The following is a 144179-nucleotide window of genomic DNA, read 5'->3' as shown; positions in this document are numbered from 1 at the left end:
ACAATGAGAGAGGGGTTTGCAAATCCGTCCTTAATCACAAGCCCAATTTGCACAAGGACATTTTGCAAAAACAGGCCTCTGTTGCATGAAACCATCCCTGCTACAATGACCAATGTGGTGCGAGGTTGTCCTGCATCCAATGGTCCCTATCACATGGAGTGATCCCAGGACAGAAAGGCCTCTGGTTCATGAGGCCACCATGCAACCACAGGCCTACGACTCACGGGGTAGTACTTTTTCCACAAATCCTGGTAGCATAAGGCCATTTCTATACGCAAAGTCAAATGTCACATGAAGCTCTCCTATGCCTACAGTTCTGCTACATGATGCCAGTGCTGTACCCAAAGGCCCCTGTCACTCATGGAAATTCTGCACCCATGGATTCTTCATGTATGAGGCAATCTCTGCAACATATACAGGCCCTCCCACACAAGGTCACCCTGAACCCAAAGCCCAATGTCACACAAGGCCGTCCATCCACACAAGCCTTTGCTGAATGAAGTCTTCCCAATGCTAATGGCCAAAGTAACACAAGGTCGTCTGGAACACACATGTCCTGTTGCACAAGTACATCCCTGCACTTAAAGAATCCCACCCATGAGGTCATGTCTGCACTCAAGGGTCCTGTCATGAGACTGTCCATAAACCCACAGACTCTTTTCTTCTAAACAGTTCAGCAAACAGCCCTGTAAGACCAACCACTCTCACAGGTCAGTGCTGCATGAAGCCATCCCTGTAGCAACAACCAATGTGACACAAGGCTGTCCTACATGCAAACATCCTTGACACATTAAGCCCATCCTGCACACATAGGCCTCTGTCATATGAGGTATCCCCGCACATAAGGAGCCCTTTTTGGTTGAGGTCATTCCTGCAAACAAAAATCAATGTCACATGAAGTCATTCTGCACTACAGGCCACTATCACCAGGGGCCTTCCCTGTATCTAAATCTCAGGGGTTTCTGACTAGCAGCCCCCCATGACCACCAAGGAGATGAGGTGACAGTGTTTCTCAGCAAGAATCACCAGATACAGTCTGGTTGAGCATGTCTATTTATCATAAAGCAAGTACAACTTACATAGAAAAAGAAAAAGGGAAGGCAGAAGGGCATCCCCCGACAATCCTTTCACCCACCATGGCATGTAATTGGTGAGAAGGCAGCTCTACCTCTCTAGATCCTCCAATCCTGATGCAGGTCACATAAACCACATGTGCCTGGCAGGTAACGTGGGACCACACCAACTTGTCAGTTGCTTATCAAGGAAGACCCAGCACAGCTCATCCAAGGACAGAGAAGAAAGGCTGGGGTGCAGCCCACTGTTCTCGCCAGTGATCAGGTCAAGCTGAAGTCTCAGGCTGCCAATATCATTGACAGGGGCTCCCCTGGGGACTCAGTATGCCATGTCCGTAAGAACTCCCATATAGGTCAAACAGGAAGAGATCCAGGGGCAATCTCCCATACTCAAAGACCACTGGTGCTGGAGGCCATGCCGTACCCATAGATACCTGCCAGATGAGGGCATCCTGCACACAGGTCTCTCTCACATGAGGCTATCCCTGCACCCAAAGTCCCCTGTCAGGAGAGACTTCTCCTGCACACAAAGACAAATGTCACATGAGGCCATTCTGCAGCACACACATGCTTCTGTCTCACAAGGCCATCCCTGCAAGAAGAGCCTATGTCACAGGAGTCTGTCCTGCACCAATAAGTCTCTGTCACACAAAGCCATCCTAGCACCTACAGGCTCTTATCTCATGAGCCTATCCTGCAGCCACAGATATGTCTCACATGACGCCATCCCAGAGCAGAAAGGCTACTATCTTGTGAGCCATTCGTGCATCCAGAGGACTTGGACACATGAGGTCATCCTGTACCAACAGATCCCTGTAACATGAGGCAATCCCTGTGCCCACAAGCTCCGGTTACACAAGGTCATCTCTGGAACCAAAGGCCAGTGTTACGTGAAGTCATCTTAGACCCACAGTTCTGTCACACAAGCTCATCATTGCACTCACAGACCTCACCTGCATCTACAGATCCAACACTCATGAGGTCATCTCTGCATGCAAAGGACCTGTCACATAAGGCAATCACTGTATCCAATGGCCACTCTCATTGTGTGGCCATCCCTGCACACAAAGACCACCATCACGTGAGGCCACATCTGCACATGAGGCAAATGTTACATGAGACCCTCCCTGCACACACAGGCACTGTCACATAAGGTTGTCCTAATCCAACGACCTCTGTCAACTGAGATCATACCTGCACACAAAGGCCCCTGTCACATAAACCCATCCCTGCATTTCATGTAGGTCCAAGCCTATACCCAAGGCAACTGTCACTCCAAACTGTACCTGAATGCACATACACTGATAAAACACAAGGGTCAGTTCTTGATGTCATGCTGGACCACAGGACCAAGTCACAGGAGCCCACCAGGCACACATGCACAGGCTCTATCAAAGAAGGCCATTACTACAACCAATGGCCAACGTAGTAAAAGGCCATGCTGCACCTACAGGTCTCTGTCACATGACACCATCATGGCATACAAAAGCAACTGTCACAAGAGGCCATCACTACCTCAAGCCCCTGTCCATACAAGGCCATCCATCCATCTATAGACCATGGATGTACAAGGCCATTCCAGCATGAACAGGCCCCAGACATGTGAGGCACCCACAGGCAGATTATGCCAGGGTATCCCTAAGCCAACAGGACCCTTTGGAGAGAGACCAGCCCTATATCTCCTATAATCCCTGTTATATAAGCCCATCCATGACCTCAGGGACCCTGGGCCTACGAGGCCATCCTTTCACCCACAGGACCTCTCATGCCTTAACATTCCTGCAACCACAGGCCACAGATGTGCAAAAATATCATTACATCCACAACCCCTTGATGTGTAAGGCCAACCCCACAACAGAGGTCCCAGACATGTATCATAACTTCTATACCCAAAGGCCACTGTTACACGAGGCATTCTGGCCACCCAGACACCTTGGATACACATGGTCATCCCTCCCCCATACAAACAGGCACCATTTGCTTGAGACCATCCCTGATCATAAAAATGATAGGTGAGGCCATCCCTTCTCCTATTTGTCCTGGAGCCATGAGGCCATTCCCATACACAGACCCTGTTCATGTGAGTCCATCCCTGCACCCACAGGCCCCTGTCATGCTTTGCCATCGCTGCAGCCAGTCACAGATGTGCGTGAGGTCTTTGTTGCACCCAGAGGCTCTGGACATGAAAGACCATCCCAGAGCCAAAGGCCCCAGTCACCTGAGGCCTTCCCTGTCCCCACAGGGCCCAGATGCAGGAGGCCATCTATGCACCCACAGGCCTTTGTCATTGAGGCAGACCCTGCACCTACACACCCTTGTCATTGAGGCAGACCCTGCATCCACTGACCTTTGTCATTGAGGCAGATCCTGCACCCACAGATCCATATTGTGAGAGGCTCTCCTGCACCTAAAGGACCAAAATAGCTTAGGCTGTCATGAACACAGTGGTCCTGGGCATGTACGCTGTGAACACATGCACAAGCCAAGGTCTTCCCAGACCCACAAGCCTTTGGAAGGCAAGGCTGTCCCTACACCCAAAAGCCCTTTACCCTGTAGTCCACAGGCCTCCATCACGCAAGAGTGGCCTGCACAAACAGGTCACAGACACTGAGGCTGTACTCGCACCTAAGAGCCCAACACATGAGGCCTTCCTTGTAGCTACAAGCCTCTGTGGCATGAGATGTCATCCTGCACCCATTGATGCCTTTGTACAATGCTGCTCCTCCCAGGCCCTTAACACATCAGGCCTGCCTGAACCCAAAGATCCCTGTTGTGTAAGGCCATCTCTACACCCACAGGCCTCTGTCATCCAAGGCCATCTCTGAACCCACAGGAATCAGATGGTGGGGCAGTCCACAACGCAGGCCACAATCACACCTGCCCTGCCCCTCATCCATGGGCCCTGGCTTGCAAGACCAAACCACATCCAAAGAAAATTGACAACAAACTACACAACATGCCACATGGTGGGATGTCATCCTACAGCCATAGTCCCCTGTCACACAAAACCACCCCTGCATGCATTGATCCCTGTTCTGCAATAGCTTATCTATACCTACAGGCCCCAGATGGGTGAGGTCATGACTTTACCCATGGAATCCTGTCGCATGAGGCCATCTCTGCCCCCACTGACCCTTGTCCAGCAAAGCTATCCTTGAGGTTGTCCCTAAACCCACAGGCCCGTGAGGAGCCAAGGTCGTCACTGCAGAAATCGGCCCCTGTAGCACAAGGCTGTCCTCGCACAGCAACCACCAGCATTCGGCCTCTGGCTTTGTGCTGATGGGGTCATTCATCTGCTCAGTCCACAAAATCACACCCTTGACCTCTGACATCTCCTTGCCCATGTAGTTGTCATGCCATGATGGCAACCTGTCCAACAGGGCTGGTAAATCAGTCTCAACCACAAAAGAACACCTTCATCCTACTTTGCTGTCAGAGACGCCAGAGCCAAGTCTTCATCAGGGTAATCTCCAATGTCACCAGGATGCTGGATGGCTATTTCTCACAGCAACTCCACTGTGACTTAAAGTCTGCACTGGACATGGCTCAACCAGTAACTCCATGCCAGACGAGAACACGGCAAAGTCCTTCATTTACACAAGTAAAACACCTAATTCGTTTCCAGTTTTCAGATGTCTAAGCATCATCTGCTCGGCAGCAGAGCCAGCACAAAGGAGAAAGGGAGAGGTCATGTCAGGTGCTTCAGAAAGTAGCCCACTTCTTCCTGGCACCCATCCTCACAAGCATAACTCTGGTCACTCACAGTCTCTCTGGTCACTCAGTTACTTTGCTGCTGTTCATCTAGGGTGAACCTGTGCAGAACGAACTATACACCTCCCAACTCCAATGCCTGCTGAGAACGCAGGGAGACTCACTTCTGTTGACAATCCTCAACTTCTGGGAGCTCTCTACCTGATTGAGGATCCTAGGCAGAAAGTTCCAGATTCGCATCACCTCCACCATCAAGTGCTTGAAGTTCTTCTTTCTGACTGCGAAAACTCTTCCTTCATACTCACGGGCTACAAGGAAAAGCACATCTTCTGATCACTGCCATTGCTCCCACAGGAGGGTGATCCCTTCACTGCCCACCCAAACCCCTGACTCACCATCCAACAAGGATAATTCAGCAGGTGGAAGGAGGCGCAGCCGGCCTGCTTGAGACAGAAGCCCAGGAATCTCAGCATCCTGAAGAGCAGCCTCACGAGATGAGGTAACTCAACTTGTGCACAGCTCTGGGCCCAGGACCAGGTGCATGGCCCCCAGACAGATGCGTAGACTCTCACAGCTGAGCCCTCACCATGGACCCGAGTTCTGCTCCTGTGCCCATTTCATCGCGGCTTCCTACTGCAGGTCTCCCAGATGCACACAGCACAACTGCCTGTCTCCATTGTCCCAACCACAAGGGCCATGGATATCACTGATCCTGGAGATCCACACTGGTGCCTCTCAGAACAGGAGCTTGTCCACCCCACCAACACCTCAGCTCTGGGCTTCATCCCTGCATTAGAGACCTGTGCTTTGCCTTGCTGCTAACCCGCACATCTCTGCCAACAATGACCCACGCGTTTCTCCTGCTGATGGAGGCACTCACACTTCATGCTGCCTCCCTGCCCAGCTCTACAAGCACCCAGACAAACCCTGCCTCTGCCCTGCTGAGCTAGAATACACCCGCACTTCTCCCCAAACTTTGCCTCTATCTCAGAAGCTTCACTGCTGCCTCGTAGGAACCCTCCACCTAAGGAGCAGATCTGGGCTTCCTGCAGCAGCCTCCTGGGTGACCCGAGTTCACCACCTTGGACACAGGACCAGCCACCACCACCACCCCTGCTCAGGGGTCTCCACCAACCCCAACAGTCCCGCTTCACCTCAGCCTTGCGGGCTCTACTGTGGGCAGACCTCACCTCACACCCCAGCTTCCCACCTGGCTCCATGCAGAACCTCCCCCACACCCCAGATTCCTGCCTGGCTCCATGCAGAACCTCCCCCACACCCTAAATTCCCGCCTGGCTCCATGCAGCCCACCCCTCACACCCCAAATTCCCGCCTGGCTCCATGCAGACCACCCCTCACACCCCAGCTTCCCGCCTGGCTCCATGCAAACCACCCCTCACACCCCAGCTTCCTGCCTGCCTCCATGCAGACCACCCCTCACACCCCAGCTTCCTGCCTGGCTCCATGCAGACCACCCCTCACACCCCAGCTTCCCGCCCCGCTCCAGACTCCCCTTAGACCCCAGCTTCCTTCCCCCTGCTCCACGCAGACCCCTCTTAGATCCCAGCTTCCCCCGCTGCACACAGACCCCCCCTCTCACCCCAGCTTCCTGTACTGCCCTGCTGACCCGATACAGACCGTGCTTCGTTCACAGCCCCCAGCAAGGCCTGGACGTCCGTGCCCACAGTGCCCATTGACCCGCTGCTGTCTCCCACGCAGACCCGCGATTCCTCACCGCCCTCCAGCTGACCTGTGCTTCACCAGCACCAAGCACCAAACCCGAGCTCCACCACCAGGCCGCCCTGTCCCTGTCAGACTCCACTTCCCGCCAACCACACACCCACATGCCCCGGCCAGTATTCAAGGCCCACACACCCTCCTCCACTTCCCGCTTCCCCTTGGCGGCCCTCAAAGAGCTCAGCGCCTCAGCTCGGCTTCCTGGGGAGTCTCCGCAGGCTGCCTGCACGCGGGGGCTCAGCACCAACCCCATCACCCCGGCTCCTGCACGGACCTCGCTGCTCCGTCCCAGCACCGCCTGAGGAAGTTTCCTCCTGGTGAAGAACATTTCTTCAGGCCTCAACCTGGGTCTCTCTCCGTGGCTGCAGAAAACTGCTTTCCAGCACATCACGCGTCCCAGTGCTACAGGCACCCACCGCCACGCGCCCCACGCTGACCCCACGCAGACACACGCACCCTGCACTGACCCCACGCAGACGCACGCAGTCCCGCCCTCACGCAGACACAAGCAGCCCCGCTCTCACGCAGACGCACGCAGTCCCGCCCTGCACTGACCCCACGCAGCCCCGCCCTCACGCAGACACACGCGGCCCCGCCCTCACGCAGACACAAGCGTCATGCCCCGCCCTCACGCAGACACACGCGGTCCCGCCCTCCTTCACACGGCCCCGCCCTCACGCAGACACACGCGGTCCCACCCTCACGCAGACACACGCACCATGCCCCACCCTCACGCAAACCCAAGCGCCATGCCCCGCCCTCACGCAAGCCCACGCGGCCCCGCCCTCACGCAGACGCACGCGGCCCCGCCCTCCTTCACGAGGCCCTGCCCACACGCAGACACACGAGGCCCCACTTTCACGCAGACCCATGCAGTCCCGTCCCACCCTCACGCACACACGAGGCCCCGCCCACTCACACCTGCACCACCCAGCCAACTTCACCTCTGTGGCCTGCACACTGGCCTCCAGTGCAGCTGCGGGCGGTGTGGCAGTTGGCAGTCCGTGCAGTGGTGACTACCCTCATCTGCAAAGTCCCCAGCAAAACCCGGGAGATGCCTTTGGCCCCTGCAGCTGTAGTGGGTGTGGAAAGTTCAACCTGACTCCCCGCTCATGCTCTCCCTAGACCTGCTGCCCTTTTGGGGTCTCTTGCAGGCAGAGCCCTGGGAGTGGGTCTCCCAGGAAGAGGTGCTTTCGCCCTAGTCCTAGAGGCAGTCATGTAGATCAGCGTCCTCCAGTCTCCCCAGCCGCTGGTCAGGGACGCTGGGGGTGCTGGGCCTGTGGTCACGGCTTGGCGGCCTCCTCCACTGAGGCTGTTGATGGGCACATGGGGGTGCTGGGCCTGGGCGGCAGCCTCCAGAGAAACTGCGGGGACAGGCACACTGGGGTGCTGGACCTGTGGTCACTGGTGGGCGGTCGCCTCTTACCAAGACTGCGTGGACATGCATGAGGTGGGTGTTGGGTTTGGGCAGCCTCTTTCAGTGAGGTTGTGGGGACCGGCATGAGGAGGGTGCTGGGCCTGTGGCCATGGCTGGGCACTTGCCTCCAGTGAGACTGCAGGGGCAGGGGCATGGGTTGCAGTTCCCACTAGGAACTATCTTCCTTGCACCCAACTCCCTCCCTTCCATGCCTGCATTTTCGTTGGACAACCCAGGAGCTCTGTGCCACAGCATGCAGCTGTGGAGTCCCTCATGGGGTCATGGTGGGCTTCCCTGGAACAGAGGGACCTGCAGGCCACCCCTACCCAGGGAAGAGGGACGCAGATCCTCAGGGGAGCTCTGTTCTGCACACAGGGGGCATAGCCTTCACCTTTCCTAGGTGTGGATCGGAGCCCAGTGGGATGGGAAGGGCGGCAAACAGCCAGGTACCCATGTGGGAGACCCGGAAGTGCTTGGCTCTGGATCAGCTGGCTCTGACCTTTGCAGCCACTTGGGGAATGAACCCGCTGACAGAAGATCTTTCTCTCCGTGTCTCCTTCTTCCTGTAAATCTACCTATGCAATAAAGAATAAATATCTTTTAAGATGTCCTGAGAATGTATCTAGTCTCATTTATATTAAAAGAGAAACTGAAAGAAATACACTTAGAATGAATACTATCATCCATTGTTTCTTAAATCATAGAAATCTCATTAACATTTTAAGACAGATCTTTCCTTTTCCATCTTCTCACCCTGATAGTTTACCAAATCATTTTCAGAAAACCAAGATTTTGCTACTTTATTACAGATCTATTTTATTTTAAACTGAAAACTAATAGCTGCATATGGTCCCTGGTCCTACAGGGAGCACAGCCCCCAGTGACTACTGTGTGCCTGTCCCCAGCCCTGAAGTGAACACGATCTCCAGAAATTCCTCTTTGCCCCTGTCTGCGGCCCTGCAGGGAGCATGGTCCCCAGTCCTATAGGGAGCACATCCCCCAGTAATTACTGCGTACCCCTGCAGGGAGCATGGTCCCCAGTCCTACAAGGAGCATATCCCCGAGTAATTACTGCGTGGCCCTGTCCCTGGCCCTGCAGGGAGCATGGTCCCCAGTCCTACAGGGAGCATAGCCCCCAGTGACTACTTCTTGTCCCGGTCTCAGGCCCTGCAAGAAGGGTGAATGCATCAGGCCACTGACTTTGCAGAGCTCCCATAGCCCTCCTCCTTCCACCTCATGCCTGTGCCCACCCATAGTCCTGAGGGCTCTAGGGCAGGGATGTTTTCACACCCCTGGGGGATCCAGCTCCCCTTATCTGTTACTCCCCCAGATTCAAGGCCCTCCATTGATCTTCCCAGGCAGCAGCAAGCTGATCTCAGGCTGGGATTCTGCTGGGTTTTCATTGGCATCCAACACATCAGGCTCCAAAGCTGGGCTGATCTTTTCCTGTGTTCTCCTTTGTTACTGGAGAATAATACCAGAAGCTGTGGCTGTGGTGTGGGAGAATTGGGGAGGGGTGCTGGCATGTGCATAAGGCTGTGTGTGCACCAAGCGGTGTGTGTTTCTTTAGACATTCCAACAACTATGCATCCAGCTGCCTCTGAAAACCCCATCTCTCTCAGAGGGTACCTAGGCAGCACAGAGGTACCTTCAGGGTCTCTGAAACTCCTAGGCAACAAAACTGAGAGGAGCTCAGACTCACCCAGTGCTCCCACGTGACCCCCTGCCCTCTCTGGAGTACTGGTACTCCTGTAATAACCTCAACATGGGTGAGGTTGCACCGTTACCCTGACTGCATCCCACTCACAGTCCCAGGCCCACCCTATCAGGGTCCACCCTGGGTTCTGGCGCATTGAAGGCTCAGGCTGGTTTCAAGGGCTTTCAAGGGCTGGGAGGCCCCTGCCTCTCTGGCTTACCCCTCATTCCCAACACACAAAGAGCTACAGGTCCTCCCTAACCCTGCCTGAGTCCTGTTTACAAGCTCTACAGCTGCCCCAGGGCTTGGCACTTCTCTTTCCTGGGAGCATGGGGCCCTCCACATGCTAGGTAAGCAGAAAACCCCTTTTCCTGCCAAGGACCATGTCTCAAAGGAGGCCCCTTCTCATTACAGCTGAAGCCTCTCCCAACTGTGACTTCTCCCTTTGCCTTAGGCCTCTCTATATCCTGGTATTTCCTGTAATAACAAGGAAGTGTGATTCCAACAGTCCATATGTAGCAGCGCCCACCCTCCCCCCCCCACACACCTGGTTAAGATCCTGTTCTGGAGTTGGTTCCTTGGTGGTGGTGTCCAGGATGTTAGTGTCAGGAAGGAACCACAGTTTTGTACTCCAGCCCCCTGGGTTCAGATCCCCCAGACTGACCGCTAAGCAGGACTAGAACCAGATCAGGGCTCTGCTACAACCACTGCCGCTGTTGGCTGCGTTGGGATCCTCTGCCCGCTCTAGGAAGTGGGCTGTTCACAGATGTTTATCTCCTTCAATGTCACTGTTGACGAAACAAAAAATAATAGCAAACATGAATAATACCATAAGCATGGAGATGTAGAAAACTACAAGCAAAAGAGCAGAGTAAGAAAGAAAAAAAGCATTTTTTCCATGCAGTTCTGTGAAGGGACTGTGTGTGTGTGTCTCACTTTGGGCCGGCTGGGTCATCACTGACCACCCCACACCATCAGTGCTTCCCAGCAACTCCTCTGAGTCGGCCTGGGGGGCCCGGGAAGTCCCCTGGGCAGGAGGTGGGACAAGAAAGCTACAGGATTTCCGACCAGGCCTGTGGAGCAGATTCCCCCAAAGCAGCCAGATACAACCTGAGTCCACGCTGTGGTCACAGACAGTCCTGGCTGCTGGCTTCAGCATGCCAGTCTGACTGTGTGCCGGGGCAGGGTCCGGGTGTTAGCCCAGATCCACAGCCCCAGGTTCTCACATAGCCTCCCTCACCCTCGGTGTTTGTAAATATTCTGACATCCTTTGTCATCCTTTGTCTTTAAAATGACTTATTTACCGTTATATGGCTGTGTGTGAACCTAGGAAACTGCAAGCTTGGCCTTAACAGTCTTCACTTATACTGCTTTTGCTGTTGTGATTTAATCCTTTCCTTTTTGTGAAAGGCATATTTAGGTATCTGTTTCAGAAAGTATTAAAACAATGGCAATCAATTTGTATTGTTTTGTTTTTAATATAAAATATAAATGTATATGCCATGGGTACATCCAAACACATGTAAGATTATCCACACATATAGTTTTATATTCCATATTTTATTGTGACCCAGAGATGTGAAACAATTCAAGGACCTACTGACAGATGATTAGGTAACTAAACAAGTATGTATCGTCACAGTGGAATATTCTCCAGCAGTAAACAGAGGAGCATGAGGAGAAAAGGAGAAAGGGAAGAGGAGGAAGGAAAGAGAAAGAAGAAAATGAGGAAGAAAATGCAATGAGAACAATTTCTGCATACTTCTTTGGAGATATTACCTGTGTGTGTGTGTGTGTGTGTGTGTGTGTGTGTGTGTGTGTGTGTGTGTGATTGCGGTGCCAGGCTGTGGGGCGGGATGGGCAGTCATTGTGTGTGTTCGAGGCATTGTGGTGCCACAGTATGTGTGTGTGTGAGGTTTTGTGGTGCCAGTGTGTGGGGGGACATCACTGTGGTGTTGGGGTGTGTGTGCTTGGGAAGAGGCAGGCAGAGTGATGCCAATGTGTGTGTGGAGGTGCAGTCATTGTGTGTGTGTGTGTGTGTGTGTGTGTGTGTGTGTCGCATTGTGGCACCAGGATGCGTTGGGGGGGCAGACATTGTGGTGCCTTGGTGTGTGAGTCTGTAGCAGGAATTTTGGTGTCACGGTGTGTATGTTTGTGGCATTGTGGTGCCTGGATGTAAAGGGAGAGGCATTGCATAGCCAGGGTGTGTGTCGGGGGCAATCATTGTGGTGCAAGGATGTGTGTTTTTAAGTGTTTATGTGGTACTGTGCTGCCTGGGTGTGTGTGTGTGAAGCACTGTGGTGCCAGGGTGTGTGTATGTGTCTGTGTGTGTATGTGCAACTGGCATTGTTATGCCAGTGTGTGTTTGTGTGTCTATGTTTGCGTGCATGTGTATGTGTGTAGAACACATTGCGGTGCCAGTGTGTGTTTCAGGCATTGTGGTGCCAGGGTGTGAGTGAGTCAGGCTTTGTGGTACACATGGTGTGAGTGTGTGTGTGCTTGTATGTAACAGGCATTATGGTACCAGGGTGTGTGTGTGCGTCTGTGTATGTGTGTGCAAGTGTGTGGCATTGTGGTGCCAGGGTGTGTGTGGGGAGGGCCGGCACTGCGATGCCAGGGTGCTGTGTGTGTCTTTGTGTAGCAGGCATTTTTGAACCAGGGTGTGTGTGTTTAAGGCACTGTGGTGCCATTTGTGTGTGTGTGTTCAAGGCATTGTGGTGCCAGGATGTGTGTATCTATGTTTGAGTGTGCATGTGTGTATAGAACTCATTGTGGTGCCAGGTTGTGTGTGTGTGTGTGTGTGTAGCAGGCATTGTGATGCCAGGGTGAATGTGTGTGTGTGTGTGTGTGCATGTGTGCAACATGCATTGTGGTACCAGAGTGTGTGTGTGGTCTGCATTGTGGTGCCACTGTGTGTATGTGTGTGTGTGCTATTGTGTTGCCAGGGTGTGTGCGGGGAGGACCAGCATTATAATGCCAGGGTGTTTGTGTCTTTGCGTAGCAGGCATTGTCAAACCAGGGTACGTGTGTTCAAGGCATTGTGGCACCACTGTGTATGTGGGTATGTGTGTTCGAGGCATTGTGGTGCCAAAATGAGTGTGTGTGTGTGTGTCTGTGTGCAGCAGCCATTGTCAAACCAGGGTGTGTATGCATGTGTGTGTGGCACTGTGGTTCCAGGTTGTGTGTGTGAATGTTCAAGGCATTGTGGTGCCAGTGTGTGTTGAGAGGCAGGCATTGTGGTCCTAGGATGTTTGTTGTGAGGAGCAAGCATTTTTGTGCCAGGGTGTGTATGTGTGTCTGTGTGTAGCAGGCAGGTCAAACCAGGGTGTGTATGTGAGTATCCATCTGGGGGGAGCATTGTGGCACCAGGGTGTGTGTGTGAGAGAGAGAGAGAGAGAGGGAGAGGTAGAGGGAGGTAGAGTGAGGGAGTTTGGGGCATTGTTGTGCCAGGGTTTGTGTGTGTGCGTGTGTTCAAGGCATTGTGATGCCAGGGAGTGTGTTCGCGTGTGTCTTACTCTGTGTGTGTGTGTGTGTGTGGCATTGTGTTGCCATTGTGTGTGTGGGGAACAGGTATCTTAGTGCCAGGGTGTGTGGATGGCAGGCATTATGTTGCCATGGTGTGTGTGTGTTTGCAGCAGCCTTGTGGTGCCAAGGTTTGTTTATGGCATTGTGTTGTCAGTGTGTGTGTGGCACTGTGGTGCCAGGTTTTTCTTGTGTGTGTATCTGTATATGAATGTGACAGACATTCTGGTGCCTGTGAGTGTGTGTGTGTGTGAGTGGGAGTTTGCCAGGAATTGTGGTGCCAGGACTAAGCCACTGACTGTGATCCCCATATCCCACGCTGGCATGCCTGGGATGCAGTCCAGCTCTGCCTCTGAACCTGCCTTTTACTATTGCACACAGTGGGAGGTAGCAGGTGATGGCTAGGTACTGTGATCCCTGCCACCCACATGGGGCACCAGAATGCAGTTCCAGGCTCCTGGCTCTGCCTGGTCCAGACCTGGCTTTTCATTTGAGGAATGAAAAGGCTATATATGCTTCTCTTGCTGTCTTTCAAATAAATAAACAAAAACAAATTTTAAAATGGCAAGTTTCCAAAGAAAAACATATAGTACATCTTAGACTTTTAATGTTTGTGTACCTTCTGAAATTGATGCTGAAACTTAATAGTTAATGTGACAGAGCATGAGGATTTTTACCCACCTGGTGAGAGTAATACTCTGTCTAATAAAAGAGGGTTCATGTGGTTGGCATCATGGCTTAACCAGCTAATCTTCCACCTTCAATTGCTTACACCCCACTTGGGCATTGATTGGTGTTCTGGCTGTTCACTTCTTATACATCTCCTTGTTCAAGGCATGACAAAGCAATAGAGGAATGCCTCAGTCCTTGGGACCCTGAGCCCATGTGCGAAACCTGGAAGAAACTCCTAGCTCCTAGCTTCAGATCAGCCTATCTCCAGTTTTGAGCCATTTGGGGAGTGAACCAGAGGTTTAAACATCTGTCCTTCTATATCTCTGAAAATCTAGCTTTCTAATAAAAACAAGTAAATTTTGACCAAAAGAGGGTACATTTATCAAACATTTGCACCTTTTGCCCTTACCCCTCTCCATCATCATGGGCTGGCACAGTAGCCTAGTGGATAAAGCCTTTGCTTTGCACACGTCAGGATCCCATATGGGCACCGGTTCTAATCCTGGCAGCCCCGCTTCCCATCCAGCTCCCTGCTTGTGACCTGGGAAAACAGTGGAGAATGGTCCAAAGGCTTGAGACTCTGCACTCCCGTGAGGGACTAGGAAGAAGCTCCAGGCTCCTGGCTTCAGATTGGCTCTGCTTCAGGCGTTGGGGCTGCATGGGAGATGAATCAATGGATGGAAGATCTTTCTTTCTGTTTCTCGTCCTCTTTGAATATCTTTCTAATAAAATGAAATGAACCTTTAAAACTATCCCTTCTTTAATGATATCCCTTGACCTTCATCTCTATAAACACCTAACGTTATCTTTTAACTCCTACATATTTTCGTCATTAACTTAACTTTATTTTCTTGTTTTCCACAGCCTCACAAATCAGCAGATAGATCTTTCTGTCTCTCCTCTCTGCAAATCTGCTTTCCCAACAAAAGCAAACAAATCTTTTTAAAAATGGAGAAGTGAGATGGACATTGAAAATTCAGCCTTTATCTACACTCCTAAAGAACATTAGGTTCTTACCTTGGTTTTGTTTTCTATTTTCTAGCTGTTGAGAGTAGTATACCTGACTGAGAAGTGAACTCAAAGTATGCCATTCTAAAAACCTGTGAAAGAAAAGAGTTGGAGGGAGGAAGGAGAACACAGCAGGAGGGTCATGGGGAAAGTATCATGACGCTTCTGAAACTGTGCTGTGACATCTGCAGCATTTGTTCTGTTGATATGAATGAAATCATTTTTTAAAACCAGAAATGGAGAAAAACAACTCTTTCCACAAATGCCTACAAATGTAGAAAGACAAAAAAGAAAGAGACGACATAACTCCTCTAAAGGAACATGTCAATAATAGAATGTGAAAATTTAGAGACTGATGAAATACCTCAAAAGAACTTTGAAAAAAAAAACTGAAACAATCCAGGGAAAAAGCCAGGTCCATTCAGCAAATGCTGTTGGTACAACTGGATAGCAGCTCACAGAATTAAGAAGCAAGACCCGCACTGTCACACTGTGCAAAAATCAGCTCTAAATGGATCAAAGACTGAGATCTGCACTCAGAAACCAGCACACGGTTAAAGGAAAATATAGGAAGCACTCTCCAAGAAACAGGAATGGGGAAAGATTTCTTAGAAAAGACACCAAGGGCCTGGCATGATAGCTTAGTGGCTAAAATCCTCGCCTTGCACATATCTGAATTCCATATGGGCACTGGATCCAATCTGACAGCTCTGCTTCCCATCCAGCTCCCTGCTTGTGGCTTGGGAAAACAGTGGAGGACAGACCAAGGTCTTAGGACCCTGTACCCACGTGAATGTTCCAGAAGAGTTTTCTGACTCCTGGGCCTTTGATTGGCTTAGCTCCAGTCTTTGGTCACTTGGGAAGTGAATCGATGCATGGAAGATCTTCTTCTCTATCTCTTCTCTGTAGATCTGACTTTCAAATAAAATAAAATAAACCTTAAAAAATAGAATAGATGACAAAAGTACAGGCAGTCAAGGCCAAAATGAAAACATCGGACTACATCAAACTAAAAAGCTTCTGTAAAGAAAATGAAACAATTTAAAAAGTGAAGAAGCAACCAACAGAATGGGAGAAATTTTTTGCACACTTCACAAGTGATAGGGGACTAATACCCAGAATTTATAAAGAGCTTCAGAAATCCAGGGAAGGAAAAAAAAAAACCTGTTAAAAATGGGCAAAGGAAATGAACAGACATTTTTCAAAAGAATATATTCAAATGACTCACAGACATGTGAAAGGTCAGTTGTTGACCTTATTTCGTGGCTTCTCATTTAAGGGGATGTATAGTGATGGAGTAATACAGGCTATCATACCCAGATGTGGGGATACGATGGAACATGCATCCTTGCTTCCCAATCAAACATGGACTCCCAATGAAATTGCTGGAAATGTGTAAACAATGGGATGTTGGACTGTCTGGCATTGTCTGTACCAGCAACGTCAGGGAACACTTCAATAACAGACTGATGGAATGATGATTCCTTATGAAGGACTATACTATTGAGGCAACATGAGGAAAATCAGTCGGGGAGTGGGATTTGGGGGAAAGGGAACTCCCAGTCTCCATGAAATTGTACCATCAAATTCAAATGCTTAAAATAAAAATTCAGCAAAAAAAATCTGTAAAAATGTATGTTGACAATAGGATGCTGGACTATCTGACATTATTACTATACTGTCAGGATAAATTAAATAGCAGAATGTTGAACTTATGACTTTTTGAACAACTACACTAAAACAATATAGGAAAATTCAATCAGGGCAGGGAATTTGAGGAGAGGAAACTAAAGGCCACAGCTTATGGAACTGTATTATTACATAGATTTTTAAAAGTTCTAATAAAAAGAAGTTAAATGGAGGCTATCCTCCTAGATCAGCATTCAAAACCAAACCAAAAAAGAGATAGAGAAAAAAGAAAGGGAAATACACAACAATATGTCTTTTGAACACAGATGCAAAGTACAAAGATCCTCAACAATATACTAGCTAATAAAATCCACCAACATGGGCTGGCACAGTAGCCTAGCACATAAAGTCTTTGCCTTGCACACATCAGGATCCCATTTGGGCCCCGGTTCTAATCCTGGCAGCCCCGCTGCTTCCCATCCAGCTCCCTGCTTTTGGCCTGGAAAAGCAATGGAGCATGGTCCAAGGACTTGGGACCCTGCGCGTATGTGGAAGATTCAGAAGAGGCTCCTAGCTCCTGCTTCAGCTCAGCTCAGCTCAGCTCAGCTCTGGCAACTGCAGCCATATGATGAATGAATCAGCAGTTTGGAAGATCTTTCTGTATCTCCTTCACTGTGTAAACCCAATCTGCCTAACAAAAATAAATAAATCTTAAAGAAAATCAAGACAGAGCCTTTAGACTTCCCAAATTTGGTTTAAGACTTCTAACAAAAAGATCTGAGGAACCTGCCCACTGCTGAGGACTTCCTAAAAAAAAAATAATAAAATAACACAGACCATCAAAGAAGGGATTATAAATGTCACAAAAAATTTCTGTGAATGACACTGTCAGGAGTGTGGGAAGTCAAGTCACTGACTGTGAAAACCTGTTGGGGAAATTACCAATCTGACAAAGCCCTGCTAAGCCACTTGCACTAAGCTCTAGTCAAGAGCAATGCATCCACTCTGGTTCATCCACCATGATGCAAAGACAACATTGAGGCAAGGGTGGGATATGCCAGAATTCTCTGCACTATCTGCTCACATAAACCCAGAACTCTTCTAAAAGAAAAAACTTGTCATTTTCCTTCAAGTCAGAATGGAACTGAACCAAACCAAGCTTTTGCTGGCTTTTTTAAAAAAAATATTTATTTATTTTTATTAGAAAGTCAGATATACAGAGATGAGGAGAGACAGACAGGAAGATCTTCTGACTGATGATTCACTCCCCAAGTGACTGCAATGGCTGGCGCTGTGCCAATCTGAAGCCAGGAGCCAGGAACTTCCTCCAGGTTTCCTATGTGGGTGCAGGGTGCCAAGGCTTTGGGCCGTCCTCGACTACCTTCCCAGGCCACAAGCAGGGAGCTGGATGGGAAGTGGGGCTGCTGGGATTAGAACCAGTGCCCATATGGGACCCCGGCACGTTAAAGGTGAGGACTTTAGCTGCTAGGCCACAGCGCCGGGCCCTTGCTGCCTTCTTATGAGATATTCATTAGTGCTACATACTGCTGTGCACCAACCAGGAATCGAGGCAGGTGAAGACTTCTGTGCACATGCTTCTACCTGTGAATATCACTGGAACCCAGGTGGTGCACCACTGCAATCAAACCAGTCTCCACCTCAGAAAGTGCAGGGAGACCAGTGGGTATCTGTAAGCAAAAGGAGACATCACTAACCATATCAGGACACTGAAGGCATTTCAAGTCATGGAAATTTTAGTTAGCCCAGCAGCACCTGCACATCAAAGCAGCAGACCAGGAAATAGGAGCACTACAGGGTGAGCTTCCTACCTGTAAAATTAAAGCAGCTCCAAATACAGAAAAATTTTAAGAACCAGGAGTCAGAACAAGCAATTAGATGATAGTTAGAACATCTGAGGACTAGAACATACTGTGGTCTGTGCCACCAATCTTTCCCAATAGGCACATGATAACCAGAAATAGCAGGAAAGCAAAGGCTTGTAAACCAAAGATTCTTGCCATGGGGTGCCAACCCGATCACAGCCCCTATATTCTCTCCCCAAAACACATTCACATGCCTCTGAAAGTGAACAGCTTGATCCGTGGCTTTGGACAAGCTTTACTGAGCTCAGGCACTGCACACCCAAACAGCACTTCATACAAGGATCCACCTGATCATTACCCTGCAGGAGCCATCCTACTCCAAGGGACGGCTGTGGAGACTTGATCCAGAGTTTTCACCTGCCAGTGTTCACTGTGCTTCATCCTCATGTGCCCTGCAACTGACCTAGGGCACAGAGGCTCCAGTCCAGCATGCCACTGAAACACTGCTCTCGCACAGCACCTTGGAAGGTGGGATCCAGGAATCTGGCACTTGGGATCTTCTCCCCAGGCTGCCTCGTTTGCCCTGCAGAAACCAAACTCAGACGCATTCAGTCTACTTCCCATGTTCTGGGTTTTCAAATGTAGGCTGAGTCCAATCGTCTCCTTCTGTAGGACATGGACACCACAGAAACCAAGGTCTGGACTCAGTTTCAGACCTCAGGGCACACTGGACACACATCTCATTCCCCCAGGGACTAATAGAAAACTGGACAGGAGGGGCCCTCAAGGAGACACAATAAAAACTTCATTTGTGAGAATCAAGATAGCGGAATAGGGTAAGGACACATTTAAACAGACAGAGAAATACTGTCCAGTGTGAACCAGACAGGGCACATTAGAGGAAACAGGAGAGAACAGAACAATAGTAGAGGGGTACCTGGAGACTGACAGACACAGGAAAGCAGCGGAGACAACACTGTGTAGTTGTGGTGACTGAACGCCACTGGCAGCCGAAACCCAGCAGCAACCATGTGGGAAGGGACTGTCACCAGGAACTCAGGAGGTGAACCCAGACAAAGAACTGCCTCTCCTGCTGGTCCATTTAATTGGACCAGAAGCAGAGACAGAGCTGCAGAACACAGACCGGCATTGTGGGAACAGGGTGGATTTCACAACCCCATCTGCCCCCTAGAGCCATATCAGGTGCCATTTTGTTTAAGCAAACAAGGGCTATGGACAGTACTGTGCATGCACTGAGCTGAGAGTGAATTCATTTCTGACTCAGTGTACTGCAATAACGTGGCATCCTACAGGTCTGGGTAGCTCTCAGACCTGATGGCCATCAGATCAAGAAGTCAGTAGTGGCACATCAGATGTCATTTCTTACAGTGTGGCAAAGAATTTAAGACTGCAGGGGACAACAGTGAACTGCTCATGCACTGAGCTCAGCAAGAACTCGCGGAGCTCAGTGCATTGCACTGGTCCCACAGGAAAATAATACTAACTGTGGCATTGTATGGGTCAAAATAGGTCCATGTGGCACCCAGACCTAATGGCCAACAGGTTCTGGAAAGATCAGCGCCACCAACAACCTAGCTGTTTGGGGGTATCTCCCCTAATCCTGGGACCTGCTCCAAATGGAACTGGAAGAAAGGTTGTACAGACAATGATGAAGCCTCTGCATGGTATCACAGGGGGTGGAGACTGGTGAGCCAAGAGTTGAGGCTATGGAGACCATAGTGGAAATCTAACATAAGAACCTAGACCTGGAACTCGCGGGAGGGATCAACACTAATGACTGCCAACAAAAAGCCATGTACCAACTGCAATAAGTAAAATCTTATCATGTAGAGCTGTGGGTGACAGAGCTTAGAAACCTGCCCCAAGGAGAAGAATCTGCTAACCAGAAGGAGAAGAATCTGATAACAATGACCAAGAGCAAAAGAAGAGACACCGGCGCAGTGAATATTACTGAAGACTCCCCTGCAAAAGAGCAAAACTCTCTGCTGACCTCAGAGTTAACTCAGGAAGACAGTGAGAAAATTGGGGACACAGAATTCAAAACTCTTTGTCATACAGCTTCTTATCAACAAGAAGCACATAAAGTAGGCATTCAAGGAATTCAAGGAATATGTCACAGGAAATGAATCAAATGAATGCTGATATATTAGAAATGAAGAACATAGTGGAGCAAATTAAAAGTACATGTTATGTATGTTATATGTTGTGTATAAACTAAAATTGAAATGTCAATGAGGTGGTCACAGAAGGTGGTTAAGAACTCGCATTTACTTTTAACATACTGGTTACTCATTACTATGTTAATTAATTCCATAATGATGTAAATTTTTGCTGGTGGCATGTTGGAGCTTTTAATTGACTGGGATGATACTCTGCTGGCTCTGTCTTCAGACCAGAGAGGGTATACCTAAGAAGCCATTGAACTTGACTGGACAATAAGATGCTGGACTCTATGTTTGGTATATGCTTGCAATGGGGGAATCTCAACTGAACTTGAGCTGTGGTTATGCAACAAGGTGGAGGAATCCACCATGGTGGGAGGGTTTGGGGAGGGGTGGGGAGAACCCAAGTATCTATGTAACTGTGTCACATAATACAATGTAATTAATGAATTAAAAATAATAATTAAAAAAAGTACAATGGAGAGTCTCCAAAATACAATGAAGCAAGCAGAAGAAAGAATCTCAAAATTAGAAGATGTTTCCTGTCACCAGGGCGAAACAAACAAAAGCTGAGAGCAGAGCTAGATCAGGCAAAAAAAAGTATTCAAGAATTGAAAGACACTATTAAAAGGCCAAATAATAAGAGTTATGGGACTCCCAGAAGGTGCAGAAAAAGAAACTGGGTTTACAATTATATTTAATGAAATAATATGGGAAAATTTCCCTAATCTAGAGAAAGAATTGGGAAACAACATCCAGGAGGGGCACAGAACTCCCAACAGGCTTGCCTAAAAGCAATCTTCACCAAGACACATGATAATCAAGCTCTCTTCAATTGAACATAAGATTCTTAAATATGCACGTGAAAAAAATCAACTGAAATATAAAGGACTGTAAATTAAACTAACAGAAGACCTCTCACAGGAAACTCTACAAGCCAGAAGAGAATGGAGTGGCATATACACATTCTGCTCACCAGCACACAGAACCTTTTCTATGACAGATCAGGTAACAGGGCACAAATCAAGTCTCAGCAAATAAAAGATAGAAGAAACACTATGTACCTACTTAGACCAGTAAGAAATAAAGCTTGACATCAACAAGAACTGGACACTCACAAATACCTGAGAGTTAAACGATACGCTACTAAATGAGCAACTGGTCATTGAACAAATTGAAAGGACATAAAAAACTTTCTTGAAATAAATGAAAATGAAAACACAACATAGCAAAAAACCAGCAGGATACAGCTAAATCAGAATTAAGAGGGAGATTGGCGGTATTAAATGGGCACACAAAAAGAGTGATATCTCAAATTCGAAGTTACAACTATGCACCTCCAAGATGTAGACACGGAACAAACCAAAGCCCAAATCAAGAGGAAGAAAAATAAGAGACATTACCTGTCTTGTGTTAGGTGTGCAGTAAGTTAAGCCATGCCAGCATCCCATCTGGACAAGAGTTAAACACTCAGCTGCCCGACCTCTGATCCAGCTCCCTGCTTAAGACACCAAGGAAATCAGCGGGCGATGGCTCAGCGAGGGCCAGGGACTTACCTCTGTCTCCCTCCCTCCGCAACTCTTCCTTTCAAACACATAAATAATCACTAAATAAAATATAAAAGGGTAGATTAAGACATCATTGAAATACAAAGGGTCATAGGAAAATAGAATGAAGAAAATGGAAAATCCGAGAGAAATGGATACATTCCTAAATATATATACATAGATATGTATACATACACACATATGTATAGATACACACTCACACATATATGTACATACATATACACATGTATAAAGCCTACCAAGATTAAATCAAGAAGACCCAGAAAATAAACAGGTCCTTCAAATGCTCTGTCCCCACAAAATTCTCCTTTCCTGCCACTTTGAGTATGGTTTTTTCCCCCTGATCCCATGGCAAGGCTAACAATCCTGGGCCTTCACTGCTCTAACAACCATACCCGTTCACCTGTTATAACCTTTTCTCTCTCCCCTCAGGAGACACACACATTACCTGCTCTCAGCTTCCAGTACCCAAGCATTAGGTGTCCCTGGCTCCTCCATGGCACCTAATTCCCCAAGGGTTCCCTCCAAACCCTTCACACTGAACACTGCACGCCAAACCTGCTCTTTCTTCCCCAAACTCTAAATCCAGACCTCCTGTTTTTCCCTCAGCCAACAACATGTTTTTCCTCCCAGGTCTACCCACCAGGTTTTGACACACAATCCACTCCCTGGCTCCTAACTCTAGCTGCAGCCAGCTCTAGGTACCAGCCCCAGGCCTGGAGGGCTGCACTGTTTGCCCCATAACTCACAGGAGGGCAAATCTTTTCACTGCCTTCCCAATCCCCTGACTTCCCCTCCAAGGAGGTTAACTCAGCAGGAGGAAGGAGGCACAGCTACTGGAGTTGAGACAGAAACCATCAATGCTCTGCACTGGATGCTGCTTCATCTCTGCTGCCAATGCACACCCACACACAGCGGAGATCCAGGATTGCTGCTCCTGGACAGCCGTGCTGTAGCCTCTCAGAACAGGAGCTTGTCCATTGTCCCACCTGGGTCTGGACTTCACCTCTGTGTGTGCTCTCCACACAACCCACACCTCGGATCTGGGCTCCATCCCCACGTGTGCTATCCACACACCCACACCTCGGATCATGGCACCATCCCCACGTGTGCTATCCACACACCCGCACCTCGGATCTGGGCTCCATCCCCACGTGTGCTATCTACACACCCACACCTCGGATCTGGGCTCCATCCCCACGTGTGCTATCTACACACCCACACCTCAGATCTGGGCTCCATCTCCACATGTGCCATCCACACACCCACACCTCAGATTTGGGCTTCATCCTGTGCTTAACTTTGCTGCCAACACTGACCTGCACTTCTCTCCTGCTGATGGAGGCCCTCACCTCACACTGCTGCCGCCTCCCTGCACGTCTCCACAAGCACCCACGGGGCTGTTCTTCTGTCCCACTGAGCTAGAACAGACCTGCACAGCACTGCCACCTGCTCTCTGCACTTTGTCTTCACTGCTGCCTCCTCAGGAACCGCTACCCAAGGAACATATTTGTGCTTCCTGCAGCCACCTCCTGTATGACTGAGTTCATTCACCACCTGGGACACAGAACCGACCACCTGCACCACCCCTGCTGGCGCGTCTAAGCCAATCCAAAAGCAGTCTCACTTCACCTCAGCCCTCCCTACCTGGCATCCCAGGCGATGCTGCCTCAGACCCCAGCTTCCCTCCCTGCTCTAGGCAGACCCCACACTTCCCTGCTGACTGGATGAAGACCACGCTTTCGTCAGGCCCTGAGGAAGTCCTGGCCATCCTTCCAGTGCCCACCAAGTGCTTGTCAATATTAGCAGATCTACTAATATATTAGATCTATTAGTTCTACTAATGTATATTTGTATATTATATTATATCATATCATATCATTATATATATTACTAATACTAGTATATAGATTACTAATACCTAATAATAGATATTGACCAAAAGAAGTCAATATTAGTAGATATACTTGGAATGAATAGTATCATCTATTATTTCTTCATTGACAGCGCATTATCATTTTCAGACTGATCTTTTCTTCTCCATCTTCTCACCCTGATAATTCATCCTCAACAGACTGCTCCCCAGTGGGCTCTGTAGGGCTGGGTCTGTTCTGATGGCCACCTGCAGCACCAGCCCACACAAACTGAATCCCCTGCCCCAGAGCATGCACACACATTGCCATGCCTGCAGTTCCAGGGCCAAAAGAGTTCTTGTGGGGCCTCCTGCACTCTCAACCCTGCTTCCTCAGCAAGCTGCTGGCCCACTAGGCACTGTAGTGTGGTGCTTTCTTATGGCAACTCTGAGCACCAGCCCACAGGACCTGAATCCCCTGCCCCACAACACACACATGCTGCCACTCTGCCTGGCAATAAAGGGCCAAAGTGGTTTTGGCAGGGCCTCCCACACTCCAGGTTGTCTACCAGCCTCTCCAAAGCCACTAGAGCTCAGCTGGCATTCCACTAGCCTCAGGCCACAGCCTCCCATATTCACTGCAGTAGGGCAAGGTGGGCTTCTCAAGCAACCCACACCTACCCAGCTCCCACAGAAACCTGCTGCCTGCTCCAGGGCTAGTCTGGCTTGCCAGTGCCCCTGCACATTGTGTAAGCCCACTGCATGCCCCATTTGCTGCCACAGGGCTATACCTTCTTTGGCGGCAGCCACCACATCCCCAGCCTTCCAGTCCTACAGTGCCAGGCCAGCTTGGCCAACAGGCCCCAGACATGAAGCACACCTGCCTGCCATCTGGCTTGGTGCTCTAGGTTCAGGCTTGGTGAGCTGTTGGCAGGAACACCTTTAGCTTGGCAGGGATGCCACTCTGCTGCTGCCCCAGGGCAGTTGGTGTTGGCCAGCCACCCCACCCCCTCAGCTGACTGCTCAGCTGCATGCCTCTCTACGGCCAGGCCACTTCTCCTGATGTCCCTACAGTTCCAGCTGGCACACCTGACCACTCTGCATGGCACTCCAGAGCCAGGTTCACTTGCCGTGAGCCAACCACATCTCCAGCACTCCCACTGTGGCCACCTCAAGAGGCACAGGCTGGCTTGGCCAATGAGCCCTGACTCTCAAGTCCATCTACCTGGATGCTTGCAGGCTGCTCCATGGCCAGGTATGCTCAGCCAGACACTCCACACCACAGCATGGCACCCTGCTGCCTGACTGTCCCTTCAGAGCCACACAGGCTCCAGTGGCACCTCCTACACACAAGGCCACATGCCAGTTGATCCAGGGCCAGTAAAGATCAGCTGCCTGGCACCAGGAATCTCAGATGCGCACATTCCATTGGCCTTTACACTGCTCCAGGGCCAGGTGGCTCAGCAAGTGACCTCTCCCTCACATGACCGATTGCAAACCAGCCTCTCTGGGGCCAGTCCCATTCTCCTGGGTCTCTGGGGTCCCAGAAAGCACATGCTGATGCCCTGCTTGCCATTTACTCCAGGGTCAACCTTGACTGGCAAGCATCAGACATGCCTCTAGCCTGCCAGCTCCACCACCCTGCTGCTGCTCAAGGGATAGCTGACTTTGGCAATCAACCCAGTTTCCTCAGCAAACCACTTGCTGTGTGTGCCACTCTAGGGCTGGGCCCACTCTACTGCCAACCCTGAGGCCCCAGCCAGCATGAACCTCCAATCCCCCAGCATCTCAGGGCCAGGCTAATGGGGTCCTGGATCCTCAGTGTCTCTAGCACTCCTGGCGTGGCCACTGCAACAGGCACAGCTCCCTCAGCAGGTGACCCTTATGCCTCTAGCTCACCCACCCAGCTGCCTCACCAGCAGCTCAAAGCCTACGTGGCCTCAGCCAGTGCCTCCCATGCTCCTTGGCCTCACAACACCCCCATTCTGCCATCCATCCTGCTTCTGTGGGGCCATTCAGGTTCAGCCCGCACCCCTACCTCCCGCAGTCCACTCCAGGGTCAGGTCAAGTCACTGATATCCCTTGCTTTCCCAGCCTGACTGCAAGCCACTCCAGGACCAGAAGGGTTTAACTGGCCCCACACACTTGTAGTCAGTACACAACACTCTGACAGCTGTTCCTGGACCAGGTAGGCTCAGCTCATGCCCCACGATGCTGCCATATCAGCTACTCCAAGAACAGGTAGACTCAGCCTGTGCCCCACTCCCTTAGTAGGTTGCACAGCAGCCAGCTGCTATAAGGCAAGGCATGCTGTTACGGCAACCCTGAGGTACCAGCCTAGAGGACCTGAATCCCCTGCTCCACAGCATTCCTGACCATTCCCCTCACTCCCCCACTTGATGTTAAAGTGCCAAAACAGTTCTGGAAGGGCCTCTCATTATCTCAGCTAGCCTACCCCTCTCTCTCCAGTGCCCTAGGGTTGGGCTTGGTGTCACATGTGCCTCAGGACACCTGACCCATCCCTGCTGCTTCAGGAAAGGTGCGCTCCTCCGGGGCCCACAGCCACCTGTGACTCTACCTACTCCAGGACCATGCCAGCTCAGCCAGCATCCATCAGATCCAGCACACACTTCCTGTTGACGAGCCAGGTCCATTTGAATGCAACCTGTGACACCAGCCCACATGAACTGAATTCCCTGGCCCACAGCATGCCCACCCAGATGCCCTGCCTGCTGTCCCAGTGCCAGAATGACTCAGGTGTGGTCTTCACACCCTCAGCCCATCTACCAGCCACTCCATGCCCAGCCAGGCTCCAACAGTGTCCATGCCAATAGTTGCCCACCATCCACGACATGATCCAAGGCCATGCCTGCTCAGCAAGTGTGCCTGCAGATCCAACATGCCCACCCCATCAGCCCACTCGCTGCTGCAGGGCCACAGCAGCTTGGGTGCTGTCTACCACAACATGGCCAGTTGGGCTCAGCCAGCACCCTGTGCGTCATTAAAACAGACACCCCAGTCCCACACACGCTGCTCCAGGGCCAGGCTCTGACAACAACTTCCACACACAAAGCAGGCCCGCTAGCCATTGCACTGGTCACTCCAGTGACAGGTTCTATTTGCCATCACCAGGCCCACCCCTGACCTGGAAGCCTTGCCATCCCATGCAGTGCTCCAGAGCCAGTGGGGCTCAGCCACCAATCCTACTCCCTCAGCAGACCACTCAGCTGCCTGCCATTCAGAGCCAGCCCATTCTGCCAGAGACCCTGTGGCCCCAGCTGGCACATCCTGTCACTCAGCTTGGTACTCCAGGGCCAGGCTTACTGACACTGGGCCCTCTGCGCTGTAACACTCTTGCACAGACTGGTGGCCAGTGACCACTGCGCCTCTAGGACACCGCACTGCTCCACATCAACTACTTGAGGACCAGATCCCTGCACTTCTAACCCACAGGCTGCTCCAAGGCCAGGCAGGCACAGCTGGCGTGTCTAATATTCCTAGATCCTGCCTGACTGTGCTGCAGGGTGCTCCAGGACAAAGCAGGCTCAGAAGGTTCTACCTACCCTCCGGTACCCCAAGCCTGCCCACTGTCCACTCTGGAGCCAGGCCAGCTGGCTGACACCCCTCCAGGTCCCAGCCTGCCACCTGGATTCTAGCCCACCCGCACCACTTCCCCACCAACCGTTCCATGTACACATAGACTCAGCCACCCACCTGCTCCCTTAGCAGGCTGCTTGGCTGCCCACTGATCTAGGACTGGGCCCATATGACAGCAATCTGTAGCACCAGTCCCTAGGATCTGAATCCCCCGGCCCAGAGCATGTCCACCTCACTGCCATGCTTACCTGCTTCAGCAATAAAAAATGGCTCATATGTGACCTCCCATGTTCCCAGCCTGCCTACCAGCCCCTCTATGGTCAGCCGAACTTGGCCAACACCTCATGCACCTCAAGCTGCTGACCCCTGCTGCTCTTGGGTAAGGCATGCTTTTCCATCAGCAACCCTCCCCAAGCCACCCCTTGCCTACAGATACCTGCCATCCACTCCAGGGCCACACCAGCTGGCTAGCACACAGCCACATCCAGCATGCCCACCCTGCCATGATGTCCACCCTGCCACCCTACTTGTTGCTGCAGAGCCACACCGGCTAGGGCAGCATCCATCACATCCCCAGCCCACCTGTTCATTGCAACACCTCAAGGCCAGCTCCACTGAAGCCTGCCCACACAAAGCAGGTTTGCATACTGTCCCATTTGCTGTTTCAGGGTAGGTCCTGCTGCCTTTCACTAGGCGTGAACCCTAGCCCGCCAGCCCCACCGCCCATCCACTGCCTCAGAGCAGGATGGGATCACCCAGTGACCATGCTCCCTCAGCAGGCAGCACTGCCACCTGCTGCTCTAGCATCTGGCCCATTTTGTCAGAGACTCTGGGCCCAAGGCTGGCATGCTCTGTCATTCCTCCTGGTACTTCGGGACCAGGCTCACTCCCCCAGGGACTACCAAGCTTCTAATATTCTAGGCAGCCAGGTACAGGACAACTGGACTGGAAACCTCTATGCCTTTAGCTTACCCACCCAGTTGTGCCATGAGCTGCTCCAAGAACAGGTGGGCTCTGCCGATGCTTGCCAAGCTCCTAATGTCCACCTGTCCCACTACCACCCCCAGCTGCTTGAGAGCCATTCCACATTGGCCGGTGCACCTGCCTCCCTCTATCCACCCCACAGAACACCCCTCTCTTTCCCAGCTTGCCTATAAGTTGCTACAGGGCCAGGCAGGCTCAGCTGTTTCCGACCATTACTCTAGCTCACCCATGCCACTCTCCCATCCACTGCTCCAGTGACTGGCAGGAAGTTCACCTAGTGCCATAAGCATGTTTAGTATGCATGCAGTACACTCCAGGGCCAGGGGGTGCTCGACAAGAGAGCCCAGCCCCCAAGCCATCTGCTGACTGCTCCAAGGTCAAGCCTAACAGGTCAGATCACCCTGTGTCCCAAGCCCACCCACTACCTGCTTCATTGCCAAGCTGGCTCCACTGATATCCCTGCACCCACAGTACTATAATTGTCCATTTAGTGGCCAGCCCAACTCTCCCGGGCCCCCTCCCCACTACACTCCTTATCCTGCCCACCCTGTCATCCTCCCAGCTGCTCCAGGATCAGGCAGGCTAGCCCAGTGACCCAGCATCCCCAGCAGGCTACTCACCGGCCTGCTCCTCCAGCACCAGGACCACTTGTCCTGTGTCCACTGCACACCTTGCACTCCATTCCACAGCACCTTTCCCACAACGGGGACAGGCCAGTTCAATCAGTGACCCCCTTGCCCACAGCGCAATAACCCTTGTCCATAGGACCAAGCTCCATAGCCCAGGCTCCCCAGCTCATTTAGCCAGCTTGCCCTGCCACCACACCCACTATTCCAGGGCTAGTCTGGCTGGCTCTGGTAGTACCTCCTGAGTCCCCAGCTGGCCTACCAATCATTAGTGCCAGGCAGGCTCAGTCAGTGCCCACAGCCATCCTCTGGCAGCTGGCGGCTCCAGGACCACGTTGATTGGGCTGGTGCCTCCAGCTCGTAGGCCTTCCATAGCCAGGCTGGCTCTGCCTATACCTACTGTGCCCACAGCCTTATCACCATCCTCTCCAGAGCCAGCTTGCCAGCCTCCCCATACCCAGTCTTGCCTGCCACTCCAGGGCCAGGAGGGCTCGGCCAGTTCCCCAGTACCCACAGATGCTGGCTACCCATGGCTCCATCTTCCAAGGGTTGGTCTTGCTCCCCTCCCAGCAGTGCAGCACTTAAGTGTTCCAGAGTTGGTTCCTGGTTCTTCTGGTTCGGGCTGCAGTCTTCATACAGCAAAACTAGGACTTGAGATAATATGATTGTTCTTCATAGAGGCATCCAAAGATGCTGTTACTTGGAAGCGTAACTGTGTCAGAGCTTCGTCAATTCACATTCCATCCTTCCGGCTCTGGCAACTCTGACTTGACAATCCTACGTTTTTCTACATGTCTGTGCTGCAACTTTTGCAAGACTGTGCGTTTCTCTTCAGCCTGGGCTCTAAGGGGGCATGAAGGAGAGTGGTACGTGACATAGTGCCACTTCAGGCTCCACGTGTAGAGAGGCATCCCTGGAAAGGAGTTATCAGACAAGTGAGCAGATAACATTACATAGGGGGGCAGAGTGTGGCATCTCTACATCCAAATCAAAGATGGACTCTCAATCAAACTGTTGGACATATCTAGACAATGGGATGCTGAATTGTCTGACATTGTATGTACTGGCAATGTGGGCTTAACTAATAGACTGATAGACTTATGACTGCTAATGAAGGACTATACTATTACAATAATATGAGGAAAATCAGTCAGCGGGTAGGAATTTCAGGAGGCGGAATTAAAATAGGAATCTCCTTGACCAACCTGAAAGTTCTTAGGATGAACACAATTCTTCACTGTAGGGACTGTCCTGAGTACTAACTATCTAGCATGCAGGCCATCGCGCAATGAATGGCAACACCTTTCAATCTCTGAACAAAAATGCCGTCACCAAATCCCAAAGACAATGGCACTGACCTGTGAATGATACCACTGCATTAAACCACCGACTCTCACAAGCCACTGTCACATATATCCAGTAAACTGTCCCCTAGATCCATACCCAGGCTCTCATTTGATCTCATACACTTTCTGTACTTCATGGTTTTTTTCGCCAAGATTTATTTATTTTTATTTTGAACCCAGATTTACAGAAAGGAGAGACAGAGAGAAAAATCTTCCATCCAATGGTTCACTCCCAGAATGACCTCAATGGCGGGAGCTGAGCTGATCTAAATCCAGCAGCCAAGAGCCTCTTCTGGGTCTCCTGTTCAGGTGCAGAATCTCAAGGCCTTGAGCCATCCTGGTCTGTTTTCCCAGGCCACAAGCAGGGAGCTGCATGGGAAGTGGAACAGCCAGGATGCGAATTGGTGCACCCATATGGGATCCAGATGTGTGCAAAGCAAGGACATGAGCCACTAGGCTACCGTGGCCAGTCCAATGTTCTTTATGTCTTGTTATCTCTTACCTGGTCTTACATTTCTGTCTTTGTGATTCCTATCTGCTCATTCTACACCAAAAGCAAAATGAACTTTCTATTCTGCAGAGATTATTTTTCTGTTCAATCAATAATTATTGCATATAGATAGTACACCCGGCCTGCTCTAAAACTAGATCACAGCCTTCCCCCTCAATTAAGCATGAACAGTTTAATCACCCACAGCAATTTTGAGTGCTTCATTTTCCATTTTATATACTAAGTTTCTGCACAAGATACTCTTTTTTAATGTTTATTTATTTCCATTGGAAAGTCAGATATACAGAGAGGAGGAGAGGCAGCAAGGAAGATCTTCTTTCTGTTAATTAACCCTCCAGTGCCCACAATGGCCAGAGATGCGCCAATCCGAAGCCAGGAGCCAGGAGCTTCTTCTGGGTCTCCCACGTGGGTGCAGGCTCCCAAGGCTTTGGGCTGCCCTTGACTGCTTTCTCAGACCAAAAGCAGCTAGATTAGAAACAGGTCTGCCTGGATTAGAATCGGTGCTCATGAGGGATCCTGGTGTGCAAGGTGAGGATTTTAGTCACTAGGTTACCATGCAGGGCCCAAGATATTCTTTTAATAAAATGATACACAGCATTTTTAAAAGTTTGCAAATACATTTACACGACTAAATCTAAATTAATAAAATAATTTTTATATCTACATTTAACCATTACCATGCCAATAACAGCCTAATGTTGGGCTGGAATCATAGCCTTGCAGCTATAGTCCCCATCCTGTACACGCTGGGATCCCATACAGACGCCGGTTCTAATCCCAGCAGCCCTGCTTCCCACCCAGCTCCCTGCTTGTGAACTGGGAAAGCAGTTGAGGCTGGCCTAAGCCTTGGACTACTGTACCCACGTGGGACACCCAGAAGAAGCTCCTGTACCTCTTGCCTTCGGATCAGTGCAGCTCCAGTTGTTGAAGCTGCTTGGGGAGTGAATCAGTGGATGGAAGAGATTCCTGTGTCTCCTCCTCTATATATATATCTGAATTTACAATAAAAATAAAATAAATCTTACAAAATAAAAACAGACTAACGTATTTATCCATCTTCCATCCATCTTCCAAATAAACTCCAGAATTAGCTGACATTCCCTCTTACCTCTGGCAAGTTGCCACTCAAGCTGCTAGCTCCTCCTGATAAACCCCCTTAGCAACAACTCCCCTTCCCAAGTCTATCCACCTGTCAGTTGGCACCCAGCACTCTTAGCTCTGCTGAACCCAGAGACCTTCTCAGAATCCAACCCCTCTGATAGGATTAACTGTTTCTGTCACCGTAGACATTAACGGGAGATGTGCTTATTTCAAAGAGTTATAGAGAGGGAGAAGCAGAGTTGGCTCACTCCCCATTATTTCATCTAGGTCTCCCACAGCGTAGAAGGGACCCAAGTCCTCAGGCTATCTCAGCCAGTAGCAAGGAGCTGGATCAGAAGTAGCCTTATGTGAGTTGAATGGGCAACCATGTGGACTGCCAGCATCACGGCCACATCTGTACCTGCTGGGTCACAATGCCAGGCCCTTCCCCCCAATTGTAGTTCCATAAAACAAAACACTCACAATAACAAGGATACTTGGAGTGCAAATTTTCACAAAGCAGAATAGTTATACTTGGAAAAATACAAACAGTATTCATAGAAATGTTTTAGAGACTGCTTTTGTGATGTAGCACATAAAACTGCAGCCCATAGATACTAATTTGAATTCAAGCTTTTTGATTCAGCTCACTGTCAATGCACCTGGAAAAAAACAGAAAGATGTGCCCAAGTCCTTGGGTCCTAGCATCCAAGTGGAAGACTGGAAGTTCCTGGCTCCTGGCTTCAGCCTTGTCACTGCAGCCACTTGGAGCATGAACCAGCAGATGGAAGACCTCTCTAGCTCTGCATTTCAAATAAATAAAGTAAATATTAGGGGAAAAAGAAATTTAAAAGTTCTAAATAAATAAAAAAAAACTCACAGATAGGCAGACTTAAGATGGCACTATGCCCTAAACTAATGTGCAAATTCAAAAAACAATTTCTATAAAAGTCCCCAGTTTGTAGAGATTAACAGTCTAATCTTTTTTTTTTTAAGACTTATTTTATTTTCATTACAAAGTCAGATATACTGAGAGGAGGAGAGATAGAGAGGAAGTGGAGCTGCCGGGATTAGAACCAGCGGCCATATGGGATCAAGGCGAGGACCTTAGCCACTAGGCCACGCCGAAAGGTACCCATGATATGGTCTAGGCAGACAGCCAGTTTAGGGTCAGCTGAAGCCACACACTCCCCACCTGTATAATACCATTTGCCTCCTTGAGCATCAAACAATCTGTACCATCGTTAAGTAGAAACTGGAGGGCGGTTTGTGTTGTCACCACTCCCCTCTCAAACCCCATCCAAGCCACACTGGGAAGGGGTCACTCTCCTGGTGGTGTGCTTCTTGACTGACACTTTGGCTCTCTTCACCTCTAACACTCTCAGCCTCTCACATACCCACTGCTCTCTCACTTCACATTGACGAACCCCGAGAAGCAATCTCTCCCTGACCCTTTCACGTTCTGGTCACTCACCCTGAACATGACACTCGTTTGTCTGTGTTCCTCTCCATCTGAATAAACGTTACCACTTGTCCAAGCCATGTTGGTACTTGTGATTAAAATGCTTTTAAAGTACGGGGCAAGAACTTAGAAAACAAATATTTGGCAAAAACCTAGACCACAACATCCAGGACAGCATTCCCATATAGTGCCAGTTCGAGTTTGAGTCTCCACTGCTCAACTTCCCATCCAACTCCCAGCTAACGTGAATGGGAAAACAACAGAAGATGGCCCATGTTCTTAGAGCACTGCACCCACGTGGCAAACCTGGCTCCTGGCTTCAGCCAGGCCCAGAACTGACCACTGTGGCCATTTGAGGAGTGAATCAGAGAATGGAAGACCTCTCTCAGTCTCTCCTCATCTTTCTTGAAATTCTTTAAAATAAATCCTTTTAAAAAAATGATTTCTGACAAGATGTTACTAGATTGTTCTTGGGAAAAAAATTCTCCAACACTGTTTCTGCGACAATTATATGACCATCTGTGGTAAAAATAATGTTGGCTCTTTATGTCAAACTAAAAGTAAAAACTAATGCAAAATAAACAAAATTAGGTATTATAAAACTGTTAGAAGCAAGCACAGCAGCACACCTTCATAACCCTAGAATAGTAAAGTACTCTTTTTTTTAAGATTTACTTATTTTTATAAGTAAATCAGATTTACAGAGGGAAGAGACAGAAAGAACTTCCACCTGTTGGTTCACTCCCCAAAGAGCTGCAATAGCCAGAACCTAGCCAAGCCAGGGGCTTCTTCCCGGTCTCCACGAAGGTGCAGGTTCCAAAGGCTTTAGACAGTCCTCTACTGCTAGAGCTAGACAGGAAGTGGATCAGCCAGGATAAGAACCAATGACCACACGGGATCCTGCCGCATGCAAGATGAGCACTTCAGCCACTAGGCTACCGCACCAGGCCCTAGTGAAGTAGTCTTATAAGAGGTCTGAATTAAAAACTGGTATACGACCTGAACAGTTTTTTAGGAAAAATATACAAATGGTCAATAAGCACAAGAAAAGATGCTCAGTATTAATAGTCATCAGGGAAGTGTAAACCAAGATCATATTCAGATACCACTAACTCCTTAGGACAGCTGCAATCAGAAAGACAGCAAGTGTCCGTAGGGAAGGAGACAAACTGGAACCCTCATTTACTGCTGGAAGGAACGAATGTAAAAATGCTGTGGTCACTTTTAGAAATGAGCGTTTCCTTAAATAATCAGATACATTGACTATATGCTCCAGTAATTCCACGTCTGATAACAGGTTCACAAAAACACAGGGCTGGGGCCACAGCATGTTAGGCTAAGCTTCCACCTGCAGTGCCGGCATCTCGTTGGGTTGCCAGTTCCAGTCTTGGCTGTTCCACATTTACTAAGCCAGCTCCCTGCTGTGGCCTGGGAAAGCAGAAGATGGTCCAAAGCCTGGGCCCTTGCACCCACATGTGAGACCTGGAAGAAGCTTCTAGCAACTAGCTTCAGATCAGTCAGCTCCAGCCATTACACCATCTTGTGAACAGCAGATAGAAAATTCTCGCTTTTTCTCTCTCTGCTTTTCAAACCAAAACATTTTTAAAAACTATACAAAGGGAAGCAGTATTCATAACAGTCAAACTGTGAAAACATCTAATGATTTTATCAATTATAAAATATAATCTTCAACAATATTATTTGCTATAAAAAGGAATAACTTCCCATATTTATACAACATAGATGAACTTTATAATATGCTGCTGAGTATGAAAAAAATCCAGCCACAAGACTCCATTCTTGAGAAAGTCCAGGTAGGGAAATTTCTTAAAAAAGAAAAAGAAAAAAAAAAAAAAAAAGAAGGGCGTGGGTTGTAAAAGAACAACTGGTCCTGACACAGTGGATCAATTGGTTAATCTTTTCCTGACAAGCACAACTGCTTCATTTCCCATCCAGCTCCCTGCTTGCAACCTGGGAAAGCAGCAGAAGGTGGTCCAAAGGCTTGGGACCCTGCACCCACTTGGGAGACGGGGCTCCTTATAGGCTCTGCTCTGGCAGTTGTGGCCATTTGGGAAATGAATCAGTGGATGGAAGATCTGATTTTGTCTCTCTTCTCTGTAAATCTCATCTGCCATTTTAAAAAAGGAGAAGTGGTTTAAATGTGTTAACTTTGCTAAATGTGAGCATACGACTATGGTCATACTGCAGTGGTCATTTATTTTTGGTGCATGTCAAAGCACTAAGGGATAAAGTATTATATCACCAACTTACTTTCAAATGTTTCAGCAAACAAGAAAACTAAGCTAATGTGACAAACACTAATTAACAATTAGTGAATTAAAAAGATACTAGGTCAGCTTTGTGTCTTAGCAGGTGAAGCCTGCCTATTAGGCCTGTATCCCATGTGGGTGCCAGCTCATGTCCCAAATGCTCTACTTCCCATCCAATTCCCATAAGTGGCTTGAGAAAAACAGCAGAGGATGCCTCGGGTGTTTCAGTTCCCCACCCATGTGGGAAACCTGGAAGAGGCTCCTGACCTGAGACCAGCCCACCTCTGGATGCTGTGGCCACATGGGGAGCAAACCAGGAGATGGAAGATTTCTCTCCCTACCCACCTCATTTTCAAATAAACAAGTAAATAAATAATTAAACCTTAAAAATAGACTTTCTGAATATAGTTACACCAGATTCATATGTTTCAAATGAGTTTTCAAAAAATCATTTATAAATTAATACACTTCTGGGGTGGCTAGACAGAGAGGCGCTCAACAACATCCGTGAGGGCTGCATATTTGAGCTGGTTAGATGGAACTAAGCTTTAATACCCACTGACAAGTACAAGAGCCAAACTGGATGTGGGACAGACTGGACTAGTCTGCTATACATACTGGCAAATCAGGGTAGGGGGCAGGCCTGGTGGGGGTTATTGTGGGTCGCTCCAACTAGGCTGCAGCTCCCACTGATTGATGTGAGGGCCAAGTATGTGCTGGGCAGAACCAGGCTGGACTGCAACACACATTGGTTCCAGTGGAAGTCGGAACTGAAAACAGAACCAACCCAGCAATTGCAACCACCAGCTGATTGTGGTGATGGACTGTACCGGGCCCTGTGCTTGCTAGAACATGCAAGAATCTGGTCTGGGAATACCTCAAAGTTTCTTTGGGGATCTCCCCAATCTAACTGTTCGACTCAGAACCCTAGCCAAGAAAAGACAAAGGAAAGAACAAGTCAATCCACCACCTCAGCTATATGTTGGCAGCGAAATACTGGGCAAATGAATACTCTATGATGGACTGTGTCGATCAGTGGATTCTTCAACGACCTCAGCAAGCTGGGAGTGGCAAAACTGGCAGCGATTCATAACTGGAGAACTATTAACACCACTTGAGCAAGTATCTCAGAGCATGTCCCACATCCTGGATTTGGGGTGGGTAGGAAACTGAGTGGGGCTTCTCTCCCTCAATATCCACCTTTACCTCAGATACAAGAAGGAAACAATATGGACATAATAGTCTTACACATTTCCCTATAGCCCCTGAACCTTTTTACCATAATTAACTATGTAAAGATTGTCAACAATATGATTATATATATATATATATATGAAAAAAATAAATCAATACACTTAGGGATTAGAAAAACAGCTTTTAATCAAGCACTAAAAATCTCTGAATGAAAAATGAATGCAAACTAATAAAAGGAATTATAGGATTTGAAAACAACTACCTAGGGGCCAGCGTTGTGGTGCATTGGGTTAAGCTGTCATCTGCAGGGCTGGCATCTTACAGGCTCCAGTTCAAATCCTACTTGCCTCACTTGTAATCTAGCTCCCTTGGCAGCTCACTGGCAAGGAAAGCACCCATGGGGAGCACCCAGCTAGAGGTCCTGGCCTGGGATCCAACTGCCAAGGCCATTTCTCTTTCTTTCTCTCTCTTCATTCTCTCTCTGTAACTCTTAGAAAATGAAACATCACTTGTCATTTCCTATGTACTGAGGCAAAGTATATACTTACAAATACGTGAATTCAAATGAAAAATAGAATTTTTACACAATAACTCTTAGAATAATGTATTAGAAGTGAAAAAACAGTAAACTTACAATGGACGGGCTGTGGTAGATAGCACCTTAACCAAGAAATCAAAGTTACTAACAACCAGCAATAAGCGGCCCAATCAGTACCAGATAATTTCTGACGTGATGCATCAAAATGTTTTGGTAGAACCAATGAGACAAACAAACGAGGTGGTGATGACTCAAATGACTAATCCTCCCCTTGCAAGTGCTAGGGTCCCCATATTGCACTGGTTTGTGTCCCAGCTGCTTCACTTCCCATCCAGCTCCCTGCTTGTGGCCTGGGAAAGCAGTAGGATGGCCCAAAGCCTTAGAAGCCTGCTCCCATGTGCGGGAGACATGGAAGAAGCTCAGCTCTGGCCATTGTAGCCATTTCTGGAGTGACCCAGTGGATGGAAGATCTTTCTCTCTGTCTATCCTCTCTGTAAATCTGCCTTTCCAAAACAAATGAATCTTAACAACAACAACAACAAAACGGTGGAAGAGGCAGTGAAGGACAACAGGGAGGAGGAAGAAGCTGGAGGCACGAGAGCTAGATAGTAAATTTAAATAGCCTCATCTGTGGCATGACACCTAAATTAGCATTTCAAACACTACATCAGACACATTATCATGGACTGATTTCACCTTTCTAAAGCTGCTCTACGACAGGGGGGCAGGGCTGTGGTGTTGCAGGCTGGACCTCTGCCTCTGCTGCTGTCATCCTCTGTCTCTGGTGCTGCTCCAAGTCCTGACTGCTGCACTCTGCATCCAGCTCACACTTCCCATCCAGCTCCCTGCTTATGGCCTGGGAAAGCAGTAGAGGATGACCCAAAGCCTTGGGCCCCCACATCGAAAATGCTCCTGGCTCCTGGTTTCAGATAGGATCAGCCCTGGCCATTGTAGAGCGAATTCTACAATGTAGAGTCGAAACACTCTGTCTCTCTGTATATCTGCATTTCCAAAAAAAAGCAAATAAATAAATCTTAAAAAAAATCAACAGTGGGCCCGGCGGCGTGGCCTAGTGGCTAAAGTCCTCGCCTTGAAAGCCCCGGGATCCCATATGGGTGCCGGTTCTAATCCTGGCAGCTCCACTTCCCATCCAGCTCCCTGCTTGTGGCCTGGGAAAGCAGTCGAGACAGCCCAAACCTTTGGACCCTGCACCCGCGTGGGAGACCCAGAAGAGGTTCCTGGTTCCCAGCATCGGATCAGCGCACACTGGCCGTTGCGGCTCACATGGGGAGTGAAACATTGGATGGAAGATCTTCCTCTCTGTATCTCCTCCTCTCTGTATATCCGGCTTTCCAATAACAACAATAATAAAAATCTTTAAAAACAAAAAGCAGCAATATTCCAAATGCCTTAACTATAGGAAGGGTAAATCCAAAATTGCAATGATGGAAACATACATTTCTGGGTCTAGATTTTCACTTCCACTTTACTCAATAGGAAGCTAAAATGTTGAGCAACCAAAAATTTAAGGATAAGCACTAACCACTCCCTAGCAAGCAGCATAGAAAGAGGATTTAAGGTACAAAACATGGAAAACCTGAAAATCAGGTGGTGTTTCTTAAACAGGGGGGCTGCGATCACTGATCATTTCAATACAATACCAAAATGCTCTGTGTGTAGGTTTGGGGCTAACTTGAATTTGTTGTAACTATGTCTAAAATCAAAAGTTGCTTTTTCACCATGCTCATTTCCTCAGACTTCTTTTTCTCTCCTTTCAGGAAAACACACTTGCTTGTAGTATTGGCCTTTCCCTTTCCTTTTTAAAATGTTTTTAACAAGTAGCTTTTTTTTCCCATTAAGATTTATTTATTTTATTGGAAAGACAGACCAGATCTACAGAAAGAAGGAGAGACAGAAAGATCTTCCATCCACTGGTCCAATCCAAAGCCTGGAGCTTCTTCTGGGACTCCCAAGCAGGTGCAGAGTCCCAAGCACCTGGCCCACATCTACTGCTTTCTCAGTCAAGTAGTCGGGACAGGAACCAGCATCTAAATAGGATCCTGACATCCACAAGGGGAGGATTTAGCCAGTGAGATTGCACCAAGCCCAAAACAAATAAATCTTTTAAATGGTTTATTTATTTATTTGAAAAACAAAGTTACAGAGACACACAGAGAGAGAGGGAGATCTTCCATCTGTTGTGGCATTCCCCAAATGGCCATGGTTGGATCAGGCTCGAGTTGGGAGCCCCAGGCTTTCCCTGGGTTTCCCGTGTGCATCCAGCCCCTTTGCTGTCTTCCCTGGCACATTACCAGGGAGCTCAGCTGGACTGGAAGTGGGGCAGCCCAGACACAAACCACTGCGCAGATCTGGATGCTGTACTGCAGGTGGCAGCATCACTAACCCGCAATGCTGGCCCTCCAGCGTGCTTTCCGATTGTGATTCTCCTACTAATCTTTCTCTTACTTAACACGCAGACCTTGGCACTGCAAGACCTACTCTGTGCTCAGAGTAGTTAACAGCGTCCATCGCTCAACTGAAAACTTGCCAGAAGCCACCTTCCACCAGCTTCCCACTTCAGAAATCAGTTGCAGTTTCAGCCACAGTTACTCTATTTGCAAACACAAATACACTGGCAGATGCAAGCTTCTTCATGTATTCTTACACTGTTCATCACTCAGTCCTTTCCTCAATCATGCTGACAAACTTTCTTCCCTATTACCACTAGGCTAGGAATTTTATATCCATTCCACTTAGTAAATGAGTCTTCTTCCTTCACTCAATTCTAGCCTAGCCACCAATACAAGACTTAAATCTTTTTAATGTTATTTTTATTGGAAAGTCAGATATAGAGAGGAGGAGATTCAGAGAGAAAGATCTTTCATCTGTTGATTCACTCTCCCAAGTGGCCACAAGGACTGGAGTTGTGCAAATACAAAAGCTAGGAGCAGGAACTTCTTCTGAGTCTCCGAAGTGGGTGCAGAGTTCCACAGCTTTGGGCCATCCTTCACCACTTTCCCAGGCCACAAGCAGGGAGCTGGTTGGGAAGCAGGGCTGTCAGGATTAGAAATGGTGTCCATATAGGATCCCAGCATGTGCAAGGCGAAGACTTCAGCCACTAGGCTACCATGCCAGTCTCCAGACTTAAATCTTCATTCAGTCCTAGCAATTCCAGGCCCAGCACCATCGTGGACAGGCTAAGCCTCCACCTGTGGCATCACCTGGAGTCCTGGATGCTCCAGTGTAGCTAGGAAAAAGCAGCAGTAGGTGGCCCAAGACCTAGAAGAAGCTCCTGGTCCCACTTTCAGACCAGTCCAAATCTGGATGTTGACATCTAGAGAGTGAACTACTGGATGGAAGATCTTTGTCTCTCTCTGTCTCTCCTCCTCTCTGGTAATTCTGCCTGTCAAGCAATACATAAATCTTCTATAAAAAAGATTTATTTATTTTTATTGGAAAGTCAGATATACAGAGAGATGGAGAGACAGAGGGAAAAGTCTTCTGTTTGCTGGCTCACTTTCCAAGTGGCTGCAATGGCCAGAACTGAGCTGATCTGAAGCCAGGAGCCTTCTTTGTGTCTCCCACATGGGTGCAGGGTTCCAAGACTTTGGGCTGTGCTTAACTGCTTTCCCAGACCACAAGCAGGGAGCTGAATGGGAATCAGGACTGCCCGGAAACAAACTGGTTCACATATGGATCCTGGCACCTTCAAGCAAAGACTTTAGACACTAGGCTACTGCACTGGACTCAAATAAATAAATCTCTTCTTTAATTTTACTTTTTAATAATGATTACAGGTTGATCATGGTGTGAAGGAGCTAGGTTTAGGGGAAATTGAGGGAATTCACTGATTTCAAATTTGCTATTTCTTCCTCTTGTTCCTGAGGGAAGGAGAGAGGCAAATGGGGGAACCACTCATGCCTTTCCACATAACCCAGTGCCCAGGGATGAGGAACTGCCACCTCACATCAACACAGAGTCTCCAGGTATACATATTCTGAGGGTTCCATCCAAGTGGTTTGGATAGTTCTGAAACACTGCCCTTTTCACCGATACAAGGATGATGCCACCCTCCCAATTCCTGTTAAAAGTAACAACAACAAAATAAACTACCAATTCTTCCTCCAAAACTGTTTCCCCACTGTCTAAAGTAAAAAAGATCAACACCTGTGAGCCTGGCTTCTGTCGCCGGTGTGCTGTATCATCTGGGTTTTGCACCATCATCTCCCCATAACGGACTAATTGATCAGGGTAGTGGGAAAATACTGACTTCATCACATCTTTCTGCAATCTTAACAGTGATGACAGGAACAGCAGGGAAACTGCTGATTGGGAGATTTTATGTTCCTTTTCAGAAAGGTTGCAGAGGGCCCAGTTTTGTGGTACAGCCAGTTCAGTTACCACTCAGGACACTCAGCAGTCCATATGGGAGTGCCACTTTGACTCCTTAGGTACTCTTGCTTCCCATCCAGTTTTCTTCTACTGTTTCTGGGAAGACAGCACCCAAATACCTGGGCCCCTGCCACACACCGGGTGACCAAGATGAAGTTCCTGGCTCCTGGCATCAACCTGATCCAGCCCTGGCTTTAACAGCCATTTGGGGAATAAATCAGTGGATGGAAGGTTCCTCTCCCTGTCATTAACTTACTCTGTTGCTTTGATTCTCAAGTAATAACATTTCTTTCAAAACAAACATTCCTCTTTCACTCCAGGGCAGTATTTGGCTCCATGTACTCACACTGTTTGGAAACCTGAATCCCATGAGGTGTGTGGGTTTACCTCCTGGGAGGAAGGAGCTGGTAGCTCATGCATTCCTAGCTTCTTGCTGCTCCAGCCCTGGTTGCTGCAGACCTACAGGGGACTGAACCAGTGGATCATCTAGCTAGCTGCCTCTCTGCCTTTCAAATAAATAGTATTTTAAACATTGGCTTTGGGCCCAGCGCTGTAGCCTCATAGCTCAAGTCCTTACCTCGCAAGCACCAGGATCCCATATGGATGCCAGTTCTAATCCTGGCAGCCCCGCTTCCCACCCAGCTCCCTGGTTGTGGCCTGGAAAAGTAGTGGAGAATGGCCTAAAGCCTTGGGACACTGCACCTGCATAGGAGACCTGGAAGAGGCTCCTGGCTTCGGATTGGTGCAGCTCTGGCTGTTGGGGCCATCTTGGTGAGTGAACCAAATGTAAAACTCTAAGTCCTGTACATCTGATCTGCCTTCTCCTATTCCCTAGAAAAAAGACAAAAGGTACGTCTTTGAGGAAATAACACAGGTACTAATGCAAACAATTGAGTTCATGAGTTCGCGACTATGCCAATAGATTTTTTAATGAGGAAGGTGAGTTTTTTCTTTAAATCACCTTTCTTCAGTTTTTGCTCCCCAAAAGAACTCCAGAACACTGTAACAAATAATCTCCCATAAAACTTTCAGAAAAGGAAACACACAGAAAATGAAGGAAATGAAGGATTTACTGAAGAAGATCTATTAATTTAACACATTCTCTCTCAAGCAAATCAAGTGGCCTTAGAACTATTATTATGGAAACAATGGACACTCAAAGAAGAGGTTTTGCTTACAAGAAGAAACTGACCAGAAGAAAGCGCCATGGCAGTAAACAAGACTGCTTCACAGCTTCTCAACCATTCAGCAAGTGTTAATCAAAGGTTGTTTACAAGTTCAACACTGCAAACTAGACAAGGTTGGGTAATGGTGGCCCCAGGGTTTGCTCTACTGCCCTTTACGTTGAAGGTTATGAGGTGGGGTGGGAGCACTCAAAAAGCAAGCACATCTACTCTGCTGTGACAAGTGACTTAGGTGGCCACTTGCCTGGGGACGTCCTGCCAAGCCAGCCAGCACTCCAGCAAACCTACCCTGGACAAAGGGAGACCCAACTCCAAGCCTCAACAGTGTGGACTAGAGCCTCCACTAAGAACTGATCATGCTCCTGTGAGACTTAAACAACAGCACACCACTTAACCCTGCCCAGCATCTTTGACAATGGCCATATAAGGTCAGGGACTTTCAATAAGGGAATAAAATACTTCCTTCTATACATTACAGAAACCATGTTACACTTCACACAGGCAAATGGACACGTTAGGACACAACAGAGGAGTCACATTCCTTCTAACCAAAGAGAAAAATGCTGTTGGCTGCCAATGTGACTGACATGATACCAACTTATTCACACAAATTCTGGGGTTTGGGGGTTTAACATCTTGGTAAAGACCAGAAAATCTATCCATTCTCCACCAATGCCCTAAACAAACTAAGCACATCAGGAGGTGATCCCAGACCTGACTTTTGTGTCTGCATGCCAGTACAGTGTCCAGCACAGTCCATTGCCCCAATCAGCTTATGCACATGCTGGTGGCTGCAACTGCTGGCTCAGTTCTGTTCGAGCTCTGTCATCCACAAGATCAAATGGGTGTTGCAGTCTAGCCTGATCCTGCCCAACACACACTTGGCCTTCACACAGACTGGTCGGACCTGCAGCCTAGTCTGAACAATGCGCAATGACCCCCACCAGGCCTGGCCACTGCCCTGGTTCCCGTTCTTGCCAGTATGTACAGTAGACTGGTCTAGTCTATGACATATCCCATTCAGCTCTCATACATATCAATGGGCATTAAAACCTAGTTGAACCCAACCAGCCCCACTATCCAGCCCACACACATTCTTGTGGGTGCTATTCTGTCCAGTCACATCTGCCACAGTCCTGGTTTTCATGCTCTCCAGTGGGAGTGGTAACCCAAGAGGGAGGTGCCCACTATTTCCCTACTGGGCTCACTCCCACTCACAGATCATGCACTCTCCAAGAGCTTTGCAGTCTGACTTGACAGAATTAGCCCCCAGTGCCAGCCTCTGCCAGCTGATGCTGCGACAAAGCCCAACCAACACTCACCAACTCTGGTTTATGCTTGCACCAGTAGGAACAGTCAGCCCACCCTTCTTTTTCCCTGATCTAGCTCACATGAAACCAGCAGATGTTGTAGCCCTGTCTGGTCTGATCATGCTCTCCAGTGGGAGTGGTGGTCCAGCCCACATTTCCCCTACCAGCTTTGTCCCCTGCCCCACATTTCTCAAGATTGCTATTTGAATGCTACAGCTCAGTGTGGCATGGACCACCTCACCTCGGCATTTGGCAGTAGATGTTGTAGCCTGGCCCAGCCTGACCCACCCCAATTCCAGCTCCCACTGGCGGGGTTTGCAGCCTAGCCCAGCCCAGACGGTACCCAGTCCTAGCCCTTATCCATACTGGTATGTGTTGCAACTGAACCCAGTCCCAACCACTCTCTATTCCAGTGCTCCGATTCACCAGCGGGTGAGGTGAACTGGTTCAGCTTTGTCTGCCCCCAACCTATGCCAAATGTATGCCGGTGGGTACCTTTCCCTGCCTGCCTGCTCTGGGCTGCTCCCTATCATGGTTCTTGCCCTCACCTGCAGGGACTCTGTTCTGACAGAGGAGTTTCCTAGGCTCCTCCATCAGAACCTCTCCCAGTGCCAGACCTCGCACACACCAGTGGATCCATGGGACAGCCCTACTTAGCCCACCTCCTGTCCTAGTAGGAACAGTGGCCTTTCTTGACTGGTCTTCAACCCGTTCTGGTTCTTAGTGTTGGATGTTTTAGCCCAGCCAAGGTTCGTCCTCACTCAGACACATCTCACACATGACTCAGTAGTGGCAGAGACCTAGCATAGCCCATCCTGGTCCTCCAGCCCACCCTGGTCCTCCAGAGCACCAGTTGGTGCTGGAGTCTAGCCCGGCTCAGTGCAGCCAGCCCCAGTCCACACTTGTGCCAAGGGACACTGAAGCCATATCCAAACAACAACACAGCCCCCACTCCGGCTCTAGCACACACCAATGGGAGCTTCATCCCAGCCTCGGTGTCCTCTTAGCTTCCCAAACATGCCTGTCCCTGGCCATAGAATGTGCTCATGCAAGCAGTTGCTCTGACCCAGCTTGGCATAGCCTCTCACCTATCTTGGCCTTTGCCTTACATGCTATAGCCTGGCATCCCTGGATCATGCAAACCATTTGATATAAGAGTCCAGCTTGGCAGCTTAGCATGACCTGTGCTCCAGCCTCACTTCCATTCTTGCTAGTGAGCAAAGGCTTGCTCAACCCTGCCCAGTCCACCTTTTTCCATAACCAATCCACACATTAGCCAACAGTTGGAGCTACTTTGCCAGCTTGCCTGACCCCTAGGTTTGGAACATATGATCATCAGTTAGAGTCACGACCAGTGAGAGTATTCCAGGTTCTCCCACTCAGCCCACTTCAGAATTCACAGAGCCTTCTAAATCAGGTTAGAAGGATTTTCACAATTTCTTCTACAACTCATCTCAAAGAAAAGATATTATTGCTTAAAGTTTCAAACATTACACGAATGGCCTCCCATAACTACTCAACTGTTCTCCAAGAGCCAATGAAACCAAAACTCTCGGGAAAAATGGCTTATGGGCATTGATACCTGAGATTTTATGGGTCTTGTTCTCTTCAGCCAATGATTCATCCTGGCGCCAGCATCTGGGGAAGTTTGGATATCAATGAGAAGAACGTCAGGTTCCACTTTTTCCTTAAGATTTAAATTAGACATCTGCACACCCTTAAAGACCAGAGCAAAGAAAGTTTCCTGAGAAAAAATTAGTTTTGACAAACAGTGGAGAACAACACACTTCCAATAAAGCTCCTAAAATTTCATGAAACCAGATGACAATTTCACTACAAATTCATCTACAGACAAAAGGCAATCCCTATCAAAATTTCACAATTTGTTTGGTAGAAATTCAAACGTCATTCTAAATTTCATGTGGAAAAATAAATGGCTGGGAAATTTGAAAAAACAAAACAAAACAAAAGGACTTCTACTAGCAGATACCATAGTTACTTTAAAGCTACAGTACTCAAAGTAGTGTGCTCCTGAGATTTGCACAGACACATATAGTGGAACCACAACACAGAAAGAGTAGGTATTCCAAGACCACCAATGCATGTTTGAAATAGAAGATAGTTTTATTTTTACAAAAGTTTGATTTACACATTAGGCAGAGTATGAGATTACAAATAATGAAATAAAATAATCACAATAACATACTATGGTAAGAGTTAGGTGAATATAGCCATTGATCTGAAAAAAAAATCTTATTTTAATTTCACTTTTCCTATGAGAGAAAACACTTTATGACATCTCTTGAACATATTCAAATTGCCAACATCACTACTGTTGCATTTTGGGGTCTGATGCGATGGTTCAGTGACTAAATCCTCGCTTTGCATGTGTCAGGAGCCCATGTGGGCACCAGTTTATGTCCCATTTGCTTCACTTCCCATCCAGCTCCCTGTTTGCAATCTGACAAAGCCTTGGGACCTGCACCCACATGGGAGACCCAAGAAAAGGCTCCTGCCTCTGAGCTTTGGATCATTTCAGCTGCAGAGATTGTGGCCACTTAGGAAGTGAACCCGCGAACAACAGACATTTCTCTGTGTCTCTACTATTCTGCCTTTCCTATAAAAATAAAAATCTTAAAAAAAGGAAGAAAATCATATCTGGTTACCAGCATTGGAATGCCGTGAGAGCCAGTCCCATAATTAAGATGGACATTAAACGGGCAAAAGAATAAATCCCATTCCAGACAGGATGGAAGGTCACACAAGTAAGATTTCATCACACTAATCAGAATACCACAAAACTAAAAACTCATGAGCCGCTTAATAATGGAATTTTCCATGCAATATTCTAATGAAATTGGCTGTAGGTAATCAAAACCACAGACAAATCTATGAAACCATGGACTGACTTAGGATTGGAATTAGGGGAAGACCATTGCAATCCAATACAACAAAACAGTTCAGAAATAACACTGTACATTAATGCTCAACTGATTCTCAATACAGGTAGCCTAGCTAAATCAATTGAACAATACTGTTTTAAACAAACAGTGCCCATCACAATTGAATATTCATAAGTCCTCCACCCCAAATAACCTGCATATGTACCTCATATGTTATACACACACAAAAATAAACAGTTCAAGATGCACATGAACCTCAATGTAAGAGCCAATAGTTACAACCCCACTTGTGAGACCCACATCCCGCACGGGAGTGCCTGAGTTCAAGTCCCAGCACCATTCCTAACTCAGCTTCCTGTCTGGCACACAACAGATGACCATGTAAGTACTTGAATCCTTGCCAACCACAAGAGAAATCTGCCTTTATCCTGGCTGGGAGTGAACCTGCAGATGGAAGCTTTCTCTCCTCTCTAAATAAAATGAAAATAATGGAATAAGTGAACTCAAAAGGAAATGATCTGTAACAAAAGCTAAAACTACAGAACTTATACATGGAGAAAAAAAATGACTACAGCCATGAATAAGGAAAAGACTTCCTAAATTATATGAAAACTAAAACTAAAATCCATCAAAGGAAAACAGGAATCTGCAAACCATTCTTTAAGCAGATACTATCAGAAAAATAAAAACATAAATTACAGACAAGAATAAAGTTTTTGTGAATCATGTGTCTGATTAAGGACTTGCATTTAATATAACAAGCTCTTACAAGTATACAAAGCCAACCCAACAAACACTTCATTGAGGAAGATACACAAACAGCTAAAACGAACATAAAACAATGCAAATCATCAGTAGCCTTTAGGAAAATGCAGATGTAAACTACAAGGAAATACCAGTACATACCTAATAAAATGGCCATAACCAAAACAAGAGACAACACGTGTTTGTGAGGACATGGAAAAACCACAAGCCTCTACATTACTGGGGGGAATGTAAAATTGTTTAACCGCTTTGAAAAACATTCTGACAGCTTTTTAAAAATGAATATAGGAGAAAAAAAAATGGCCGACCACGGAGGGTTGATGTAAAGGGGAAGGCAGAGAGAGAGGGCCAAAAAGTGCCAGAAGAAGGAGCAAGTCTAGTTAAAAATAGTATACACAGGTGTGCGAATCCCACAGGACACTGCGGAATCAACAAGATCCACGCAATTTGGAGAATCAACCAAAAATAACAACAAATAAACCAAGGCCGCGCTCAGCGGCCGGCTCAGTCTCACCGCAGCTCGAAAACGGGTGAGTTGGGAACCCAGCAGGGGAAAGGCCGGCGGGAGTTTTGAACGGCCAATTTTGGGAGATCGTTGCACAAGGCCCCGCCAGTGGCGGCTGGAAACTGCAGGAGTGCTGAAATCTCTAGCACTGGTGGCGATATTAATAACCTTGGTGGGACCCAGGCAAAGACAGGGACGGCTAAGTAACACACATTCCCACATAACGAACGCTACGGTACCGGAAGGGCGCTAGGACCCTGAAGTGCGGTAGCCAGCAGCTACCCCAGGACCACAGCTAAACTAAATTCTGGGCCAACCCAGGCCGAAGGAAAGCGGCCGTGCCTCAGACAAAAAACCAAAGCAAAACAACAACAACAAAAAAAAAAATCCTAGGCGCTGAAACCTAAGGCGCTGAAACCTGAAACCCAGAAGGGAAACAAAAACAACTCCCTGGGCCGAAGGAAAACAAAAACCTAGGCTAGCAAGACCTCAGGCCACCCACTAGGTGGCAACAGAGGTCAAGGGTGAGAATTCAGCAACACCTTAGGCTACAAATATGAAACGCAGTAAGAAAGGTAGTGACCTAGACACAGCTTCCTCCACCCCCAAAAGCCAACATAAAGCCTGGTCAATCACAGAGATTACAGATGAAGAAATTGAAGACGTCTCTGATAAGGAGTTCAGAAAAATAATTCTAAAACTCTTCAGAAACAATGAAAAACGATGGGACGAGCTCAAAGATTATGCTGCTTGCAAGAAACGCATCTAACCAGAAGAAACTTCAGGAAACTCAAAGTGAAAGGATGGAAACAAATATTCCATGCCAATGGACGAGAAAAAAAGGCTGGCATGGCAGTCCTATTCTCAGATGATACGGACTTCAAAGTAACAAACGTCAAAAAGGACAGGGAAGGGCGCTACATCTTCTTGAAAGGGAGGATCCAACAAGAACCAATCGCAATTCTTAACATATATGCTCCTAGCCCGGATGCACCCAGCTATGTGAAACAACTACTTTTGGACTTAAAGGGAGACATAGATGAACATACGATAATTCTGCGAGATCTGAACACCCCACTAACACCAATAGATAGATCAACGCAGCAAAAGCTCAACAGAGAAGCCACAGAACTCACACAAACAATAGAACATCTGGACCTAGTAGACATCTATAGAATATTTCATCCTAAGGCCACAGACTACACCTTCTTCTCAGCAGTGCATGGTACCTTCTCCAGGATAGACCACATAATAGGACACAAAGCAAGTTTAACTAACTACAAAAATATCAGAATCATACCATGTACCTTCTCAGACCATCACGGAGTGAAACTGGAAATCAACAACTCAAAATGTCCCAGGAAACATGTAAACTCCTGGAGGCTGAACAATATGCTACTAAACGAACAATGGGTTAGAGAAGAAATTAAAGACGAGATCAAAAAATTTATGGAAACCAACGAAAACCCAGATACAAACGTCCAAAACTTATGGGACACCGCCAAAGCAGTGTTACGTGGTAAGTTTATTGCAATTAGCGCGCACGTCAAAGCTCAAGAAAGGCAACAAATGCAGGAATTAAGCACACACCTCCAGGAACTGGAAAAGCAACAGCAGAAAGACCCCACAAACAAGAGGAAACAAGAAATAATCAAAACAAGACAAGAACTAAATCAGAAAGAAATTAAAAAAACCACTCAGAAAATAAATGAATCAAAAAGCTGGTTCTTTGAGAGGATAAACAAAATAGATACCCCACTGGCCCGACTGACAAAGAAAAAACAAGACAAAGCAAGAATTAGCAGCATCAAAGATGAAAAAGGCAACATAACAACAGACACTACTACCATTAAGGAAATAATCAGAAATTATTACAAAGAACTATACGCCAACAAATCCAATAACCACTTGGAAATGGAAAGATTCTTAGAATCCCACCACTTACCAAAACTCACCCCAGAAGCAACAGAAGACCTGAATAAACCCATTACCGAATCAGAAATAGAATCAGTGATTAAAGAGCTCCCAACAAAGAAAAGCCCAGGCCCAGATGGTTTTACCACAGAATTCTACAAAGCATTCCAACCAGAGCTAACCCCAATCCTTTACAAGCTCTTCAAAACAATAGAAAAGGAAGCAATTCTTCCAAACTCATTCTATGAAGCCAATATCACCTTAATCCCCAAACCGAATAGAGAATTAACAGAGAAGGAAAACTACAGACCTATCTCTTTGATGAACGTTGACGCTAAGATTCTCAACAAAATCCTAGCCAATAGAATACAAAAAAACATCAGACAGATCATCCATCCAGACCAAGTAGGTTTCATCCAGGGAATGCAGGGATGGTTCAACATAAGAAAATCCATACATGTGATACATCACATCCAAAAACTGAAAAATAAAAACCATGTAATAGTATCAATAGATGCAGAAAAAGCCTTCGACAAAATTCAACACCCCTTCATGTTAAAAACCCTAACCAGGGTGGGGATAGAAGGAACAATCCACAACATAATCAAAGCAATATATGAAAAACCCAATGCCAGCATCATACTAAATGGAGAAAAACTGGATCCCTTCCCACTGAGATCTGGAACAAGACAAGGCTGCCCACTATCACCACTGCTATTCAATATAGTCCTAGAGGTACTTGCAGAAGCCATAAGACAAGACAAAGAAATCAAAGGAATCCAAATTGGAAATGAAGAAGTCAAGCTCTCACTATTCGCAGACGACATGATTCTCTACATGGAAGAACCAAAAAACTCAATACAAAGACTCCCAGAACTCATACGAGAATTTGGCAGAGTGGCAGGATACAAAATTAATGAACAAAAATCAATAGCCATGGTGTATGCAAATGGCCGCAAGATGGAAGAAGATCTAACCAACAAGCTACCATTCAAAATAACAGAGAAAAGCATGAAATATCTGTGAATAAATTTAACCAAAAGCGTAGATGACCTTTATGAAGAAAATTACAAAACACTCAAAAAACAAATAGAACAAGACCTCGAAAGATGGAACAACATCCCATGCTCCTGGATAGGCAAAATTAATATCATCAAAATGTCTATACTGCCAAAGGCAATATATACATTCAACGCAATCCCAATCAAATTGCCCAAAACATTCTTCACAGATCTGGAAACAATGATTCAAAGGTTCATCTGGAAACACAAAAAACCACGAATAGCTAGAACCACTCTGAAGAACAGGCACTTAACAGGGGGAATCACAGTACCGGATCTATGGACATACTATAGGGCAGTGGTCATCAAAACAGCCTGGTACTGGCACAAAGATAGAGAGGAAGATCAGTGGAGCAGAATAGAAACAACAGATGGAAACCTACACAGATACAGTCAATTAATCTTTGACAAAAAGACAGACAACAACCCAAGCAAATGGAAAGGTCTGTTCAATAAATGCTGTTGGGACAACTGGTTGATAGCCTGCAGAAACAAAAAGATAGACCCACATCTCTCACCATACACTAAGATCAGATCTAAATGGATAACAGATCTAAACCTACATCCAGAAACCTTCAAACCTTTGGAAGAAAATGTTGGAAACACACTGGAACACTTAGGGGTAGGCCCTCACTTCCTAAAAAAGACTCCAAAAGCAGTAGAAATCGAGACCAAAATAAACAATTGGGCCCTCCTCAAACTAAGAAGCTTCTGTACAGCTAGAGAAACAATCAACAAAGTAAAAAAACAACCTACAGAATGGGAGAAGATCTTTGCACACTACATAGGAGATAGAGGGCTGATCTCCAGAATATACAAAGAGCTACAGAGAAACCAAAACAACAGAACAAACAAGCCACTCAAGAAATGGGCACGGGAAATGGGCAAACACTTCACAAAGGAACAAACCCAAATGGCAAACAAGCATATGAAAAAATGCTCAAGTTCCTTGGCAATAAGGGAAATCCAAATGAAGACAACAATGAGGTACCACCTAACTCCAGTAAGGATGGCACACATACATAATACCACCAACACTTGCTGGCGAGGCTGTGGGGAAAAGGGAACCCTTCTCCACTGCTGGTGGGACTGCAGACTTGTACAGCCTCTATGGGAATCAGTTTGGCGAATACTCAAACAACTGAAAATCAGCATACCATATGATCCAGCAATAGCACTCCTAGGGATATATCCAAAAGATCTCCTACACAAGAAACCAACATGCACGCCTATGTTCATAGCAGCACTATCTACAATCGCAAAAACCTGGAAGCAGCCAAAATGCCCATCAATAGAAGACTGGATAAGAAAGCTATGGTTCATCTACTCTATGGAATACTACTCAGCTATTAAAAAAAACGAAATGCAGTTCTTTGTGGACAAATGGGCCCGACTGGAATCCATCATGCTAAGAGAAATGAACCAATCCCAAAAGGTTAAATACCACGTGTTCGCCTTAATCTGAGATGAAAAGATAACTTGAAAGATAGTACCTGTATATTGTAATATTAGTGCAATCTCTAACAACCTGTATCCAATGCAATAAGATAACGCGATATAATCTATAAACCAACAATTAATGTCAGAATATTTAAGATCTACATCGTAAAACTGTAAAACCTACTATACCCTCAATACGCTATGTTAACCTGTAATGGGGAGGGAGTGCAGGGAAATCTTTCAAGACCATAAAAAGAGTGAGAGAAAAAAAAGTACAATATAGCTTATCAAGGTCAAATCTGGTAATTCATAGACAACAGACTCAAAGCGGCACTAAACAACAATAAAACTACTATACCAATGCATGAGGGGGGAATCGGGTGCGATCCTGACAACCTCTTAACAGGAGGTCATGTGCATGGAGCAGGGGGGCACTCCAGAGTGGAGCAGGTGGTAAGGAGGAAGCTTGGATCCCAACCACGAAGACTCCCAGATCTTCAACACAAACTACTAATACGAGCAACAAGGACTATACCCCAACTGCCAAGGAGGCCACAGGGAATTGGATGCCCTCGGAGGCTGAGTACTCTGAGGTCACCCACCCCCAACCGGAGCTTCCGCAGGGGATGGAAGAAGTCCAAACACTACCGCGCAGAAACCAACGTCATCGGAAAGACAACCAGAAGCCCTGAGCGGTCAGCAGACACAGAAGAACAATTAATGTCCTTCGGGACCAGGGAGGAGAGCTTTCTCTGGTCCGAGCCTGGCTCCACCTCTGGACCCCCGCCCTCCCTCGCAGTGACCATCGGGATCGCTTCGAAAACCCCTCACAGCAAACAATCAATCATACAAACTAAAAAAAAAAAAAAGCCCTAAAATAAATAGACAAACAACAGAAAGTAGAGCTTGAAATCTGACAGGAAAGAGCTGGCATGGATTGGCTCATGCCTTGCTGGGTGGGACACAAAGATTAGTCACTCCTCACCATGGTGTTGAGGATTTTCCTGCACCCCCCTCAAAAAAAAATGTTCTGCACATTAAATGTCGACAAATATCTTGTTAGAGTTACAAGCCAGTCTAGATTATCCCAAAATCTGCCAAGATCAACAAAATTATACTTCAACACAACAAATGGCTAAATACTAAAATGAAATAGACATGAGACAGCTGAATGGTACCCTATAGCCTTTTCAAGGTATATAGCAGCCGGTCCGGTCCTGTATATAAACTAAAATTGAGATGTCAATGAGCTAATCATAGGTTGTGGTTAGGACTTGTTTTTTGTTATTTTGTTCTTTGTTTTTTTTTTTTTTTGTTGTTGTTGTTGTTGTTGTTTTTTAACATACTGGTTACTCAAAACCATGTCAATTCCATAATATTGCAAATTGCTGTTGATGTTATATTGGGACTCTTAATTGACTGTGATGATATTATACCAGCTCTGACTTCGGACCAGAAATGGTCTCCCCAAGAAACTGTTCAACCCATCTGGACAATAAGTAGCTGGATTCCATGCTTAATATATGTTTGCAAGGAAAGAATCTTGATTGAATTTGAACTGTAATACTGCATCAAGGTGGAGGAATCCACTGGGGGGGGGGGCAGGGGGAGGGGATTCCCAGAGCCTATGAAACTGTCACATAATGCTAAAAATTAATAAAAAAAAAAAACTAAAAAAAAAAATGAATACAAATGTAATACAACACCTAGCAATTTCACTCTATTAAGAGAAATGAACACATATGTCCACACGAAGTATTATACCTAAACAGGTATATTACTATTCCTAACAGCCAAAAACTCCAACAATCCACTCTTCAACTAGTAAACAAGTAAAAAGCTACATAAATATAATGGAGTATTTTCACCAATAAAAACAAATGAAGTGGGGCCCAGTACAGTAGTCTAGTGGTTAAATCCTCAACTGGTACGCTCCAGGATCCCATATGGGCACCACTCAGGCCCTAGCTGCTCCAGCTTCCCACCCAGCTCCATTCTTGTGCCTGGCAAAGCAGTCAAGCATGGCCCAAAGCCTTGGGACCCTACACTCACGTGCGAGACCCAGGAGCTGCTCCTTGCTTCTGGCTTCAGACTGCCTCAGCTCTGGACATTGCAGCCACTTGGGGAGTGAACCAGTAGACATAAGATCTTTTTCTTTTTCTCTAAACTTGCCTTTTGCAATAAAAAAAAATTAAATATTCTCCCCCCAAAATTTTATTTTTATTGGAAAGGCAGATTTACAGAGAGAAAGATTTTTTTCATCCACTACTCCACCCCTCAAGTGGCCACAACAGCCGCAGCTGAGCTGCCAGAAAGCAGGAGTTCCTTCCTGGTCTCCCATGTGGTTGCAGGGTCCCAAGGCTTTAAGGCGTCCTCCACTGCTTTCCCAGGCCACAAGCAGGGAGCTAGAAAGGAAGTGGAGCAGCCGAGATACAAACCAGAGCTCAAATGGGATCCTGGCACATGCAAGGTGGGGATTTTGGCTAATAGGCTACCACATCAGGCCCAATTTATACACTTCTAAGAAAAATGTTGTAACTCACCATAGACTGACACCAGACCGGAACAGCTCATATGGGTAGGGAATTCTTTCATAGCGCAACTTCAAATGAGACCCAGTTTCTTTTCCTGGCAGATATCCCAGTGGTTATCTGCTTTAAACCACTTCTTTTCTTTTATGAACATTTCAAAACCTCCTTTGCTGGCAACAACCTGAATTTTAAAAAAGTAAAAGTTATTAGTTAAGTAGAGGCAAGCATTCTCTGCTAAATACATAAATTACTCTTGGCTGCAATTTTAGATTTCAACAAATAAATGACAACAGTGACATCTGTAATATTTACAGGAAAACAAAAAAATCAAAAATTAAATTAAAAAAATAAAAAATTGAAGCTTCTAGGTTGTTGCTCTTAAGAGTTATTTATTGGGCCCAGCACAGTGGCCTAGTGGCTAAAGTCCTCACCTTGAACGAGCTGTGATGCCACAGGGGTGCATTTTCATATCCTGGCAGCCCTGCTTTCCATCCAGTTCCCTGAGTGTGGCCTGGGAAAGCAGTCAAGGACGGCCCAAAGCCTTGGGATCTTGCACCCACGTGAGAGACCTGGAAGAGGCTCAAGGCTCCTGGCTCCTGGCTTCAGATCGCGCAGTACCATGCTTTGCAAGTCACTTGGGGAGTAAATCATCAGACAGAAGATATTCTCTCTGTCTCTCATCCTCTGTGCATATCTGACTTTACAATAAAAATAAAGACATCTTTAAAAAAGATGTCTTTATATTTGGGCCCAGTGCAATAGCCTAGTGAACCAGCAGACAGAAGATCTTTCTCTCTGTCTCTCCTTCCCTCTGTATATCTGAGTTTCCAAAAGAGTAAATTAATTTACAAATTTATTTGTTGGAAAATCAGATCAGATTTACAGAGAGAAAGAGGCAAAAAAGATGTTCATCCACTGCTTCTTTACCCAAATGGCCATAATGGCCACAGCTGAGGTGAGCCAGAAGTTTCTTCTGAGTCTATGACAGGGGGATAAGGTCCCAAAGTTTTGAGATACCCTCTTTCTCTTTCTCAGACCACAAGCGGGGAACTGTGTGGGAAGTGGAGCCGCCAGGACACACACTCAACCACAAGGGATCCCTGCACTTCCAGGTGAGCCTTTAGTCACTGAGCCACCATGTTGGTCCCTCTCAAGGGGGTTTTTGTTGTTTGTTTATTTGTTTGTTTATTACATTGCATTACATTATGTGAAACAGCCCCATAGGCACTGGGATTGCCCCCACCCCTCCCTAAACCCTGTCCCCCATGGTGGATTCCTCCACCTTGCTGCATTACCACAGTTCAAAATCAGTTGAGAGTCTTTCATTGCAAACATATACCAAACACAGAGTCTAGCATCTCATTGCCCAAATTCAACGGCTTGTTGGGGAGACCATCTCTGGTCTGAAGGTAGAGCGGGCACAGCACCATCCCTATCAATTAAAATCCCCAACATAACATCAACAACAATTTACAATGTCATGGAATTAATTGACATACTATTGAGCAACCAATATGTTAAAAAAAAATGCAAGCTCTTTACCACATACTGTAACTCCTTCTCCGACACTTCAACTTTGGTTTATACATGGCCGGGTTCTATACACCTTAAAATGGCCATAGGCTACCACTCAGGTGGCTCATGTCTATTTTCATTATAGTATCACATTTTACATATACTGTTTTTCATATTGACATCATATCATCTTCAATTAAGGCAAATATGTGGTATCTAACCTTTTGGGATTGGCTCATTTCCCTCAGCATAATGGCTTCCAGTTGAGCCCATTTGGCCATAAAGAACTGCATTTTGGTTTTTTTAATAGCTTAGTAGCATGTGTTTGTTTTTTAAGGTTTATATATTTTTTTGCAAAGTCAGATAGACAAAGAGAAGTGACAGAGAAGAAGATCTTCCATCCATTGATTCACTCCATGTTGCTGTGCTGCAGCGATGGACTTTGTACACAGAGACGATAACAACACGCGTGGACTGCTGACTGATGGTCAACAGCCAAAGCTTATTAACAGGACCAGACTTTTCAAGGAAGGTTGTCACATAGGCATCCAGGGAGGAGTGGCTTGAGCCATTTACATCTTAACAGCTAAGTGCCCTTCCCCAAATCTAGCAGGTTCTTTATCTAAACCTGTGAGCCAGGATGTGTCCTGCTCATTCATCTCTATATCAATTGTTCCTGGTGCCTTCAGGGGAGACTGACCTAGCTATTGTCTCCCACAACACCAAAGATTCTGAAAGTCCTTCTACAACTCCCCAAGTGACCCCCAGTGGCCAGTGCTGCACAGATCCAAAGCCAGGAGCCAGGAACTTCCTCCAGGTATCCCACATGGGGGCAGGGTCCCAAGGCTTTGTGCCTTCCTTGATTGCTTTCCCAGGTCACAAGCAGGGAGCTGGATGGGAAGAGGGTCTGCCAGGATTGGAACTAGGGCCCATATGGGATCCCAGTGCATGCAAGGCGAGGACTTTAGCCACCATGGTATGGTACTGAGACCTCTCCAGTAGTTTTTATACCACACTGAAGAACCATCTGAAAATGTGGCAGATTGGAGGAAAAACAGCAATACTTAAATAGAATTCAGTTGGGCCTGGCAAGATGGCTCAGTGGCTAAATCCTTGCCTCACAAGAACTGGGAAAACATACTGGCATCAGTTAATATTCCTGCTGCTCCACTTCTCATCCAGCTCCCTGCTTGTGGCCTGGGAAAGCAACCCTGGGACTGTGCACCTGTGTGGGACACCTGGAAGAAGCTCCTGGTTCCTGACTTGGGTTTGGCTCAGCTCCAGCAGTTGTGGCCATTTGGACAGTGAACCAGCAGATGAAAGATCTTTCTCTTTCTATAAATCTGCCTTTCGAGTAAAAATAAACAAATCTTTAAAAAACAATAAACACTGACAAAGTGAAATTTAAGAATTCTCTTTGTTATTGAATCTTTCAACCATGAAAAATAAGAGCTATACAGTTGTTACAACATGCTAAGTAGAAAAACCATAGTAACCACTTCAAATAACTTGCAAAAATTCAGATACTTCCTCTGAACCTTGAGTAACTAGTTCTACAATCTCAATTCACACAAATTCTGGGACCTGCAATATGAGCTGCTCCAGGTTGTCAGCCTACAGTCCTAACACCCAGAATAAATTTAGGCAAGAATGAGGAAGTAACACTCACCTCTAGTTCATTTAGGTGCTGGACTCTTGGAGTGAAGGGAAAGCTTTTAACTTCATATGCAAATGGAGGCTGCCAATCCTAAATAAAAACAAATATTTTAAAACATAGTGGTGTTGCCATTCCCTTAGAATGAGTTCCCACAAGTCATGGTGCCAACAAATTATCTTAGAAATGTTTATTTTGGCAAGACAAATGGTAGTATTCCAGAATTCTGTTATTTAAAAATATTAAAGAAACAATTCTGCATAAACCTCTCCAGTCTCACTATCCGCACCCCACAATGATGCTTTTCCAAGTTCCTCAAGTGGGATGCCACGAGTTCATGTACCACAGAACAATCTCTAGTCACATGCTAAGTATATCAAATGTAAAAGGGAAAATGGGTGAGGAGTGGGAGCAGACAAAAGGATAAAATTAAAGATCAAATATTTAGTGAATTATAAGCAACATGTTTATTTGTGTGTTGTATAGGGTACTTCATGGTCTATGTTAACCAATGTTGAAATTCCAGCTTCTAGGCACCCAAATCTTAAAACAAAAACTCCACAAAACAATTTCCAGATTGTGGCATAAAATGAAGCATATTTCAAATAGAGTTCTACAGAACAGTTTTGTTGCGGGGTGCGAGCGAGATCACACCAGACATGTCTAAGGTTTTATTAAGGAGTCTTTATTAACCAAGCTTGATGATAACAGAGCATACTAAAACAGCAGATCACAAGTCCAATCAAAGCAATATACAGGGACCATGCTAACAGAACATACTAAAATAACAGATCACAAGCGAAATCAAAGCAGTACACAGGGACCATGCTCAGGGGATGACCTGTCCTGGGTCAGCCGAGTTGAGGTGCCAGAGTAATGGAAGCACCTGGCCAGAAAGGGAGTGAGCCCCTGCTTCACGCACCTTTGAAAGGGCTTGTGAGGGGAGTGGTTATACAACCATGCAATACTGTCCCCTCTCAGTTGATACATAAGTCACAGGTGGGCAGGAGCGACTTCCTATGTGTGGTGGGTTAAGGAGTTAATTGGCACTCATTGGGATGCAACAGAAACTGGGCTTGTAGCTGAAAAGACTAATTGGACTTATCTGCGTCCAACCCCTGGCCAAATTAGGACGTGGGGGCAAGAGCATACCAGGAGAGGTGAAGGAGCAATCACTGGCTCACTCCAGCACAGTTTGATGTGGCCTACGTAGGAGACGTAGCAGCCAGAAACTGCATCCCACCTTGGATATTGAATAAACAGCCAGTATTAAAGTTCACTTATTTTCAGTAATGTCACAAAAAGCGTACCATTTGTCTTTTCAAAACAATAAAGACATAATAACCAAAGATCACTGAAGTGAATCTCTAACTGGATAAATGCAACACTGCAGATGAAACTATAGTTTAGGAGCTGATTTGGGGAGGAAGAGTCAGGGATGGCTCCTAAGAGCATGGTAACCAGGTCCTCACTGACTTGCTCATCCTTTGCAACTCAAACTGAGCAAATAGGAAACGAAATCCTACAGAGGTGCTGAAATAGCTCCTCCTTGTCCTCCCTCTTTGCCTGTCTTGGAATCTGCATTAAGGCTACTGGCTAGAAAAGAGATTCCCAAATTGCCACAGCCAGAAGCTGATTCAACTCCTTTACAGAGGCCTAGGGGGTCTGAACTTGAATGAGCCTTCCCTGGCACAGCAGCATCATTTGAAAGCACTGGTACAGCGGGCAAGAAAAACACTTTGGACCGTGATCAAGTCACTCAGACTTGTTGACCATTAACCACCACCCAATCTTTCCTCCCCGACAAGGAATAAAAGAATCTCATTCCCTTACCTTAAGAATTAGGGACATGTGTGTGTAAAAAGTTTACAATCACAATTAACTTTGAAAAACCCAGTTCTCTGCTATCATCCCAATTCTGAAACCTGCCATCCTCTGTTTTTTATACAAGAAATTCAATGGTGTGTTTTTTCATTTCATTATTAAATAATACTTCATAAACTATGATAGATGGATGGATAGATAGATAGATAGATAGATAGATAGATAGATAGATAGATAAAATTTTAAAACTGGGGCTCCTTTTCCCATTCCCAGGGAAGAATTCTTCAGGGTGGCAGTGGTCAGTACAGACACCATCCTGAGGAGAAAAGCTGCAGCTCAACCTTCCACCAAAGCCTGGCCTTGGGGGAGAGGCCAGATCATTGACCAGCTCACGCTGCATACAAACACCACCCTGTACCCCACCAACATGTACTAGCATTACAAGAGGAACGAAGGAAGGAAGATCACCAGCCCTGAGGACATAAGTGGAGCAGGACTTGCAGGACAGCATGAACCCAAGGCACCTCTGCCCACTATACCCAGAGACCACACTGAGTGTCAAGCCTCAGCCTTCCCTCTCATCCCTGCACCAAGGACTCCAGCCATCCCAGACAACAACACACAAAGGGCCAAGACACTGCCTGCCCTTATGGCCCCCACACCAAGGGCGAAGCCACCACCTGCGCTTCCCCATCCCAAACGGAGGATCAAGCTGCCACCTGCCCTCCTGGAACCCACACCTAGGGCCAAGCCAACTCATGCCTTTCATGGACCATGTCAACGACCAAGCTGCCACTAGCCCTCCCAGACAACACACAAAGGGTCAAGACATGGCCTGCCCTCCAGGAACACTCACCAAGTACCAAGCCACCACCTGCCTCCTGGACCCTGTACCTAAGGACAAGCCACCGCCTGCCCTCCTAGACCCCCGCAGATGGCCAAGCTGCAACCTCGCTTCCTGGAACCTTCACTGGGTGCTATTCAATGGCCCGCCCTAGTTAACCCCACATAAAGGCAAGTGGCCACCTCCCCTCCTGAACCCATGAGATGGCCAAGCTACCCTTGCCCTCAGGGACCTCAAGAAGATGGCAAGCCACCAGCTGCCACTAACAACCCCAATGGAGGCCCAAGGCAAGGCCTGTGCTCACAGACACCACCAATGACCAAGATACCGCCTGTTCTCAAGGACCCTGCGCTGAGGACCAAGCCACTGGATGCCTTCCTGGATCCAATGCCAAGGGCCAAGCTGAGGCCAGCCTCCTGGACCATGCACAGAAAGCAAGCCACCACCTCCCCTCCTGGACCCCGTGCTGATGGCCAAGCCACTGCCTCTCCACCCAGACCCCATGCTGATGGCTAAGCCCCTGCCTACCCTTCTGCCCCACGCTGAGGACCAAGCCAACACCTGGCTTCAAGGAACCCACAATCAGGGCTAAGTCACGGCCCACCCTTCTAAACCCCACAGGAGTGCAAGCGGCCACCTCGCCTACTCCACCTCTGCTGATGGCCAGGCTGCCGCCTCCCCAGCTGGACCTGCACCCAAGGACAAGCCGCTGCCTGCACTCCCAGACACGCAAGCAGGTCAAGCTGCCGCCTCCCATTCCCGGATCCCTGTAACTTGGGGGGGGGGTCTTACCCTGAAGATGTCCTTTTGGGTCTGTGGACTCCTCCCAGCAGGCTTAAAGACCAGGCACTTGGGGGAGGCAAAAACTCCACCTAGTGTACCACCGGCCCCACATCCACCATGGTGGCCACCACGAGGCCCTCCCCAGGCGGGGTGCAGGTGGACAGCAGGTGGGACGAGGGCTAGCTGGAGTCCACGAGCACTGTCACGTCCACTCACGAGGGCCACAGCACATCTTCTGTCAGCAGAACCATTCCACTCAGGAGAGTCCAGGGACACGTCCTCTTCCTCGGCATCTTCTTTGCTGACTGAGGGTGTGTGGCCGCTGCACCTCACAGGAAGTGACTGTGTGGCCAATCTCTCCGCGGTAGCAACACGCAGGATTCCTCCGCTGTCAGGGACTCTTTTCTTCCTCCTCGCCGTCCCCATGGCGCCAGCTGTGCTTCCTCTCCTTGTCCGGGGAGGTTCAGCATGGCCGGATGGGGCCTGGGACTCCTCGCTGTGCTGGGCCCTGGAGCATGAGGGTAGAGATGCATGGAGGACTGTGGAGGGCCCCAGGGAGCAGAGGTTGTGCTTCCAGAGAGGAGGGCTCCCCCCTCACCGCCACCAGCACCACCTCCCCTGGGTGTCTTAATGGACGTCCAAGCTGCTCCACCTATTGTTAAGAAAAAAAAAAAAACAGATTTATTTATTTTTATTGCAAAGGCAAATTGGAATATAGGATGGGGGAGACAGAAGTGTCTATTCACTTGTTCACTCCCCAGATGGCCAAAATGAACCAGGAGGTTTATCTTGGTCCCCCTAGCGAGTGCAGCTCCCTGCCTATGGCCTAGGAAAGCAGTTGAGGATGGCCCAAAGCCACCAGAGTAGGAGATCTGAAACAATCTCCTGGCTCCTGGCTTTGGATTGGCTCAATTTCTTCCATTGCAATCACTTGAGGAGTAAATCAGCAGACAGAAGATATCCTTTCTGCCTTTCCTCCTCTCAGTACATCTGACTTTCCAATAAAAATCAATAAAATCTTTTTAAAATAAAAAAAAATAGATGCACCATCTTTTAATCTCTTATAGATCTCCAGCTAATGTGAAGATATCTCCCATGGTGTTAGCTTGAATCATAGAAACCATACATGATATTTTAAAATGTGTGGACATTCCTCTTAACATAGCCTTTTTAATGCCATTGTTACCTGCTGGCAACAATGAAATATATAATGAAATATATATTTCATTAATGTCATAATATTCACACTTATGAATACAATATATTCATAAATATATAATGAAACAGATTTTGATTGCCTTCGTGTTGCTAATAATGCTACATTTTATACTATTAGTATAGACTCCTGGTTGTTACCCCAGTTAGCAGAAATCTCTTTAAGCAGCTATCTCTATAATCGGATGTGTTTTGCCCCAAGCTCTAACTATCCAGCCCTAGAGGAAAGTTCTCTCCTTGTATGTTGCATAGTTATCACATAACTGCTGTAGATCTGCATCCAGTGACTTCTTTCACTAAGATATTTTGTTTGTCCCTGTGGACCTGTGACCCTGACCTCATGAACAGAGCTGAGATTTCCTTCACTGAAGCTATTCAAGAGATGCTCTAGATTCTCAGTGAGGTCCCCTGTACATCCATGGGAGTTTGCATGAATTATTTGCCTTCTAGGCACCAAAATTCATCTATACTTAGCATAATTTTAGGAAATCTCCTAATGTTAGATTTCTTTTTTTAAATTTCTAAACTAAATGCAAAATTTTAGGCTAATTTAATTACAATGATATACCAGACTTGACGATAGTAATAACAAAACCAATCCCCTAGACCACCAATTAGCTCTCACCTTTTCCCCATACAATTTTTCCTTTTCAAATGCAAGTTAAGCAATGAAGTTATTGCATTCCTCCCCTGCCCACCCAAATATGATTGTACTTAGTGACAAGCCACTCACAGGAAGCCAGAAACCTGCTTTTTAAGCTAACAAAAATTTAAGCCTCAGATTTAAATAGTTCATACTGACATGGTCCCCCTACTGAAAGTGAACCCAGGGCTGGGTGGTGACAAGCACTGACTCCTGCTGAAAACACCGTGTTCCTCACAAGCACTGTAAGATGGCATCATGAGTACACCCTGTGATAGGTCAGAGGAACTAGATAGAAACAGTCCCTGTAGAACTCCTTATGGGGCAGGGCTGGAGTCTGCACCAAGAGCAGCATCCCAAATCCTAACTCAGGTTGCCACATTGGCAGTAGGTTGCTGAGTCTGAAGCAGGCTTTTCTGATCTCCATTAAAATGGAGCCGGTCATGTGACACAATGCTCCAACAAAAAATATGGTTTTATTGTATGCTCTAATTCACACCAAGACATCACAGAGTGCATCACACAGTCTAAGCAGCCCTCAGGCAGGCTATCTAAGGTAATAAACCAGTCTGAGGTCCAGATGTGTGTGGTAAAATTCAACAGCTGTGGTGGCTGGTGCAGCTCCATTGGGCTGACCTTGAAAGCTGTGGTCTTGTTCTTGGTCACTGGAGCAGCCACCCTTGGTCTCCAATTGTCTGAAATCTCTCAGTGCTGCCCGCGTTGGATCCTGCCTGGGTTGAGCTTGCCTTAACATCTGCATAGGAGCCCGTGTCTGTCTTTCTCACTGATACCCACAAACCTGAGGAATCTTCCAGAAAAGGCTTCAAAAGATGTTAAGAGATTTCTTCCACTTTAAACTGTATGCCCACACTCAAAATGCTCTTTGCTTATGTGAGCGCGCACACACATACACACACCCACACAGGAAGTATTTCTTCTATGAAAACATTCAATGTTTCAAATATTGTCAGAGGATAATGCACAAGAAATAATCTTTTTCAGGGCCCGGCGGCATGGCCTAGCAGCTAAAGTCCTCACCTTGAATGTGCCGGGATCCCATATGGGCGCTGGTTCTAATCCCAGCAGCTCCACTTCCCATCCAGCTCCCTGCTTGTGGCCTGGGAAGGCAGTCGAGGGCAGCCCAAAGCTTTGGGACCCTGCACCCGCATGGGAGACCTGGAAGAGGTTCCTGGTTCCCGGCTTCAGATCGGCACAGCACCGGCTGTTGCATTCACTTGGGGAGTGAATCATCGGATGGAAGATCTGTCCTCTGTCTCTCCTCCTCTCTGTATATCTGACTTTGTAATAAAATACATAAATCTTTAAAAAAAAGAAATAATCTTTTCCAAATCTCTAACACTAGATGAACTTTTCCACACCCTTTATCTTCTCTCCATCTCCCCCATTAATTTCTGGTTTCCCTTGTGTTTCTGTGATTCCTCCCCATCCATTATATAGTACTGTTACAAAGGAAACAATAGTAGGCCTGCTCCAGAGAGAGAAACCAGGGGGACTTCAGGAGGTGGTTAAACACTGACTCAAGGTCTGTGCTGGTTTTTGGAAATGTGGTCATTCACTCTATCTCGCCAGATGAGACAACTGCTCCAAGCTGCACTCAGGTCAGGGATATAGCCTGCTCAACACAGCCTTGTGAGGAGCAACTATGTCCAACTATTTTTCTTTGGGTCCTGCTGCATGACCTTGAAATCATTCCCATTTTCCTTTCTCAGATAGCTACCCCATGTGGATCACCCAGGAGTTTCTTCATTTCTAATACTGACCTGTCTTTGGAATCTGCTATAACAATGGACTTAGGTTTCTGACCCTTCATTTCAATTTATATGCCCACACTCAAACACTTTGCTTATGTCCAAACACACACATGTGCATATACACACATACATAAACCTTGAAGTGTTTCGCCTGTGAAAATACTGAAGCTAAGGCTGCCACAAGTGTTATGGAGCTGAGCTCACAGAATACTGGCTTTATCCTAATCGCTGCCAGTTGGTGGACTCTGTTGACCCATTCAACAGCTCTGCATTTTCCTGTAACTGAGTCTCTGGATAGCTCCTTTGTATTTGAGAACGTCATCATTCATATTCCATATACAGTTCATTTTAATGTAATGACCAGGAGGAGTGCTGTGAAGGCAGGGACAGTTCCGGCTTTATTTAACCCTTTAACACTGACTCAACATCTGTCTCCTTCCTCACCATGCACGTGCTTCGTCTTTCACTCTCACTTGTGCAGAACACGTGCATTTCAGTATGCCCTTACATCAGGGGGAATGCAACTGAACACATTTCTTGTGTGTAAAAACTCTCAAGGTCTGTGGTTTGGTCACTGTTTCATCGCCTGGATCTTTTGCACCTGTTTTTGAGAATACCTTCCCAATATCTGCATGCATGAGCTCACATGGAATCTTTCAGAAATTAATGTAGACGATGTAGCAGCACTCAGACTTGCTCTTTTTTGTTTGTTTGTTTTGGTCATGGTGTGTGTGAGTGTGTGTGTGTGTGTGTGTGTGTGTGTGTGTATACTATAGTTAGCATATACACTAATAGAATGGTAGAATGGGCAAGGACAGGAAAGGTGAGACAGAAATAGACTCTACCTATTGCCTGGCTTCTCCTGAGCCCGGAAACAGGAGTGGTTACATGAAAACACCCCAAGTCCCAGGTGAGGGAATGTACGTCCTGGGAAAGGGCTAATCTGATTGGCAAGCAGGTAGACAGTATTATATGGGACACAGGGTGGGGGAGGTGTGGCTTCCAATTTAGCTCTAAGATAGTCCTTGCCTAGTACCCTAGCCTCAGGCCCCTAGCCTAGTGTGGCAGCATGCCTCAGGTATGGCCTACCCAGAGCCCAGAGGCTCCTGGCCTGCTGTTCCAAGATGGATGCAGTATTGTGCCCCAGTCTTCCTAGAATGTGCCAGAGACTTGGGCTACCAAAGGCATCAGTTGGGTCACTCTAGCCTCAGGTTTCTGGACTAGTGTAATGACATGCTGGACTCCACCTGGGGACCCTGGGATGCCTGCTCTGAGCCCAGCAATGTGGGAGGCCACAGGAGCAGACCCATAGGATCCCTGCAGTGGGGATTCTAGTGGCCTGCTCCCAACAGCACGTGGTGGCAGGCCTTGGTTGTTGCCTGTTCTAGATTCCATTGCAGGGGCTCCAGAACTGCCTGCTCCCAGCCTGGCACTGCGCCGGTGGCACGCCACACCTCTGAGAATATCCTGCTGTGGGACCCTGGAGTGAAGCATCTGATCTGCCAGCATGATCTACAGGAGTGGCCTGCCTTAGGATCCATGCATGGGGCCCCAGGCTGGCTTCCACCCTGCCTGGGAGTAGCCTGCCCTACAGGCCATGCATGTGCTGGTGTGGAACCCCAGTGCAGCCTATGCCAACCCAGCAGCAGGAGCAGCTCGCCTTAGGGGCCATATGTAGGGGCCTAGCCTCCATGTCCACAGCCCTGTCTGCCCACTGTCTACTCTCCGAAGTGGCCGGCACAAGGGCTCAAGTGTAGACCCCAGGCCTGCTTGCCACCAGTACTGCCTGCCATCAGTCCAGTCACAAGAGCTGCCAGCCTTAGGGTTGGTGTGTGGAACAACAGGCTGGCCTGTCCTCAGGTTAAAAACAAGGGTTTGGGCTGGCCCCTATGTGGGGACAAATCCAGCAGGACACAGCCCTGCTTGCAACAGTGTGGAATAGGGATTTTAGGGCCTTCGTGTGGGCTCTCTAATCACACATCCACCAGGCCCAGCCTAGGGAATGGGTCTACCTTGGGGCCCATGAATGGGGTAAGGGTTAGACCTGGGGAGTAGTCAAATTTGGGGCACATTGGTGAGTGCTGTAAGATCAGCTGTGGGAATTGCAGCCCAGACATGGGGTTCCTAGAAGTTCCTCTAGTTTGTCCAGCGTGGAAATGCCCACCTTAGTGAGCTTGCACGGGTACAAAGGAGGGCCTGCCCCAATACAACTCTTAGTCTGAACCCCTTTGTATTGCCCCTAGCACTTCTTCCCTTGGACCTGGACTATGGGTGATCACTTTTAGGGCTCCTGTGTGGATGCCCAGTTAGGCCAGTCCCATCTGGATTATTGGAGTGTAGGGTCCTTTCTTGGTGTCCCTAGCAATGCCTCCACTTGCTCCAGACTAGGGAGTTATTCAGCTTAGGGCTCCTCCTAGGAAGCAGAGCAAAGCCTACCATCAATCCAGCCCTGAGAGTTCAGGCCCTAACATAAGGTCCCTATAGCAATTCCTTCCCTCGGCTTGTCCTGGAGAGAGTTCCACCTTTTTGGATGCCCAGGCAGGACTGTCCCATGCTGACCGAGGGAGTAAGGATCCCTCTTTTGGTGTCACTGCAAATTGCTCCCCCAGCACAAGCCTGGATGAGGCCCACCTAGGGATCTGGTGTGGGGGTTCAAGCAGACCAGCTAGAATAAGTTAGGGCCAGCAGGACAGCTACAGGAGTTTGGAGTCCATTTTTGAGTTCCTGGCAAATCCTCTCCTCAGCAAGACCTGCGGAAATGCTTCTTTAGGGACCCTTTGTGGGTACCCAGGTAGGCCTGTGCCTTACACAGCCAGGAGAGCTTGGTGCCCTGTTTGGAACCCCAAGCAATCCTGCTCTTGGGCTGGCCTGAAGAGAGGCTCCTTTACACCACATTTTTGGAGTGCCCAGGCAGACCTGTCCCAGGCTGGCCAAGGGAGTTTGGGGCCTACTTGCAGAGCCGCCTAGCAGTTCCTCACCTCAGCCATGCCAGGTAATCCCAGCTTAAGGCTCATTTGGGGTGCCTAGGCAGGGCTACCCCTAGTACAGCCAGGAGAGTTTGGGGCATATTTACAGGGCTCTTAGCAATATCTGCCCTTGGCAAGGCCTGGGGTAAGACCCATTTTAAGGCCCATTTTGGGGTGCAGAGACAGCCCTGCCCCTAGAACAGCTGGGAGAGTCGGGAGTCCTTTTGTAATACATCTAAAAATTCCTCCCCTCAACCTGTCCTAGGGTGAGGCATATTTAGGGCCCCTACGTGTACAAGTAGGCCTGCCCCTAGCAGAGTAAGGACAGTTTGGGGCTCTCTTTTGGGGCTCCTAGTAATTCCTCCCATCTGGCCTGGGGTGAGTACCATGTGGGCCCCACTTTGGGTGCCCAGGCAGGCCTGCCCCAGCCTGGCCATGAGCATTTGAGGACCTCTATTTTTGCCCCCAGCTATTCCTCCGCTCAGACTGGCCTGCTATGGAGCCCAAATAGTGTCTTTTCTGGTGGTGTCCAGATATGCCAATCCCATGCTGGCCAACAGATTCTGGGACCCTCTTGCAGATACTCCTAGCAATTCCTCCTGTTGACTTGACCTGGTGTGAGGCCTGCCTAGGATTCCTCTGGGTACTGAAGCAGGCCTATTGCTAGCACAGAGGGGTAGTTTAAGGCCCTTTTTTGAATTTGCTAATTCCTCCACTTGGCCATGCCTGCGGAAACACATCTTTAGGCCAATTTGGGGGTACTTGGCAGACTAGCCTCTACCAAGCTGGAGGAGTTTGGGGCCCTTTTTGGGGCCCATACTGACTGCTCCTCTTGGCACAGCCTGGTGTGAGGTCTGCATAAGGCCCTGTGTGGGTGCTAAAACAGGCCTTCCCCTAGGACAGCTGAGGGAGTTCAGGGCCTTCATTTATGGTCCCTAGCAAGGGCTCTCCTTGGCAGAGCCTAGGGAGAGGCACCTTGAGGGCCTCTTGGGGTATCCAAGCAGGTCTGCACTAGCCTGACCATGGGAGTTTGGGGCCCTATTTGGGGCCCCTAGCAATTTCTCTGGCTTGGGGTAGATATATCTGGAAGCTCGTTGAGGGTTTAGAACATGCTTCTTTAAAAAAAAAAAGATCTAATTATTTTTATTGGGTAGTCAGATATACAGAGAGGAGAAGATACAGAGAGGAAGATCTCCTATCCAATGATTCATTCCCCAAGTGGCCAAAATGTCCAGAGCTGAGCCGATCCAAAGCCAGGAGTCAGGAGCTTCTTTCTGGGTCTCCCACATGGGTGCAAGATCCCAAGGTTTTGGGCCATCCTCGACTGCTTTCCCAGGCCACGAACAGGGAGCTGGATGGGAAGTGGAGCTGCCGGGATCTGAACAAGCACCCATAGGAATCCTGGCATGTGCAAGGCAAGGGCTTTAGCCATTAGGCTACTGTGCCAGACCCACTTCTGACTTTATTAAACCCTTTAATGTTGACTCAACATCTGTTTCCTTCCTCACTATGTATGTACTTTACTCTTTCATTCTCCCTTTTGCAGAACAAGTGTTATTTCAGCATGTCCTTACAACAGGAGGAATGCAACTGAACACCTTCCTTATATGTAAAAACTCACAAATTCTGTGGTTTTGGCACTGCTCCATGGGCCTGGATCCTATTTGCATGTTTTTGAGGATTTCTTCCCAATGTCTTCTACATGAGCCCACATGAAACCTTCTGAAAATTGTTGCAGACACAATAGCACTCATACTGTTCTTCACATAACTGCCTGCCTTGCTATCAGTTCTCAGTCCTAACTTTGTATTCTTTAGCCTAGCACACAGATACAAACACAGAATACCTATCCTCCCACCATCCAGGTGAATCCTGTGTCATCAGTGACACCTGTATCTTCCAGAATCTTCCAGGTCTTTCTCACTTTGGTGATTTTCACCCAATGTCTCAACATTCCATTTTTGTATTTGTGTGAACTTTGCTGATCCACGTACAGTGTTTCATACAGATGTTGCTAAAGGAAAGATTACTAGGACTGCTTGGCATAGGAACCACATCAAGTTGCAGGAGGCCTTTAAACACTGTCCTTAGCCTGCAGTTCTGCCTCATTATGTACTGTGCTAACTCTTTTCCTCACTGAGTCATGCTGCAGCTGTGAGTTTCCACATGTCTTTTCCATGTGGAAGAAGCACTGTTGAACACACTATTTGTCTGGAACAACTGCTTGATAATCCCTTTCTTTGTTTCTATTCGTTGGTATGATGTTGTTCTTTTCTTCCTGAGAATATCCACCCAATGGTTCACATGTTCATGTGCAACCAAGTCACTTCTGGCTCACCTTCTGATGTAAACCACTGTAATGCACTTTGGACACTCACATGGAGTTCCAGGCTCTGGCCCAGCCTGACCTAGTCCTAGCTATTGCACTTTGAGGGAGTAAACCAGCAGCTGGCTGAGATCTCTTTTTTACTGTCTCTATCTTTATTTACCTCCTTTTCAGTCTCTTTTCCAAGTCATTGTAAGTTAATAAATAAACATGCATTCTGTCCTCTGTAACCCTAGTGGTATATCACCTGTTATGACCTTATTTTGTGACTGGTGTCACTGTAGTACTGCACTCACCTATCCATGTTTTTTTCATCATGGAGACTCGATCCATTTGGATGCAGCCAGCAAAGGCATCTTGTACATGGCAGACTCAGGATACAAGGGCCAAGTTGCTAGGTCTGAGCAACTCATCTGTTAAAAAAAATGCATTTTAAAAGGAGTAAGAGGCCCAGTGTGGCACCCCTGTGGCTAAAATCTTCACCATTGCACACACTGGGATCCCATATGGGCACCAGTTCATTTCCTGGCAACCCCACTTCCCATTGAGCTCACTGCTTGTGGCCTGGGAAAGCAGTCAAGCGTGACTCTGCACCCACATCAGAGACCTTGAAGAGGCTCCAGCTCCTGGCTTTGGATCGGCGCAGCCCCAGCCGTTGTAGCTGCTTGGGGAGTGAATCTAAGGACAGAAGATCTTCCTCTCTGTCCCTCCTCTCTGTATATCTGAATGTATAATGAATAAATAAATAAATAATTTTTTAAAGGAAGAAGTCAATAGCTACTCCCACTTTGTTGAAAGCATAGAATCATTATTCTTTCTCTTACTCCATTACAGAGAGAGAGTACTCCATATATTTCATACATGAGCTCAATACCTCCCCCCTTACGTGACCCTCAGTCTATAAAGTCTGATGCTCCTAATAAATGGTGACTATTGAGCATCAGTCAGAGTCCATGTGTGTTATGACAGGCTCTGTGCACCAAGTCCATCACTGCGGGACAGCGACACTTTCCCTAATCTAAATAACATGAGATGTCACACATTAGTGAGTCATTTTTAAAATTCTCATTTGGGATAAAGCACAAGTTAAAATTCCACATCTTAAGTCATTTTGAGGATGGTTGAATGGTCAAATATACTCTTAATGTATGCAGTCTCCAGAACTTCTCACTAAGTATTAGCCTATTTTTCATTCCCCCTTCCTTGTAAGATCCTGGCAATCAGCATTTTGTTTCCTGTTTCTGTCACACTGAACCCTATAATGTCTTAAGTAATAGAGTTTATTTGAAAAGGAGCAAACTAGGTCTTGTACAGAAGTGTGACCAGTCCTGGTTTTTGTAAGACCCTGACTCAAAAGCCTGCATTCTTCCCCACCATATAATTTACAAGTATCTTAAGCATCTTATTTGCCTGTATTTAAGGCAGAACAGGGGGAGGGGGAGTGGAGAGAGACAGAGAAAATGAGAGAGAGAGGAAAAGTACCAGAATGAATGAGTCTCACTCACTGCTTATCCAAATAGCATAGAAGCAGAAGTTGGGCCACAATTAGGCCAGCAACTCAACACAGCTCTCTGATGATGGCAGGAACACAAATCCTTGAGCCATCATCTAGTGCTTCCAAGAATGCCCATCAGCAGACATTGGCATGGGGAGCAGAGCCAGGGCTGGATCCCAGAAAAGCTGCTAAGGAAATCAGGCACCCAAGTGTGTCTTACTTGCAGTGAAAAATGTCATCTCATCCCCCTAGAAACTGCACTGATTCATTCAAATCACATGTGTCTCAGGATGTTTACACCAGAACACAAAGCACTAAACAAGTTCAACAAGCTGGTTGTGTGCACATTTCTGCAATTTCTTTCCTTCTCAGTACTTACTACTCCATGGCCTAGAAAGTTCTTACTTCTTTTTTTGTCTGAGTAGCTATGAAACGTTTAGATAAGCTCACACACCAGCTTTCAAAAACCATTCTCTACTCTCAAACCCCAAGCCATACTTCATGTTGTGCCATCTGAACCCCACAGTCAATATTCAGGATTCTGTTTCTTATCCTGCCCCATCCAAACACTAACTCACCTTCCCAAGCTTATCTGGATGCATCTAAAGTCAAGATCTCTGTTGCCATCTGGTAGACCCAAGAGTAGCGAACGCATCTCACCTGGAGAAATGTTTGCCTGTAAGAAGTGGTCAGAGGGAGTCAGAATCTTTTTCTTGAATTAAAGCAGATGCACACAATCAAAGCCCTTTCTGTTTCAAGTACAATGTGTCCCATTTCACCGATGTGAATGTATCACCATTTGCCAACCCAGGCAACTTGATAATTTTATAGTTCATTTGTTTATTTATATTATGGCAAAATGCATATAAGTTTTAGTAAGAATATAATTCAGAAGGATTATCTTATTTCTTTCAGTGTGAGTCTTATAAACTGTCTTACCTCTTGATTTCTCTGATAAAGACAGAAGATAGGCCCACCTCACAGAATAGGTATGAAAACCTAATGGAGGTTTGCCTTTGCCCCATTCTGGAAGACAGAAAGTCCTTGGCATGTATCTAGATAAAGAAAAGGGACACAGGAAGTGTTTCAGTGGAACATGGTAGAGACCTTGAGTTTTCAAGGTTAGGTCCACCCCATCTCACTCTCCAGCAGAGCAGATGTACAGGATCCCAGCTTCTGGTGCTTCCTTACAGGGCTCTCAGTTCCAACATGAGTGGCAGGAACAACCTTAGGCTTGGGAATTGGTAGGAACATCACATTTGGTAGCACAACTACAGATAACCAAAACCTAATAAAGAGTATTGAGGTAGCACCTTATGATGGCAGCACTGGTTTTCTATCTTTTGGGCCACTAACATTCCTATTTCCTGGGAATTTTCTAAATTGATGGATCATGGGATAATGATGGTCACTACTCATAAGTTTTAGACAGTTCCCGAATGGACATTACCAGACCAAAGATCCAACAGATGTACAATGGCTCTGTGTCTACAGGAATGATAATGGGATCAATGTGCTTACATCACCTGGTGATAAAGCATCCAAAATTAAGGACCTCAATAGCAATCAAGCACTAAACATTACAAAGTATGATGCTCCTGCCAAAAGACAACAAACACCCGAACTGTAGTTGTCTGGTGAGCTTGGATGAGTTTCTGAAGTTTTGGAATATCTGTTCATCAAATCCTATTCTATTGTACAACCCTGAATGATTTTTTAAATGACCATGATAGCAAGTGTGGAGGGGGTTGATTCAGAGACTCAACCTCTGAATTCAGGAGAATAGAATCTCCACTGTAACATCAGCACTGGCTCATGAGTGGAGCACCAGAGGGATATTGAGGTCTGAGTGGAACACTAGGAAGGGGTGGGTCGGGCTCAAGTAGATGACCAGGAAAGTAATGCTGTGAAGAAGCAACAGGAGCATTAAGCTTGTGCAGAACAGAAGAAAAGTGAGGTCGATAGCTAGAGTTGGTAATGAGGTAAGGCTGTTTTGCAAGAAAAGCTAGGAGGGGCTCTTGGTATTCATGGCTACAAGGAAAGTGAAGTGGGAGTGGAGGGTTAGGAGGAGGGTGGGGCTTGTGTTTAGGGTGAGGAGGAAGATGGGGTTTATGTGCAGGACGAGGAGAATGAGGGGGTTCGTGTTTGGGACTAGAAGGGGGGTGAGACTGGTGGTTATGACAAGCAGGAAGAGGAGGTTTTTCTTCAGGAACAGGAGATGGGCAAGGTTTGTGCTTAAGATGTGAAAGTGGATGTAGACTGAGTGAGGGACTATTTTGGTGAGGCTTGTGGGAGTGAACAGGTGAGTGAGGCTGGAATGGAGGAGCAGCTGCCAGGTCAGGCTGGGTTGGAGAGGCAGGTAGAGATTGAGCTAATGGAGGAGCAGGATGAGGGAAAGACTTAAATACAGGACCAGAAGGAGTCTCAGGGTGGGATGGAAGACCAGGGAAGTGGGACTGCAGTAGGATACTAGAAGGATGGGGGGGTCACAGCTGTAGGATTAGCAGTCTGTGGTGGATGTGCAGTGACAGAAGGAAAATAACATTGGTGGGGCTGGGTTGGAGGGCCACGAGGGTGAGGTCGGGGCAGAGCATCGGGATGATAAGGCTCAGATACGGCAACAGGACGGCCACTTGGAGTCAGAGGTCAGGCTGGGGTTTAGGATTAGGAAGGTAAGGCTGGCATGAACTTCTAGAGTAGGGGAGAAGGTGGCGTTGAAAAGCGAATAAAATATAGGGCTTAGCTGACATTTTCAGCTGAATATTCTAGCTGTCCAATGGTGTGACTGGCATGTGCCTGGGCCTACTGCTGCTTTTATACCCTATGTCAACCTATGACAATGTTCATTATGACATGGACACATACACCTCTGGGCAGTGAGTAGGCCACACCCACCAGGGCAATGGTTCTGTGGCATAGGTTTAAGGGTAATCATGGGAGATAGGACATAGCACGTATAGGTCTGTAATAATAGTCCTTGTTCTTGGGGGTGAAATGCAGTTATGCCTATCTACTGATAGACAGAATGGGCAAAGGTCATGGAGAGCACTAGAAGGTTGGAACCTAAGACAGTTCTGGTATATTAGAAAATGGGGAAGAAATCAGTCCCCTTGTTTACTGTATTGATTTTTCAAAGCCCCTTCACATCACATATCTGCACAAACACAACGTAATCAGAGCTGTTATGTCCATTTCATTAGTGTGGAGAGTGAGAGACAAGAGAGGGAATTCTCCTGGGCAGGCTGTTGAGGACAGGCAATGGGATAATTGGGGCCAGAAAAGGGGAGGTGGGGCATATAGACTGTTGCCAAAAACATGATCAGTATAGTAGTGCCATATCAGAAGAATGAACACAACGGTAAGGGGTAGAAGATGAGGACAGCAGCCTCTACCTCACACTTCCCTCCTATTCAGTGGGGGCTGGCTGGGTGTTCTAAGTGCAAACGTGGGCCCAAGACAATGGCTCAGTGGCTAAATCCTCACTTTACAAGCACCAGGATCCCATATGGGTACTGGTTTATGCCCCAGCTGCTTCACTTCGTTTCAATCTCCCCACTGTGGCATGAAAAATCATGAAAGAATTCCCAAATCCTTTGCGTTCTGCACTAAAGTGTGAGACCTGGAAGAAGCTCACGACTCCTGACTTCAGAATGGCTAAGCTCTGGCTGTTGCAGCCATTTGGGGAGCTGGCTGACAAGCGGGAGCCTCTGGATATGAACCAGTGCCCATATGGGATCCCAGAACATGCAAGGCAAAGGCTTCAGCCACTAGGCTACCACAAGCAGGCCCAGCAACATGCTTCTAAGACTTGGATACAGTTTCTTCAATACATTTGATGTCTTAACTTCATCATTAGTAGTATCAGGATGTTTTTGCACAGCTAGTATCTACAAAATGTTATTTGACTGGGATCTGAAACAGGTGAAATAATTTTGTTAGAAATTTCAGAAAGGCGAGGATTCCACGGGTCCTCTATCTGGACTAGGCCAAAAGAAAAAAAGAAATGCCAAGATTAGAAAATTCTCATGCCTCCAAGAGATTCCAAACAAACCACATCTATTTACTCCTTAATTACCTTAATTAAAATCAATATTAAAAAGTCTACTGAAATACCTAATGCATTTTATTCAACTGCACTCATATTGTTTCCAGTTTTCCTAAAGTTTCAACCTCTCTTTCTAATGGCTGGCGATTGCCAATGGGCTGCTGAGCTATTATCATTGTGGTTGGGTGCAGTTGGCTAATGGCACCCCAAGGCATACTGGGTTTCTCTCATGGCTAACCGCAACTATCTGCTTCTGTACCTAATTGTCATAAGATGCAAATTGATTGATTTGTAATCCACAATACCTGAGTTATTGGAAATCCCTAGCTGCTGCATGTTAAAGGGAGCTTACAAACCCCTGACTTTGTCCATGCTGAGTGGTGGTTCCCAGAGTGTAGCCGGAGGTGCTGTCACCATCTTGATAAATAAGGACTCCTCCTACCATCCTACACTTGTCTACCATGCCATCGCTCTCACTCTTCGCAGCATTACTCCAAATCAGATTCACAAACAAATTCCACTGCATCACTAATAAGGTTTTTAAAACATTGTGCTGGGCCCAGTGTGGTGGCCTAGTGGCTAAAGTCCTCGCCTTGAACATGCCGGAATCCCATATGGGCACAGGTTCTAATCCCGGCTGCCACCCTTCCCATCCAGCTCCCTGTTTGTGGCCTGGGAAGGCAGTCAAGGATGGCCCAAGACCTTGGGATCCTGTACCCACGTGGAAGACGTGGAAGAAGATCCGGGCTACTGGCTTCATACTGGCACAGCACCAGCCACTGCAGTTACTTGGGGAGTGAATCATCAGACGCAAGATCTTCTCTGTCTCTCATCCTCTCTGTATGTCTGTCTTTCTAATAAAAACAAAGCTTTAAAAAATTGTGCCTATTTTATTGGGACTGTCCATAATACACATTATGAAAAAAAAAAAACATTATGTAGGAGATAACTATATTCCCAGCCCATTCTGCAACATGAACTCTCACTGCCATGAACACTTGTGCAATAAAGACATAGCTCACAAAGTGGCTTCCTGAATAAAACAATGCTAATTGTCTCAATACATGTATCTAATTTTGCTCCAGTAATGAAGGGAAGTGATGCTGTCTTAACCCCAACTGCGAAGTTTCCACAAAGTAGAGTGGAGCAATTCTGGAAATTTTCTTCTCCCACTGGACTTGCTTTTTCAACTGTCACTGCCAGTTGAAAAGGATAAGGAAGTGAATTTGAATACAGTTTAGATTTACAAAGCACAGACAGGCAATTAATATGAAGCAACAATTTTATACAATTTATGGCATAAAATAAGACTCAAATTTCTAAACCAAGCAGAACATAGTAGAGAACAAAAGGCAGACATTAAGAGGAAAAAAGAAAAAGCCCAAGAGAATGAAAAACAGCCATTGAAGTAAAAAATTCAACAAACAGCATCGAGTTCAAGATATCACTTTGTAATATTTGAAAGAAATAGCAGATGATAGGAATAAACAGATCTCAGAGTTCAGAATTCTGACAGTATATGCAATTTAAGGACAACAAGAGGATACAAATGAGGAAGCTATTGAAGGACAGCTGAAAGGGGACGGGACAAGTTTGGCATAGTAGCTTAATCTCTATCAGAGAAGCAAAGGTCGAACTCTGGAATAGCTAGCTTGAGTTCTGGATACTTAATACCCACCTTCCTCCAAAGGCATGTATTGGAAGGCAGCAAACAATGGCTCAAGCGCCAGGATCCATGCCACCTGTGTGAGACAGACAGATGGAGGTCCAATCTCTTGACTTGGACCAGGCCCTACACTGTATTATAGCAGATGTTTGAGAATTAGAACCAATGGATGAGAGATCTGTGTTTGTACACCTATCGCTCCATAGCTATATTTCAAATAAAACAGAAACAATTACTATAAGAAAGAGCAGAAAAGGAGGGAGCTGAAAGGGTAAGAAGGATATATGCAACACAATTTAAACATTCAATACATGTCTACGAAGAGTCCCAGAAGGAGAAGCTGCAGAAATAAGAAGAAGAAGTACAAAAAGAGATGATGAATGGGTTTTTCTTCAAATCACCAATCCTAGGATATAGAGTGCGTAGCAGAGAACCTAAGAAATTAACATCTGGACAAAACTGAATGAAATTGCAAAGCAATAAAACAAAGAGATAGGAAAGACAGAAGGAGAAAATAAATGATCTATGAAATAATTCAAGGCAGAATTAAAAAAATAGACTAACCACAGTGAGAAATCTTCAAAATACTGAGACAAAACAACTCAAAGGTTTCATAACCACAAGTACAGGCATTCAAAACTGAGTCAAGGGAAACTCATGATCATCATTGAAACCAAGCTCTAAAGGAAAAAAAAAGAAAAAAATTCCTATTAATAAATCCCAAGGATGAGATGGAAGGAAATGCAACAGGAAGGGTCAGAGAACAGGGGATTCTGAGCGAAGAATGGTGGGTAGGCTGGCTTCCATCAGAGAGCCTGGCCAAGCTGTAGTCAGACGCACACACACTGCTGCTGTCCCCAACTGGAGAACTGAGACGGCAAGAATGGGAACACGAGAACCAAGAGGTGCCCCTCCATCTTGCAGTGACCCCCTTGTGTCTTCCTGACACAGTTCAGCACTATAAATGTCAGCTGGTGATGGAGAAATTGTATAGGATCCAGTGTCAGTATCACAAAAGATGGCAACAAAAAGTGTAGCTGGAATTGAGAGACAATAAACTAACTCATACTGTGGCGGTGAATAAAATGACAATGAAAGCTTAAATAGATACATGTGTGACTAAAATAATTCCCAATTTGTTGAAATAAAAGTGGGTTGGTAATGAAATTCTTGATGGAAGTAGCAAGGAAGAGAGAGAATTAAATGACTCTAAAGACCTCATGTAATTTTAAAATGAACATTTCTGAGAGTTTCATACTAAAATGAAAACGTCTGCCACTCCCAAGATGAATTTTATCAGGGCTGATCATGAGAGATGCATATTCCTTCTATGTTGCCCGCAGAAAGCCTCAATTCCTGATACGGATGTCTTAATTTTGTAAGAATTCAAACACTAACTGTTAAGTCTGTGTTAATCCTCCCTATGTGCTTCATTTATTGAAAATTCACATAATCTGAGATACGTTCCATCAGCATTGACCAGCTTAGCAACTTGGATATTGTTGTTCTTTTCTAGTTCCTCACTTAAGCTTCAGCTACATGACCCAGAAGGCTGCACGCCCTTGTCTTGGAACACCTACCCCAAGCTTGCATTGTCCCTGCCTCGTGATTTTACCTTCTGATGATGTAGCAAGGACCACAAGTCTTGAAGTTCCTGAGGAGTGCTTGGTGTATACTTAAGACAAAACGTGATGTGATGAGTTATCTCATTCATCTGGGGTTGCCAAGTTTTGCTGGACCTGTTAGAAAAATAAATACCAAGAGGAGAGGAAGTGGATTATCAATGAACATCTAGAAAACTACATAAGGGAAGACAGAACACACAGATGCAGTACATTCATTTTAAAGCAAGCAACCATTTTGGAAAAAAAAAAAGACTTAGTGACTTGCAGAGGTAGAAGAGACACGGGCCAAGAACTCTGAGAAAGCTTCAGCTTTTCAAAGTAGCAACTGCCCTTCCTCTGCTTCCGCCACCATTCCGTCCGCAGACAAGTCTGTGCTTTACCATACAAGATCACACAATGACTGAGCAAGAAAATAAGTTCACACACAGAAAGTAACTGAAATAATGACTGACCTTCTCAGAAAAGCCCGTGTCATGATATCTGCTACCATTTTGTACTGCCAAAGCATAGCCAGGTACTCCATGGCAGGCCACAACTAAACACTCCCAGTGAGTCGAGGTAAGCAGGCAATGCCTGGCTGGGCTGGGGAGGATGTTTCACATTGCTTTTTCTCCATAAATTCAAGTGGAAGCCCTTTGGCTTTTAATTCTAAACACTGGACATTCACAAGACTCTTCAATTGATCTGGACAAAAGAAAGAAAGAAGAGTTACATTAAAGCATAGCAGGCAGGAGTTCAGGGTCTGTACTTCCAATAACCAGTTACAAGAATGCACATAATCTGAGTTAGCACCATTAGGTTTCTTAACCTGAGCTTTGAGTTTTCCATCTGTTAAACAATGTTATTAATACCGACATGAATCTAGTGCTGGAATTAAATGTTTGACTATAAAGCTTAGCTCAATACAATGACACATATTTAATGAGATTTATACCCCAGAACGAGGAAGAATGTGTTGGCAGCAACAGCAAATAAATTCTCAAGTGGGCCCGGCGGCGTGGCCTAGTAGATAAAGTCCTTGGCTTGAACACGCCAGGATCCCATATGGGGACCGGTTCTAATCCCGGCAGCTCCACTTCCCATCCAGCTCCCTGCTTGTGGCCTGGGAAAGCAGTTAAGGACAGCCCAAAGCCTTGGGACCCTGCACCCACATGAGAGACCCGGAAGGAAGTTCCAGGCTCCTGGCTTTGAACTGGTGCAGTACCGGCTGTTGTGGTCACTTGGGGAGTGAATCATCCGATGGAAGATCTTCCCCCCTCTCTCTCCTCCTCTCTGTATATCTGCCTTTCCAATAAAATTAATAAATCTTTAAAAAAAGAGTATCAAGTGCTACAGTACATTACCTAGCTTGACATCTTCTACAGTATTAGCCCAGGCCTGCAAGAGGCTTGCTTTCACTGTCCACTCAGAAGCAACCACTCGGAGATGATTAATTTCTTCCTGCCATCCACTCTCCCCAAAGGTGGGTGTCCGCACCATGACTGCAAGGGCTTTGTGAAGGACTTTCAATTGCATGAAACAATCCACCAGCAGCTTGTTCTAAAACAATAAAACACAGGACAGCTTAGTACAGAGCAGGGGTTTTTCATAGCAGTTTATTTGGCTAAGAAAACATTTAAGATATTTCTTGATGCTTCTAGAAAAATAGTTGTGCCTATTCTTCATGCTCAAGCGCTTTTTACAACAATAGTTAAAACTCTGAAAACTAATTAATGCTGTCAGGATGTTTGGGAGGTAGACATTTAGAGAAAGGTAAGTAAAGTTCAATGTTAGCTCCTAGGGTCCAGGGGAACCTCAGAGGTCAATTTCCATTTCACTTACTACATGTTTTCACATGTACCTTAAATTGAACTGGTCGTCCCAGGAACTTCTGCAACTTCTTTACACCAGGGAAGCCACCAGTTGGGCTCCTCAAACAACTCTGAATATGTTCTGAGACTGTCTGAAGCTCTCTGTAATACCTTTAATGGAGAAAAGAGACAGGAGGGAAATAAGGGGCAAATAGCAAGAAAAGTCAATTACTTCTCTCATTTCACTTAGTCATCAATAAACAGAATAAAGCAAAGTACGCAAAATGAATCAGTTTCAATTTCAAACCAGCTTGCGTTCAAAATGGACTGTACAATACATTTCAATGTTATCACTCCAAATATGAGGCTTACTTCTCTTCACGATGCAGTAGAAGTTGGGGGATCTGACGGACCAAATGCTTTGAAACCAAGTGCCAATGGAGAGGAAGCAGGGCCAGACCTGGAGCATCCACTTTGACTGTGTCAGCCACCATCCAAAGCCAGTCCCACCACTGCACAGAGCCTAAGATCTAAAAACACAGTAAATCAAGGCTGCTCATTAACATCTCACACGACCTCGACTTCAACAATTAACCAACACTCAATATGCACAAAAAAGTTTTGTTACAGAAGGATATCTGAAGTAACGCTCAGGTACATGGAGAAAGTGAAGGTCTTATTCCCTTAGTACCTGAAGTACAAAGTTTATTTATAGAAAATGAAACTAACTGTTGGATCATACCCTAAGTATAAAAAGGAGCTGCATTATTCTGTATTCCAAACAGCAGATGTAAAAAAAATGTTCTAATTGTTGTATTTATTTGCCAGTACCTAATATCAGTGATTTGAATTCTAGCTATTTGACCAAATGGTTTTAATTCCTACTTCCTGGATAACTGAAGATGTTGGCATTTTGCTAATTCTTCCTGGATATCTATGTCTTCCATGGAAGATTTTTTCAAATCTCCTGATTATTTTTCAGTTTACATTATCTTACAAGCAGTTTCTTCTTTGCTTTTTTCTTACAGGTATCCATAAAAAAATAACAGCAGGTTTAATTTTTCTTACTTTTTCCCACTGCTAAAAACACTAAAAAACCTTTGCCTACCCTTAAGATTACAAAGATTTTCTCCAGGGCCAGTATTGTGGCATATCACGTGAAACTTCACTTGCTGTGCCAGCATCCCATATGGGTGCCAATCTGAGTCCCTGCTATTTCACTTCCGATCTAACTCTTAGCTAACACGCCAGGCTGCTCTATCTCTGATCCACCTCCCTGACAATGGCCTGAGAAAGCAGCAGAAGATGGCACAAATACTTGTGCCCCTTTACCTACAAGGGAGATCTACAAGAAGCTCCATATTCCTGGCTTCAGCTTGGCCCAACTCCAGCTGTTGTAACCACTGGGGGGAGTAAAACTGATTGAAGAACCCCATGTCTCTTCCTGCATGTAATTCTTTCAAAGAAATACATAAATCGTTGTTTCTAATGTAAACAACAATACAATTTATCAAATAATATTGGACAAATGAGACACTGGAGTTAGTCTTGTCTTTAAATCTTTGTACTAAAACAATCTTACAATAGTAACGGGTGGATGTTTGGTCTAAGAGCTTAAGAGGAAGCTTGGGGACACTTGCATCCCATAGTGTACGCCCCAACTGGAAATGTGGCTGTACTCCTGAGATTGCAGCTGCTTGTAAACATGTACGAAGGGTGGCAGCAGGTGATGATGGTCTGAGTAGCTGGGTTCCTGTCATTCGCGCAGAGCTGTGCTGAGTTCCTGGCTGCTACCTTCAACCTTCCCCAGCTGTCACATGGTTGGGGAGTGAAGCACTGACTGGGAAGGAAGTGTTCTTCTCTTTATCAGTCTTGCAAGTAAGCAAAGTATATAAACTAAAGAAAAACAAGCACCTTTCCTACCTCACTGACACAGGCATCAGACACCACCCCTTGGGAGGACTGTACCCACAGCAGGACTAGTGCATCAAAGAGTTCTAAAAAGGCAGCAAGATTGACCACAATCTCATGAGGCAGGCTGTGATAGCTCTCTGGATCTTAAAATAAATAAAATAAAAGGCATGCCATCAGTTAAGATTAATTTCGTGACATTTTCAGAATAAATTAAGCCTGGAACTTAACATCATTATCAACACAAAGGTCAAGTTTCAAAAGTGGAACTGAAAAAGAATGTGTGCTTGCTATTACTAAGTTTAAATAAGCCAAGTATACCTATAGATATAACAATTATTTATGAAAAATTCAAATTATTTACGAAAACACATATTTAAGTATTTGAACACAAAAAGAAAATCCAGTGTAAATGCATATGGGTGGTTAGTTAAAAAGATAAAAAGACAATGAAACTAACAGTAGCTTCTATAGAAATGAAGTTATGCTTCTGTAACTTGGAACTTTGACAAACAGATATCTTTTTCTTGAAACAAATATAAAAGATGAGAAAATGTTCTTTCCTATAATCAAATGCTTCTGCATGTGCACCAGGCCCAGTAGGGCTAGTTGGGAAGTTCTGGCTTCGCTGTGACTGAGCACCTGCGAGTCTCCCTTCCCTCACTGCTGACATAAGCATCTGTCTCACAGGGTGCTGCAAGAGAGGTGGGACACCTGAGATACATTCAGCTGAGGCTCTGCGCCGAGTCCAGGCTTGGGCAGTGGTTGGCAGCCACAACAAGGAAGCCCATATGTTTACAGAAAGGCCAGCAGATCAACAAGAATCCATAAACAGTAGCAGCTGCTGCAGGTCAGCAGCATTATGCCATGCTATGCTTAACTAAAGAACGTAAGCACCAATGTTCTTACCTTTATGGAATTCAAAAGACATTCTCAAAACACTATTTAGCTTTTTAACACCAACAGAAGCTAAGTTGGCTTCAGTAAATATCCGTTTCTCCCTATCAAGATATATGATGGTCCTGGAAGAAGATTCAAAATCAAGGTTAGTGACTGGCTGGGAACACCTTCAATGATTTCCTTTATGAGCTGGATCTTGGGGAAGCTGAGAACTTCTACTTCCATCCTTCCCATTAGGGAAGTGAATCAGCAGATAGAATATATCTCTTTCTCTCTCTTCTGTGTAACTTACCCTTCAGGAAGTCAAATTTAAAACTCTACCTGTTAATAGTGGAAGCAACATCAGAGCAGTAAGAACTCAATTCCCCTAGTTTTCAAATACAAGTATAAATTATGAACTGAAACACTGCCAACTTGATCTGTGGCAGAGTTGGGACGAGAGATCCTAACTCCTGGGTTCTTTACACTACATTGTACTCCTTAGCCTCTTTCATAAACTACAAGCTAATGAACAATTTCAAATAAAGGAAATTAATTTGCATCTGGGATAGTCTCAAACTTGTAAGAAGTATTTTTATGGTCAGAACTCTGATGCTATTTCCCCATAAAATCAATGGACAAATTTCTGAAACACTGCTGAGACCCAGAAATCAAAATCAAGTGCCTACCTACCTGTTAGATTTGGCTGTAATATTTTGAAGATATTGCTGATCCCAGATGAGAGAGAATTGGAGTAAAAATTTCTCAGACATGTGGCACTGGCTTCCAGATGAATCTGCACTGCTTCTATGGAGGATGGAGCAATAAACATTTGACTCTAGCACCTGGGTGAAATTGAACTTACAGCAAGGATGAAGTTGTTCTACAGCTGTACTATCCAAATAGCCTTGACTCACATGTGAGAATTTTGAAAAGTGGCTGATGTGACAAAAGGACTCAACCATATAGCTTAATATAAATAAACACACATTTATTCATGCTAATAGCTCTCAGTAGAGAGTGGCTATACCCAGCCACTAATTTATTTATTAGAAATACATATTTATATTATATTCAAAACAATGCAAATAAAACTATTTAACCAGGATGGGAACACGCGATGTGGGAAGCCAGCATTCCACATCACAGAACCTCTCAGCCTTCCTGCTAACACAGACCCCAGGAACTAGGCGTAGTAGCTCAAGCAGGCATGTTCCCCTACTCGTGGAAGACTTGGACTGAATTCATGGCTCTTAGCTCTGACACCCCAGCCCTTCTATTTGTAAAGTAAACCAACAGATGAGGGTGTGCTCTCTATCCTGCTCTAAAGTAAATGTATCAACTAGTATACAAATTTTGTATCATAGACACACCTTCACTGATTTATATGAACGTTCTCACAGATTAGAAAAGCTAGTTAATGCAGGACACAGCATTGTGACATGCAGGTTAAGCCACTGCCTACAATGCCAGCACCCCAAAAGGGTGACTGTTTGTGTTCTGGATGTTCTACTTCCAAACAACAATCTGCTTTTGGTCTAGAAATCATCAGAAGATATTGCTGCTGCTTACATGCCACAAGTCACCTGCTTGGCACACTAGGACGAAGCTCTGGGTTCCTGGCTTCAGCCTGGCCAAGGGCTGGCCATTTCATTTCAAACATCTATGGGGTAAACCAACAATGGAAGCGTTGTGTATGTGTGTGTTTATGGTGTCTCCCTCATGCTATAACTCTGATTAAATAAATAAATCTAAAAAAAAAGACAATGTGAACTCAACTACTTTTTTACTCAACAAAGTATTCTGACAAAGTATTTCAACCCGGGCCCTGCATGATGGCCTAGCAGCTAAAGTCCTTGCCATGAACATGCTGGGAACCAATACGGGTGCTGGTTCTAATCCCAGTAGCCCCGCTTCCCATTCAGCTCCCTGCTTGTGGCCTGGCAAAACCGTTGAAAACAGCCCAAAGCCTTGGGACCCTGCACCCGTGTGTGAAACCTGGAGGAAGTTCCTGGCTCCTGGCTTTGGACAGGTGCAGCATCAGCCATTGTGGCTACTTGGGGAGTGAATCATCGGACAGAAGATTTTCCTCTCTGTTTCCTCCTCCTCTCCATATATCTGACTTTGCAATAAAAATAAATACATCTTAAGGGAAAAAAAGGAAGGATTTCATCCCTTTATTTTATTTATTTATTTTTATTGGAAAGTCAGATATATGGAGAGAAGAGGAGAGACAGAGAAATATCTTTCATCCGATCATTCACTCCCCAAGTAACCACAACAACTGGTGCTGAGCCAATCCAAAGTAGGAGCTCTTCCGGGTCTCCCACGCGGGTGCAGGGTCCCAAGACCTTGGGCCGTCCTCGACTGCTTTTCCAGGCCACAAGCAGGGAGCTGGATGGGAAGTGGAGCTGCTGGGATTAGAACCGGCGCCCATATGGGATCACGGCGCTTTCAAAGCAAGGACTTCAGCTGCTACGCCACGCTGCCGGGCCGCATCCCTACTTTAAAAGCCAGACAATATTACTATTGCCTTCTCCTACTCTTAGAATGAAAAAAGTGCAAAGAAAATAAAGAAAATAAGTGTGATTACTTGGAGCAGTGGTATCCAGATTAGAATATGTGAAAACACATCACATACAACATATTCTCCAAGCAGAATAGTTATGCAAAAAAATGCGGATAATAAAAATTAACATAATATAACAGAATTGCGTATACTTTCCTTACAAATTTTAGTGATGAGAATTTGAAATACCTTAGTATTACATGGGAACAGAAGTTGCTATTACGATATACGTAAGAACAGCCTTTACCCTTAAATTTTTTGTGAGTCTTTCTCCTTAATTTTTAAGTATCTAAAGAATAATACTAGGTCACAGATCTCTGCAAAGAATTCCCTCAGTAACCATTATAACAGTGGAAACACGAAATAAAATGGTGCTGAAGCATTTACAGACTAAGTGTCTATAAATTCCCTCATTACTGGAATTAAGCTTCCTTACTCACAAAGACCCTGTGCTACGTTCTTAGCTAAGGGAGCTCACCAAGACAGGCTACATCAGTTCCCAAGGTGCTGCTGTCAGCTGCCTCCTTCTTCCTGCTTCCCAGCAGCATCAGCCCTGTCCATCACTCTGTAATCCTACTTCCCCAGGGCTATGTATTGGATGTACTGCTATTTGAGAATGTTAAAATTCTCACTTTCAAAGTTCTCAAATCAAGACCAGTTCTAATTCATAATTCTAATTTGCAGAAGGCAGAAAAGGAGTAGCATATTCTGCAAACACTAGTCTCATGTATCCAATGCCTATTCACACCACTATCTATCCATATCTATCCACCTGACAACTTACATGCCTGTCTACTACTGAACACTTATTTCTTGCTGATACTCCCCATGCCAGCCCTGCTTCCTCTGCCAGTCTACCTTTCTCAGTAATGGGTTCCACTTCTCATGCAATGATTCAACCGCAGGACCATCAGGCTGTCCTGTCCATTTCACCACAAATCTACACTGTCATTATCTCTTGTCATGGTCCACAGGAAACAACTCCTGGCTACTCTACACCACCAACCCAAGGAGAAATTTCACTGCTCTTGTTTCCTGTTGCATCCTCATAGCCTAGCAGTGTCTGGCAAATACTACAGTCTCAGTATATACCTGTTACCTGAGTTAATGAGGCAAACAACGCATGGCTCCACAGATGAGTAATATGTACACAGAGGTACAACTACACGTCCACTGTCAGATACTTTGGCAGAAACACAAAAGTTACAAATACCTGAAATTGGGATGTGGTGTTATCATGGGAATAGATCCATCTATCTACCATTCCTCTCTCACTAACAGTGAGGACACCTCCAGGCTCAAGCAACACATTCAAACGATCCAGCACTGATGGGCTGCACAGACAGAATTCAAAAGATGAACACACTGGCACATCGGCTTGATACTACAGTCTCTCACACAGGCACCCACCTACTTCTGACCCTCTTCTTTCTCTCAATAAGGACCATTTGCCCCATTAAGAATTGTGATCTCTTCCAAGAGGAGATGTCTACATTAGTCTCCTCACTCCCCAAAGCACACTGCCAACCTAATGCATTTCACATTGTAAGTACAGGAAATATTTGCTGGCATAAGTGAAACAAAGCCAAATGATAGGAAATTCCCTCAGTTACAGTCCTTTCCTTCCTCAATCCTCGCCCCCAACTTCTAATGTTATTAAATATTTTACAAAGTAGCTAGAGTACCCGGCGCATGGCCTAGCAGTTAAAGTCCTTGAACGCGTCCAGGATCCCATATGGGCACCAGTTCTAACCCTGACAGCCCTGCTTTCCATCCAGCTCCCTACTTGTGGCCTGGGAAAGCAGTTGAGGACGGCCCAAAGCCTTGGGTCCCTGCACCTGTGTGGGACACCTTGAAGATGCTCTGGACTCCTGGCACTGGATCAGCTCAGCTCCAGCCATTCCGGGTGCTTAGGGAGTGAATCAGCAGACAGAAGATCTTCCTCTCTGTCTCTCCTCTTCTCTTTGTATCTGACTTTCCAGTAAAAAATATATAAATCTTTTTTAAAAAGTGGTGAACTTTAAAAGAAAAGAAAAAGAATATAGCTAGATTTCTAAGTCAAATACTCCAGATAAAAAAAAGTTCCAGGACCTTCATGGTAGCCTAGCGGCTAAAGTCCCTAGCTTGCACACACTGGGATCGCATATAGGATTTTACATTACACAGAATCAACAGCGACCTACCCAATGAAATGTCATCATCACTGAGGCACATTTAGCAAATGTCTGCTCAGACAGGAATGCCTGGATTTGAGTCCCATCACTGCTTCCAAAGCAACAGGTGATGGCTCACAGGTGTTGGCTCACAGAGCTGGGTCCCTGCCATACACCTCAGAGACCTGAATGAAGATCCAGGTTCCTGTTTTCTGCCTGGCCCACACCTGGCTACTGTAGCCATAAGGGAAATGAATCCCAGATGATAAAGCTCTCTCTTTGCCTATCAAATAAAATAAAGACAAATAGAAATGAAAAGAAATGAAGACAAATAGAAATGGAAAGACAAATAGAAATGGAAAAAAAAAGGATGGTGCTTCAACCTGGGTTTCTACTTTGACAAGATACTTATAACCACAAATTTCAAACAGGTCCATTTGCAATGAAGCTTAAGATTCTCACTTGCAGAAGTTACCATTGTCCAGCAGTAGCCAGTCTCCAGACTTCAGGGCCTGCACCAACATGCTGTCTACCCATTCAAAAGTGCCCTGCCTACAGCCACTGGCTGACTGCATAAGCTTCACCCCAAAACTTCGGAAGTCTTCCACAAGCTTGGCAAACTCTGAAATATCACAGATAAAATAAACATCCATAACACTTATTAAAAATCAATACAATTTTAAAAACTTCTATTGAAAGAACTGCAGTTCAATTTTGTGAGGTACAACACAGAATAAATATGAGGATCTTAGGGGAAAGGGGAGAGATTACTGTTTAATCACAGATTAACAAAAATGTTTTGGACAAAAAAATACTTCTTACTTTCTAAATTGATGGCTAAAAGCTCCTGGATTAATGCTAGGGTGAAACAATGAAGATATTTCTGTTACAATTTAAGAAACTGTAACAGAAGCACAAAGACATCTCCCACCTATTGTTGGATTTCTTCTATCATATGAAAAACGTACTCAGGGTCTGGTGTTGTAGTACAGCTAGTCAAGAAACCACCCACAACAGCAATATCATATACAGGCACCTATTTGAGTCCATTTCCAATCAAGCTATCTGGTTACCCGCATAAATTACAGAAGCTCGTCCAAGTGGACAGGTCCCTGTACCCACATGGGAGACCCCAACGAAGCTTCTGGCCTCTGGTTTCAGCTCAGCCCAGCCCCCAGCTGTTGAGATCATTTCCAAGGAGTGAACCAGCAGAAGGAAGTTTTCTCCTCTCAATTCATCCCTACCTTTCTCGAATAAATAAATATTTTATTTTTAAAGATCTATTTTTTTTAACTCAAAAGACACAATTATGAAGAAACTGGGTGGCAGAGAGATGTTTCACCTGTTATTTCACTCCCCAAATGGCCTTAACAGCCAGACATGGGCTGGGCCAAAGCTGGGAACCAAGAGCTTCTTCTGGGTCTCCCACACGGGGGCACATGCCCAAGCTCTGCTGCTTTCCCAGGCCATTAGCATGGGGTTAGATCGGAAACAGAGCAGCTCATATGGGATGTCAGCAACACAGGCAGAAGAATGGCTTGCTATGACATTATCCCAGCACCTAATAAATCTTAAAAAATAAAATAAAAATGGAATGCACTCTGCTGGTACAATGTAATTAGTGTATTAAAGTAGGTTTCCTTTACACTGGCTACATCATGCAACTGTCATTAACAACTGGGATTTGTCAAATGCTTTGTAATTGATGGTGCATATAACCTATGGCTAGAGATTTTTCATTGAGTCCTTTGTGTTAGAATTGTTGTATGACCCTTTCCACATCACAAGTAAAATCCACTGGGCACCTGTTTCTGGCTATGAGGGACTACAAGATGTACACTTAAGTTGTACCTGTTAATCACAAAAAGTGATACATACTTCAAATATACACACCTGCCTTGGAGTAAGAGTTGATCTTATTGATAAGCTGCTGCATGAGCAGTAGCACTGCTTCCAGTTTATTGACAGTCTCCATTGTGATGCCTTTGCCATCATCTTCAAAACACTGAGGCTTGTATGTCAGGAGAAAGTGACTCCAGGCTCGCAGCACGACCTCAGCATCATCAGTACTGACCAGGAAGCTGTCCCGCAGCAGTGCCCTCACTGTGTCTTCCACCTTCTCCAGCAGCTGCTTCCAAGGTCGCCTAAAATCAACCTACAATTTGGGGAGCACATAATTTAGCCATTGGACACAGAAGACCCTCTATCGATCATGGGGTGGTGCTTTTTTGCCTAAAAAAGGTAAAGACAGAATGTTACCTACTCAAATCCACCCAGAAGCTCCGTGATGTAGACTGCACTGTTCATAGCCATGATCTTTAGTGGGTGACCAGTCAGGTGTGCTAGAAGCTATACCAGGCTGGTCTTGCCCACCGAGGCTGGCCCCACAAGGATGACCATCCAGCTCATCTGTACACACTTCATGATCGGCTCCAATGACTGGAATGACCGATGCAGGAGTGACAGGGGTCTGCGTGATGGGTGAGGCACATAGGTGCCCCGGGAAAGAACTGAGTAGCCCAGCTGAAAAAGCAAAAGCAGTGAGAACTCATGAACATGCTTGAGGATGGCAGGCAGAATAAGCAACAGAAATTTTTCAGTTAAGTAGAGGGTTACACTACTCTCCTCACTTGGATATCATAGGGAGTGATATGAAACAGTCTGGTCCCCAGGTATGGAGTAGAATTTGAATCAAATACATCCTTGAATACACCAATGACCTAAAGAAAAATGATAAAATTGAAGGAAAAAAAATTACTCCATAAATTCCATTTTAAATAAAGCTTATTTATTTAAAAGGTTTTCTCACACACACACACACACACACACACACACACACACACAAGCAAGCAAAATCTTCCATCTGCTGGTTCCCTCCCAAATGGCTAAAACAGCCAGGTTTAAACCAAGACAATGCCGGGAACCAGGAATTCCAACCTGGTCCCTCACTTGAGTGGCAGAGGCCCAAGTATGTGAGCCAGTATCTGCTGCCTTCCCACATTATTAATAGAGCTTGCTGGAAAGAGGAGCAGCCAAGTTCATACCAACTATTCATCCTGCTCTATCAGGAAACAAGCAAAGTGATGAGACTCACTGTATCTTATTTTTATCTTTTTTCTTTTCATTTTTTCCTTATGCTTTTAGAGATTCACTATATAACAAAAATCATAATTCCTTTACCTCTTGCAGCCATCTATTATAAGGGTAGACGGAATATGCCATTGTCATGGCATACCCAGCTAAGCTTCCACCTGCAGTGCCAGCATCCCATATAGGCACCAGTTCAGGTGTCAGCTGCACTTCCAATCTAGTTCCCCTCTAATGGCTTGGGAAAATATCAAGGATAGCCAAAGTCCTTGGGCCCTTGCACCCACAGGAGAGACCTGGAAGAAGCTCCTGGCTCTCAGGTTCAGACGAGTCCAGCTGTGCCCACTGTAGCTGTTTGTAAAATGAATCAAGATCTCTTTGTTTTTTTCACTCTCTCTGTAATTCTGATAAAATAAATCTTTAGAAAAAAAAAGGCTACACACATAAAATTCTGAGTTCAAGAAAAGAATAGCCACATAATACAAAACCATTTTGAGAATCCAGTGGAAACACAAGATACCAGACACGAAGGGGCTGTGCTTTCATCTTTTAAGATGCCAGCTACAGGGCCCAGTGCAGTAGCCAGTGTGCACATGCCAGGATCCCATGTGGGCACCAGTTGTGTTCCAGCACCCCTACTTCCCATCCAGCTCCCTGCTTGTAGCATGGGAAAACAGTCGAGGATGGTCCAGAGCCTTAGACCCTGCATCAGCGTGGGAGACCTGGAAGAAGCTCCAGGCTGCTGGCTTTGGATTGGCTCAGCTCTGGCCATTACAACCACTTGGGGAGTGAAATCAGAGAATAGAATATCTTCCTCCCCTCTGTTTCTCCTCCTCTATGTATGTCTCACTTTCCAATAAAAATAAACCTTTAAAAAAAAAACAAAGATAACAGCTACTAAGAGGGTAAAAAGCCACTGAGTCTCCTGACTTCCCAGCACTTTCTTACCTCTGTGCCTGGCCAGATGATGAAGACCTAGTTGTTTATTACTATGGAACCCTACTTTTTTTTTTTTTAAAGATTTTATTGTTATTAGAAAGCCGGATATACAGAGAGCAGGAGAGACAGAGAGGAAGATCTTCCATCCGATAATCCACTCCCCAAGTGAGCCGCAATGGGCCGATGTGCGCCGATCCGATGCCGGGACCAGGAACCTCTTCCGGGTCTCCCACGTGGGTGCAGGGTCCCAAAGCTTTGGGCCGTCCTTAACTGCTTTCCCAGGCCACAAGCAGGGAGCTGGATGGGAAGTGGAGCTGCCGAGATAAGAACCGGCGTCCATATGGGATCCCGGGGCTTTCAAGGAAAGGACTTCAGCCGCTAGGCCATGCCGCCGGGCCCGGAACCCTACTGTTTTAAAGAAGGTTTACGATTATGTAGATCTAGAAAAATAGGCTAACTGCGTCTTCCAAAGTAAACTACTTTATACTGTGAGAAAATAGATAGGGGAACATTTGGCGTGCTTCCTTATTCCTAAAGTGCAAGCAGCTTGACAAGGCTTGGTGTAACTGGTATGAGTATGCCCATTCTCTTCTTTAGGAAGAAGTCAACTTTAATATGGAAAGAAACCCAAAGATCAAGGGAGAAACTCACCTTTTCTTTGTCTTCTCAGGTTCTCATCCTCTTCCCATGGACCAAAAACACATGCTGGCCAGGATCGTAATAACCAGAGAACTGTTCGACGAGCATCAACTGACACCAGCGGAAAAGATCCCGGAGGCTGAACTCCCAGGGTCCTCCTTTTTGGCCCCATTTCTTCTCAACAGTCACTTTGTGATCAATCTGGGAAAAAAATATGGGAAAATAAGGGAAACATGTCCTGCTGCCAGGTGCCACAGTCAGTGTTCCCAGTGTACTACAGGGGATGTAATCTGGGCCAGAGTCAACAGGCTTCACTCAGATTACTTTCTTCCACATAAGATTTCCAAATGCCAGAGCCGGAAATACTCCATAAGCATTATTAATGAAATTTACAACACAGAAATTAATTCTTGCATCATTCAAATGAGAAGCTTGCCTTCCACAAGAAATTCATAGAATTCTAAGTGATTTATTCAAATTAAACTTTGATTTGGTAGAGCACCACCACATTGAAGAAATAGTCATATACAGCTAGGACAATAAAGAACAATTAAAACAAGTGGGTACCTACTTGGTTATTAAAAACGACCATTTTCTTCACAATAGTTTTGTCAATGGCTGGAAACAAAGTACTGGCAATAAATTCCATATCAATTACTGTAAGAGGATCCACAAAAGCCTTTAAAATTAAAAAGCAAAAGAAATTTAATCATTTTTCTTTGTAACATACTAGAAATGATATCACTGTCTTTTCACCTGAAATTTTTAACACTAAATAATGCTTAAACAATACATATGATCTTTAGTTACAGACATTACTCTTAGTGTATTCCCAGGATGAAGAAAGGTAAAATCTGGTTCTTGCAGTGTTATACAGTAAGTGAAGCCACTGCCTACAGCACCAGCACCTCATATGGGTGCCGATTCAGATCCCAGGTGCTCCCTGATAATTCACCTGGAAAGCAGCGGAAGTTGGCCTAAGTATTTGGGATCCAGAGCTAGACCCAGGCAAACATGCTAGGTCTGACTTGGCTCAAGCTTAGCCATTGTGGCAACTGGGGAAGTGAACCAGTAGGCAGAAGATCTCTCTCTCTTGGTTTCTGGTTCTCTCTCTTTCTATAACTCTGCCTTTCATATAGACAAATAAAGCCCACATAAAATCAACAACTATTAAAAATACACGGATTTCTTTTGAATTCTACTCAAGAAAAAAGACAGACATGTGCAATTTTTTTTTACTTAGTTTTTTAAACTTTTCTAGGTGTAAAATACAATGGCTACAAAACACTGGATGGTAGGTATAAAAGTGTTAAAACTGAAAAATTTTGTGAACCTTTCAACTGAAAATGCTCATGATAAAATGGTCTTAAAAGATACCAGCCTGGGCCCGGCGGCATGGCCTAGTGGCCAAAGTCCTCACCTTGAAAACCCCGGGATCCCATATGGGCGCCGGTTCTAATCCCGGCAGCTCCACTCCCCATCCAGCTCCCTGCTTGTGGCCTGGGAAAGCAGTTGAGGACAGCCCAATGCATTGGGACACTGCACCCGTGTGGGAGACCAGGAAGAGGTTCCAGGTTCCCGGCATCGGATCGGCGCGTACCTGCCCGTTGTGGCTCACTTGGTGAGTGAATCATCGGATGGAAGATCTTCCTCTCTGTCTCTCCTCCTCTGTGTATATCTGGCTGTAATAAAATAAATAAAATCTTAAAAAAAAAAAGATACCAGCCAATTTTTAAACTCCAAGGGATAAGGTACGTCATTTAGTCAAGTAGCAGAAACCAGTTGTTAAAATCAAATAAACATAGACACATCCTTCTACAAAGAAAAATTAAAGAATAAGATATCACATAATAATTCATGTGATACTGGAGTTTTACTCAGCTTTCTCACCTCACTGTTTACAAATTCAAATATATAACTTTTAAGGTGAAATTTTCCTAATGGTTTGAACAAATCACTTGGACTAGGAAAGGTCAAACACTGTAGCCCATTCCCGAGGGTAGCCAATAGAACCCTGAATAGTACAGTGATGTTACAATCCTCTGGTAACTAATCAAGTCCCTCAAGTGATTCAAGCCGACAGAAAAGTGATTAACAGAAATCAGTCAAATCAATGTACATAATATAGAGACAAGAAAAGGGAGCCATTAAGTTGGTCCTCTTCCACTGTCACAGTGAGGTCCCAGAAAGCCAGGTCACAGCCACCTCATGACTCCCTGCCTTTCCACCACCAGTTTCTATGGCAACAGTGAATCTCACCTGAGTAAATCTGCTAAGGAAAGACCTGGGTAAGCCCTTCCTCCCACCTCCTTGTCTAAAAGGATTCTGACATCCAATAATCTTTGTCTTTTCATGCTGTACTTGAAAAGTCATCCCCAATTCTGGTACGAAGATTCCTCCTCGAATGTCAAAGCAATCACTGAGTCCTTCCAATATGGACTGAGAAGCCAGGTTAAGCTATTTTGGGAACAAAGAACATATGTACCTTTCATTATCTGTTTTATACAACTATTAAAACAACAGGGGAATGATATCCAGCAAAGTTAGCTTATCTTTAGCAGAAAGCTCAGTATTTAGCATCCCTCTTGTTTTGAAACATGCAGTCGATGCATAGTCTATTATTCATTAATTTAAATAGATGGGGAAAAGATTTTGGATGTAATAAATACAAGCGTATATCAATTATTCTTAAGTAATGTGAATAAACATTGAATTGATTTTATAAACTTGCAATCTTCTCTAAAGTTATTGTGTCTATATGTACACCACTAATTACCAATGCTGTAAACAAGAATTTACCAAAACACTTACCAACATACAAGCTTTTCATTTTCATGGTCTAACTTTTTAGAGAGTTAACACTAACGCAAGGAATAGACAATGTTTGACAGTTATTTTATACGATTTCCCAGCTCAAAGACTGAGTTAAATCTCCAAGAGGGCTTCACTGACATAATACATTCACCAACAGTTCCATGAACAAGAATAATCGCCAGGGGTTCTCATATCAGAAATGAGGAGAACTGAATTTACAGCACAAGGCTGGGGAGGCACACACGCTGTTTAAGTAGTGGAGGAAAAATCCAATAAAGAAAATATGAATCAATAAAATGTATATGGGGGAAAAACTCAAGACCCTCAATGGTAATATTTACACAAGCACTACAATACATAAATTTTTCTCTGTTTTACCAGAAAATACACAGCACAGGTTAAGCCTCCACCTGCAGCGACAGCATACCATACAGGTGCTGTCTCCAATCTCAGCTCCTCCACTCCTAACCCAGCTCCCTACTAGTGTGCCTTAAAAAGCAGCAGAGCATGCTCCAAGTCCTTGGGCCCCGATCCACGTGGGAGACCTGTAAGGCACCCCTGGCTTCTCTGACAAGCTGTTGAAGTTACTTTAGGAGTGAATCAAAAGAAAAAAAATCAGTATCCTCTCCTCTCTAATTCTTTCAAATAAATAGATAAACCTTCAAAAAAAAAAGTTCATTTTCAAATACAGAAGGCTCTCTGGGTGCCGAATGTATTTCCACTGAACAGCAGAATAAACAGCAGCTTTCAGCATTAAAACCTGGTTCTTGGGCCCGGCAGCGTGGCCTAGCGGCTAAAGTCCTCGCCTTGAATGCCCCGGGATCCCATATGGGCGCCGGTTCTAATCCCGGCAGCTCCACTTCCCATCCAGCTCCCTGCTTGTGGCCTGGGAAAGGAGTTGAGGACGGCCCAATGCATTGGGACACTGCACCCGCGTGGGAGACCTGGAAGAGGTTCCTGGTTCCCAGCATCGGATTGGCGCGCACCAGACCGTTGTGGCTCACTTGGTGAGTGAAACATCGGATGGAAGATCTTCCCCTCTGTCTCTCCTTTCTGTATATCCGGCTTTCCAATAATAATAATAATAATAAAAAAAAACCTGGTTCTTCCTTTGCCTAAAGAAGCTACAATACAAATTACAGGCAAGAACCTGTTTCTTGATTGCTCTGCACGAATGGCAACAAACAGCTCTGCACTCTGCCTCTGATGGAGGACCCAGAAAGTCCTGGATCTTGGACGGAGTCCAAGTTGCATCTGCAGAGATTCCATTGCTCTCACCATTTCAGCTCCACAACTCCTTCCAGTTTTGTCCAGAATTAACACTGCACACTCCAACTGAACTGTTTTCATTCTGAACCTGTTAAAGATTGAGAATTTACCACGTCTCACAGTGTGATCTTTCCTTCTAATATACAGATTACACGGATCATCTCCTGGTCACATTTGTACGTGATTTTTGTTTCTCTTTCCCAGCTCCTCAAAGTATACTAACACAGAACAAGCGGTTGATGCTATTGGAAAACACCTCTGAAACAAGTACAAACACAGCAGATCTTCCAGAGAAGGAAGGCTAAACTAATTAAGGTAGAGTTTTTTTCTGCAGGAGAGTTTCTGAGTTAGACATGTAGAGGGGCTTCTCTTATTCTTAAAAGAAGCTGTGGAGGTTCTCTTAACAACAGAACCTGTCTTCACTAGCCATCAGCACGCTCACTTAGCAAGAGCTACGGAAAGCAGGACTGCTTCTCCAGCAAATGACCCTGTCCTGGAGAAGCCCTCACCTCATCCAACACAACCCAGTGCCCCTCCGTCAGAGCTGCCAGCAGGGAGCCATCGCGCCAGGCAAATTCTCCTCCCTTGCCACCTTCAACAGGGAGATCTGCTCCAAACAGGTCTGTGATATCCTTTGAAAGAGGGAAGAAAGGGAGAAAAGCCAGTATTATCAGCCACAGAAAAATAACTGGAGTCCAGGATCCTAAAGCTGAAATGAGAAGCACTTGGGCTTTATACCCTACTATTTCTCCTTATCTGGAACATTTACCCTGCCTTCTTCCTGAAGCCCACATGGTCCCCAAGCACCTTCTCACTGCAATGCTTATGAGTATCACTCAATCTGAGTTAGTGCTCTAGGTTAAAATTTCTAATTTTTCCCTGCTGAACATTAATTTGTGAACTTAAAAAGAAAAAAAGGAAACAGAGAAAATCCAGAACATTAATAGCAATTCCTAGGTCCTGCTTCCTAGACGCCATTACAAAAGATACACTGCATTTGTCAGCTCTGCCCTATATTTTCAAAGGTTTGTTTACAAGCCACTTTATTTCTACTATTTGGTTATTTTTCAAAATGAAAAACTTACCAGAATTCTAGTAAATAGAAAAGTAGGTAATTCTTTCTCATAAGATGATTACAATACGGCATCTAACTGAAAATACTACTGTAGGTGTCAGCTACTAACAAACCCAGAGCACAGTTAGCTGCAAGATTGAGGTTTACATCAATACATGAAACATTTGACACTACACAATTAATACCTATTACATAATAACTTCAGTGTAGGAAATTCTATAAATACAAAATGCCACCAATAACTATTCCCATCCACTACAAGATGATAAAGCTTACTGTCTGCTCCGATAAGTTGATTTGAACGAGAGTATGTCCTGAAGCCTTTGCTAATGCTGCCACCAAGCTTGTCTTGCCAACACCAGGTGAGCCTTCCAAAAGAATGGGTTTGTTCAGTTTGGTAGCTCGTAAAAGCCTCTGGGCATTCATACCGGTAGTGGCTGCACTGAGCGCATAATCGGTGATATTATTCCTGCAGCGGACAGGACCTTCATGGAGAAAAGCAAAGGCACATGTAAGCTGGACATACCAAATTCAAACATACATGTCAACACCAAATTCTAAGAATGCATCATTGGATTGGTAGTGACGGTCCCTATTTCACCTTTTCCCTACTCTGGTATCCATAAAATGTGGCATACAATCATCAACTCTGCTATACAGATCTAACTCCCTATACACATTTACATAGGTCTAATTACAAATAAATATCTCTGACTTTATAATCTATAATTCAAATCATCAGTAACACTCGTACTTGAATTTTCATAGTAACTAAAAGCCAAGCAATTCCAAGGCTTTCAGGCCACCTAGACAATTAATGATATGTCTTATCTTAACTCATATGGCAACCGAAGCACACGAATAAAAAAATAAAAATTACAATCTCACAGGACTTAACACTTGTGTCACTATATTTCTCAGAAGAAATTCTGGTATTTGAATTAGGAAGGACAGGGTTAGGACAGCATTTGTTTCCTCACCTGTGCAAACAGAAGACTAGCCCAGTACCAAGATATGAGCACACAGATTCTACATAACAACACTGAAAACTATGACTGTGGATTTGGAAGAGATTTAGCACTTACATCATCAAGGCCCATCAAGATGAACACAGTATGGGTTTTTTGCTTGCTCGTTTTTAAGATTTATTTTTATTGGACAGGCAGATATACAGAGAGGAGGAGAGACAGAGAGGAATATTTTCCGTCCGATGATTCACTCCCCAAGTGGCCATAATGGCTGGAGCTGAGCCAATGCAAAGCCAGGAGCAAGGAGCTTCTCTGGGTCTCCCACTCAGGTGCAGGGTCCCAAAGCTCTGGGCTGTCCTCGACTGCTTTCCCAGGCCACAAGCAGGGAGCTGGATGGGAAGTGGGGCTGCCGGGATTAGAACAGGCACCCATACGGAATCCTGGCACGTTCACAGCAAGGACCTTAACCACTACACTATTGTGCTGGGCCCAACACAGTGTGTTTTAAGAGGTAACAGAACTTTGAAGGGAGGAGGAAAGGATATGTGATCCATTTGGTCGGAAGTCTGGGATGGAACTGTTTACCAATGAACCTCTGTACATTAACAATTATTAGCAGCGAAAGAGAAGAATGGAGAGGAGCAGATGACCCTGCAGTGGGAGCAACCACACAAGAAAAAGAGGGTTCATTAGGAGACATCTCATTTACTTCTCTCATTAAAATGCTTGGAAAGGCAACCAAGCCTGAATGATGATAAGCATCAGAACTCAAACCAAACTTCTTCTTGGCTACTGGGTTGCTCATTTAACCATTCATTAATTCACTTACTCAGCCTAGACACTTTGAGCGCCTGTGACTACCAGGCAAAAGGACAATCGCCAGGAATAAGCAGAAGAATGAGAGAATACCTGCCTTGAACAGTTCACAAGCCTATTTTTGTAAAAGGCAGTGACAGTCATGTAGTTCAGATACAGGGCTAAATAACCCTGTGCAAGATATTTTACTGACAGCTTAACTGGGACATAGAGCTTTATTGCAAGAAGTCTCTTATTGTAGATAAAAACTAATAAGCAAATGTATTTCTAGAAAATAATCTCTTCATACTTTGCAGTTTCTTTTAGCTTTACATACCATGTATATATTTTGAACCATTCAATTACAATTCTGTCAAGTGAGATTCCAATTCAGATAATGTTCAAAAACAATCATGAATACAACATACTAAGAATTAAGTAAAAATCTTTCATCTATGAGAAAATTTTAAGTTCTTAAAAAAATTCTTACCCCTTGGAATAAAAAATGGATGAATTCCCCAAAGGTTATCTATCCCAGTGAATTCCTTGACCTTGAGCATGCTATAAATCTTCAATTCATTTTCCTGATTCTGTAAGTTGGACTATCTTGGAAAGTCTCTTGATAAGGAATTTCAGGCATTCTTCTCGAGCCAAGAGAGCTGTACCAAACCCAGAGGAAGTTACCCCTACAATAAGAGGGTCAGTAAGTCAATCAACACAGCACCAAGCTTCACTAGAGCTTTTACAAGAGCCCGAGCCATGTTCCTCGGGAGCACAGATCTCAGCAGAACTAGAGCACACATGCAACTCTTCATGTGAGCACTTGAAAGAAGAACCTGACACCATCCCACTTGTTTCAGATCCATTAACCAGCAGCTTATTCAGTAAAGCGTCCCAGCCATGCAGTGACCAATCAGGCGAAAGACAAGAGTACCAATGCATCAACACCAGCCACGTGTTTTATTTCTAATCTTCCCAGCTGAACGCCCATAACTTTAATGTTGAATTTTATGATAATTTAAAACAAAACGATGCAAGCCCATTAACAGAAATCTGCTCATATTAAGAACTACTCAGTGCTCCAAGAACATAATCATTATAATCATCTCATGCCTGTGGCAAACCTTTTACATCAACTACCTTTCAAAAAACATGAAGAAAAGGAAAATCATTCTAAGTTTCAAACTTAAGGATCCAGTCACATATTGCTCCCATCCACATTCCGTTCTACCCTGGTTCCTTGCCTCCTCCAGCTAACAGACAACATACCTGAACCTATTCCATCTATGTACACCAGGCAGGCGACATGAACAAAAGATGTGACTGTAGAGATGGTGTCTGGCCTTTTCGAATCAGCTTCTTCCACCATTGTGTTCATGAAGTTCACCCACGAGAGGAGATCTCTGATACTGACCACGTAGTTTCGGCCAAACTCCTGGCGGGTCAGCCAATCAATTAAATCCAGCATCACTTCAGCTATGTCAACCCCTAAGACAAAAGAAAACAAAGGCATTTGTGGTTTGTAGCAAATTCCAAGAGGGTACAAATGCCCAAAAAGCAGTCTATACTCTTTATGGTGGATTGATTTATGAGGAAGAGTTGCACAGATGCAGTGGTGAAGCAGAGGTGGTGTCCTTTGATCTGCTAGTTCACTTTCAAATGGTTGCAAAAATGAGGGCAGGACCAGAACCAAGCCATGAGCCAGGAATTCAATCTGGGTCTCTCATGTGGGTGAAGAGGACAAGCCCTTCAGCCATCTTTTGCTGTTATCCCATGTGCACCCCAGGGAGCTGAATCAGAAGTGGGGCACTCAGGCGTGCCTGAAATCAGTATTCATAAGGGGTGTTTAATCCACTACAACACAATAAAAAGATTCCTGATTTATCAGTGGTTTTACTCCCAAATTTTCGATCTCTCAGTGCTGGAAAAGCATTTGCATTTAGAGAAAATTATAATAATTTTCATCTTAACACCAGCTAGCACTATGTGGGACAGTCCTTTCAACTATCTTGAGCCATTGCCAGGAGCTAGAACTCCCAGTCCACCAGTCTGAAGGGACAAAAAACTCAGAGTGAGTTTTGAACTGTCACTAAGCTGATGCTCAGTAGTTTCTGGGGATTAAATGCATTTTCAACTTAATTCACCAACAGAAACTGAGGAACATCTGTGTTTCATTCGTGATAATGAAGAATGTCATCTTTTTAGTGACATTTAGTTCAGGTCTTCTTCTTTACCCTCCATCATGCAACTCAGCAAATTAGTGAATTCACACACTTTGTTTCATGCGTAGTGACTAGTCTAATGCTCACAATTATGTACCATAAAAGACCTGCCTTGGAAAAAATACACCCTACTTAACTCACAGATTGAAACAGTATCATTTACATTAAGCACAGCCTTTTATAAAAGCTTGTAAAATCGGTATAAAACATTTTATCTTAAAAGTATAACTGCCAACAAATGTCATAAAACAGTAAATTTAGGGGCGGGCATGATGGCTCAACTGTCTAATCCTCCACTTCCAAGCATCAGCTTCCAATATGCATGCCAGTTTGTTTTCTAGCTGCTACGCTTGTGATCCAGCTCCCTGCTTTGGGTAATGGGGGAGCAATGGAGGACGGTCAAAAGCCTGAGACCCTGCACCCATGTGGGAAACCCAGAAGAAGCTCCTGGCATCAGGATAAGCTCCTGAATCAGAAGTGCAGCAGCTGCACTCGAACCAGTAGCCATACGTAATGCCAGCACAACAGTAGGAAGCTTACCATTCTCATGGCCAGCCGTTGTCCAATTTTATTCCTTAATGGAAAGTAAGCGATATAGAGAGGAGAGACAGAAAGCAAAATCTTCCATCCGTTGATTCACTCCCCAAGTGGATATGACGGCCAGAACAGTCAGAGATGTGCCAATCCGAAGTCAAGAGCCAGGAACCTCTTGGGGGTCTCCTATGTGGGTGCAATGTTCCAAAGCTTTGGGTCATCCTCAACTGCTTTCACAGACCACATGCAGGGAGCTGAATGGGAAGCAGGGCTGCTGGGACTAGAACCGATGCCTATATGGTATCCTGGGGCAGGCAAGGCAAGGACTTTAGCTGCTAAGCTATCACACCGGGCCCTATCCAATCTATTTTTGAAACAAGCTTTAATAAGTTGAACAGACATGATTATACATTGAATGAATACCTTTTATATTCTCTAAGAATAAAATAATAATAAAAAAACCCTATGTATTGAATCTTAGAATTAAATCATGCCCTAGCTGCTTGTGCCCTGGGAAGGCATGGCCAAGCCTTACCTCCCTACACCAGCGAAAGACCCAGAAGCAGCTCCTGACTCCTGGCTTCTGATCAATTCAGCTTTAGACATTGCTACTGCTTGGGGAGTGAATCAGCAAATGGAAGATGTTCCTCTTAGACTCACCTTCTCTCTGTAAATATGCCCCTCTTTGAGGACCCTGGGATGAGTGGGAGGCTGCATGTGGGTTCTCCCTTTTCTCTCCCCTCCCCCCAGACACAAGAAAAAAAATGTAGAAACAATAGTCTTACCCACTCTCCTTTGTCCTTGTCCATTTATGCCCTAATCAACTATGTAAAGATGATCAAAATAAATAATTAAAATAAATTAATAATAAATCATCAAAAAGAAAAAAAAATCAGGCCCAGTGCGGTAGCCTTGCATGTATCAGGATCACATATGGGTGCCAGATTGTATCCAGGCTACTCTACTTCCCAACCAGCTCCCTGCTTGTGCCCAAGGAAAGCAGTCAAGCGCAGCTCAAAGCCTTGGGACCCTGCACACCCATGGGAGACCGGGAAGAAGCTCCTGGCTCCTGGCTTTGGATTGGCTCAGCTCTGGCTCTTGTGGCCCCCTTTTGAGGCACAAGTAATGACACTCCTTGTTGCTGGCTACAGTGCAAACACAGTCCTGGCTATTGCAGGTATCTGGGAAGTAAACTAGTGAATGACAGATTTAATCTCTCTTTTTCTCTTTGCAAATTCATTAAGTACATAACTTCTAAAAATACATCATGTAATAAACAACCTGAATCTTACTGGGCATCTGAATAATTGTTTAAAATTTTTTAATAATATTCTAGTTTCTTCATGTTTCAACATTTTATAATAATTTTTAGGTATTTTTTTAATTGGAAAGGCAGACCAGATTTATGAAGAGAAAGATCTTCCATCTGCTGGTTCACATCCCTAGACGGCCACAACAGGTGGAGCCAATAGGAAGCCAGAAGTCAAGAGCTTCTTCCAGGTCTCCTACATGGGTACAGGGCCATCCTCTGCTGCTTTCCCATGCCACAAGCAGGGAGCTGGGTGGGAAGTGGAACAGCCTGCTCATGAACTGGGGTCCTGACACTTGCAAGGTGAGGATTTTGCCACTTAGACATTGCACTGGGCTCAACCGATTTTTTAATAAAGGGAAAGGAAAAAAAATGTTGGTGACAAAAACACAGTTTAAGCTCTATAAAGTCTTTCTCAAAGAGGCAATAATTAAAATGAAATGAAACATTTTGAGTGTCTGTTTATGTTGTTTCCATTTCACTACAACCTATTTCCTTTAACACTATGTACACACATGGTTACACACGCTCCTAGCACACACCTCCATTTAACCCAGTGAACCACACTGCTGCCACCTGTCGACTAATCTTTATGATCCATTCTGCTCAGGGACAATCCTGGATGAAGATTACAATTGATAATCTGAATCAAATCTTCACGGTTTGTACTCTGAGGACACCATATTTCCGTAAACCGATTTCTCAAGGCAGGAGACAACTATAATGAACACAAATCCTAATGTGAATTTTAAACCTATAAGGAAAGTTAGGAAAATATACCCTTGCAAAGGTTGGTAAGGACTCTGGCACATATCAGATGCCTCATTTATGACCTTAGTTACCAATTTACTGAAAGCTCACTTTGCCTTGGCTCCCTACACACAGCATCTCACTAAACTGCACTTCTCTGTGCCAGCAGCATCTTCAATCTTCTCCCACTCTACATACATGGCCCAGAGACTTTACACTACAGGGCACATAAAGATCCTGGTTCCAGCCAGAGGTTTCAATCTTACTTTCAGTCACACAGTAATACTCTAGAGAACATAAACGGCTATCTCCGCATAGAGAAGGGTTTACTGAAGCTTATATGAAGGAAGCTTATATTTTTACCATTTCAAATAAGAATCATTAAGACCCTCCATTCTCATGGCCTTTGCCCTGCACAGATTTCTCTTTCCCTTCCCCAAAACTCAAATACCTGCCATGCCATATGCACAAAATTATCAGTTTGTCATCACTTCGTTGTTCCTTGGTGATCATCTATCAGGTCTATCAAGGACCAGAAACCATGCTTATTTTTATTGCAAAGTCAGATATACAGAGAGGAGGAAAGACAGAGAGAAATATCTTCCATCCTATGATTTACTCCCAGAGTGACTGCAACGGCTGGTGCTGTGCTGATCCGAAACCAGGAGCCAGCAACCTCCTCCAGGTCTCCCATGCGGTGCAGCTCAATAAACACAATTCAGTTAATGTGCAAGTGCTCCGCATCACCAACTTAGTCTTTTTTTTAAGATTTATTCTTTTGTTTTTATTGGAAAGGCAGATATACAGAGAGGAGGAGAGACAGGGAGGAAGATCTTCCGTCTGACAGTTCACTCCCCAAGTGGCCGCAACAGCTGGAGCTGAGCCAATCCGAAGTTAGGAGCCAGGAGCCAAGTATAGGGTCCCAAAGCTCTGGGCCATCCTCTACTGCTTTCCCAGGCCACAAGCAGGGAAGCTGGATGGAAAGTGGGGCTGCCTGGATTAGAACCAGCGACCATATGGGATTCCGGGGCGTTCAAGGCAAGGAGTTTAACTGCTTCGCTATCGCACCAGGTCAATCACCAGCTTAATCTTAGCAATCATTTCATCTCTCATTTGCTCTGCCTGCTGATGATGCAAAACCAAAATGTTGCTTTCCTTTAAGTAGACCTTGTTCAGTCTTGCCTAAGAAAACTTAAGCTGACCTGACAAGTTAACATACAGAGCCTTAAAACTACAGCATTCTGTGGTATTGTCTATGTGCCAAGAAACAGATTCGATGTTTTGATTCTGAAACTGCACAGCTTTAAAAAAAATTGAAGACCTGGCACGGTAGCCTAGTGGCTAAAGCCTTGTCGTGGATGCACCAGGATTCCATATGGGCACTGGTGTATAGCCTGGCTGTTCCAGTGCCCTTCCAGCTTGTGGCCTGGAAAGCAGTACAAGATGGCCCAAAGCCTTTGGACCCTGCACCTACATATGGCATGTTTGAGGTATAGGCCTGTTTGCACTCTCCTGAAATTCACGTAGTTCAGTAGAAATCACGCTTGAATACTTTAAGCTGCTAAATATGAAAATGAAAATAGACACGAGACAGCTGAATACTACCATATAACTATTTAAAGGTATTGCAACCAGTTGTGTATAAATTATAATTGAGATATCAACGAAGTAGTTACAGGATACAGTTAAGAACTTGCATTTTCTAACATACTGGTCATTCAATACCATGTCAATTAACTTCGTGATGTTGTAAACTGTTGTTGAAATTGTGTAGGGGCCTTTCACTGGAGGGAATGATTTTCTACCAGCCCTACTTTCAGACCAGGAATGGTCTCCCAATGAGACTTGAATTTATCTGGACAATAAGATGCTGGACTCTCTGCATGGTCCATGCCCGCAATGAATGAATCATGACTGTTTATGATCTGTACTACTGTAACAATGTGGAGGAACTCAATATGGAGGGAGGGTTTGGGGAATCCCTGGGCCTATGAAACTGTGTCATAAAATGAGAAACAAACAAACAAACAAAACCTTTGAGCAAAGCGCCTGGCTCCAGGCTTCAGATCAGCTCAAAACCAAGTGTAGCTGCCACCTGGGGATAGAGCTAATAATGGATGGACGATCTTTCTCTCTGTATCTCCTTCTCTCTGTAAATCTGACTTTCAAGTAAAAAAAAAAAATTTTTAAATAAAAACACTTTGAGCTTAAAAAGAAAAACTTAAAAGGTTTAGAAAAGACAAAGAAAGAACTTTCATCCACGCATTCATTCCCCAAATGCCTGCAACATCTAGTGTTCCGCCAGGCAATGCTAGGAATAGAAAGATAAGAATTAAATCCAGATGCCCAACATGGGTGAAAGGGATTTGCCACTTCACTTGCTGCTTCCTAGGGCATACATTAGCTGATATGGCATGTGGGTGTTCCAAACAACATCTGTCAATAGGCCAAACACCCACACAATTTATTTCATTCTCTCCCTTCTCTTTTACTTACTGTATTTTCTCTTCAGACACTGAAGCAGGTAATAATCCTTCTTCCTATGCTACTGAGAAAAAGTAGGTGTAAAATACCATGCTCACATTTCAAACACAAACTAAGTTAGCAAGAATCGTAACTGCCTACCTTCAAGATCAACTCCCCCATTCCTTCTCATCATTTCTGACCTATTACCATACCACACTGCTCTCTAACTTGAGCACAACTGGAATCTAGCACATAATGATGACTGTTCTCCACTGAGAGACTTTGCACACCTGAAAGTCACAGGGTGGCTGGCTCCTACCTGTGTCTCAATAGAGCCTTACAGACAGAGGTAACTGCCCCCATGCCCTTCACTTTGGGACCACTGTGACCCTGACCCTACACAATCTACTTGTAGCTCCACCTGCAAAACAACAAGAGGCTCCTATGATTATTTTGGCCACTTCAACACTCATGAAATGTTTCAGACCAGCCTTTAGGAAAGTAGACTTTACAGACAGTGCCTGAGCTTAAATTTCAGATCCAGCTTTTCTTATCAAAAACATTAATGTTTTGCAGAGCCCTTAAGAGCACTTGTCAGAATAATGGAAAAAGCACTAAGCACTGTGCAGTCTTAGAAAAGAGGGTATTTCGGGCCCAGCGCCATGGCCTAGCAGCTGGGGTCCTCGCCTTGAACGCCCCGGGATCCCATATGGATGCCGGTTCTAATCCCGGCAGCTCCACTTCCCATCCGGCTCCCTGCTTGTGGCCTGGGAAGGCAGTTGAGGACGGCCCAATGCATTGGGACCCTGCACCCACGTGGGAGACCCGGAGGAGGTTCCAGGCTCCCAGCTTCGTATCGGCACACACCGGCCATTGTGGCTCACTTGGGGAGTGGGTATTCGGACGGAAGATCTTCCTGTCTCTCCTCTCTATATATCTGACTTGGTAATGAAATAAATAAATCTTTAAAAAAGAAAGAAAAAAAAGAAAAGAAAAAAAAAGAAAAGAGAAGAAAAGAAAAGAGGGTATTTCAGGAACATGCACAAGGATAGTCATCAAATGAGAAAGTGTGTGTCAAACTTATGTTTGCAATTTATTAGTAAGTCTAAAGTGTCTTTTCAGAGTTTTGCTCTTACCCAGTTTCTAACTCCACATAACACTTCAGGTCATAAATATGGATGGCAATAATAAATTGTATTTAAGGAAACACAGTTTTTACCTCTTTTTTTCCAAAGTCACCCCCAGGGTTCATGGTGGCTAAGATACGGAATTTTTTCCCAGCAGTCAACAGCTCCACTTCATTATCTTTATCCTCTGAGCTCCCTTTCTCAGCTAGCACCAGAGGCTTCTCCACCTCAAGGATGCTGAGAGAAAGAAATTCAGACAAGGTTTACACATTGTACTTTGCAGTCTTTGACAACTTTTCTTAACATTTATTTTTATTTGAAAGACAGTGTCATATAGGTGGAGAAAGACACAGGGACATCTTCCACTCACTGGTTCACTCTTCAAATGGCCGTAACAGCCAAGGCTGTGCCAGGCCATAACCAAGAGTTCTTCCAGGGCTCCCATCTGAGTTAGAGGCCCACGTACTCAAGTCGTCTTGTGCTGTTTTCCCAGGGTCGATAACAGGGAGTTGGGACAGAAGTAGAGTAGCCGGGATATGAACTACCCATGCCCACATGAGATGCAGGTGTTGCAGTCGGTGACTTACACCCACACCTTAGCACTAACCCCTCTGACAGTCTTTAGAGAAACACCTCCCCTGCTAAGCCAGCTTTTTTCTTAATGGCTTCTTATCATAAGTTTAAAATGACTCACTATTGCAACATTTAATCAGAGGAAAACTCCCTCGAAGGTGGACTATGTCAGCCAGTGGAGTCTGGAGATTTCATTGTGCTTAGAATGGCAAAATTGGCAGCAATTCAGAACTGCTGAATTATCAAAATCACCTGATCAGTGCCCTCAGAGCATGCCCCACATCGGAGACCCTGGGATGGGTGGGAGGCTGGGTGGGGCTTCTCCCTTTATGTCTTCCCCTCCTCCCAGACACAGGAAGAAAAAAACAGAAAATGTGGAAATAATGGTTTTACCCACTTTCCTGAAGTCCTTGACCTTTTGCACCCCAATCAACTATGTAAAGATCATCAACATAAAGTAATAAGAAAAGAAAAAAGTCCCTTTTCTATTATACCTTCTTCAGGCTTGTCCTGTAAGTCTCTTCCTTTGTCTTATGCCTTTCAAATAAATGAATAAAGAAGAAAAAAAAAAAAGGAAAGCAAGTGCTCTTTTTAAAAAGAATTTTTACCCCAGCCATATGCTGGCAGTGAAAAACAGGGCAAATGGAGACTCTAAGGTGGATTATGTCAATCAGAAGATTCCTCAGCAACCACATCGTGCTTGGAATGGCGAGACTGGCAGCAATTCATAACCACTGAACTATCAAAACCACTTGAGCAAGACCCCCGGAGCATGCCCCACATCAGGGACCTGGGATGGGTGAGAGACTGGGTGGGGCTTCTCCCTTTATCTCCTCCGTTATCCCAAATATAGGAAAAAATTTGAAAAAATAGGATCTAAACACTCCATACGGTATCAAGGACTCAAGTGCTTTCACAGAAGCTGCATCAGAAGCGAAACAACTGGTATTCTAACTGGCACTTTGCTATGGGGTTTGAACAGCTCATTTTCGCAACTGAACCTATTGAGCCAAAAAGACCATTCCTTTGAGCTACATTATAATGCACAAGACTAAATACCGAAACAAAGGCAGATCAACAAAAACACACATACACAGAGCAAAACTCTCACCATGTACCTATTGAGTCTTTCAAGAACAGAGTCATCTGCTAGCGAGATCTCATCCAAGAGGAAAACACCATCCTCTTTCATGGCCATAACCAGAGGCCCATCATGCCATTCAAAAAGCTTTGACGTGTCCACTTCTTCCTACAGTATAGAAAAGTGGGGTAATTAAAGTACAGAGAATACACATGTAGCCAGCTGTCGTCTCTCTGGATGAACTGGTCATTCTAGAAGAAATAGCAGCCTAAAACCACAGACAGAACCAGGATGATTGTCTGAGCCAATTACAGATTAATGGAACTCTGCTAAGATACATACGCTTCCATCATTAAACCAAAACTTGGATCCACAAACCCCAACACGACTAAAATTCCACATGGACACAGTGAAGTGCAGTTCTTAAAACGAATGCACACATTAATATTTGTCACTGGACACAACTTGTCACTTTGCTTCTGCCTCACTGGTCGCAGCCTCCCCCCCAGGAAGTCCGAGGTCTCCATGTGTATAAGTGGCAGTTGACAGAATTTCTGATTTGCTAAAGCTGCAAACAACTGACAGATCGTAGTTCTCCCACACCTATTAGAGATGTACAACAAATTAACAAAGGAGCATGAGTTCCCAATAAACACCCAAACACCCCATCAGCATAGAGGGCAGCCACAGTGACAACCTCATCACAGCAGCAGAACAAGCAGCAAGAAACATCCTAGGTGCATTGTCCCCTCCCACATCTCTGATCCAGAAAGACACAAATTTCAATCCCATCATTTTCTAGCAGTATACACAGCTATTGAGGGAGGGGTGGGAACCAATTCATATAAACTTTCCAAGAGATTAACTCACTCATCCATTTTTCCCTCTGGAAACCTAAGGTAAGAACCTCATTCATCAAGAATGACCAAACACAGCCCACAGTGATGAAGATGCAAGCTATCATTCTTTTCCATAAGCAAGTAGCCTATCTGAAGACAAACGGAGTGAATCACAGGTCTCTTGTTTGCTTCTTTTAAAAACAAAACAAAATATAAGGGCTTTGAAAATAAAAAAGAAATCACAACATGTGCCAATAATCAGCCCCTTCAGAGATATCTCAAGTAATGGTGAGGGTTATAGAACTTACCCAGTGTCTCCAACCAACAGCACTGGTTCACCAAATTCCAATGCCCATTGCACCAGCATGGCCAATCTCCGCATGGCTGTGGTCCACACGACACGGCTGAACTTAGATTCCAACAAAGACAACTGGGGAGACAATTTACCTAACCAGGGAAGAACAGGTATTTTATTATTTTTTATGATTTATTTTTATTAGAAAGGTGGGTATACAGAGAGTAGAGACAGAGAGGAAGACCTTCGTCTGATGGTTCACTCTCCATGTGGCCGCAACAGCTGGAGCTGAGCCAATCCAAAGCCAGAGCCAGGAGCTCCTCTGGATCTCCCATGTGGGTGCAGGGTCCCAAGGCTTTGGGCCATCCTCAACTGCTTTCCCAGGCCACAAAGATGGGAAGCAGGGCCGCCAGGATTAGAACCGGTGACCATATGGGATCCTGGAGCATGCAACGTGAGGAACTCAACCAATACACTAGCGTGCCGAGTCCCAGAATATGTATTTTAAAACTCCATTCCGGGCCCGGAGGCGTGGCCTAGTGGCTAAAGTCCTGACTTTGAACGCCCCGGGATCCCATATGGGCACCAGTTCTAATCCCAGCAGCTCCACTTCCCATCCAGCTCCCTGCTTATGGCCTGGGAAAGCAGTCGAGGATGGCCCAATGCATTGGGATCCTGCACCTGTGTGGGAGACCTGGAAGAGGTTCCTGGTTCCCGGCTTCGGATAGGCACAGCACCAGCCATTGCAGCTCACTTGGGGAGTAAATCATCAGGTGGAAGATCTTCCTCTCTGTTTCTCCTTCTCTCTGTAAGGAGAATAAAATAAAATAAATAAATCTTTTTAAAAAAACTCCATTCATATTCCTCTTAGCTTTTAGACCTACTCACCCAGTAATTTCAGCACATTTCCTTTGGAGAAAAGTGACTTGGGACATAGTTTTTCCTTGAAATGTTTCTCAAGGACTCGTTGAATCACATCAATCTCTTCCTGCTTCCTGACTTGACCTGCCAGAAGCATAAGGCCTAGAAAAGAACAGAAATCATCAAGCTCCTGGTGGAAACACTAAGGAAATGCTGAGACAATGGACAGCAGCTCTCTACTGCTGCTACCACAGCTAGAACAGAAACTGGGGAGATCTAGAAGGACCACCATCACAACAAAGAATGTATATGCTTTGTGCCCAGCAGTACCACAAATGAGCAGGTGTGCACCAAGACACAGTCAGGACTGCTCAGAGCAACAATTCAGAATTGATTCCAAGGTCTCAATGAGAGAACAGAAAAAACAAACTGGGAGTTGACATAAGGCAATAAAAAATTATGAATGGCTCCTCATATGCCCTGACAGCATGACTAAAATTCACATCAGGATGGATGGAAAACTCAGACTCAAAAGAGAAAATACACCAGGGCCTCAGTTAGATGAAGTCAGAGTAGTGATTTCTGCTAAGAGATTTGGTGGAAATTTCTTGGACACCAGAAATATTTTACATTTTCACAAAAGTAGAAATAATGATGTACACAAACATGCATGTGCAAAAACATTTTATTCTATATACTATGTAAACAAAAATACTTTCTAATAATAGCACATTCTTCCCATTCTTTACCAGATAAAAACAGGTAAAATATTCTTATCACAGGCTAATTTAATTTGCTCTCCTTAATTATTAACTACCTCATTCATGACTCATGCAGTACTTTCAAATGGGAAGATTTCAAAATGTTACCTATTTTGCCACAAATAATAAAATAAAAAGATTTTTCATGGATCAAAACAATATATTAAACTGAAGTCAGTGCTTTCTGTGTGCTCCTCATACTGCAAATAAAATCTTAGTAAGCTGTACCCACCCATACATCTCAACTCCCACGGGGTTATACCCATATCCTGACTACACAAACAGCGATCAGAAGCAAAGAACAAACCTTAGCAGCGAGCCCTCACTAAACTCAGGACTGCAGAAATGGAATTCCCAACTAAATCAGGCCTGAACGGAGACAAGATCTGTTTGTGGAATATACCAAGTAAACAGTATGTATCAGCCGCAACACAGGATGACATCCATTTTAACAAAATGCTCAACACCAGTCATAATTTCAGAGGGTAAGGGTATCTGGTCAGAAACATACCATCATTGGCTAAATGCTGCAGCCAATCATATTCCTTGTCCGTCTGCTCAGCCAGCCAGTAGCATTCATCCCAGCACAACAGATCTCTCAGAGTGATGAAGCCCTGCTTTCCAGCAAACACAGAAGAACTCCTGCGATATGACTGTTCATGATACCAAACAAAGGAACAGGGCCTGGTTAACAGTACTGTCAGAGGTATGCAATTCAACTGAAATAAAAATCCTTAACAAATTAAATTTTTGATTGACATACTCTCATTCCAATGATTATTTCTTTAACCTACATAAAATATAATTAATGAAAGAAAAAAGTTGAAATTCATGTATTACAATATAAATACACAATTCTATCTCATATGCCTTTTTAACAATATTATAAATTGCAATAAAAGTTAACCAAAATACAGAGAAAGATTATGCCCACAGCATGATATCATAATAGTGTTAATTATCGTTAGCTTTTGAAACAGCAGTATGAAAATGCTTTAATTACCGTAAGAAATACTTTTTTAGGGGTGGGCTTTGCAATGCGGCAAATCAAACAACATCTAGTGCTGGACTATCATGAAACCATGAACAAGTAACTCAGTTCGCATTTTCAACACAGATGGCAATGATCCAAGTACCTGAGCCAACATCTGATGCTTCCCGGGTGTGCACTGTCCAGAAGCTAGACACAGGAATGGAGTCACAGCTGATGTGCACACATGAAGCATCATCACTAAGCGCCTGCTATGGAACAATTCTACATCTACAAGCTACAATGTATTCTAAAAACCAACTCTAGCTTTGCAGTTGACATGGCAGAGAGGCATATAATGGGTATCTTTATGCATATCTGAGTGGCCTATTATGGACATAATATTTCAAATATCTGAAAAACAAAAACTGTAGTTTACCTATGCCAAATTCCATCATTAACTAAAAGTTACAGAGGTGGACCTAGGTGTGCTAGGTGGACCTAGCACATATCCTGGCCACCCCGTTTCCCATCCAGTTCCCTGCTTCTGGCCCGGGAAAGCAGTCAAGGACAGCCCAAAGCCTTCAGACCCTGCATCCAAGTGGAGGACCCAGAAGAAGCTTCTGGCTCCTGGCTGGCTTGTGATCAGCGTAGCTCCAGCCATTGTAGCCACTTGGCGAGTGAATCATTGGACAGAAGATCTTCCTCTCTATCTCTACTCCTCTCTGTATATCTGCCTTTCCAATAAAAACAAATCTTTAAAATAAATAAATATTAAAAAAAAAAAACTTCTACAAAAATTTCCAGGGGCTAGAGTTGTGGCACAGGTCATGAAGATGTCGCCCTGCAATGCAGACATCCCTTACAGATACCAGCTCATGTCCTGCTCTATTTAACCACCTGAAAATAGCCTGGGAAGACTGTGAAAGATGACTCAAGTGCTTGAGCCTCTGTCTGTTTATATGGGAGACCAGGAGAAAACTCCTGGCTCCTGACACCAACCTGGCCAATTCAGGGCCACTGAGGCTATCTGGGGAGTGAATCAGCATAAAAAAGGTGTTTCTCTCAGATTTACCAGTCTTTTAAAACGAAGGGATAGGAGGTAGGAAGGAAAGAAACATGGTTAAATCTTGAATAAATCAATAGTTGAATTGAAAAAACAAGATCCAGGGCCAGCAGTGTGGTGTAGCAAGTCAAACTGCTGCCTGGGACACTGCTGCTCTGCTGGCATCCTATGTGAACACTGCTTAGAGATCCGGTTTCTCAGCTTTCAATGTAGCTTCGTGCTAGTGCTCCTAGCAAGGCAACAGAAACACATGAGATGTGAATGGAGCTCTAGGTGTCTATCTGCATTTGGCCTGGCCCAGGCCTGGTTGCTACAGTCTTCAGAAGTGTAAACCAATCAAAGAACATCACTCTCCTTCTGTCAACTGTTTTTCTTCTTCTTTTTTTTTTAATCTATTTTATTGTATTGTTGTTGACAATCTTTATATAGTTAATTATGGTAAAAAAAAAAAAAAAGGTTCAGAGGGTATAGGGAAGTGGGTAATAGTATTATGTCCATGTTGTTTCCATCATGTATCTGAGGTAAAGGGGGATATTGACGGAGAAGCCCCACCCAGTTTCCCACCCACCCCAAGTCCCGGGTGTGGGACATGCTCTGAGATCCTTGCTCAAATGGTTTTATTAGTTCTCCAGTTATGAATCGCTGCCAGTTTCGCTCGATGAGGTTGTCCACTGATTGATATGGTCCATCATAAAGTCTCCGTTTGCCCCAGTATTTCGCTGCCAACATATAGCTGAGATGAATGATTGATCTGTTCTGTCTTCTGTCTTTTCTTGGTTAGAGTTCTGAGTCCAGCAGTTCGATTGGGGAGATCTCCAAAGAAACCGTGAGGTATTCCCAGACCTGATTCTTGTATGTTCTAGCAAGCACAAGGCCCGGCACAGTCCATCACCCCGATCAGCTGGTGGTTGCAATTGCTGGGTTGGTTCTGTTTTCATTCCCAAGTTGCACTGGAATCAATGGTTATTGCAGTCCAGTCTGGTTCGGCCCTCACATCAACCAGTGGGAGCTGCAGCCTAGTCGGGGTGACCCACAAAAACCCCACCAGGCCCGCCCCCTACCCTGATTTGCCAGTATGTGTAGCAGAAGACCAGTCTGTCCCTCATCCCATTTGGCTCTTGTTCTTGTCAATGGATATTAAAGCTTAGTTCTATCTAACCAACTCAACCATCCAGCCCTCACGGATATTGTTGAGTGCCTCTCTATCTAGCCATCCCAGCCCCCGTCCCTGGTTTTCATGCCCTCTCACGGGAATAGTGACCCAATAAGGGGGAACCCACTTTTTCCCTCCCAGGTCTCTCTCAGTCCCGGTTTATGCACTCTGTAGCTGGTTTTGTGATTTGACTTGACAGAATTAGTCCCCAATGCCAGCTACTGCCAGCTGATGCTGCGGCTATGCCCAATCATCCCTCACCCACTCTAATTTATGCTTGCATCCACAGGAATAATCAGCCCAGCCTGGCTTTTCCCTGATCTAGGCCACATGCAGCGCACAGGTGTTGTAGCCTTGCTTAGTCTGGTCTGTCTCTATCCCAGCCCATGCTCTCCAGTGGGAGTAGCTGTCCGGCGAGGGGACCAGCCCCTTAATCCCCTTGCCAGTTCTGCCCCTCCCTTCCTGGATCTCACGTGTGCTGGTTGGGTGCTGCAGTCAAATCCCTGTCAACTGTTTTTCAAACACATAGAAAAACCTTTAAATTATTACTCTGTAACAATTAATAAATGATTAAGGCTCTTGTTTCTACTTATAGAAGATGCCAGATTTTGGCTACCAAAACCAACCAGCAGTTTCCATCCACAGCTAAATTCAGTGAAAAGAGAATACCTGGAGATCCAGCATGACTTTAACCAATCTGATGCAACAGGAGGGCGGCCAACTACAGCGCTTGTGCCAGATTTCATCAAAGTATAGTTCCATAAACCAATTCCTAAAGGCTCTAGAAAGCACCTAGGAAACACATAGAAAGGATGTGGTAAATAGTGCTTGTTTACCCAATTTCCAAAATGGAGGCTCTGCTGGACACCACACAGAGGCAAAAAGGGCTCACTCCACGCAAAAGGGATTTCTCATTCTACATGACACTGAATGGGAGGTAAAGAACAAGCATCACATGCCTTTCTGCCCCCATAAAGTCCTGGGGGCTTCTGAGTGGCAAAAAGCATGAACTGAGGATGTGCTCTGACAACTTCTTGTGTTTCTGTTATTAGCAATTCCCGGTTATCATCCAGCAGTCTATTTAGTGCCTCCAGCACATCAGTAGGCGCCAAATTTAATTCCTCTAAAATAATCCAGTAGCCCCGTCTCATAGCATCAATAAGACCACCTAGTAGGAAATGAACATCGAGAATTAGTGTATAAATTACCCCAAAATTACAAAATGTACTAAGAACAAATTACAAAATTATAGATTACTACTGAATTTCAAAGTGGTTGGTCTTGCCCTGAAACGGTCTGTCACACTGCACACCACATATGCTACTGTTTACAGCACCGGCATCCCATAGGGTCATCAGTGTCTATCGTGGCATTCCACTTCAAATCCAGCTCCCTGCTAATGGTCTGGTAAAATGAACAGATGATGGATCAAGTCCTTGGGTTATTAACACACATGTGGGAAACCTCGAAGAAGTCCATGGCTCCTCCTGGATTTGACCATTCACTTGAAAAGTGAACCAGTGAATGAAGATAACCTCTCTCTCTCTCTCTCTCTCTGTTTCCCTCTCTTCTCTGTATAATTTTTAAAAAATAAACAAATTCCCATTACATCCTCAAAGAGGAAAAACCAAGACACACAGGTGCCTCATTTCCAATTTCATTTTCCCTTGGGGCAGGCTAATTTCATTTAAACTATATTTTCTTTTTTTTAGGGTTTATTTTAAATATTTGAAAGGCAAAGTTAAAGGGAGACAAAGGTTTGTCTCCACTGCTTCACTCCCTAAAAACCAAAGCAGCTAGGGTTGGCCAGAAAAAAAAAGACAACAGCTAGATCCTCATTTGGTCTTCCACATAAATAGCAGGGGACCAAAAATTTGAGCCATCTTCCGTTACTTTTTCAGGCACATTACCAGGAAACTGGATCTGAGGTGGAAGAATTAAGACTCAAACCATTGCCGGATGCTATGCTAGCACCACAGAAAACAGCTTTACCAGCAACACCAGAGCACCAAATCCTTTTTATCTATTCCCAAACTCTCTTTGTCTAATACTCACCCCATTCTTAACTCTATAGCAAATGAGGCAGAAGTTTGGCTGTTGTCTTTGAAAGTTAGCCCTCACCCTGTACACTGATAGCATGATCACTGTCAAACCCCTAAAAAGCACTCATTAGCTAGGTGTAAGCCAGGGATAAAGAAAAGCAGTTGTTACGGCAGAGGGAAGTGTGCCTCGACTAAAAAGGATGAAGAAGACTGCTTACTTAAGGAAAAGGTCCTAGAGAAAGAACACTTACAGCCGCAGACTGGGTTATCAGCATACCTTCCTTAAAGACAAGCTTCCTGGAAGAGCCGGATGTGTAACAGCCTATGTGTTCCTGAATATCCATGTGTTCGTGGTTGTTAATCTGCACATAGTGGTTGCCAGTAGCTGCAGGCTTGTTTTACCGACAGACCAGGCTTGTTTTACCGACAGATGTCTCTCCCTGGATTAGTACAGGATAGATTCTGCAAAGATTAGGCAAGGAAGCAATTTTAAAAATGCACATTTTCAATAATGTGAAAAAAAGAAATGACATCATTTAGCATTGTCACAAAAGAGTATTTACGCAGACCTATACACTAACAAGTTCATATGCAAAACTGCACAGCAATGGCCCAATGCATTGGGACCCTGCACCCGCGTGGGAGACCCGGAAGAGGTTCCAGGTTCCCGGCATCGGATCGGCGCGCACCGGCCCGTTGCGGTCACTTGGGGAGTGAACCATCGGACGGAAGATCTTCCTCTCTGTCTCTCCTCCTCTGTATATCTGGCTGTAATAAAAAAATGAATAAATCTCTAAAAAAAAAAAAACTGCACAGCAAAGCATTGGTAAACTCTGGAAAATCAACCTTCACAGCAAAGTTCTCTGAAACCTAAGGAAGGTCAATTTAGCATGCTATCAATGACTATGCTTTTAGAAACTTCAAAACTTAGAAGAAAAGGCCCACACACCCTGCAGACACCACTCGGACGATATCTCTCAGGTTTAGCTTCACGGAAGACGTCAGAACGTAAGATTCATCAATTGTAGGCTCCTTGTCTCCCACTGAAATCCAGTAGCCTTCTACCTGAATAAGCTAACCTCCTTTTGGCTCTGGAATAGGCTGAAAGACACAAGAGTTAGAGAAATAACTATACTTCCATGACAACTTTGCCATTCTTTAAGAACCAAGAGGGTCCAGAGGCATGGCCTAGCGGCCAAAGTACTCACCTTGAACGTGCTGGGATCCCATATGGGCGCCGGTTCTAATCCCGGCAGCTCCACTTCCCATCCAGCTCCCTGCCTGTGGCCTGGGAAAGCAGGCGAGGATGACCCAGTGCTTTGGGATCCTGCACCTGTGTAGGAGACCTGGTGGAAGTTCCTGGCTCCAGGCTCAGGATCAGCACAGCACCGGCCGTTGTGCTCACCTGAGGAGTTAATCATGTAATGGCTATTTAGCTTCCCCATACAGGTCCCTGCTAATGCACCCTGAAACAGTGGGTGGTTATTCAAGTTCCTTGAGTCCGTGGCACACTGAAGTGTGCAACCCAGATGCAGTTTCTGGCTCCTGGCTTCAGCCTGGCCCAGCTCCAGCTGTAGCAACCATCGGGGGAGTGCACCAACAGATGGAAGCCCCCCCACCCGCCTCCATTTCTCTCCCTCCCAGTCCTTCAAATAAGTTCTTTTTTTAAGTTTATAATTCTAAACAGCATTTTAATTATGATTCTCATCTTCTCTGAGTTTGGACTCTCAGGAAGAAAATCACTTTTCAGACATTATCTTTACTTATTTTGCCTCAGACTTCCTAAAGGAAGGAATTCTGGGCATGGTCACCTTATTGGGGATTTACTCTGGGCTCCCACCACATTTCAAGACGCAGGTCTCATCCTCCACCTGTGTCTAATGGGACTCATGAGGATGAGCATGTGCAGTCAGTCTCATGAAGTAGTTAGGAAGGAAATAACAGGTTCAGTGATGGGTTTGAAATCTGGTAACCGGTATTGTTCAAAATTATTAGTCACTGAAAAGCAGGCAAGTATGGTAACTCATAGACAACAGACTCAAATCAGCATTAGACAACAGCAAAACTACAAAGGCATATGGGGGGAATCAGGAGCAATCCTAACAACCTCTTAACAGTAGGTCATATACATAGAGCAAGGGGGGACCCCAGAGTGCAGCAGGCAGACAAGAAGAGGGAAATATCCCAACCCTGGAGACACCCAGTTCCTCTCCAAGGACTATCAGTACCAGCACTGAGGACTACATCCCAATTGCCAAGGAGACCACGGGGAAATGGAGTGCCTTCGGAGGCAAAGAACTCTGAGGTCAATCACCCCCATTCGGATCTACCACATAGGATGGAAAAAGCCCAAATCCTGCCATGCAGGATCCAAGGTCATCGGAACGACAACCACAAGCACTGAGCAGTCCGCAGAAACAGAGGAACACTAAACTTCCTTCGGGACTAGGGAGAGGAGCTTTCTCTGATCCTTGCCTGGTTCTGACTTTGGGTCCCCACTCTCTCTTGTAATGACCATCAGGATCTCTCCAGAAACCCCTCAAAACAAACAAACAAACAAGCAAGCAAACAAAAAAAAAAAACTAGAATAGATAGAGAACAACAAGGAAAGCTTAGAAACAGACAGGAAACGGTTAGCGGGGGATGCAATTATACCTCACCGGGTGGGACACAAAGATTAGCTACTCCTCACTGGGGTATTGAAGATTTCTCTGCACAACCCTCCTAAAACTGTTCACCTAAACTGCTGACATATGTCTTGTTAGAGTTATAGAGTTAGACTACCCAAAAAACAGCCAGGTTCAGCAAAATCATGCTTCAACGCTATGAACTGCTACATACTAAAATTAAAACAGACATGAGACTGCTGAATGGTAATCTATAGCCATTTTAAGGTGTATAGAACCCAGTTGTATATAAACTAATAATTGAAATGTCAATGTAGAAGTCACAGGATGTGGTTCAGAACTTGCATTCTTTTTTTTTTCTCTTTTAACATATTGGTTACTCAATACCATGTCAACTAATTCCATAATGTTATAAACTATTACTGATGTAGCATCGGGGCTTTTAATTGATCGGGATGATACTCTGCCAGCTCTACCTTCGGACCAGAGATGGTCTCCCCAAGAAACCGTTGAACTTATCTGGACATTAAGATGCTGGACTTCATGCTTGGTAGATACTTGCAATGAAAGAATCTCAACTGAATTTGAACTGTGGTAATGCAACAAGGTGGAGGAACCCACCATGGCGGGGGGAGGAGCGGGGGGGAATCCCAGTGCCTATAAAACTGTGTCACATAATGCAATGTAATCAATTAAAAAATCATTAAAAAAACAAAATCAACACTGGGAAGAAAGATAGATATTTACAATGCCATGAATTTAAATAACATGCTACTGTATGACTAATGTGTCACTGAAGAAATGAAAATCAAGAACTTTCTTGAAGAAAATGATACTACTGTATCACCTATGAGTCAGTGAAGAATTTAGTATGAGAAAACTCCTTTGAAGAAATGAAAAATAAAAATAAAAGCATAAAATCCAAAAAAAAAAAAAAAAAGAGAAGAAAAGCAAGCAAGTCTGAGGAAAGGCCACAGGGAAAAGTGGCCTAAGGAGGCCCTGTGGTATGCTGGAGATGATCATGGGGCACAGAAGGGGGACTATGGCAAAGCTAAGGCAAGTGAACTCAGTGTGGACTCTGGTTAACAGTAACGTATCAGTCCTGCTGCATTAATTCTGAGAAACTGAAGCCGAGAATAAGAGGAATGGGGTTTGATGGATGTGGGAACTCTGACTCCATGACCTTTCTAAAATATTCTAAGCTAAAAGTTTTATTTAAAAAAAAATCAGGCTTGGGGCCCAGCGGCATAGCCTAGCAGCTAAAGTCCTCACCTTGAACGCGCTGGGATCCCATATGGGCGCCGGTACTAACCCCGGCAGCTCCACTTCCCATCCAGGTCCCTGCTTGTGGCCTGGGAAAGCAGTCAAGGACGGCCCAATGCATTTGGACACTGCACCCACGTGGGAGACCCAGAGGAGGTTCCTGGTTCCCGGCATCGGATTGGCACAGCACTGGCCCGTTGCGGCTCACTTGGGGAGTGAAACATCGGATGGAAGATCTTCCTCTCTGTCTCTCCTCTTCTCTGTATATCTGACTTCGTGATAAAATAAATAAATCTTTAAAAAAAAATCAGGCTGGGGCTGGCATTGAGGCGCAGCAATCAAAGCCTCTGCCTGTGCTGCTGGCCACTGCCTGTGCTGCCAGCTCGTGTCCTTGCATCCTCTGTCTCCCAGATCACAGGATAAATTAGTTTAAGCTGAGCCCTAACCACCCTTCCCTGGAGCGACCCCCTGCCTTCACCCTGTGATTAGTAGACAGACTTGAACCTGGTCTCTTTTCTCTTGTTTCCTTGCCAGCTCAATTCCCAGTGAAGCTGGTGCCATGGCCACAGTTTTCATTGAACATCACACAGTGAAGCCTTGCTCGGCAATGTAAATTCACCTAACATTTCAGGAAGTGGTAAAATATAGTTGGGTGGAAGACTTGAAGCACGACTGCATGATGATTTTTGATCTTTCTTTCCACCTTACGTATCACCAATCTATGTGTAAAGAACATGCACCTTGGGGGAAAGAAATGTTTTACAAATCCTCATATCACTAAAAGACTAGGGGGAGAAAAAGTTGAACAAAGAGCCAGTGGGCAGCTCCAAGCATTGCATCACAACTAGAGCCACCTGCAGGCAGCCCCATTCTCCCAACAGACACCCTAGGCTGTCGTTACATCCGTTACACTCACTAGGCACCAGCAGGGAAGTCATAGGACATTCCATATCCTAATCTATAACGAGGCATTGGTGGACGGTCCCATTAACTTGCAAAAGGAGAAATGGGAATGTCCTGAGATGCCCTAGACTCCACTCTAAAACTGCACATTGAAGCAGCATCAACAAAGCACACGTCTCCACAATTTCCCACTGAGAAGATAACCAGACCTGGAGATCCAGAAAGTCACCCAAGGACAGGCAGGCAAATCAAGTAAGTGGATTCTGCTCCCAGAAGACTACCAGCATGAGAAAAACAAAACAGAATAGAATAACAGCAAAGGTTAAGCACCATCAAAGTAGTCCAGAACCTATACGCTAAACCAGACAAGAGAGTAGCTAAAATGGAAGTCTCAGGAAGTGTCAAGAATCTCCTGACATGGTAATGAAATAAAAATCATCCATCATATGGGCACTGGTTCTAATCCCAGCAGCCCCCTTCCTATCCAGCTCTCCAGCTCTCCCTCTAACACTTTCAAATAACTTAATCATTTCTCAAAAAAGTGCTTTTAATACCATAAATAATCTGAAATATTTTGATGATTTATACTTCCTGCAACAGCAAAATGATGACCGTGAAGACTTCGAAGCAACAACATCAAGGAGCACATGAAGGCACTGACTGTGTCAGAGCACTGACTGCAAGCTTGAGCTATGATGTATCCACATACGGTATGGCCTCTGGAAATCTCTAAGCCTGGGTCCTGTTAGCTGTAAGACAAGTATCAGGGCCCGGTGTGACAGCATAGTGGTTAAGGTCCTCGGCTTGCATGCGCCAGGATCCCATATGGTTGCTGGTTCCAATCCTGGCGGCCCTGCTTCCCATCTGGCTCCCTGCTTGTGGCCTGGGAAGGCAGTCAAGGATCGCTCAAAGCCTTGGAACTCTGCACCTGTGTGGGAGACCCAGAAGAGCTCCTGGCTCCTGGCTGCGGATTGGCGCAGCACAGGCCATTGCGGCTGCTTGGGGAGTGAACCATCAGAAGGAAGATCTTCCTCTCTGTCTCTCCTCCTCTCTGTATATCTGCCTTTACAATAAAAATAAATACATCTTTTAAAAAGACAAGCATCAAAACAATGCATAATTCTTGTGTAAGAGAGATGCTGTGTTAGCGATCAGTGCAGGTAGTTTTAGCCCATCAACACTTAGTAGTCCAGAAAGAATGAACAACATGACTGCTGCTCACATTCTTGCCTTCACCATTCTTTCCCCTTACTTCTCATCTCTGCGTGCCAGTGCTGGGCTGTGCCTACAGCTCATCTCCACCATGCACTCTGCTGATTTTGCTGGCAAGCGTTTCCACTGTAAAGCAATCTGTCCATCCTTTCATCTTCTGCTCCCCATCCCCTTCCTCAGTTGAAACCCAAGCCTCTTGTGACAAGAGCTCGTCTTTCCCTGTGGCATTCTCAGCAAAAAGAGGTTCTCTTCCATCTCCTCTCCCAGCACTGAACCACATCGAGTATAGACTCCTATACTTGTGCTTTGCTTCTGTGATGACGTTTCTCCATTCCCACACATCTTCCCCCTGTGGATGCACAGTGACCATGACCTCCCCGCCCCCTCCCACTGGCCTTGACTACTCTTCACATGGTTAGAGGATTTGGGCACAGACCTACAGCTTCAACTTTCACAGTTATTGCTGACAATAAGTGGGAAAAGAATGTTACATCCATGGGCTACAACTCCACTTAATATTCTTGCTGCCCTCTCTCAGTCAACATTGAAGTTGACACAGCCTGTAGTTCTAGGTAATGGTTAGTGTATCTGCTAAATGACACCACAGGAATTCAACCGGCAAAACACAGACAGTGGGAAACTGCAGAGCAAATCACCAGTTTTTGTTGTTGTTGTCGTGAAATAAAAATTTCAAGGAAAGGGCTGTTTCGTTATGGTTTAGACTCAAGTAGATATATAGTCCAAAATTCTTGCTAATGGTCAGTGACTGATGGATTAGGGATGGGGTCTTAGACTAATGGTAGCATCTGTGATACAGGTCTAGTGGGAGATTGCCAGGTCACAGGAGCACGCCTTCAGGAGCACTTTGTCACAGCAGGGCTTGTTATGTATCCCAAATGGGCATCCTGAGTCACTGTGCTCTTGTGGCTTGCTAACAATTATCCATCCATCCACACGCATTTCACCAGTATCACCCTCATTCCACATTGTTAAGCCCCTTCAGATGACAGACAAATGGGTTACCCAATCTTAGACAACAAACTTCCAAACTGTAAGTCAAAATGAACCTTCCTTCTTAGTCATTTTAGATAATGTAGCAAAAAATTAGTGTACGGATGTTAGTGGAAAGGAACTTACAGATTAGAAACAAACAAAAACCCAAACAAATACAGTACATGGGTCTCACCTGAATCTTCCTGCAAATAAATTTTTTTTCTAGATATTTTCCTTTTTAATTAAAGTGCTTCAGGAGATAACAGCATTATCAGTGAACATGTTGCTGACGTATTCACAAATTAAAACCCTCTGCGGACAAGTGTCATGTTCTCCACGCAGTGACTGCGGACACCCTCCCAGGATGGCTAACGTGGACTTACCCACAGCCTCATGTAGGGGCTCACACATTGGAGGGTTCGCCTGGGCTCCCTGGCATGTGGGCTGGCAGCCAGCATCGAGAGCAGTCCCCAGCAGGCTAGGAGGAACTCCATGTGATGGTCTGCAGCTCAAGCGCACTTGCTGCTTCACTTCCTGCCTGCCAGTCCACCCACCCTGTGCGCACCCTGACCCTGTGAGCCATCAGCCACACACGTGAGCAGCGATGCACCTCAGCGTGTACTTCTGCGCCCAGAGAGCTTAAAGGGAGACCTGCTGTTGACACGAATGGAACACTACGTGGTTTTAAAATCAGCGTATCTCTTTCCTGGAAAACTTGTCTTTCTATGCAAATCATATTCATATCACTTTAGGATGATCCAGGATTAATGAAATTCACAAAGCTATGCTCAATAAATCATGTTGATTACATGAGGATTCCTGTCCTGCTTTGGGAACATTTACAAGAAGCTTATCCATCACATGCGTGCATTCCTCAGGGGCTTTCTGTCAAGGCAGAAGTCCTGATGTCCTAAAACACAAAGAGGTAAAATCCAACATTTACTAATTATATTTTCATATGATTCCTTGTGACACAGCCTCCTGAAGAGATGCCAAAGGGCAGGGGGATAAGTTGCTGGACTGACTGGGAAAGGATTCAATGGTGTCTGCCCTGGGAGGGGAGCATTGAAAGTTGAAAAGCTTGCAGATGGAGATGATGGTTGTGGAATGCAAGACAAACAGAACGAGCTGACTGAATCACAAACTTCTCTAAAAGCCTACTTCTTGGGGGAAGTATGTGAGCCCACTGCAGAAGTCAAAGAGGCTGACACACGAAGCCTTCGGGGAGAAGCAGAACTACTAGATGGCCCCGCGGCCTGTGGAGACGCTGCCAGTAAAACCTGGGGCGGGGACGGCACTCAACATCAGGGGAGAAAACAGCAAGCTGGGATGCTCTTGCTGTTCTTTTCAATTAAAAAATCAACCAATCATGAGCACAAATGGCTATGCCGTCTCAATAAATAAACCCCCTGTAGTTAACTTGTCATTTCAAACAAGGCCTCGGATGAAAAGGATAATTTTCTGCAGAGTGCGTGGCCATTTTCAGACTGAAGTTGTTTGGGAAAACCAAGAAACAGCCTTAGGAGAGGCCTGCTGAGTTCACACTGGCCGGGGCCTCTCCAAGTGGCAGTGTTCTCCATTTCCTGTACAAGGAACACAAGGAAGTAACTTCACAGGAAACACAGGGGAAAACATTCTGGGCAATACTTCCGTGTAACATGCGGTGCTGGGAAACAGGAAGTCCGCAAACCCTCCACGAAGGCGCAGGTGCTCTGACATATAAAATGTAAAATGCACACTTCATTTCAAAGTTGCTTTTACCAAACTTTGGATGGTTCCTAGGAACCCAGGGTTCTGCCTGTGATGTCATCTGGCCCCCTGTCCTTCCCTGTGATGGGTGCCAGCTTCTCACCCTTAGAGCCAGGGAAGGCTGGCCTGGGTCGAGCTGACTGCAACAGGCAGGGGACCTTCCAGCGAGCCTGGCCTGGATCCGTCCAAGGTCAACCAGGCAACCGGCTGACCGCTGGCCAAGGCGATGGATTTGCTTTGACTTAGATGCCAACCTCATGCAATCTCTATCTAGGTCCACAAGCTGCCAGAGTCTAGTCCTGAGCTATCCTCTATGTCCCAGGGCTGGGCCAGAACTCCCCTTGAACAAGCAGTCTCCAAGCAGGAGGCCAAGGCTGAGCGGGCAGGCTTGTGAAGCACCGTTGATCTGAGCCGACCTCCATCTGCCAGACAGCTGATGGGAAGAGCTCAGTGATTCTGGAGCAGCTCCTCCAGCAGATGGGCTGGGAAAACACCTCTCTCTCCAGCCAGAGCTCATACGAATAGTGGAAATCTTCAGGCAGATCCAGCCTCTGTCCAGCACGCTCTGCAAGCAGTTATCCACAGTTGAGAACTCCGAGTCCCGGGTTCTGTTGTAGCGGCGGCTGTTGAAAGCCTCAATGTTGGCCCTCAGCGTGCATTCCTCTGCCTGGAAGTCCCACGGCCTGGCATCGATGTCGTTCCCGTAAGCCCAGTCGTCGTTCATGCGGTGGCGCACTTTCTGGTAAATGGCTGGCATGGTTTTCATGTTGCTCTTTCTCCACTGGCGCCCCAGGTACGTGGTCTGTATCTTCAGCAGCTTCAGGACATAAAGTTGCAGCATGGCCTGTTTGACCTTGAGGGCTCGTTTCAAGATTGGAGCTGATTTAAACACCACCAGCATCATGGTCCGGGAATGCTTCCACTTGGTCAGCTTGTTGAGCAGCCGCAGGAGGTTGATGCAGGAGAAGAGGTTCCTCCAGCAGAACTGGCTGTTGTCCCCCGCCTCCAGGCTCTCGGCAGTAAGCTGCGGCAAATCCTGGATGGTACAGCCAGGGTAGTCCAGGACGGTGATGCTGTTCTTGGCAGTGATGTAGGACAAGATGTTTTGATTGAAGAACTTCAGGATCAAAGGGATACAGCTGGCAAATACCAAATGTTGCGATACATATTCAAACTGGTAGATGTGGTTGAGTTTGAAGTGTTTGAGAAGGAGCAGGAGTAGGGCGGAGATGCTCTTGACAATGATCTCTTCGTGCCTGTTCACATCGATGCCCAGCTTCATGCTCTGAACTACAGAGATGGGCATCTCTTCAGGCAGGAAGTCTGCCAGGATGTTGATGGAGTCTGTCTTAGCCTTGGAGGTGGGCGCTGCAGCCAGCAGAATCTTAAGCAGAGCAATCATGTACTGGGGAAGGCTATACAGCATGCCCTGGTAGAGGATTTCACATGGTGTCTCTGGAACCACTTCTTCCCCCAGAGACATGGGACACTTCTCCAGCTCCTCCTCATTCTTGATCTGCACATCCACGATGGAGATATACTTGTGCTGCTTAAGGGTCTTCACACTCTCGTGAATGGGTCTAGGCAATCCAACCAAGGTGTCCGTGTCCTGCCCCAGCGTGAAGCCGATGAACTTGTTCCTGCTCATCTCCAAGAACTGCTCCATGTCCTTCTGCCTGACTTTGGGGGCCCAAGGAAGGCCCTTGGGAAAAGCCACCAGATCAGCAGAGAGAGGTGCTTGCAAGGGTGGAGGAGGGACCAGCGGGTCCTGTTCCAGCAGGTCTAGCTCTCCATCCCTGGGAGGCTCCTCTTCCTCCTCCGCGGCTGGCTCTTCATTCTTGAAGAGATCCCTTTCATTGTAGATGTCCAGGCTGTCTTGCTTAGTGAGGAGTTGCCTTCGAGAACTGCGGTGTCCCCGCAGTTTGGAGGGGGGCGGTGCCAGCTGAGACTCCCCCAGATCCAGGGTGTAAGAGGGCGGGGAGGCAGCACGCATGCTCTTCACCACCTGGATACTGTCCTCAGGCAGCGGAGGCAAGCCCAGTTCTGCCCGCTTCCGGACTTTGAGCAACTGAAGATGCTCAAATCCACCAAGGGTAAACATGACCACCTTCCAAAGCAGAAGCAGGACCTTCTTGATGGGGAAGTGGGGGGCCAAGCCACTGCAGAACTTGGTGACCATGGAGAAGAGCAGAAGGGCAAAGGGTTCCTCATTATGCACAGAGTAGCTCAGCTCACTGCAAGGTCTGCTGGGCTGTCTTCCAGCCGTAGGAGTCGGTCTCTCGCTCCAGGTGGATATTTTCCACCATCAGGTACATGACACTCAGCAGCACCCGGAGCTCCATGCTGTCAGCGATGGACACGGCTGGTTTCCGAAGGGCACTGCTACAGGCCTGGCTGTTGTCGATTTCCACGTGGAGTAGCTCCAGGAAGGCTGAGAAGGTCCCCATCTGATACAGCAGGAAGCAGTTGTACCTGGACCAGTGTAGCACGTCCACCTCTGAGTCACATTCCCCAAAAGTGCCTGAAGGAGCAGACAGTGCCGCAGGCATGGGGGAGATGAGGTTATCACGTTCTTTCCCCCATGATCTGACAGAAGAGGAGCAGGACCCCCAAGAACCTCCTAGAATCAGTGCGGGAGAAGAGAGGCAATCTCCAGGGTTAGGTCCAGCAGACTCATCAACAGAATCAAATCCTGGGCAGTTGTTTTGGGAATTGATCCCAGGAATAACAAAATAGGGAAGTGAGGCTGGGGAAAGAGGGCCGTCAAGAGTTCATCGTAGGAACACTCTGGAAATTGTATGAAACACCCAACTCAAGAGTCCTGTCCTTCATCCTTCAAATAAATTTTTTAAAAGAAACAACTTTATAAAAATGAACAAGTAAACCTGAATGCTAGCTGAGCATTCAGTGATATTGGAGAAGTAATGATGACTTTTTCAATCTATGATAATGAAATTGTGTGTTGAAATTCAGAAGATCTTCCTCTCTGTCTCTTTCCCTCTCCGTTTATCTGACTTTCCAATAAAAAATAAAACTTTTTAAAAATTCCTTGTATTTTATTTATATTACAATGTTCACAATTCGATAGCTGGGAGTTTTTCAAGCCCACCAGGCCAACAGGTTGGGAGAAGTGAATTGAAAGGAAATGGGGTGTAGCTGAAACAAAGCTGGCATTGGCTGGTTAATGTTGGTCATGGGTACTTAGGGGACACTTACAGAGTCTATTTGCTTTTGTAGTTCCCCCTAACCAAATGCAGAGGGAAAAGTCGGTAGGAATGACTCACCTAGTCTGATGGCCTTCCAAGCGACTCCATCTGAGCCACATAACCACAGTCACACCTCTGCTCCTTGGGCTCTTAGAGTTACTCCTGCCCCTCTGATCCACCCAAAATCCTTCCTGCTGTTTGACCATATGGAGGCCTTGCCTCTGAAGACCTCTCCATTTTCTCTGATATTAGATACTATCCTCAAATACTACAATACTCACTATGGTTTTAGGAACCACTTTTCCCACCTCTCAGGGAAGCTGAACCTTCATGTCTCTGTTGTAATTTCTGAGACTTTATGGTATATTGATCCTCTCTTCCTCTTTCTCCACCTCCCTCTCCTCTTCCCTTTTCTGGTTCTTCACATAGTTTTCCATCAAAAACAAGCTTCCCTCTTAGCTTTTACTTCTTTATTTTGTCAAGCTAAATGTCATCATCAGTTCTTCAGTTTTGGGATTTTCATCTCTAATCATCTCATTGAATACTCCTAAAATCAATAATGACCCATAAAAATCAGTGACCCAAAGACTACCAGGATCGAATGACATAATACCATATTATATGGTCTCTTAAAAATACTAGTGTAAGGGTCCAGCGTGATAGCATAATGGTTAAGGTCCTCGCCTTGAACATACTGGGATCACATATGGCAATGGTTCTAATCCTGGCAGCTCCACTTCCCACCCAGCTCCCTGCTTGTGGCCTGGAAATGCAGTCGAGGACGGCCCAAAGCCTTGGCACCATGCACCCACGTGTGAGACGGGGAAAGAGGTTCCTGGCTCCTGGCTTCGGACTGGAGCAACACTGGCCATTGCGGCCACTTGGGGAGTGAATCATTGGATGGAAGATCTTCCTGTCTCTCCTCCTCTCTGTACATCTGCCTTTCCAATAAAATAAATAAATCTTAAAAAAATACTAAGGTAAAGCACTGATGAGTCTCAGAATTTTTTTGAGAAAACCTTAAGTATGAGTAAGTTGAAATCCACATACGAGGTCTACAGCTATGGCCAGATGTTAGTAGTTCTTACACAAGAGAATTTTAGAACATGTAACTGAAAAACTTCAGAAGCATTCCATCAATCGTATAGTGATTTCAGCAGACACAGCTACACTTTGTCTATAAATTAGTGGTGGATACTCATGTTCTTGGGAGGACAGTACAAACACAAAGGGCTACCTCGCCACTGAGAGAACAATGGCATCCATGCTGTTTCTTCCAAAGCCATGTGACTTAAAGGAAGCGTAAATAGGCTGTTTATTTATAGCACTCAAAACTCTTTATATAGAGTACTCAAAACTTAAGAATGAGAATGAACTCATGTGTGTCATGAGTAATTAAAAGTATTTAGAAGGAGAGTTTATTCTGGCAGAAACAAACATCAGATGGTTTAGTCTATGTAGTTCCATAAATACAGGATCAAAGTGAGACAAACTAATGACAAAGTAGGTCAGAACAGCTGTTCCCACAGGCTGAACATATGCAGGGGGCAGGTGAGAACTTTCCATGATGCTGAAAGCACTTAATATCTTGAAGGGAGCAGTTAACTGCTGAACATGCAAACAAACATTCTTCAAGCTGTATATCCAAGATGTGTGTATGTGTAAAGCATGTAATATTACATTAATTAAAAGCTAAGTCAAAATATATTCATCTTCCAAAATAATTATTTTTTTAAAAGACATCAGTTGGGCCCAACATCCTTTGGCCAAGAGAATGGTTAGTGCAATGCGTCTATGGCATTAAAACTTAAATCACAAAGTGAGCCAAGACACTCATAATCCATGCTTAACAAACTTGCACAGTGAGAGAGATCATACCAGACACCAAGGGTAGGATGGAAGGAGGAGTCTTTCTTAATCAAGCTTGGCGAGGCAGCTCCTGCTATACTCCAGGAACCACCGCATTGCACGACCAAAGTCAGGGGGATTTTAAGCTCTCATTGACACAGCAGGCATGGATTTTCAAGCAATTCAGGTGGTGTGCATTACAAATTAATCAACTTAAGTGGCACATAATTTAACCAACTTACACTTTTGGCCAATCAGATACAGAAGCAGATACCTTTGGTTAGCCATGCTTGAAACCTAGTACTATGACAGGGAACTGGCAATCTCCTGTCCTCTTTTCACACTTGCTGACTGTCTTGCTTTGCCACTAGCCAGATGCATCCCATGACACAAAATAGCTTTGCCTGGGTCCCATTGGACTTCTCATGTGTCTTGCTCACCTAACCTGCTCATGTGTTGTTTTTTTTCTCACAGACACTTGACCTGTGGAAACTTCCATGTTGATCATACATCGTGACATACATTCCTTAGCAGCTAGTCCCACTGCTGTCCTTTCATTTCAACCCTGGCCCCTTAGGTAGCATTGTTAGGGCTGCACATTAGAGAGAAAGCAGATACAAAACTCCTAATGGAAGGCTGAGAAAATTTCCTCACTTGTCTGAGCTGAACTTTCTGTCATCCCTTGGCTGGGGCAGCTTTGGCATGGTGCTATCATCCTACCAGAGGATAACCAAGAGCCACACACCTTTGAACGTAGTCCTAGATGAGCAAATCAACTGTGGAACTGGAGGGAGCTGACATGAGACAATGGAAATCCTTAGCAATCTGTAGCATAAAAGCATGATCCAGCTACTACAGGTGAACCACAGGGTCCCACCACCTGCACTTAGTAATGGACCTGGCAAGCAATGGCATCCTATAGAGTCATGTGATGAGATAGGGGCCTGGAGAAGGACGAGGCCTGGGACCTGATGTGGTCCACTACCTGTGCTTCGTAATGGACCTGGCAAGCAATGGCATCCTAAGGAGCCATGTGATGGGACAGGGGACTGGAGGATGAGACCCAGGACATGTTGTGTCAGCTGCTGGAGACCAAACAGAGGCAGTGTGTGGCACACAGCAGCATCAAATTGGGGAATATCCTGCTGTATTCCAGCCTATCTTGTCAAGCTAGTAGGCTTCAGGTTGAGTTGCTTGGTACCTGAGGGTGAGATGGTGAGCAGCTTCTGTGGAATTCTTGAATTCAGGGTCCCAGTGGTATTCCTACAGTGACATTATGATCTGTTCTGGGATATCCAGAGTTTTGGAGTCATCCTTTTCACAATGCTGGCAGTGGAGATACCATTCTACAGCTGGATCCAGAGGAGCTATGGTGCCCCATTCCATGTGGGAGCCACATGCTTTCATTTGTCATTCACACTCAGCCCAGACCTGGAGGACTTGCTAGAGTGCCTGTTCACCCTTGTGCCGTTGCCAGGAGCTCCAGAGGACCCAGAAGTGACAGGAGTAACTGGCAAGCCTCAGATTGCTGACAGGTTCTAGGGAGACCACACCATTCCTGAAGCCAGATACATTGGGTTTGGAGAAGGTCCTGCTGTGGGAGAAGAGCTTGGCCTGGGCCCCAGCCTCTAAGTGTAGCCTGGCCACCTGTGCTCCTGGAATGCAGAGAGATGCAGAGTGAACCAGGTTTGCCCACCTATGAGATCCTTTTGCTTCAGGGCCCTCAGGCACCCAAGCCTGAGCCCTAGGATGCAGGACCTGTATTTGCCTCTCCCCTGAATAGCCAAGAGCAGAGAGGTGGGTGGCCCCATTCCAGCTCAGCCCATGCCTTTCCCTATAGAATTCTTGTCCTTCCCATCATCAGAAGTAGTGAAGCCAATATTCAGGTAGAGGTCCAAGCAGCTGAGCCTATGGAGTCTGAAATCTCAATTCCTACCATCCCCGTGGCCTTCTCCTCCCCTCTCTTCACTGGGAGCAGTGACGTTTCTGCACCTGTTCCTCAAGAGCCTGAGGCCTCAGTCGCTGCTTTCATCCAGAGCCAGGGCTGGCAGTGGCTAGGTAGGATTTGCAGCAGGATCATCAGATTCTGGCTGAGAGCAAGAATCTGCATGAAAAGGCTGCCCCTACTAGACTGACTAGGGTAACTCAAGAACAGGGATCCTCCAACCAGAGCTGCTTGAGGATTTTCTTTTCCTTGAGCCTTGTGTGGGTTTCTCATGAATAAAAATCATCACTGTGTGCATGGAATTGGGCCTGCATGATGTCAGGTCCCTGTGTACACTTTGGGAATCAATGAGCAAACTGTCTTGGAAAGACAGTCATTCTCATTGCTATGGGAATTTCTCCAAGTATGACCTCACAGTAACAGATCACAGAGGAATGGTTCCTAGATGCTGGAGGAGGGTGAAGGGAGGAAGGCTGGACACAGGACGGAAGGAGGAAAGAAAGGGAAGGAGCTAAGGAAGAAGAGGAGAGCACCAAAGGGGAAGAAGGGAAAGGTGGAAGAGAGACAGGAAGAGAGCAGGAGGGATGAGAGGGGGAGAAGGAGGAGGCAGGGAAGGAAGAAGGGGAGGAAAGAGAGTGGAGTGGGAAGGAGGAAATGGGGCAGAGCAGGGAAGGAAGAGGGGAGGAGAGAGGCACAGGGACAGAGACTCCAAGCATGCTTAGTTGCCTACACACAAGGACAGTCTGAGAGCTCTGGTACAGCAGGAGACCCAAGTCCACAGTGATGTGCACTGGAGCAGAGATGCACATTTCCATATCCAATGTCCTCCTCACTTGTGACTGCGGACAAGACCCTCCCCCCAAGGACCATGGGCTCTGGCATGATGGTGTGCACTCAAATAGCTACAGGTGGGAGCAGGGCAGGAAGCTCAGCTGTGGCCTAAGCACTGCAGAGGACAGAGGTGGGCCAGATACCTGGGGATTCTTTGTGCAGTGTTCAGGTCCACAGGGACGCTGGCCATGCCTTAATCTTTCAAAGCCGCCTGTGCAAAATGTGAGTGAGCAGAAAGGAGGTGAGGGTGGAGGCCAACTGCAGAGGAGAGGACCTCTTTGGCCTCAGCTGGGGAAGCTGTAGGGATGGGGCCTTCCTACACACACACACACACACACACACACACACACACACACACACATATCCCTGTTCTTCTCTTCCATGTTTCTGGAGGAAGGCACATGCCACTTCGTGAATGACCTTTTCTTCCAATTCTGAGAGTAAAATGGATGCTACACCAGAAGGAGCATAGTTCTTTGGTCTTGCAACCTTCTAGCACACAACTAGAGTCGTGCATACTTCAGCTTAACCAGGCAGCCGTGTCTTGGAGTGCCTCTGGGAAGTCACATGGAAACATAACTTTAGAGAGTACTCAAGGTCACCCCCAGGAGTGCCAAATGGCTCACAGTGACCATGAAGGGATGATGCTCCAAGCCAGGTGCAGGGCACATATAGTGCATGTGCTTCTAACACACCTGTCCCATGGATACCACTGTCAAAAGGTGCAATGAAATGCAGACCTGTCCCAGGTTCACAGCACAAGATCAGAATGTGGAGTCAGAGGTGGCCTAGATGGGGTCTTCAGGAGCCTCGCATTACATGAGTGACAGTATCATGCCAATGACTTGGGCATTTCCAGGCTGATGTCTCTCTCCTGGAAGCTGTGGCATGGAGCAGTTCTGGGAGGGTTGTCCAGGTCCATGCCTTCAGCTTGCCTGAATCCTGGTCATCAGAAGGGAAACTGATGAGAAGAGACAGAAGCCTGGGGGTGCTGGTGGCCTGGCAGGCAGCAGCCTTTTATTAGACAAGCTGCAGGGCCCAATGCTCTAGCATTTCCATGGAATGCAGTGAGTCCAGGGATTTGGAAGTGTCAGGGGCTTCCTCTGGGAAAGCCTTTCCTGTACAGTGATGGAAAGTGAAGATGGCCAAGGATGGCCCAGGGGTCTCCCCACTCAGGTGAGGCTGTCCTTCATCCTGCAGTCAGACTGGGGATTTTAAGAAGCAGGCCAGTAACAGAGCGGTGGTGGTCTTTTTATCTCCGTTCTCCTGTGTGGATTAGCTTTTTCGCCAAGAAGCCCTATGTGTAGAGTTCCAGAGTTCTCCTTTAAACCCATGTCTGGCCTCATCTCTTCTAGGGCAGGACTCACCTCCTCCTCTGACATCTGGGACCTTCCCACACTGTCCCCCTGCAGACCCAGCCTCTATACACATGGAGCCTCGGGCTTGCCACAGATCCTGGGCAACATCTGGTCTCTCTGGGGAAACAGGCCAGGCTCACCAAGCCAGAAGCTATAAACTCCATCTGGGGTTCCCGTGGTGGGTGTCAGGGATCCAAAGTTTTGGTCTTCCACATGCTGCTTTTCAGAGTGTACCTCAGTAAGATGCTGGAATTGAAAGTTGCACCAGCACCGGAAGTAGGTGCCCTGCTATGGCCTGTGCATCCCAATGGGGTCTGACTACCCGTATCTGATACCTGCTCTCTCTGGACCTTTGTGTTTAACTATCATGAATTATGTATAGTTGAAGGTTGCTGAAGAGAACACTAGTTTTCTCTGTTTGAATCAAACTCTCACAGCATGAAAGCTTGACACATATTATAAATCCAGGAATTGCACACGGAAGTCTTACACTGAGCCTTTCTTCAAGCCTCTCCAAGAAACACTGACACCCCTCTAGTCAGCTCTTTTCTGCTCCGGCCAGCAGAGCCAATAACCTGGACAGGGAGAGGGTCTAGGGATGAAGCACCCACAGGAGACCACTCCAAAGTCTTCCTTTATTACTCCTTTTATACTCTTCCTCCCACCCACCCAGTCCTTTCACCAAACAATAGTATGCCAATGAGTCCAATTATCCTAGAAGCCTTTAGCTGCAATCCCATTTCCTGTACTGCTCAGCTTAACAAGGGCTAATTAACTCCTTAGCCCACAACAGTTTTCGATTTGTAAAATAACACCTGTCTCCTGTTGAACTCAAAATAACGATTTGGGGCTATTTTTTAAGTTATCAGCACACCCAGCCTCTCAAAGGCCTCTGCATTCCAAGATGGAGGACAGCCATCTGACACCACCCCAGGTGGCATGTTCCAAGGGTCCTACTCAAAAGGTTTTGATAGTTCAACAGTTCTGAAATACTGCCAATCTCCAAACTCTAGGCATGATAAAAATCTCTCCAGAATCCACCATTTGAAATTGTCCACCTTAGAGTCTCCATTTTCCCAGAAACTCACTGCCAACATTTGGGGTAGTTGATCAATTTGTTCTATCCTCTGTCCTTTGCTATGGTGCCGGATGTCCTCTGCAGGCTCCAATATACCCCCAAGCCCTACATGTGCACCTGGATATGCTGTCCACTGCTCCATCTAAGCCACTCAGGAAGCCCAGCTCTAACACATACACTCCACGATTAGACTGGCAATTCTCTCCACGGTTAGGGTTTTGTGTCCAGCGATTCACTTGGGAGTATTCCCAAAGAAGCTTCATCTGAGGTGATCCCAGACCTGATTCTTGTGTGTGCTTGCCAATACAGGGTCCAGCACAATTCATCGCCTCAATCACCTTATGCATATGCTGGCAGTTGCAACTGCAGGGTCAATTCTGCCTCGAGTCCTGTCTTCTACACAAACCAATTGGTGTTGGAGCACAGTCTAATCCTGCCCATCCCCCATTCAGCCCTCACACAAACCAATGGGAGCTGCAACCTACTCAGAGTGACCCACAATAAACCAGTCCTGCCCCATCCACTGGTTCCTGTGCCTGCAGTATGTACAGCAGACTGGTCCAGGCTATCCCAGATCCCATTCAGGTCTCATACATGTCAATGGATATTGAAACCTAGACCAACCAACCTGCCCCACCATCCAGGCCACACAAGTGCCAGTGGGTACCACTCTGTCTAGCCATGCCTGCCTCAGCCCTGGTTCTCATGTTCATCATTGGAACAGCATCCCAAAGAGGGAGGTACCCACTATTTTCCAACTGCACCCACTCAACTCCTGGATCATACACTCTCCAGGTGGTTCTGCAGTTTAACTTGACAGAATTTGCCCCCCGTGCCAGCATCTGCCAGCTGATGCTACAGCAAAGCCCAACCAACCCACACCCACTCTAGCTTATGCATGCACCACAGAACAGTCAACCCAGCCTGGTTTTCCCCTAATTCAGCTCACATGAGGTCAACAGTTCTTGTAGCCCTGTCTGGCCTGGTCTGCCCCCATTTCAGCTCTCACACTTTTCAGTGGGAGTAGTGGTCCAGCAGGGGAGTCCCATGCAGCCATCCTACTGGGATTACCCCCTCCCTCCCTGGTTCTAACGTGTGCTGGTTGGGTGCTGTGACCCAGTTTGGCATGGCCTGCCTCATCTTGGCATTTGCCAGTGGGTGCTGTAGCCTGGTCAGGCCTGCTCACGCTAATGGGTTCCAGCTCATGCTGGTAGGGGCTACAGCCTAGCCCAGCTCAGCCAGCCCCCAGTACTGACCCTCACATGAAATGGCTTGCCTTGTGGCCCAACCCGGCCCAACCCATACTCCATTCTGGTGCTCAGATTCGCCAACCGGTGATATGAACTGGCCCAGCCTGGTTTGCCCCTGGCCTGCTCCAAATGTATGCCAGAAGGCACCATTCCCTGGCCTAGTTTGGGCTGCTCCCTATCATGGTTCTTGCACTCACCTTCAGGGATTGTGTCCTTACAGAGAAGTTCCCCAAGCATCTCCATCCAAATTGCTCCCAATGCCAGATCTCATATCCATGGGTGGGTCCAGGAGCCAGCCCTACTTAGTCCACCTCCTGTCCTAGCAGTAACAGTGACCTTTCCTGACCAGCCTTTACCCATTCCGGTTTTATTGTTGTGTGTTACAGCTCAGCCAAGTCTGATCCACACCCAGACACAGCTCACATGTGGCGTAGAAGGGGAAGAGACCTAGCTCAGCCCATCCTACATCTACCCTGGCGGGTGCTGGAGTCTAGCCCAGTCTGGAGCAACCCAGACCCAGTCCACACTTGTGCCAAAGGACACTGTAGCCACATCCAGACCAGAACACAGCCCCCACTTCGCCCCCTCACGCACTCACTAGTGGAAACCTCAACCAGCTAGGGTGTTCTCTTAGCTCCCCAAGCAGACCTATTCCCAGTCACAGATCTTGTGCATGCCAGTGGTTGCTCTGACTCAGCTTGGCATAGTCACTCCCCTCTCTTGACGTTTGCCATCAGATGCTATAGCCTAGCTCCCAGCCTCAACTCTCGCTGGTGGGTGCTGCAACATGGCCCTGCTCAGTCTGCTCCCATCCCTGACTCATGCAAAGTGGTAGGTGTGACAAAATGACCTGCACTCCAGTCTAGTTTCTGCACTTGCCAGTGAGCTAAGGTGATGACAAGGGTCAGCATAATTAGTTTTTGGATGTCCATAGGTGGTTCCAGAATGTCAGAGAGATGCAATAGATGGGTCACAAGGAAAGTGAGGGCCATTCAGTGGTTGGATTCCAAATCCTTGCCCTTCACTGGCCAGCTGGGGTGGTCATGAAGGCAGGGCTCAGACTGGGGAAGCTTGCAACCAATGGAACTTGCAGGAACATGGGCGCTGCTCAGAGGAGGAGCAGGACAAGGGCAGACTCTACCCCTGGACTGGCCCTGTTCAGTAAAGGCTTCAGTTCATGCAGCAGGCACACTTGCAGGCCCTGCTCTTGGAGCAACTTTTGGCCCCATAGCCCCATTGGGTGCTGGCCCAGGAAGGAAGACAAGTCAGCACGACAGAGCTGCAGGCAGAGGGAGGGACCTCAGCTACCCCCAGCCCACATCCCAGGGAAAATAGGATGGACTCTGGGACTTCCTCCCTCCCTCCATCATATCCAGGCCTAGGTGAAAGCACCCCAGAAGACATCAAGACACACCCCTCCCACAGACACACACCACTGCACCTCTGTGGTCTTCATTAACAGCCAGCTCTGGCCCTTCCACTGGGACTGTGGCTTCCTCTCACTTAGGCAAGTGGCAAGGGTGGTGCCTGTGCTCCAGTGCCTGGATGGGGGTAGGCCAGTAGAGTGCCTTGTGCAGATGAGTCCCATGTTGGTGCTAAGCCGGCATGATGCAGGAGCAGTTAATTTATGTGCTGGGCCCCAGGAGCAAACTGCGTGCAATGGTAGAAAAAGGTATATGATCAAGCAGGGCTTGATAGCAGCAGATCTCATGCCAGCCACAGCCAGCTGGCAGGGCTAGAACAGAACCCACCAGTGAGTGTAAGAATAGGCAATGGGTAATATTAGGCTGGGCTATGACACTAAAGAGCACGTGAGAGAATCAGGTCTGGGGGCAGATTTTGTGGGGGATATTTGGGCTCACCCCTGTGGAAATACCTACTAGTATTCAAGAGATGGGGGTAGTGATAGGTTAAGCTAGGCATGACCATGGAACTCCTACACTCATGGGTGCTGGGGCAGGGAACAGGCCAATCTGGTCCAGGCTGCATCACTTATAGGCACACCCACGAACAGGAAGTGGGATGGGAAGGGTTGTAATATCCACCAATACACATAAAGGCCAAGATAGAAGGAGAAGACTGTGTTGGGTAAGGGTCTAGCACCCATTGGCACACATGAGACCTGGGTCTGGGGCTGGGCCTGGTAGGGAAATAGAGGAAACTCTCCTGGTGAGTTGCAGCTTCCACTGGTGAGCATCTGAGTCAGCCCTGAGTGTTGATCAGGCCAGGCAAGTCAACTCCATTTGTTGGCAAGCGTGTGGGTTGGTTCTGGAGGGGGCAGATCAACAGAGCTAGGCCAAACCATAGCACCCTGGCATGCACAGGAGCCAGGATGGGGTGTGGGACAGGCTGGACTAGGCTATCATGCTTACCAGTTTGCATAAAAGTCTGGGATAGAGGCAAGCTTGGAAAGGCCAGGCTGTAGCACCACCAGTGACAGTGGGGACTGGGAGCCAGATTAGAGCATCTGATGGCAAAGGCAAAGATGAGCGATATGCTATGCTGCGCTGGGACAGAGCAACCACTGACTGAAGCGCAAGATCTGTGGTTGGCAGCAAGCCTGGTCAGGAGCTAAGGGGACAACCAGGCTGAGTTGTGGTTCCCACTGATGAGCTCAAGAGTCAGAATTGGGGTGGTAAACGGCTCAATACAGCTGTAGCATAGGTGTGCATTGGGTCTGTGGTATGCCAGACTGGGCTCCAGCATTCACTGGTGCTTGTGAGATTCAGGGTGGGTGTAAGACAGACTGGGTGAGTGTAAGACAGTTTCCCAGGAGGGAAACTGCTGCCCCTGCTGGACCATGTTAGAGCTGTGTCTGAGAGTGGGCCAGGCAGGGTTGGGCTGGGCTGTAGCACCCAACATTAAGAGTCAGAATGGGTGTGAGCCACTTGGTCAAAGCCGCTGTTCCTGTCAGGACAGGAGGTAGGCCAAGTCAGGCTGGGCCAAGGACCCACCACTGTGCACAAGATCTACCATTGGGAGGTGATCTGATCGAGGAGCTTGGGAAACTCCTCTGTCAGAATGCAGTCCCTGTAAATGAGCTCAAGAACCAAGACTGGGAGCAGCCCAAACCAGGCCATATTACAGTACCCACTATTATATATGTGGCTCTGGTCTGAGGGCAGGCTGGAACTGGGGGCTGGCTGGCTAGGCTAGGTTTAGCACCCACCAGTATAAGCTGGACTTGGGGCAGGCTAGGCTGAGCAAGGCTGCAGCACCCACTGGTGGATATTGGGGTGAGGCAAGCCATGCAGTATGGGCCACAGTTCCCTCCAGCACACATAAAACCCTAGAAGGGGGCAAGCCCAGCGGGTGGGCTCTCCTGTTGGGCCACCGAGTGTGACAGCAGGGATTACAAGCAAACCAGGCTGGGTAGGGCAATGAAACCCATTACTGTGCATGTAAGCTTAGTTAGAGGGAGAGCCAGGCTGGGCTAAGCAATCACATCCACTGGTTCATGCACGAGCCACAGTAAGTGCTGGCTGGTTGCGCTTTGCTGCAGCATCTGCTGGCATGTGCTGGGACTGGGGATAAATCCTGTCAAGCTAGACTGCAGAACCACTTGGAAAATGCAATATCCATGACTGGTAGTGGACCCAGGAGGGAAACTACAGGCACCCCTCTGATGGGCTGTACTCCAACTGGTGAGCAAGAGAACCAGAGCTAAGGGCAGACTTGGGTAGACATACAGAGGCACCTACTGGCATGAATGCGGCTGAATAATGGGGAGAGTTAGTCTGAGCTAGGTTACAAAACTCACTGATACGTACAAAAGCTGAATGGGATGTGGGACAGACTGGATTAGTATGGTGCACATACTGGCATGCACAGGAAACAGGGCTGGGGGCGGGCCTACTGGAGACTACAGGGGATCGCTCTGACTAGGCTGCAATTCCTGCTATGTACATAGGGCAGAGTGTATAGTGGGCATGGTTTGGCTAGGCTGCAGCATCCACTGATTTGCGTAAGAGATGGGGCTAGGGGGCCCGGCAGCGTGGCCTAGTGGCTAAAGTCCTCTCCTTGAATGCCCCGGGATCCCATATGGGCGCTGGTTCTAATCCCAGCAGCTCCACTTCCCATCCAGCTCCCTGCTTGTGGCCTGGGAAAGCAGTTGAGGACGGCCCAATGCATTGGGACCCTGCACCCGCGTGGAAGACCCGGAAGAGGTTCCAGGTTCCCGGCTTCGGATCGGCGCGCACCGGCCCGTTGCGGCTCACTTGGGGAGTGAAACATCGGACGGAAAGATCTTCCTCTCTGTCTCTCCTCCTCTCTGTGTATATCTGGCTGTAATAAAATGAATAAATCTTTAAAAAAAAAAAGAGAGAGATGGGGCTAGGGACAGAACTGACCAGGTCACTGCAACCACCAGTGTGTGTACACTGATGTAGGTAATGGAATGTGCCACCCGAAACTGGCTGGCACCCATAGGAGTCAGGTTGGGGTGACCTCTGGTGAGATTTCTTTGGAGACTCCCCAACTGGATCACTGGACTCAGAACTCCAACCATGGGGAAAATTGCAGGTTCTGTGTCTGATTGTGGAGTGCATGCCCCAGAACTGGGTCTCCAGGGTTGCTGAGGCCTGAGCAGTGGACAGCATGCCCAGATGCCCACAGAAAACTACCAGCTCATTGAGGCCTGCAGAGGATCATGGAGGGCAGAACAAATTGGAGGGCAGAACATTGGAGAACTCTCCCAGACAAGTTTCTGGGCCAATCAAGATGCTAAGGTGCAGTATGGCAGCCAATGGACCTTGGAAGGATTTCCTCAGTCTTGGAGCAATGAAATCAACAGCATCTTAGAACTATCAAGACCACTTAAGCAGCATCCTCTGAACATGCTCCACATCTGGGACCCTGCATTGACATCAGTTTGTCTTCCTCCATTCCTGGGTACGAATGCAATTAGGTTGCTAGGAGCAGCCTTCTCCCCATCTATCTCCACTTGCCAAAGGAAAAAAAAGAAGATCGGAGGCTGTTGTCTCATCCACTTTCTCCAATTCTTGAGCCTCTCCGCTCTAATTCCTGGTCCATAAGGGTATGTATCCCTCTCAACTATGTAAACATCATCAAAAGTAAAAGGAATTTATTTAAATAATAAAAGA

At 46.1% G+C, this 144179-nt stretch overlaps 1 protein-coding gene, 1 long non-coding RNA gene and 1 pseudogene across 2 annotated transcripts; all 3 read right to left on the bottom strand.

Annotated features, from left to right (window-relative positions):
• Positions 1–79883: 79883 nt before the first annotated feature.
• On the bottom strand, positions 79884–81248 carry LOC131482126 (uncharacterized). The gene is made up of 3 exons (XR_009246767.1): positions 81221–81248; positions 80330–80561; positions 79884–79991 (listed from the first exon to the last, which is right to left on the bottom strand). It is a non-coding gene; the product is annotated as an uncharacterized LOC131482126 (long non-coding RNA).
• A 10109-nt stretch (positions 81249–91357) lies between these two features.
• LOC131482015 (midasin-like) lies at positions 91358–126207 on the bottom strand. Its single transcript, XM_058673157.1, is given in 21 exon segments — positions 91358–91411; positions 91535–91702; positions 91810–91899; positions 93899–94045; positions 94416–94523; positions 96104–96301; positions 98437–98559; positions 99279–99487; positions 102035–102253; positions 105464–105548; positions 109266–109410; positions 110865–110995; positions 111316–111430; positions 111975–112113; positions 112850–112984; positions 114095–114236; positions 117442–117564; positions 117732–117940; positions 119092–119276; positions 119764–119879; positions 126196–126207. Coding segments are annotated over 21 exon segments (2853 nt in total).
• Positions 126208–127667: 1460 nt separating this feature from the next.
• Positions 127668–130110, bottom strand: LOC131482014 (striatin-interacting protein 2-like; annotated as a pseudogene).
• Between the last annotated feature and the right edge of the window lie 14069 nt (positions 130111–144179).

Source organism: Ochotona princeps, chromosome 15 (genome assembly GCF_030435755.1).
Source record: "Ochotona princeps isolate mOchPri1 chromosome 15, mOchPri1.hap1, whole genome shotgun sequence".
In the NCBI taxonomy this organism is placed as follows: Eukaryota; Metazoa; Chordata; class Mammalia; order Lagomorpha; family Ochotonidae; genus Ochotona; species Ochotona princeps.
The sequence above is the reverse complement of the archived record's forward strand: the minus strand, read 5'-3'. Positions and strand labels throughout refer to the sequence as shown.